The 141,407-nt window shown below is 43.6% G+C and overlaps 5 protein-coding genes across 19 annotated transcripts; 3 read left to right on the top strand and 2 right to left on the bottom strand.

Moving 5' to 3' along the window:
- Positions 1-20,095: 20,095 nt before the first annotated feature.
- C23H1orf116 (chromosome 23 C1orf116 homolog) lies at positions 20,096-32,740 on the bottom strand. Of its 2 annotated transcripts, XM_012760632.2 has the most exons (4): positions 32,567-32,740; positions 26,738-26,923; positions 24,125-24,302; positions 20,096-22,915 (listed from the first exon to the last, which is right to left on the bottom strand). In XM_012760632.2, the coding sequence occupies exons 2-4, from the start codon at positions 26,840-26,842 to the stop codon at positions 21,360-21,362; spliced, it is 1,839 nt and encodes a 612-aa protein (XP_012616086.2). In that variant the 5' UTR covers positions 26,843-26,923; positions 32,567-32,740; the 3' UTR covers positions 20,096-21,359. The 2 variants fall into 2 exon arrangements, with proteins under 2 accessions (XP_012616086.2, XP_075853012.1); XM_075996897.1 differs by lacking the exon at positions 32,567-32,740 and having other exon boundaries at positions 26,738-27,523.
- A 14,770-nt stretch (positions 32,741-47,510) lies between these two features.
- On the bottom strand, positions 47,511-53,141 carry YOD1 (YOD1 deubiquitinase). Of its 4 annotated transcripts, none has more exons than XM_012760781.3 (4): positions 53,054-53,141; positions 52,489-52,626; positions 50,967-51,126; positions 47,511-49,974 (listed from the first exon to the last, which is right to left on the bottom strand). In XM_012760781.3, the coding sequence occupies exons 2-4, from the start codon at positions 52,555-52,557 to the stop codon at positions 49,271-49,273; spliced, it is 933 nt and encodes a 310-aa protein (XP_012616235.1). In that variant the 5' UTR covers positions 52,558-52,626; positions 53,054-53,141; the 3' UTR covers positions 47,511-49,270. The 4 variants fall into 4 exon arrangements, with proteins under 4 accessions (XP_012616235.1, XP_012616228.1, XP_075853011.1 ...); XM_012760774.3 differs by lacking the exon at positions 53,054-53,141 and adding an exon at positions 52,758-52,885; XM_075996896.1 differs by lacking the exon at positions 53,054-53,141 and having other exon boundaries at positions 52,489-52,667.
- PFKFB2 (6-phosphofructo-2-kinase/fructose-2,6-biphosphatase 2) lies at positions 53,057-79,906 on the top strand. Of its 8 annotated transcripts, none has more exons than XM_012760683.3 (17): positions 53,059-53,358; positions 53,677-53,742; positions 54,393-54,503; positions 59,986-60,111; positions 60,656-60,752; positions 61,167-61,233; positions 61,374-61,448; positions 61,784-61,840; positions 62,717-62,841; positions 64,768-64,975; positions 65,426-65,572; positions 66,414-66,518; positions 67,275-67,404; positions 68,092-68,154; positions 68,418-68,482; positions 71,407-71,483; positions 77,528-79,906. In XM_012760683.3, the coding sequence occupies exons 3-17, from the start codon at positions 54,413-54,415 to the stop codon at positions 77,685-77,687; spliced, it is 1,593 nt and encodes a 530-aa protein (XP_012616137.1). In that variant the 5' UTR covers positions 53,059-53,358; positions 53,677-53,742; positions 54,393-54,412; the 3' UTR covers positions 77,688-79,906. The 8 variants fall into 8 exon arrangements, 5 of the variants coding, with proteins under 5 accessions (XP_012616151.1, XP_012616137.1, XP_012616144.1 ...); XR_012914473.1 differs by lacking the exon at positions 71,407-71,483 and adding an exon at positions 69,100-70,000 and having other exon boundaries at positions 53,060-53,358; positions 77,528-77,614; XR_012914474.1 differs by lacking the exon at positions 77,528-79,906 and adding an exon at positions 69,100-70,000 and having other exon boundaries at positions 53,060-53,358; positions 71,407-71,476.
- Positions 79,907-84,387: 4,481 nt separating this feature from the next.
- Positions 84,388-94,465, top strand: C4BPB (complement component 4 binding protein beta). 2 transcript variants are annotated; one of them, XM_012760823.3, is made up of 6 exons: positions 84,388-84,773; positions 85,304-85,474; positions 86,639-86,815; positions 92,024-92,117; positions 93,248-93,362; positions 94,279-94,465. In XM_012760823.3, the coding sequence occupies exons 1-6, from the start codon at positions 84,716-84,718 to the stop codon at positions 94,414-94,416; spliced, it is 753 nt and encodes a 250-aa protein (XP_012616277.1). In that variant the 5' UTR covers positions 84,388-84,715; the 3' UTR covers positions 94,417-94,465. The 2 variants fall into 2 exon arrangements, with proteins under 2 accessions (XP_012616277.1, XP_012616270.1); XM_012760816.3 differs by having other exon boundaries at positions 84,390-84,773; positions 85,301-85,474.
- A 3,732-nt stretch (positions 94,466-98,197) lies between these two features.
- On the top strand, positions 98,198-127,411 carry LOC105869167 (C4b-binding protein alpha chain). Of its 3 annotated transcripts, none has more exons than XM_075996895.1 (12): positions 98,198-98,335; positions 101,509-101,681; positions 102,522-102,803; positions 107,421-107,520; positions 110,094-110,179; positions 110,349-110,543; positions 114,446-114,628; positions 116,783-116,977; positions 119,463-119,651; positions 124,775-124,945; positions 126,256-126,431; positions 126,974-127,411. In XM_075996895.1, the coding sequence occupies exons 2-12, from the start codon at positions 101,540-101,542 to the stop codon at positions 127,145-127,147; spliced, it is 1,893 nt and encodes a 630-aa protein (XP_075853010.1). In that variant the 5' UTR covers positions 98,198-98,335; positions 101,509-101,539; the 3' UTR covers positions 127,148-127,411. The 3 variants fall into 3 exon arrangements, with proteins under 3 accessions (XP_075853010.1, XP_075853009.1, XP_012616289.2); XM_075996894.1 differs by having other exon boundaries at positions 98,199-98,335; positions 101,512-101,681; XM_012760835.3 differs by having other exon boundaries at positions 98,203-98,335; positions 101,512-101,681; positions 102,624-102,803.
- Positions 127,412-141,407: the final 13,996 nt, after the last annotated feature.

Here is a 141,407-nt window from a genome sequence, read left to right as displayed (position 1 = left end):
ATTCCTATATGTCCACTTAGGTGTTGATCAGTTAATACCAATTTGCTGGTGAGTACATGTGGTGCTTGTTTTTCCATTCTTGGGACACTTCACTTAGTAGAATGGGTTCCAGCTCTATCCAGGAAAATACAAGAGGTGCTATATCACCATTGCTTCTTATAGCTTAGTAGCACTCCATGGTATACATATACCACATTTTATTAATCCACTCATGTATTGATGGGCACTTCAGTTGTTTCCACATCTTTGCAATTGTGAATTGTGCTGCTATAAACATTCAAGTGCAGGTGTCTTTTTCATACGGTGACTTTAGTTCTTTTGGGTAGATGCCCAGTAATGGGATTGCTGGATCAAATGGTAGATCCACTTGTATCACTTTAAGGTATCTCCATATTGCTTTCCACAGAGGTTGCACTAGTTTGCAGTCCCACTAGCAGTGTAGGAGTGTTCCTATCTCTCCGAATCCATGCCAACATTTATTGTTTTGGGACTTGTTGATAAAGGCCATTCTCACTACTGACCATTGAAGTGTCATCTGGAAAACACTCTTTATGGGCTAGCTGAGCATATATCTAAGCAGCCTGCACATTCAGAGCAAGGACTAGTGTCTTTGCAGATGAGGACATCAGAAATTGCTGGTTTCCCTTCTCTCCAGGAGCTGCTTGAAATTCTCGAACAAAAATCTAGTTTCCCAAGCTGAGAGAGTCCCCACCCTGAGGATAGCTTCACCCACAGCTGCCAGGAAAGGTTGTGTGGCCCGCCCAGGGCCTGAGATGGACAAGATGATGCTTGCAGTCTAAGTCCCTCATTCTAAGGTACCTGGTTCCATTAGTCTGGTCCTATATATTTGGAGCCCTGTCCCAGGTTAATGAATGAGCCACTTTCTCTGCCACAGATACTGGCAGGACCAGCAAGCTCCTGTACTTTTTCAACTGTGGGCAGCTACTGCCACCTTGTGCCAGAAACACTCCATGGCTAGAGGGACCGGGAGCCACCGGTTCAGACCAGAACACTATGGGGTAAAACGTGCACTTCCACTAATTGTGTTAGGGCAGCTGGTGTAAAGAGGGACTGTCCCAGGCGAGAATATGGGCACCTTTGGGGAGAGCCAGGGAACAAGAAGGTGTGTAAGGATCTTCCCAAGGAAAATCTGGCAGAGTTTTCCAAAATGTTCCATACATTTGCTTGCAGCAACCAGCTTCCTATGCTGCCTGCACTGAGTTCATACAACTCCTGCAAAGTTAATACATGGAAGAGTTTTGACTTCTTCTGACACAAAGAATAAAGAAATCTCAATTATGCCTAGTAAAATAAAAAAAAAAAAACAACTTTCTATATTGCAGACATAACATGCCCCAAACGCATTTTAAAGGTTTGTTTTGACTTTAAGAATGTATTTTAAATCAATAAAGGAATAAAAGTGCCAGAAAGGGCATATGTGTGTGTGTGTGTTTGGTGGTGGTGGTTTCAAAATCAACTTATTACTCAAATATGGAAAAACGAAAGTAAAATTTTCGTTTTATAATTTCTTAGTTTGAATGCTAACTTCTGTTGGTGGCAAGAAACTTCAACCTGCCGATTAATGGTAAGTTAATCTCTCTCACTTGTCAGATCTGTTTTAGGTAAAGCAACCAATTCAAAGCTCAAACTCTTAACAGCTTAACTCTTAACCCCTTCTCAGGATCATGTCTGGGTGCGGGGGTATTACTCAGATGTCCCCTGGTTCTCCGTAGCCTCTGCTGAGATGTCCCTCACCCTGCTTGGTGATGGAGGTGCAGCTGGCTTGATCTGGTCCATGAGCCTCCTAGTGGCATCTGCCACCCACACCCTGGTCCTCACCATTGCCTCTAGTGGCAAGAGTGCCACGCTCTGAGCTTCCTCGTTTGGAACCTAGGTCTTTTCTAGGTCTCTCTGCTCTTGCAAAACTCTAGATTTCTTTCTCCCCAACACACTGTGGTGTGTGCACCTTCCAAGGCTATCCTAGGCACGGGTCTCAGTCATCGCTAGTCCCCCTTTCTTGGATAGGGTTGGACGTGGCATCCCCCTTTGGCAAAGGGTTTCTTTACAAGGTCTGTGGTTTCCCCAAGCTCGGCCCAGGCTGTGGAGGATACAGGCCCCTGAAGTTCTCAGACTCTCACAGATTTATCTGGGTGGTCGTTTTATCCATGACATGCCCTCTTGCCTTGCAATACCTCTTATTAATGTTCTGACTAGGGGCAAGGAAGGAGCCATGACATTTTAGGTGATCCTTTGCCCTTTCTTCTTCCTCCTTCACCTAATCCTATTTCCAGAACTAGAAGGAACTTTTTCCTTCCTTTGTTATGACTTCACTTATATCGTATTCCATGTTCCTCTCTGATTGATGGCCAATGATCTGTTCTACGATTAGTTCTCTAAGCTGGCTATATGAAAATTCTCCTACTTCTTAAAAATCCTTTCTCAACATTGCCTAGAAAACCAAATAGTGGCTCTCCTATTTTTGATGGTTCCTTCCTCCCCATGAAGCTCTGGATGCCATCCACCTAGAAGTTACCAGATTAATATCCCAAAACATATTATCCTTTTGCAGTGAGAATTGTATATTCAATAAATGTCACCAAAGGATATGTAAAGGAAGAATAGGCACAAGCTATATGTGCTTTTTATAATTCTGCTCCTATTGCATTGTGATGATCATAATACACATCTAACTTTCCCACCAGACAGTAGGACATTGTGATTTTTTTACCTCTATATCAGGATGCTTAGTCCAGAGTCTGGCATAATTGTAGGTGGCAAATCACTATTTTCTTGTACTATTTATGTTATAATAAAAGCTTAAGCATCAAGGTCAGGAGTTCAAAACCAGCCTGAGCAAGAGCGAGACCCCGTCTCTACTATAAATAGAAAGAAATTAATTGGCCAACTGATATATATATAAAAAAAAAAATTAGCCGGGCATGGTGACGCATGCCTGTAGTCCCAGCTACTCGGGAGGCTGAGGCAGAAGGATCACTCAAGCCCAGGAGTTTGAGGTTGCTGTGAGCTAGGCTGACGCCACGGCACTCACTCTAGCCTGGACAACAAAGTGAGACTCTGTCTCAAAAAAAAAAAAAAAAAAAAAAGCTTAAGCAATCTTAATTGTCAATAATAGGAATGTGATTATAGAAAATACAGTACAGTCACTTGGTTGGAACATAGTCAACTAAAATAATAATCATATAAGACATAAAAAATGTATGAATTTAGCAAGTATGAATCTTAGAATACTCAGGTGTGCCATACTGTGACTTTCTTTAATTTTCTATAATAATATTTATTTGCCTTTTCAAGCCCCCATTATGGCCAGTGTTATGGCCCTGGTACGCCCATCGTGCTGATTCTGAGTAATCTCAGGCCATTCAAAGTCCTGTTGCCAACCCCTATTCCCAACTGCTTGCTTGTCCTGGGGTGGGGCTGGCACTTTGTCATTACGTGCTCTTGCAGGCATCCACCACAGTGTCCACTGACCCCTCTTCTTTGGTCATTGATCCATGCAGGATCTGAGTTGTCCTTTGTTCCCTGATATGAAAGGTTTTCAGGCCAGCCTCTGTCTTAGCCACATTCTGTCTGTATCATCAAATCCCCCTGGGGCTGCGGGCAGGTCCGAGAGGGGCTGTCAAGGGTCTTCAGGTTCTAGTAGGGTCATATGTAGCCCTTGTGGCTCCCCCATGATGTTAAGTGGAAGGCCCTCTGTGACACTTGTCACTTCCCCAGGCTCTTTTCAGGAGGGGGTTTCAGGTCACATCCACCAGTCCCAGGGGGTACAGGGGGGGTGGGGTACATCTCCCTCCCAATTCTCTGCAGCCCTGCCCTAGCCCAGCACTGTATCAGGTCTGGGGGGAGAAGAACTGGCTCTGACTGGGTAAGATACTGGGCTATAAGGACAATGGACACCTTCCAGCTTCTGTTTAGTGCTCGTTTGCTAACCGCAAGGCATTATGAGTACATTATGGGGTGCAGAGGAAAAAGACAAAGAACGAGAAACCAGAGTCTCTCAGTAGGACCCGGAACAGGTTAGAGCCTATCAGGGGCAGGATAAAGTAAGAATCACTGTGGGGGCGGATGCATGACCAGTGTGTAAACAACTGAGTTATAAAAGGGTCGCTAGCACACAAAGGGGGGTCCCTACCCGAAGAAGAGGCCACTGCGCTGGCACTCTGGGGGCTCCAGCTAGACAATAAAACTCCTTTTGATAATTACAGCCTCAGTGACTCTGTCTCTCTGTCCTGCGGCCTTGCGAATCTCAAATATAACAACTGTTCATTTACTTCCAAATGCTCTTGCTTTTGGCCTGGACCTCAAGACAGAGTCTCACTCTGTTGCCCCGGGCTAGAGTGCCATGGCGTCAGCCTAGCTCACAGCAACCTCAAACTCCTGGGCTCAAGCAATCCTCCTGCCTCAGCCTCCAGAGTAGCTGGGACTACAGGCATGCACCAGCATGTCCAGATAATTTTTTCTATATATGTTTTTAGTTGGCCAATTAATTTCTTTCTATTTTTAGTAGAGATGGGGGTCTCACTCTTGCTCGGGTTGGTTTTGAACTCCTGACTTTGAGCGATCCTCCTGCCTCGGCCTCCCAGAGTGCTAGGATTACAGGCGTGAGCCACCGCGCCCGGCCTTGGACCTCAAGTTTTGAAATTCATAATCCAACATAAGATTATTTTATTATCTGGTTCTGCTGTAACGACTCTTCAAAGACAGTTTTAGGAAGAGCCAAGATGTAAACTACAACAGCACAAACCAAAATAAAAATGTAAACGTATCGATTAATGTATCCTGACAGCATCCAATGCCCAGTTAATTTCCACACATCCTAATCCTACGGCAGAAACCGCAACCGGTTCAGAACTGAGCCCCACTTCCTTAGTCTGTCCTCAAAATCCTACAGCAGGACCCAAACCTTACAGAAGAGGCTCCTCCCCCTTACTCTGGGCGAGCATCATTCTACCGTTCCTCTGGCATGCCCTCCATTGCTTCCCTGAGTCAGGATGACAGGTTTGTGCCTAGGGCCTTCTTAGAGGTTCGTCCCCTTGGCCTATGCTAATGACCTTTCTTACAGACACGACTTGATGAAAGCCTTGGGGTAGAGCACCGTCCTTGGAGAGAGGAGGGGTTGAACTTGGGAGGCACGTGTCGCTACTCTCTATTTTCCCCTCTGGTTGGCTTTAGTACCCTTCTTTTTCCTATTCTCTGGGCCCCGAATCCTTCCAGGAATCTTCTCAATTTGGGGCACCGGTTTTGATCTTGCCCTAGGCTGTTGCAGTTGCCACTTCTGAGCTGACAACTATCTCCACCCACTTACCTGGGAAGTACCTGCTCCTTTAGTCAGATGGCTCAGGACAGGCATGTCTTGGCTGGGAGTGAGGGTAGGGTGGCCCTTAGGAGCAGTGCAGTGGCCCTGACCTAGTGCAGCAAAACTGTGAGAGGGGCTGAACCTCTGTCCCAGCCTGGATTCCATTGGGGTTGGGGGCAGGAGGGCAAATTGAGGGTGGGAAACGTCAGCCCTGCTTGTTGCAGCACTATTTTCTGAGACCTAGTGCTAGGATTCCCAGTGCTTTGATGGCCATAGATGAGTCGCCATGGACATAAGGTTATTACTACTGTTATCATTGATGTTATTATTAATACTCTTTTCAATTGGTATTATATTTATAACTTTCCTGAGAACCTTCACTTTGGTCTTGTTTCTTTCCTGTGAGTTATACATAACAAGAGGGATCGTTTTCCTATTTCGCAGTTGTGGAAACCAGAGCCCCGGGGAATTTGCATGACTTGCCTACGCTGGTGATAGAGCAGAAGTCTAAGACCAAAGTCTCTTGACCCTAGCAAAGAGCCACTCCAATATCTAACACCAAAAGAGCTCATCGGACAGTGAGTGTTGGGGCATCCATCTGACCCTGGGTGGGTTGAGCTGCGGATATGACCCAGGTTTAGACTACTGGGTCTTAGTGGGTGGAACTGGGGGGCCTGGAAACTGCCCACAGCGTATGTCCACAGCTATCACCCAGCACCCACCTGCTGATCTCACCTCCAGAAGCCACCCAGCCCCAAGGCAGGGAATGGAGCAATGCCTGGGCTCGGGTTATGTAAGCGGAGGCCGCGTGGCTGCCAGCCATCTGGGTACGAAGAGGTGGAGGAGGGCCGGCCTCTGCCCTGTCCTCCTAAGGGTGAGCGTGGGCACAAGAATGCGGAAAGGCCACTCTGAGCTGGGCCCAGTGGCTCTTTGCCTTGGAGCCGGCTCTGAACTGACAGGTTCAAACCAGCCTGTGGCTTGGCCTGCGCTTCAGAACGGGGTGGTGGTTGCAGGTTTCTTTCTTTACTTCTTTTTCTCCCATCCCCACCCCAGACCGGGCTGTGCACTGAGAAGGAAGGGAGTGGGTAAGACGGGAGGCAGCGGGGCGGGACCAGTGTGCGTCAGGAAGAGAGGCTGCGGGACTGGAGGCTGCTCTGCCTTCCCAAGCACAGGCCCTGGAGTCAGCTTTCCGGCCCACTGGCGCGGTGGGCTCCTTGCCGGGACTGTTTCTGGCATCGGTTTTCTTTAACTCGGTTCCGTTCTCCTGAATCCACCCTTGCTCTTTCCTCCGTTCTTCACACAGCGGCCAGAGTGAGCCTCCAAAACGCACATCTGGTCATGTCCCTGCCCTGGCCCGAGACCCCCAGGGGTCCCAACCGTGCATCCAGTCCTGATTCCTCAGCATGGCCAGCAGGGCTCTGTGCACCCTGGGGTAGCCTGCCTTCAGCCTCACCTTCCACCCCCGCCAGACCCCCAGCTGCTTGCAAGCTAAGCTCAAGTTTCTGGAAAGGGCCCTGTGTTTTCTTGCCTCAGGACCTTTGCACATGCTGTTTCGCTACCTGGAATGCCCATCGCCCCATCCCTAAGCCTTTCCCCTCTCTGTTCCTGCTTACGTTATTCAGAACCCTTAGATCCGAGCTTGGGAGTCTTCTTCGGAGAAGTCTACCCCAGCACTGTGCCCACGTTAGGTCCCCTTATGTGCTGTCATGATTCTTCATACTTTCCCTTTATAGCACTTGTCACACATGTAATTAGCAACAGTTGCTGTTTATTTAATGTCTATCTCATCCTTTGCTGGCCTGAAAGCTCCACAAAGACAGAAGCACATTGTAGTCCCATGCACTCTAATATCTTCAGTACTTTGGGTGAGTGAGCCCATCAGATTCGATTTAGCAAGTGCCTACTGAGGGCCTGATACTCAGATTCAGCAAAGACTTGCTGGGCACCTGCTATGTGTCCAGCAGGATGCAATTTCTTATAAACTCTCAATGAATTTGTTTAATCTCCACAAACTGCATGCTAGAGTTTGGAGTTCCAAGGCTAAAGTTATCACATTGAGATTATGCAGGCTAGTTGAGCTCATCTGTGTCAAAGGCACAGGCCCGGCACGTGTTAGGTGCTCAATAGAGATTTATTCAGTGAACAAACATGTTAACAAAGCAACCTTCTGATGGAGAAGTGAAACCATTGCTTGTACAGCTGAGAAACATACGATTCCCCAAATCCCATAGCTAGGAAATGCTAGACCCGGGATTTGGACCTGGCCCGGAGGCTTGAGTCCAGATTTCATCCCGTGCTCCCACTCAACTCTGCTGGCTCAGGTGGGAAACTCAAAGAGGTAAAAGGTGTTGGTCTGTCTTCAAGGTACAGACAGTACAGTCGATAAGAAGAAGACAGACACACAGAAAATGACCCGAAGACAGTTGCCTCTGATTTCATGCCAAAGAAACTGACACAGACAGTAAGTGGAGGCTGGGTGCGGAGGCTCACGCCTGTAATCCTAGCACTCTGGGAGGCCGAGGCGGGCAGATTGCTCAAGGTTAGGAGTTCAAAAACAGCCTGAGCAAGAGCGAGACCCCGCCTCTAGTATAAATAGAAAGAAATTAATTGGCCAACTAAAAATATATAGAGAAAAAATTAGCCGGGCATGGTGGCGCATGCCTGTAGTCCCAGCTACTCGGGAGGCTGAGGCAGAAAGATTGCTTGAGCCCAGGAGTTTGAGGTTGCTGTGAGCTAGGCTGACGCCATGGCACTCACTCTAGCTCAGGCAACAAAGTGAGACTCTGTCTCAAAAAAAAAATAATAATAATAAAATAATAAATAAGTAAGTGGAATTGAAAATCAGGGAAGGGAGAGAGAGATCCACAGAGTATCGAGGGAGCCTCCAGGGATGGAGAGGTGAGAAAGGGCCTTCCGGGAAGAAGAGACAACAGAAGCAAGTGCAGAGAGGGGCGAGTCGGCAGGAAAGGCACTGCCCTGGGACGACGCACGACCCACATCCCGAGTGGCAGGCGAGGACACCTGGGGAGGAGAGGTGGCACCAGGACCCCAGGGCCCTGCGTAGCAGACAGACAGGCCATTGAGCCTGGCAATGGGGGTGTCACTCGAGATTTGTGATCGAGTGGCGTTCAGGGAAGATCGGTCTGGGAGCAATTGTGCGGGACGGAGGGAAGAAGAAAGGAAGACAGGGTGGAGAGAAGAGGGAGGAAGGGGAACATGGAGGGAGAGAGTGGCAGCATTCGTTGTCCGCCTAGCAGGCCCTTTCCGGAAGATATCTCATTTAAGCTTCTCGGCTACACTGAACCGTGTGTGTTATTATCTCTGCTTCACAGATAAAGAAGCTGGAGTTTAAAGAGGTAAATAACTTGCCCAGAGTTACCCACCTAGATAAAAACGAGAACTAATGCTGGGGTGTTTTGCCTCCAAATCCAGCAACGTTTACCCCACGTTTCAAGGCACACTTGACAAGGAGCCCAGGTAAGAGGTTCTTGCAGCAGTAGGGAGGTCGCAAGGCAGCGGCTTTGGGTAGAGAAAGAGACTTTTCTGAGCTCAAACGAGTGTGCCTACCTCCGGGGTCCAGCTCTAAAAGCAGCGCAGCGGCGGGCTGCGGCGGGCTGTGCTCTCACTAGTCTAGCAGTGTGGTCAGGAGCAGCGAATGGTCAGTCCTGGGACAAGTGTCCGGGGTGGAGCCACGCCGAGAGCTCGATCCAGTGCGAAGTCCCAGGAGATGCAGTTAGAGCCGGGGAAACAGCCCGGACTGGGGATGGGGACATCTGGGATCTGGTCCTGGAAGCACCATGTTGGGACATCGGGTCGGTCACTTAACCTACAGGAGCCTCGGCTTCCTCATCTGTAAAATGAAATTTAAAATCTCATCTTCCCGTGGTTTGAGAACCAGATGGGATTGTGACTGTGTGTGTGTGCCCTGTCTGCTGAGAAGCTTCGGCTGGCGGAAGAGATGGTGGCTGCCACCAAGAGCAGAACTGTGGGGGCGGGCTGACCCCGAGCTGAAGCGGGGCAGAGGGCAGGTGGCACTTCCTCACCCAGGACTGCAGGACACACTCGCGGAGCTATTGCCTTGTCACCAACCGTCCCTCCCTCTTGCTTTATCCCTTCCAATTAATTCGCCACTCGTTTATTAAGTTCCCAAGCTATCTAACCCATTGTGCTGAGCCATTCTTATTCCAATCCTTGAAACACCCTTCTTTGTACTCTTCCTCCCCACCAAACATCAAAAGCAGCTAGTACACCTGTTGTGCTTTTGGCAAAAAGGGAATTCCCTGTATCCATATATCGAGACTTCCTGAAATTCTTTCACATGTTCCTTGGCCTGTCCACCTTCTCCACCAACTCACCACCCTGTGGCACATTCGAATTATAAATCGCATTATAAATCCCAGGTGTAGTTCATCAAATTCAGTTGTAGAACGAAGAAAAAGGAACAAAAAATGCTTGCCGGTTTTCACTGCTGCTTAAGTTAATGTGAGCATTTTACATGCACTGCCAGACCCAATGCCTTGTGAATTTATTTTTCGGAGAAAATGCATTCGTGGGGACAGGTCTTTTCATTTATTGGTGCCGAAGCCTCTAAAGAAAAAATAAAAGTGCCAGTGCATTGCTTAAGTGTGTGTTTCATTCTCACAAAACAAAATGACCACAAAATGTCTGGCTGTACCGGATCCGTCCCAGTAGCCTGAGGCAGCGGTCCCCAACATTTTTGGCACCAGGGACCGGTTTCATGGAAGACAATTTTTCCACGGATGGGGGTTTGGGTGGGGAGCTCAGGAGGTGATTCAAGCAATGGGGATCGGCTGTAAATACAGATGAAGCTTCGCTGGCCCACGGCTCACCTCCCCACCGCCCCAAGTTTCATGCTAACACAAGTTTTCCGCTCACCAAGGTGGTAGGTGGTGGAGCTCTGCGGCCCAGTCCCTAACAGGTCATAGACTGGACTGGTTCACGGCCCAGGGGTTGGGGACTGCAGGCCTACGGTAATAGCTCACAGGTGTCTTTGCAGACCTACCTACAGACATGCTTGCTGTGGACGTTCATACCCTCGGCTCGCCGTCCCTTGCCTGTGCGCGTCTGCTCAGCCCTGAACACTTCGGAACTGCTGCGGGTCCCTCTGGGGACCAGGACCCGAGAGGCCAGTGTGGGGAGGATCCTGGGTCTGGGATTGGGCCCTCGATATGGGGGAACAGGGAGAGGAGGCCAAGAGGTTGAAGCACCAGGGGTGAGGGACAGGCAGGGGAGCAAGGCCTAGAGCAAGGTCAAAGGGACATTTCCCTGGGCACAGAGAGGAGGGGGCAGATGAAACCCTCTGCAGGGGAGCATTCTAAACGCCCTGACTCTTTCTCATCAGTCTCATCCAGTGCGTATGACCGATTGGTTTGGGAAACTCTCTGCTCCCTGAGGACGGGGGTCAGGGAGAGCTGCGTTCTCCTGGGACAACCGGCTGTTTGGACAAGTGGCTTATGAAAGTAAAGCCACTCCTTACTCTTGTATGCTAGGAATTCGTTTATTTATTCATCCAGCATGCGTTCACTGAACTCCTGTAAGATGCCAGGCACCCGCGCAGGCTGCCTGCTCCCCTCCGCCTTCTCCCCATTGCACGACCCCACAGGACAGGGGGCCAGCAAGCCGCCTGCCTGCTTCCAATCCTGGTGGGGGCATGGAGGGGACAGAGTGGCACCCACCCACGCTGGCTGATGGAGAGAGAGGAGAGCACCCAACGTCCTGGGGACCCTCCTTATCCCGGCCACCCCTTGCCTCTCTTGCGCTCCTCCTCCCTGCCCTCCCCTGCCCGCAAGGGCATGACAAGAATCCCTCCTTCCAGCTCAGCCGGTTCTTTGACCTCCTCCTGCCCTCCCCAGAGCCCAGGTCTCCCCGCCCCTCTCCCACCAGCCCCAAGTGCCAGGCCCAGCTGAGTCCGATGCCTCTGTGTCCCAGGGAAGCCGGGCACAGGATGGCACTGGGGCAAGGGACCGCCAGCGACAGCAAAGGGTCAGGGAAAGGCAGGCGCTGATCGGTTCCTATGTGATTCACTGTCAATGGTGAGAGACACAGAGGGACTGAGAAGTCTCCCCTGCAGCCCTCGCACCCTGGCATATGTGTGTCCCGTCCCCTGGCATATGCTTGTCCTGTCCCCTGGCATATGTGTGTCCCGTCCCCTGGCATATGCTTGTCCCGTCCCCTGGCATATACTTGTCCTGTCCCCTGGCATATGCTTGTCCTGTCCCCTGGCATATGCATGTCCCGTCCCCTGGCATATGCTTGTCCCATCCCCTGGCATATGCTTGTCCTGTCCCCTGGCATATGCGTGTCCTGTCCCCTGTCCCCTGTCCCCTGGAGCCCGAGGAAAGTTCTCGACCCTGGCGTATGTGCTTTGGGACCCGCAGCACATGCGGTCACCTGGCCCCAGCCCCACCTCTTGCAGAGCCAGATGAAAAGCTTCCTGGGTGTGGAGAGGGCCTTGGAGGGGATGAAAAGAAGCTCGATTGCAGCCCGGGGTCTAAACTGCGCCCCTATTCTGTAGCCACAGGCATCTGAAAGGAAAGGGGTCTTTACTAATCACTGCTTCCTGGTCTTGCTTTCCCTGCGTGGAATCCAAGCTTCTTTGCAGAGAGGAAGAGTGGGCCAAGCCCAGGGTCCTTTTAGTCCTCTGAGTTAAACATTGACACATTGTTACCCCCCTGCCTGGACCCTTCCTCCCAGAGCTTCCAGTTTCAGTTTGGGGCCGCTGAAAGCAACAGAGCAGGAAGAAGGAGGCCCCAGCTCTCTGGACGAGGAAAATCCCAGGGACAGGCTGATATGAGCCATTTGCTCAGGGCTTCCTGTCTGGAGATGAAGAATTTTTATATTTTTCCTTCCTCCCTTGTAAACCGACGCCTTTTAGCTAATGCTTCCCCCTCTGCTTCTCAGATCAAGCACTCCATCCTTCAAAGTGCAGTTCAACAACCTTGGCTTTTTTAAATCAGTGTCCTTTGGCCAGGCCAGGAGCCCTCCGACCCTCATCCCCGCTGCAGTTCGGCCCCATCTGCGCTGCGATCATTTGCCCTGACGTTGCTCGGGCCGTCTGCGCGCTCAGTCTTGGCGCTGGGGCGCTGCGTTCTCAAGGCGCAATTGGCGTCTTCCCCGTTTGACGGGCAGCTCCCTTCTTTTCTGCTCCAAGCCTGAACGCAACACACCCTGTTCTTTAAGTGTTTGTTAAACACTGATTCTGGCCGCACCTCTCCCAAGGAGAGTGTTGGAAGGTTTGTGTGCAGGAGATATTAAATCAGCAGAGGGAAGGGAAGTTAGAAGAGAAGGAGGAGAGAGGCCACTCCCAACTCCGAGAAACAATTTCTATTTCTCTCTCTCTCACTCTCCTTTTTTTTTTTTTTTGAGACAGAGTCTCACTCCATTGCCCCTGCTAGAGTGCCATGGCGTCAGCCTAGCTCACAGCAACCTCAGACTCCTGGGCTCAAGCGATCCTCCTGCCTCAGCCTCCCGAGTAGGTGGGACTACAGGCACGTGCCACCATGCCGGGCTAATTTTTTCTATATATTTTTACTTTTCCAGCTGATTTCTTTCTATTTTTCAGTAGATATGGGGTCCCACTCTTGCTCAGGCTGGTCTTGAACTCCTGAGCTCAGACGATCCACCAGCCTCGGTCTCCCAGAGTGCTAGGATTACAGGTGTGAGCCACCGTGCCCGGCCTCTCTCTCTCTCTCTCTCTCTCTGTTTCTCTCGACTGAACATTAAGTAGCATGTGATTTCACATAGATCATCCATCCAACCCTTCAACAAGTTCTGCCTTGGCTATGCAAAATGATAAAAAATGAGTTTAGCTGTGTCCTCCCGTGTGTTCAGCCTGTGTCCTACTGCCCAGACCTCAGGATAATTTGTCACTGATTCTGCCTAGGAAGGGCCACAGCTGTGCCCCTGTGGAGGCCTCAACGTTCCTTCAGATCCTTCCTCCATACCCCACGTTTTCTGCTCGATACAGAACTCTGACACATCCTCAGGTTTCATGGAGCACACTTTCTACCTCCTGCCCTGCCTGCAACACGCCCCCCAACCCCCCCCCCCCCCGCCCGTACCAGGGGGCTGAGATGACGCTGGGAGGCAGTCAGCACTCAACTTACCCTGGTCCATTTCCAGAACTTGCCTTTCCTTCCTCATAAGAACAGTACTGTTCTCCAGTGCTTTGAGAGAGGGCCCTAAAGTTCCTTCAGGCACTGTCAGGATGCTGAATCTGTTCTCACAGGCTCTGGGAATTAGCAAGGACGCAGCAAGAGCTGTGGATCTAGCTGAATCATGTAGAGAACTGGGGCCGTGGTTCAGAACAATTGCTCTCTGCCGGGGATGTTTGCATAGGGTAGCCGGAGCATGGTGAGTGAGGGGGTCTCAGCCAGAGGCCCAGAGATAATCCTGCACTCCCCTGAACCTGAATCGACCCCACCTTGCTTTCTCTGCACCTACACATTCTTTTCTGTCCTTCCAAATTAGCTTTATTTCTCACCCCACCCACATGACTATTGTGGCCTTCTCCTCTCTTATCAAGCTTCTTACCTTACCCCTGCTTCCCTCCCTCTCAATTGTCTCTACATAGAAAGGGAAAATGCAAGTCATTAAGTGGGACCTCCCTCCATTCCCACCCTCTACACATAAAGTGGGTTTTTTTATATCTCTCCAACCTTTCCTTCTTCTCCCCTGACCTGACTCTCTTTCCCAAGAATTAGATCTTGTTCATTAGATCTTGTCCCTTCTACTTTCCTTCAAGAGCCTTCTATATGATCACTTTTCCCATATGTTTAATTTTCGTCCACTGTCTCTTTCCTCCCAGCATATGATCATGCTCAAATCTACTCCATGTGAAAGCAAACAATTAAAAAAACAAAAACAAAAAAAAAAGCGCTTCTGGACCCTAGAGCACTTTTTGTCAATTGCCCTAGCTTTCTTCCTCCCTTTGTAGCTAAGCTTAGAGCTGTACTCATGTTTCCACTTCCATTGACTCCACAACCTGCTAAAATGAGGTTTCCACATTCAACTTGCCACCAAAATTATTTTTCCTGAGATTGTTAGTGACCTCTTAATTTCCAAATCCAGTGGAAATGTTTTAAGTTGTCATATTGGATGTGTCTGGGTATATGATACTGTTGACCGTGGTCTCTTCTAGAAACTTTTCTTCCCCTTAGCTTTCAAAACATCTTTCTCTTTCTCCCCTGTGTTCAGTGCATTTATTCATTCATTTGTTCATTTTGTCATTTCCTGAGTTCTAGCCCTCTACCCAATATTGGGATAGCAAAGATAAGACAAATCTAGATCACAGAGGAGCCCCCTTTGAAAAGAACACCCCTTTTCACATATTCATTAAATGAATATTTGTGCTTACTATGTGCCAAGAGTTTTTCTACATGAACTTGCTTTTATGGAGTTTACATTTTGGTTGAGGAAAAGAGAAAGTGAACAAAATAAGCAAACCAATAAACAAGCAGATATTAGATATTGGCAAATTCTCTGCGGAGAGTTCAAGTGTGGTATGATGAGAGGGAAGAGTGAGTGTCACCTTTAGCTTGAGCATTCAGCAAAGGCCTCTCGGAAGAGCTGAAGTTGAATCTGAGACGTGAAGGATAAGAAGGAACCAGCTATGTAAAGATGCAGGGAAGGGGCCAGGCATGGTGGCTAACGCCTGTAATCCTAGCAATCTGGGAGGCCGAGGTGGGAGGATTGCTTGAGGTCAGGAGCTCGAAACCAGCCTGAGCAAGAGCGAGACTCTGTCTCTACTATAAATACAAAGAAATTAATTGGCCAACTAATATATAGAGGAAGAAATTAGCCGGGCATTGTGGTGCATGCCTGTAGTCCCAGCTACTCAGGAGGCTGAGGCAGGAGGATTGCTTGAGCCCAGGAGTTTGAGGTCGCTGTGAGCTAGGCTAATGCCACAGCACTCACTCTAGCCTGGACAACAAAGCGAGACTCTGTCTCAAAAAATAAAAATAAAAATAAAAAAGATGCAGGGAAGGGAATTCCAGCAGAAGGAGTAGCCAAGGCAGATGTCCAGAGCTGGGACAAACACCATGTGTGTAAAGGAGAACATGCAGACGGATCTGAGAAGGGGGCACAGGACAGCCAGCTGGCCATGGGTACCAATGAGGCACACACAGCAGCCAGGAGCCAAGAGAAGACAGTGATTCAAAAAGAAGGGTGTCGTCAACTGTGAAATATTGCTGAGAGTTGAAATAAATCAGAGCAAAGAGGACAATTGGATCTGCCGACATGGGCATTGCTGGTGTCTTCGAAAGGCTCCGTCTGGGGACGTGGAAAGGACAGACGCTTGTTTGCAGGCGGGGAGGAGTAAGGTTGGGGTGAGGAAGGAGAGGTTGTGACTATTTCAAGGAACATTCCCAGAGCGGGAGCAGAGAGATGGCCGGAGCTCTAGAGCGGTGTTGTCCAATAACACCGCTAGCCCCTAGCCAAATTAAAAATGTATATTTAAGTTAATTAAAATGAAACAAAATTACAAATTCAGTTCCTCAAAGTGCTCAATGGCCACAACTTGTGGCTCGTGGCTACTCAGCTGGGCAGAGCAGATGGAGCACACTTCTGTCATTGCGGAAAGTGCTATTGGACAAGCCTGGTGTAGAAGATGCGGGGTTGAGGAAGGTTTTTAATTTTTTTGTTTGGTTTGCTCGTTGTTGACTTTGAATGTGAGAGACGCCAGACATAGCAGTGGTCAAGTAGAACCTGGAGCCGCAGCTTCCTCCATGGACTTCCTTGTCATCCCCTCCCTTCCGTCGCCGGTGTGCCCCAGAGACCCACCAGGACCTTTGCTCTTGTTCTACCCGTCCTCCCTTGACCACCTCATCCAGGCTCATGGTCAACTGTCACCTACATTCCCACATTTGGTGGCTCCCATGACCTCCTGAGCTGGGGGCCATGCCAACTGAGGAGTCCCACTGCAACCTCAAACTCAGTCTGCCCCCAACGCCCTTCCTCCTGGTCCTGCTCCGGTAGAAACTCCGTGAAGTCTGTCTGCGTGTCCAGGCCAGCAATGTGCGTGTTGTTTTGAACTCCTCTTTCTTCTCTTTGTATTTGGTCAGTCATTGAGCTGCCGATTACCTTTGTGAACACATTTAGAACTGTACTCCCCTCCCTGCTGTCTTCACTGATTTATTTAAACGCTCACTTGGACTGTAGGGGACATTGTGGATTAGCTGGTAGAATACTCATCCCCACACCTTCTCCCAGGCGGGCCTCTGTCAGACGACAGACAATATTGTGATTAGGGTGTAGATCTTCGTAAATAACTTGTCTGGACTTACTGAGACATACGTTGCTGGGCTGGCATGGACCTACAGGACAATGTAGTCCAAGTCTCCCATTTTATGAGTGAGACGAAGTGACCTATTGAAGCCCACCTGGTCTGAGCTTTGCCAGAGTACCATCCTGTTTCGTATTATTTTGAACTCTGGACACGTGACAGGTGGCGAATAAGGACAATCACCCAGCCACGCAATGAGCAAGAGAGAATGACAGCCTGGAATGACAATGTCACCTGTTTTTGCATCACCTGTGTGCCAAGGGTCAACCGTGACCATGACGGTGGAGAGGACTCCCGCGACTCACCGGGCCTTGTGTCAGCAGGGATTTGCAGAGCTCGCCCAATAGGCTCCTTGCCTCCTGATAACAGTGCCTGATTCATTCCAGAAAGACACCTACCCTATTTTTTTTTTAAATGCTTCTATCACTATCTGGTTTTAGCCAGAGTTCCCTCCTGGTGTATGTTTATTTTTTTCCCTCCACTTTAAAAGTACATAACTGTAGAACAGCATAGAGCCTTCTGACCCACACAGCAAAAAGAAGTTAGAGGAAGCAAAAGGAAGCAAACTATGTGGTCACGGGCAGCAAGAGACAGACGATGAAGGGGACACTGGGTTTGGGGACACAGACGCTGGAAACAGCTGGCTCAGCCTTCAACAAAACAAAAACGCACCTAGGATGATCTCTTTCTCTTCGGATTCCAGGAAACGTGGTGTGGGTGAAGTTGAGTCACCCGGAAGGTGTGCCAAAGCTTGGTTGTGACTTTGGACTTTCATATGCTGCAAGCTCCCCTCTATTTTGTCTCAGAGCTGAGTTGCGTGGGCCCCTGGCTCCCAACTCGCTCTGCATTCCCCTCTTTGAAGAGGAAGAAGTAAGACCAGAAGAGAATACTGTCGTTTATTGAGTTGCTGCACTGGGTCAGGAATGGAGCTTTGCGTATTTCATATCACCTACTCATCCCAACGATCTTGAACGGACGGCATTATTTTCCCCATTTTATGGAGGGAGACTCCGAGGTGCAGAAAGTTGAAATGGCGTCCCCAGGTTCCCGTGGTCAGCGAGGAAGGTTGAATTCGAGCCCAGATCTAAAAAGGCTCCATCCACACGCACGTGAAGGAAAGAGCGCAGAAACGTTCCGTCTGCATTCGTCCCTGGGCTCTGCTGGAGACGGGTGTGATGTCTCCTACCCATCCCGTGTGGCCCCTCCTCCAGCCCGTGAGATGGCAGCCTCCTCTGCGGACAGTGTGGTCCTTCTCGGTCTACATGTGCAGTCATGGGTCAGAGGGTGGGGGTTGGGTCCATCTCACACACCCACACACCCTGCACACTCGTCAATCCACACCTCCGGCTCGAGCCCAGGACATCGACGAGAGCCTGTTCTCCAGTCTTCCTCCTGCCCTTCCTCCGAAATGAGCAGCAGCGTGTGCACCCTGCAACACCCCAGCCCACAGCCTGTCGTCGGCCACACCACAGGTGCCACTGCGGAGGGAGGCACGTGAGGGGAGAGCGGGCCTGACCTCTGTGTGACATGGCACGTAGTCCTGCCCCACAGGGTCAGAGTGCCTGTGCCCCGGGTGGCACAGGAGCGGTGACTCAAAGGAGCAGCTGTCAACACCTCCGGGGGCACAGACCCTGCTGTGCCAGGCTGGGCGCTCCTGTGTTTGGTGGTTGACGCTCAGTGGCAGCCAGGCTATGGCAGGGGGTGGCAGAGGTCCAAGCCACGTGGGAGTAGAGCTGTCGCTTTGGTTTTTATTTATTTACTTATTTTTTGCACTGCTTTACGTGCAGATTTTTTGTTTGGTTTTTGTTTTTTGCTTTGGTTTTTAAAATCAAACGAATGCCCCATACAAACTGCAACTCACATTTCTCTGCAAAGGGAGAAGAGCAACTCTGAGCCCACCCTCACCTCCCACCCAGTCCACCGAGGCTGGGTGCACAGCCTAGTCCCTCGTGGGCGCGAGAGGGCGGACACGACCGCCACAGGTGGGTCTCGCACCACTTTCAGGGAGGCGGATGTCTTCCCGGGGCCCCCTGTCCCCTCTGCAAAATGAGGATGTCCGAGTTTGCATTTATTATTCTATTCTTGAAGCCCGAAGACCATCCTTGGAGCCGAGTGTGCTCTTTGAAGGACGAGGACGTGGAAGAGCATAGTATTGTAAATAGCGAGGGAAGAGAGTCTCTCGGAGTAGGAAAACCGGGGAAACGGGCATGCCGCTAGGATGAGGGTGTGGGCTGGGCAGGTGCAGGCTGCACGTAGCTTTGTTTTGTCGGGGAGGGGGGAACGGGGGGAGGGGCAGGGAGAAATGTCCTTTGCCAGGGTGTGGGGACACAGCTGGGTGTACTCCCGACCAACCCGTGTCGCTCGGCCTCGTGTTGATGCCAGGAGCCCGGATTCCCATCAAGGTTTAGTTTTACTGGTAGCCATTCCCTCGTTTCCCTACTAATCAGGGCAATGGACGAGCAAAGAATAGGGGCGATCTTTCCTCAGGTTACGTCCCTGAAATCCACACATGAAGCCACTCAAGGAAATACAGCATGTCAGACTGGTCCTCCAGACGGCGGCCTTCCCCCTTTCCAGGCGTCTGTAATAAGCAGGGCCTGGCCAGCCGCGGGCCCCGGGCCACAGGTCCTCTCTCAGCGCCAGGAAGGAGGCCCCAGGCTTTGGGGCGTGTGAGCGAATGCACACAGAAACTGCCACACCCACACCCCACATACCGTGACAGGGCGGAGCCTTCCATTGTCCTCGCCTTACCTTCTCGTGTCATTTCCAGAAATTCTGAGTCTTGACGGTGTTTCATCTATCATGAGGACATGGCCCAGAAATGCTCAGCAGACCTAAAGGACACCTGCCCAACCGTCCCTGGGCATCCTGGCCTCCACCCCGTCCCAGCCGTGAATAAGATTTATTTCCTAAGGGGAAGCAGGGCCGTGTCTAGCCACGTCTAACCTCCGAGCCTGTTTTCGCAAGCCCACGCCACCCTAACCCATAATACCCTCTTTTGACATTTGCTCACGTTGCACAACTTGGTCAGGGCGTTTGGGGTGGAGGAGTGCCCGGTTAATCACGGGTTACGTGCAGCCGCTTTCCAAACTAAAACTTAAAAAACACAGCACCCAGGCCGGGCGCTGTGGCTCACGCCTGTAATCCTAGCTCTTGGGAGGCCGAGGCGGGCGGATTGCTCAAGGTCAGGAGTTCGAAACCAGCCTGAGCAAGAGCGAGACCCCGTCTCTACTATAAAAATAGAAAGAAATTAATTGGCCAACTGATATATATATATAAAAAATTAGCCGGGCATAGTGGCGCATGCCTGTAGTCCCAGCTACTCGGGAGGCTGAGGCAGAAGGATGACTGGAGCCCAGGAGTTTGAGGTTGCTGTGAGCTAGGCTGATGCCACGGCACTCACTCTAGCCTGGACAACAAAGCGAGACTCTGTCTCAAAAAAAAAAAAAAAAAAAACACAGCACCCGATGTCGTTATCCTGCATAGCTTTTAATCTCCGACGCTTCAGAGGACACTTGAGGATCCTGAGGGGCCCCAGGGTGGAGTCTCTGGCAGTGATGGTGGGTCCCTGGGTGCCGTGTGGGTGTCCAAGAGCCTGGCTGAGGGCCGGCCGCAGATGCAGCACGCAGCGGGGGTCAGGAGCTCCAGCTTCTGGTCTCAGCTCTGTCACATGGTGGAGTGACCCTGGGTGAGTCGCTTCCCTGCCCCAGCGTGGCTGAGCCAGAGCTCCTCTGAGGTCCCTCCCAGCTCTGAGATTCCAGGAAGGACCGGCCGGGAAGGTCCTGTGTTGATTTTCCACCACTGGAACTGGGGACGTTTAAAAACTCCCCACAGGGACACAGTCTGAAACAGTTCTTTGGTATTCGTGAGGCCCCTGAGCTGGGCCTCCCATCCCAGCCTCAGGGTCTGTCACGTGCAGACCGAGACAGGGAGCTGGAGAGCAGGGGGACACCAGCGTCAGGGACCACAAGCACAGTTTTTATTGGATTTATCAAGCCCGTAGACAAGGGCTCTCCCCCGTATGCGACAGCCTGTGGCCGCTTATCCTGCCTCCTCAGGCCAGCGAGGGCCGTTCTGCTATCAGTCAACAGAGAGGTTTAGTGACAGGGATGTGTCCTACCCTTGGGGCTGGTGACACCACGCAGGCAGTGGGTGAGGAGATAACCAACCAACTCCTCTTGGCCCCTGGCCTTGTCCAGAGGCTGGAACTGAGAAAGGGACCTAGCAAGGCGTGAGCCAGTCTCTGGCCACTGCAAGGGCTCTGGGAGGCCACATTTCAAGTGACCTTGCAGCTGACGGGCGGAACTTTTTTCCAAGTCACTGCATACCCGCTGTCTCGCTTGGCTTTTCTTCTCAGGCTTGGCCCCCACTCAGCTCTGGCCAGGCTGCAGTCTACTCACGGTGGGAACATCTCCGGCAAGGGCAGAACTCCGAGCAAGGACTCCTGTGTTACATAAATAGCTTCAGTGATACACACAGCCCACAACACACACGCGCATGTGTGCGTGCACACGCACGCTTGTCCAGGCACACGGTGGCGCAACACTCTGAGTATAAAAACATGCTTGGGCTCAAATCTCTCCCTCCCCTTCTCCTCGGGGAGCCCGAGAGCAGCCCGCCCCTGCCCAAGCCCTGGGTCCAGTCGTCAGGTGGCAAAGTCTCCCGAGTGCAAACCCCCTGTCTCCTGGTGCAGCGGTGGCGGGCGGTGCTAGCCGTGCTGGTGGCACCAGTGGCCAGAGTCTACTCCTTCAACAGTCCCAGCTTCTTCAGGGCCTCCCTTCTGTGCTCGTCAGGGACGCCCTTTGGGGAGATCTTGACACTGACACAAAGGGGTCGAGGAAGCTTGTCACGGCTCTGTCCCTGGTAGGACAGGTGCTTGGAGCTCTGCTCCTGCTCCAGGTCAGCCAACCTGCCCACCTGGATGCCTGCAAAGTCTTTCCCCGTGCCCAGGGAGGCCGGCCGGGGCCGGGAGCTGCGCAAGACGCTGGGCGAGAGCTTGTCCAAGAAGGAGGCCTTTTCCAGAGAAGTGCTGGTTTTGGGGCTGCCGTCCTTCTCGGCCGAGAGGTAGCTGCTCAGCCCCACGCCCGAGCGCTCCAGCGTGTTGGACTTGAAGCTCACCTGTCTCAGGCCGGGGACGTTGCTCTGCGGGAGGGTCAGCCCCGAGTCTGGCTTTGGCTGGGTCAGGGCGCTGTTTGCCCTCGGGGCCTTAGGGATGGGGATCGGCATGGACTTGGCAGCTGCAACACTCCCTGGAGGGGTTTCCTGGGCAGGAATGGAAACTTTGCCTGGAGGAGACCCCTGAGCTGGAGCCGGAGCAGGGGCCTTCATGGGCGAAGGTCCCTGAGCTGGAGCAGGAGCCTTCCCTGCAGCAGGGACAGCGGCTGAAACCAGAGCAGGACCTGCAGGCGGAGCTGGAGCCCAGGAAGGGCCCTGCGCACGAGTCTCCTTGAGTCTGACGGAGCTGGTGGGCTTTAAGTGCAGGCCGGGCTCGTCTTGGTCCTGGGGCAGCCCCAGCTTCTCCAGCGCCTCTCTGCGTGCTTTCCGCTGCTCCTGCACCAGAGAGGAGACCGAGCCGGAATCCCCAGGGGCGGCCTCAGCATGGCGGGACAGCCAGTTCTGGGGATCGCTGCGGAAGCTGCTTCGGCTGCTCTTCAGGACAATATTGGGGGGCAGCTTCCGGGGCTTAGGGGCTGTGAGGGGGGGCAGTCGGGCATGCGGGTCCTCCCCCGACGGAAGGGGAGCATCCTCCGCTCTTGCACTCTGAGATGGCACGGCGGGAGGCGGCCCTGGGTGTCCTGGGTGCCTCTCTGAGTCTTTGTCCTTGGATTTTTGGGACATGGCCTCTGAAGGAATCTGCTCCCTCTTCTGGGGGCTGGCTGGCGCGTGCAGCTGGGGCGTGTGGCTCTGCTGTCCTGGCCCCTCGGGCAGGCTGCCGTCCCTGCACCGTTCCGGCTGGGTGTCCCGGAAAGCCTCTGGCGGGGGGATGAGCCCCAGGTCCAAATCTAGGGCAGCCCCCCGGGGGCCAGCGGGGGCCCGGCCCGGCTTGCCGCCCTGGCTGGCTGGCGCTTTCTCCGGCTCTGCTGCCGGCCTCTCAGGTTCTCCAGCGCCCACGCGGCTGTTGGCCTGGGGGGTGCTTCTCCCGAGGCTCTGGTTCCTGCCAATGTGGATATTCCTGGGGAGGCTGTAGGAGCCAGACCTGAGGCCCAGGCCCTGGGGCTCAGGAGGATGGGATGAGCTGGACGGAGTCACTCTCCGTGGCTCTGGTCCTTGCTGGATGACCGTCTCTTCTGGATCCCCTGTGTGGGTCGGGGAAAACAGAGCAGGGGGGACAGAGGTGAGGGTCCCGCTGCAGAGGAGAAAGCCAATGCTCCCTGAACTCTGACCTCCAACTAGCAACGAATGGGTTCTGTTTCGTTTTCTTTGCTTTCCCAAGTGCAGCTCTCTTGTCTGGATATCATTTAGACTAGAAGATCGATAATAGCAGATTCTTTTGACTGAGGGTTACTTTTTCATGATGATTGGCGAGACAGCGAACCCTGGGTGCTCATGTCCTCGACTCAGGCTCTCCCTGACCTTCTACAGAGGCACCAGAGTTGGGGAAGACTCGGGACAGTTCTCTCTCGCTGTCTTGGGGTCCCAGGTAACTGAGCCCAGTGGAAGCATACGAACACGAGATTTGCTCTTGCTTTGACCAGCCTTCTGCTACTCTCACTTTCTATGGGCACCTGGACGATTCTGAAATAGCCATAGAGTCCCTGCACGAGTGACATGGCTTCTTTCCTGCCAGCAAGCTAGGCAGCTGCCCCAGGTCCACGGGGCCCGTGAGTCACTTTTTAGGGCATCAAAGGGCCATGTCTCCATTTACTGCTCTATCTCCAGTGGGGAGGTTAGCACATGCTCAATAAATGTTTGCTAAAGGAATGAATAAGAGATTGCAGCCCTGACACCAGTGGGACTGTCCTCAGGAGTAAAATGCTCCTCACACCCTGGGACATATGGCCCCCCCACTGGAGGCCACTCTCGTGTCCCCTGCCCCTTTCCAGGGAGCCTGAACTCTACTGGCTCTCCAGCAAGGGCCTCGGGGCGCGCCCACTGCAGCCGGGGAGCCCGTCCCTCTTCTTATCTCCTGCAGCCTTGTCCTCTGTGTCACTCAGATTAGCTCCCCAGGCTGACTCAGTCACTGCAGAGCCACCCACCCTGTCCTCCCTGACGCCCTCCCTAACCTCTGTGGTCACAGCTCTTCAGCATTTTCAACAGGAGGGTGGGAGCTGGTCAACCCCCTTTCCCTTCCTGGCCTCGGATACTTCGTGGACTGACAGAGGATGCAGGCTTGCCCGTGGGCCCTCCTCCCCTCCAGGGACGAGACTTCACTCTAGCCAGGAGAGCGAGCGGAGAAGGGTGCAGCTGCCCCTTCTTCTGCCTGGGACCTTCGGAGCAGAGGGCCAGAAGGATGCACTGATTCTCTGGGTTTTGCCAGAGGTCCTGTCCCAGGGAGTCTGCCTTACCCCGGGGAGCAGGCTGGGCCACGGGCAGTGCCCGCAATCCTCGGGGCGTGGTGGCTGGCTCAGACTCGTCGGCGGACAGTCCGCTGTCGGCCTCCGTGTCCAGTGAGCCAATGGTCTCCTCCAGGAAGAGCAGGCACTCCTTCTCTTCAGCGGACAGGAAGTCGTAGCTGCTGTCACTCTGCGGGGGAGGAGAGAGGACATGAGCAAGGGGAGGGAACGAGAGGGAGCTCCCTCCGAAGAAACTGGCGGGGCCTGAGAACCACCCTGCCACGGGGAAGGAATGCTGAAGGGCTGGAAACCTTCCCTGGTGCTGCTGCTCTGCAAACCTGCTGGAGCAACTCCCTAAACCATAGGGCAGTAGGGAGGGCAGGTCTGCCGGGCGGCTGCCCCACTAGCACCCTGCTCCGCTGCTGGCCAGGCAGAAAACAGGGGCCTTTCTTCTGCTCAGTCCTGGGCAGTATGCGTAGGGACACAGATCAGAAGCAGTCCCAGGTTCTCATTCCACTTCCTCTGTGTGACCTTTGTCAAGCACTTCATTTGTGGGTCTCTGCTTTAGCTCCCGATTATATGGGCGACATAATGATTTGACCTGAGACTTGATTGGTATTGCTTTTAATTTCTCAAAGTACTTCTGCATACTTGATCTGGAATGTCAACGTCAGTATGAGGACAAACAGGAAATGCCACCAACCACAGGCTGCCAGGCCAGTGGGAACAGTGGCATGACTAGCCACAGATAAATGCACTAAATCATTTACACTTGACTTTGAAAAGCATTCCACACAGGGTTTTCCCCCTTGTATATTTACTTTCTTGATGACATTTGGCTCTGGCTATCATTCAAATAAGTATGTACTTCTTAAGCCAATATTAGCCTAAAGGGGGAGGGTAGAGAAACTGGTTGGTATGGGGGGAGGGGAAAGTCACTTAGTATTATGTATTAAGTAGATATTAAAGAACACTTTCATTACGAGAGAGCATATAGGGATGTTTGGAAGAAAATGCTATAGTCATCTCAGATGGTCACTGTCCATGCCCTACCAACCCAAGAAGGTTGATGGAATAGTTGCTCTTCCAAGGAGGAGGTTGAAGGGAAAACCAAAAGGGAAAAATAGGAATGTAAGTACTCTGGCCTGAATCTCTTCTTGTTATCTCTCCACCATTCTTGTTAATATTTGGGACACTTTAGAGCTGTGTATTCTTCCGGCCCACTCAGATGGCCAGGAAAGATCTTGAGACAACTCTAAAAATATTCTGCAAGGAGGGGAGAGGGTTGCTGAATAACCCTTCCAGTTGCCTCTGCCCCCTAAAGAGCCACTTGTCAGGTGACTGACTGGGGTCTCCATGGCAAAGGAAGTCCCAAAGATAACCCTTGGGAGCCCTGAAGCCAACTCCAAGAGTTACTTGAAGAACGATCTTCTTTATTGCCCTCTTCCTACTAAAATAGCCTTGCCAAGTATAAGCCAACTCTGAATTTCTTCTTTGAAAATGATTCACTTTGCAAACCTTGAATCCCTGCTGCATTCTGCATCTGGTGGTGTGTGACTATTCATATGGGCTTCAGCCTAACAGAAACAGAAAGATGTCTCTGAGGCCCCATCATCTAGGGTCAAAAAGAAATCACGTACAGATTATCTGCATTTTGGATTTGTGTGTGTGTGTTGTTTTTTCTACTCTCTTTTTTACATATCAAAACCCACCGGCTATATTAAATGTTCTTGACATTCAGTAGAGAGCCTTATAATCCTTAAATTTTCAAATATCTCTATAGGATAAAGCAATAAAGTATAAATTCTCCAGGATTCTTGTGTATGTGACAAGCATGAACAACAAAGGAATGCTTATAGTTGGATATAGGGCAGATCTACTCTTTCACATCAGCCTTACAACAACCGAGATTTAACTTCATGCCCAGGCAAATTACCACTCAACTCATGCCACTCACAGATAGTTAAACACAGTATCTCTGGAAGATTCTCAGTCTCTGCTCCTAGACAGTCTGTTTCTTTTCTGCACAGAGAGGCATATGCTAGCTGCTTTTCCTCTATCTCATTCACTCCCCGCAAGAACCCTACAAATTACATGTAAACACCATCCCTGTTTGAAAACAGAAAAGACTAAAGTTTAAAGAAATTAAATGATTTGCCCAGGGTCTTACAGCTTATAAGTAGAGAAGGCAGATCTGTTTGGTTCCAGCACCCAGTCTGTTAATGACTCTATTTTCTTTGATCTTTGTAAGAGACTGAAGTGGTGCTGCTCATCACAGAGAGCTTCAAGAATGCACGTGGTACAAGAATGTACGTTCTAGTTTCCACCACGACCTAAAATCACAGGGCTGCTCTCTCTTCTCACCTCAACCCCCAACCTAATGAAAATCGGGGCGGGGTGGGGGGAATGTCTCATGGGTCCTATTGCTCTCCAAGAGCGCCACACCCCACTCTCTATAGAGGCAGGGCTGACTCAGAGGCAGAAAGCGCCCATGGATGTTGTGATTCACTCCCTGACGAGGAAGATGAAAGAGAAGTCGCAGCGAGCAGGGAAGGCGGGAGGGCAGGGCAGGGGGGGGGCAGGGGTGTGGACAGCAGGCCGGGCTGCGGCAGGGAGAGTACGTACAGATCCAGAGCGGGTGGAGGTGGTGCTCATCATGCTGTCGCAGCTGCCGATGCGGGTCACGGCTTCTGAGCCAGGCCCCGCTGGCCACAGCTCCCTCTCGGGCATTGCCCGAAGCAAGGTGCAGGGGTGGCAAGAGGGGCTCCCAGAGGGGAAGTGAAGGGAAGCGAAGAATGTCCCAAGCCGGGCCTGAAAAGAGAAGAATCAAAGCCACGTGTGAGCCGAGGCCCCTGCAAGGCTCTGCCCAGGCCCTGGAGCAGCATGGCGGCAAGGACACCAAGCAAGCAGAGAGCTGGAAGGGGGCCGTGACCAGCCATCACCCGATACCCCGGCCCGCGTGGAAGGACCCGTGAGCTGGCTCCAATGCGTGCAGGAGGATGGACTTAGGCGGTGGAGAGGCATCTCGTCAGAAAGGCGCTTCTACTACTTCCCTTACATTTTTCTCTTAGCCGGGGAGCTTAACCTACATTTTCATTACTATAAACAATAAATATTACAGGGGTTCGTAGCTTGGGTGCTGGAGTCTGGGTCCAAACCCCAGTTTGGCCATTTACAGTTATACGACTTGAGGCAAATCGCTCTTTGAGTCTGTTTTTTTTCCTCATTAAGTAGGGTTAGTGTAAGGATTAAATGGGAGAACAGCACAGTTTAGTTGGTGGTAAATACTCAAACACCTAATGCATAAATGAATAACTACTATTGTTCTTGTAATAAGGAAAGGACAAGATCTATCTAGGATCAAATTAACTTGATGCAAGAGAAAAAAGAGTTCAGAAAAGAAGGGTTCTGGGCTAGGCGTGGTGGCTCACACCTATAATCCTAGCACTCTGGGAGGCTGAGGCGGGTGGATCGTTTGAGCTCAGGAGTTTGAGACCAGCCTGAGCAAGAGCAAGACCCCGTCTCTACTGAAAAATAGAAAGAAATTACTTGGACAGCTAAAAATATAGAGAAAAAATAAGCCGGGCATGGTGGCGCATGCCTGTAGTCCCAGCTACTAGGGAGGCTGAGGCAGGAGGATCGCTTGAGCCCAGGAGTTTGAGGTTGCTGTGAGCTAGGCTGATACCATGGCACTCTAGCCAAGGTAACAGAGTGAGACTTTATCTCAAATAAAAAGAGAGAGAGAGAGAGAGCGAGAGAGAGAGAGAGAGAGAGAGAAGAGTTCAGAAAAGAAGGGTTCTGATTTAATCAGAGACTATAAATAGACTTGAGAGAAGGAATAGAGGCCTTAACTGTACCCACCTCATAGCGCTGTTGAGAAAATAAAATATCATGCTCCATGGAAAACACTGCCCAGTGCATGGCCTAGTAAGTGTCAGCTGCTATCACAGTTAATATCATCGTCACCACCACCAGGGCCATCATTATCTCCCTGGTCTGGGAGACATGAACAGGGCACCTGCAGTGTTGACACACACCTATTTCCTGTCTAGTGCACTGTCTCTGTGTTGCACATACTCCCAGTGAGGTTCCTTAGCCTATGTCAAACAAACAAGAGTAATGTCGTAGTAATGTCGTACAAGAGTAATGCGTAGCTTCCTCCCAACTCTGACTCCCTGTGGGGTGAGGGGTAGAGGAAAAAGGGGTTCAAGTTCGCTGTGACAAGAGTAGTAGCAAAGCAAGGAAGTACCATCTTCCCTCTGAAATGCCCAAGGATTTTCATATGCCTGCTTATAGAAAATACTCTACTAGAATTTAGACGGCCAGGGGTGACTCCCCTATGTTAAAATGAGATTCTAAAGAATTAAGATTAAAAGACAGTTCCAAAGTCAAAGAGAGAGTTGGGGAGTGCTGGAATTAAAATTTATCTGATTCCCTATACCACCACGCTATATGTTCCACCATGTTTGCTACCCTCCAAGCACTAGGTAAAAGGTCCTAGAAAGATGCGTTCTATTTGAGATCGAGGACCTGGGGTTCAGATGCCAGGGCAGATGTCCCTTTGGCCTCTGCCAATAATTGCTTCCAGTGCTGGAGTCAGGTTTGGGCCGGGTGGGGTGAGTCAGCCTTCCAGCTCTGCAGAGCTGGCAAGTACAGGCCTCGTAGAGCTCCTCTATCTGCCTGGGAGGAGTCCCCCAAGTGGGGCAGGTGGGAGGGGCAGGACACTAGGGAAAGGAAACGGAAGATCCCTAATGAGCCAGCCACACGTGGTTCATAATGGTCCAGAACCTCTCAGGAGATAAGGAGGGGAACCTGAGGGGTCGAGACACCAAAGAAGCCCAGTGATAAACCAACACCCGTGAGATAGCTCTTAGGGTGTCTTCATGAGGTTAGTTCCCCAATGCCCAGAACCCCAAAGAAACAGGAACATGGGGAACCGAATCATGCGGATGAAGGTCAGTCATCTCAGCTAGTGTTCAGAGAGCACTAGCCCATCCCTAATGTTCTGTAGGGCGGACACCCCTATAGCAAAGAGGGCTCATCTCTCAAAAGCCTAGACACACAGAAGGCATTCAAAAAATGCTGGGTGAATGAACTTGTCATCTGTGCTAGTGTTTGCTGGGGTGAGGTTTTGGAAGCCTTCTTCTTGGTTTCTAACCTATCACTGTAAGCTTTTTTCTTAGATATTTTATTTCCCAGAGAATATATGGCTCAGCAGAGTTTGGACAATGTTCTCAGTTGAGCACCTGGTAGGCACTGGGGGTCTAAAACTGTATCAAACGAAAGCATATGGTTGTCAAGAACTCGGTATAGATCTGAGGGCCTAGTTTTTGGCTCCAGTTTTCTTATCTGTAAAATGGGGGCAGTAAATATTGAAAGTGACTCACTCTAGTTAGTATAATATTCTCTATGAATGGGTGAGCAGAGGCTGCCTCTTACTTTCAGAGACAACTGCTACCCTTGTGCTTCCAAGTAGGCTTTAGACTTTATGGAGGATTGCTAGCCTCTCCCTCCTCCCAGGGAAGCCCATGACACTGTCATTTCAGAACCTGGATGTCCTGAAGCAGCTGGAAGAGACAAAGACAGGAGGACTAGCTCGCTTCCCAAGAACACAGCACACCATGGCTTACAAAGTGCCCTCTCATATGCTGATTAGGTCCTCAGAATACCATGGTGACATAGGCAGGAGGTGACATTTTCCTGATCTTACAGATGAGGAAGCTGGGGCTCTTCCCATCGACCCTCCAGGTCATGCAGGTAGGGAACGACCCATAACCTCATGCACAGGGCAGCCCCCCAGACGGCATCTCAGCGACTGTCCAGGTGCAAGAGGGCCACGTACCTAAGAAGGCTCAGTGGCCACCCCTGTCTAAATATGCAAAGCCACAAGATCGCCCTTCTCCTACTATTTCATCCCTTAAACCGTGTAATTGATCTCGTTCAGCTTTGTACTTCCAGGCCAGTTTATTGCCCCAACAGCAAGTATTTCCAGAGTGAAGAAACGCCACCAACTGCCATGGCAGATCATTCAGCGACAGGTGCTCCATGACCACGGCAGAGAGGAATCTGACCTGAAGCCAAAGCTGAGTGAGCCCACAAGTGCTGGTGCCTCATCTCCTTGCCTAGTTTTCTCACCCAAAGAGTCTAAATGGTGAAAGAAAGAAAGAAAGAAAGAAAGGAAGGAAGGAAGGAAGGAAGGAAGGAAGGAAGGAAGGAAGGAAGGAAGGAAGGAAGGAAGGAAGGAAGGAAGGAAGGGAAAGAGAAAGAAAGAGAAAGAAAGAGAGAAAGAAAGAGAGAAAGAGAGAGAAAGAGAGAAAGAAAGAGAGAAAGAAAGAGAGAAAGAAAGAGAAAGAAAGAGCGAAAGAGAGCGAAAGAAAGAGCGAAAGAAAGAGCGAAAGAAAGAGAGAAAGAGAGAAAGAGAGAAAGAGAGAAAGAGAGAAAGAGAGAAAGAGAGAAAGAGAGAAAGAGAGAAAGAGAGAAAGAAAGAAAGAAAGAAAGAAAGAAAGAAAGAAAGAAAGAAAGAAAGAAAGAAAGAAAGAAAGAAAAGGAAAAAGAAAAGAGCTGCCTTTCCTTTCACCCACTTTACAACCTTGAAACTTGTGGGTTATTTCAGGGAGGTGTTTCTTCCTGATAAGAAGCCCGAGAAATAAGCAAAACTCTCAAAGTGAGAGTCTGGTATCCTTTAACCCTTGATCTCTTTGGGGGACTGAAGAGGAGGGAATGAGGCGAGAAGCATGCACAGCCTATATAGTCATGGCCACCTATCCAAAGACACATTAAATATTAACTAGTCCACAGAAACCAGCCAAGCTTTGGAAGAGTGGAAATAAATAGCAGGTGTTGTTCTGGCATCGGAAGAGGGTGGGGTGGGGAGAGGGCGCCAGGCCCCCTCCAGGCTGTCTGTCCTTCCAAACACACCCAGGCCCTCTTGGCGTCCTCCTCCCATGGGCTCACCCACAGCCTCCAAGAGCTCTGCCTCCTGTTTCTCTCAGACCAGGTGTCTCCGATTTTTGTTGACTACCCAGAAATGCGCCTTAGCCTGGAGAACGTCCGAAGAAAAAAATGCCAGGAAGACTGAAGTTTGCAGTGCGTGGGTATCCTTCTCCCTGAGCACTTGGGCAAGCTTCTGTGTGTTCAGGCAACGGTATAATCTTCTCTTTCACCAGTGGGTTTGAGGGACCGGGTGGGTAGAAATACCCTCTGCACAGAAGCGCTTTGCTAGACACTGCAGGGGGGTCTTTATTGCTAAGCTCACCCGCTCGGGGTCAGAGTGTGTGGCGGGCTAGTTTGGTGGAGTGGGGCAAGCTCACCCCTAAAGCTCCAGTTTGCCAGGACTGCAAAACCTCATATTCACCCAGAGCTGTGTGTGCCAGGCCCTGGAGCCGGGCGCTGAGGTCTTCCCACTCCCCTCTTCTCTGCAACAAGAGGCAAAGAGCCAAAGTTAGGGACCAGGGTGTCGACCCCCCAAGATGGATAATGGAGGGATGATTTGCCACTCTGACTTGATACCTGCATCCACCTTCCTTGTTATGCAGGTAAACTTGCCACATGAACTGTCAACTGGAACACCTGAAGGAAAATACAGGCCCGGTCTGGTTCTCCTTTCTGTGGCCTCTGTCACACTACCTTGGCCAAGCCCTGCCTGGAACTGTGACCACATTTGACAGGCTGCCGCGAAATATTAATGTGGGTGATGCCTGGCACGGCCGAGTAGCTTTCTGTTTGCCAGTCTCTGTCTGTATCTATTAATGGGCAGACTTGGAAAACCAACTGAATTGAACCCCAATTCAACTTCACTTCGCAGCTAGATTATCCGTGGGTTTTCCAAAGATGAGCTGGTAGCTGGAGCTGGAGTTTTCCCAACGTGCCCAAACCTCACATCCCTTTACAAACAACCTAGTACGGCTCACACCTTACACACCTGTCCACAGAGAGCTCCATTATCAAACTACTGTGATGGAGCATACACACACTGCACCCTTTATTTAAATATAGGCACCGAGTTGATAAAGCCACGGGAAAATTTCCTGTTACAAATGCAATGGAAAAAACCAAGACATTCTGCCCACCTGGGCAGTCCCCCGTTTTGACTCCCTTTCTTCCAACCATTCTCTTCCATAATCACAACTCGGGTTCGATTGCTCAGAGATGGAAATTTCCAGAACAAACTTACTTTCTTTTCTAGTTTGCACAATGTGTTTATCCAACCTAAATAGGTAAATGAAAAAGAAGGTGTGTCCCAGCCCTGGTCTTCACAAAAATACTACAATCTCAAGATGCTCCCTGCCCGCTCTGATCAGAGAATTGAGGGACAGAGAGGAAAGCTCCCTAGCTGGGGAGCAGAGGGACCCCCCCTCCCTTTATCCCCCAAAGCCTGCAGCTCTAACTTCCCATGAAGCCCTCCTTTGGCTGCCGGATACGGATACGCAGTAGTTGGTTAGTGATTTAACTCACCTCCACTGGGTTGAGGGGCTGAAGAGAGGGAAGGAATACCCTTTTCTCTCAAAGGGCAGAGACAGAGACTGCTTCCCCTGCCTGCTCCTGTTTTCTCCTCCTTTTGACCTCCTCCTGACTTACCTAGACAGGTAAATGCTTCATCTGCGCTGCCTCGCCCCCACCCTGCCACTGACTCAGCCAATCCTAGCCTCCCCTCCCTGCTTCTCATTCCAGCTGTTTCCTCTGGAGAGTGTGGGAGGGGGAATGGGCGGGGCTGTGCTGTTCTCACTCAGCCAATCACCTCTTGCCCCCCCCTTTACCCATTAGGGCTAATTAAGAAGCCCTTTTCAAAAAAAAAAAGGAGGGCTGGAAGGAGGAGGGACCGATTTGGGTTGAGACTGGAAGAAAGGAAAGGTGGCAGGATGGTAGTAAGCTGAAAATCCTTTTTTTAAAAAAAAAAAAATCTTGATACACAGGAACACAGACAGTCTGTGCCTTCCTATGGGTCTGTTTGAAACTTGGTTTCCCATCTAGAACTGCCTTCTTCCACTTGGAGCTAAGTAGTCCCCTGAATTCTCCAAGCTAAAATCCTTCATGGCCAGGAAAACCCTTCTGCCAGCTTTCTAGCTGCTGAGAATCACTGTCAACCCCCAGCCACTCCTAGCAGCTCATAATTCTAGCATCTCTGGTCATGTCCACCGAGGAGGGTGCCTTAAGGCTGGGAGTGCCGGAGCTGAGCCACCCTTGCCCCAGCACGTGCCAACGACCTTCTTGGCCTCATTTATTTCCAGGGGAAATAAAATAATTTTCTACCCCAAGAGGTCCCTGTCCTGATGAAAAAGTGACAGGACAACCTTGAAGGAGAAAACACCTACTCTGTCATTTGGGTTTCTGGTCTCTTCTAGCCGTTCATGGAAGGTGGCAATGCATATTAAGAAATAAAAACAAAACAAGCTTCCAACCAGTTTAGCAACTCCTGTCTCCTTTCCTGGGCTGATTTTTGGCACCTGTAGGGAGAAGAGAGTAGGTAGAAGTGTCTACTGCTTTTGGGACGAAATCTCCCTCTGGTACAGAGGCTGCTCTTACCAGATAGGATTTCTGCCTGGAAGCTGTTTTTTTGGTTTTGTTTTGTTTTTTTTCTGGATTTATGTTATTCTGGATACCTACTAACTTTTAAGGTACCCCACTTACTAGTGTTAAAAGGGTAGAAATAAAAATTAAAATCAAAGTACATAAATAATATTTGCCAAAACTTACTAAGCTCTTGCTATGTGTTGTGCTATGTATTTTCCTGCAGTGGCTTATCTAATTTTTGTTTTAACTTCAAAAGGTAAGCACTATTAATATCTAAATTTTACAGGGAGGTTAAACAAATTGCCTGAGACCATGTAGCTAAGAAGTGGCAGAGCAGAGATATTTAATCCAGGCAGTATGACGTCAAGGTTGCTATGCGTCATGGTAATGCCAACCTGCCTCCATTTTGGAGAGAATCCCAACTGGGAAACACGAAATACACAGACAATTTGCGGGTCTAATTGTAGCAATTGGATTCATCCTTCTCTGTTTCATTTCTGACTTGTAGCTATTCTTATGTTTTATAACAAGATGACACATGGCTTCCCTCTTTTCTCTTTCTGTGATCATAGTTGGGTAGGAAGTAAAAAGTGCAATGATCCTGGGGTCAAGCCGAAGAAGGGATGGGGCGGGACTAATGAGTAGGATAATCCAGGACCCTGTGAGCAGCACTCGCATGGCAGAGTTGACGAGCACTTCAGGCTCTGACCTCTTTTCCTGGTGTGTCATTCAAACGTGTGTGATGTCATAATACCAACAAAACAGGAAGGGCATCTCCAAATCGGGAGTTCAATGCAACTAGAGTTACACCCAGCGATGGAGTCACCGAAGTTGATCCAGCTTCATAGCTGTGTGATTTGAACATTTGCTAAAAAAAATGAACTGACTTATGAGCATTAACCCCAAAGATGATAGCAGGCACAGTCTTGTTAGTGAACACTTTTTCAGTGTATAATAAAATTAGGATACTCAGGACGGGCCCCTATCTTTTCCCAGGTAGATGCAGGGACATAGACAAAATAGTCTTTCTCTTCTCTTTCTTTTCAGAAACGTTTTGCTCTTTGAAAATTATGAAATATTACAGCTATCCTGGTACAACAAACACCACTGTACCTACCACCACTGTACCCAGTTTAAGAAATGAGGCATTAGCATTTCAGTTGAAGTTACTTACAAGCCTTGACATGCGGCTGCCCGCCAACATACGTATATCCCAGCTGAAATAAATCACTATCCTGAATTTGGTGTTTCCCACTCTCCATGTTCTTAAGTGTTGTACCTGGAATCAATCTTGTTTTTGTTTTGCTTTCTTTTTGCTTGAAAAAAATATCAAGTCTCTAAGATTCTAAGAGAATTGGGAAGGAGGCCTGGACCGCAGAAAAGGGAGGAATTCCAACGTCAGAAATACTTGAAAGAATAAGGTTCCCTGGTTGATGTAGGCCGGCATGTGAGGGGCAGTGTGTGTCACTGCAGTTTGCAACGACTGCCTGTTTGATGACCTGACTCTGTGGAATCTAATCACAGCCCAGCTCACCTGACTCATCTGTTTCCTCCCTTGTCCCCCATCCTCGCATGCTGTTGTGTTGTGGTCATCTCCTTGACCAAAGGAATTTCCTTTCTCAGGACAAACTCCCCATTGAGGCACCTCACTTCCCCTGCCCCACTGCGCGCGTGCGCGCGCGCGCGCGCGCGCGCGCACACACACACACACACACACACACACACACACCCCACTTCCAAACTAAAACACCATAGACAGTCATTGGTCAATCTTCCCTCTTGGGCCCCTTACGTAGTTGGACTGTCCGCAAAAAATAATAGTTGTGGACCTCCATTTGAACCATTCGTGGTATTTATTCATTCACATCACAGTCATATCCTATCAGTGTCTTTCTTTTCCCTCTCCTCTCCAAAGGAAAAATTAAGTTACTTTGAACATATGCTATCACCATCCTTAGGAAACCCTTCTTGTCCACTGTGTTCATGTTACTGGGCATGAAACTGTATGCTGGGCTCTGAGGGTGACCTCTAAAATACAGGAGTGGGGGAAGGCTTTATTCCTCACCTAGGAACCAAGGAAGCAAGAGCCTGCTTTAAAGAAAACACAGCTACGGAAGGATTCAGATGAGGGCAATTATAATTTGACTGTAAAATGTGGGACTGATAGGCTAGATTAAGACATCAAATAGATCACCAGGTTCTTACCAATGTGATATCAGTGTTAAGCCTAAAATAATTTGGTGGGGACTAAAGCATGTAATCAAGTAGATTTAGATGAAGGGGTTTTGAAATTACTTAATTATTAAGTAGTTTGGGGGAGTAGGGATTTTTTTTTTCCTTTTTTTGTTGAGAGAAGTGGTTCTTTGGCCCACCCACCGTGGAAGTTTGGAGGACTCAGCTGTCCTTCTCCCCCCACTGCTAATGAAAGTTTGAGGGGTGAGACCGTCTAATTAGCATCAGACAGTTGTATAAGGAATACCAAACTTTAACATGTTCAGAACTGAATTTGTATTGTCCCTGTCCGTACCTCTCGAACCTGTCCTCTCTCCTCTCCCCCCATCCCAGCCATGCCAGCCAATTGCATTACCATACCTCTTCTCACCTACGCTAGATACTTCGCGCTAATTCTCCAGTGTCTCCTGCAATAGCTCTCCTATCTGTGTCCCACCCTTCGTCCTCCCTCTTCTGGCTCCAGACTTCACTGCTGGTGGGATCGTGGACCATCAGAAATGGAGGAGACTGCAGAGATGACTTGTTCCACCTCTTCCATTTTAGAGATGCACATCTGAATTATTGCTCCTCTCCTTAAAATCTTTTGATGGGTCTTCACAGCATTCAAGGTGAAATTCGGAGTCCCTATTATGACACAGAGAGACCTTCGTGAGGGGACCCTGTACGCTTTTCCTCTCATGTCTACATTGCTATTCTTTACTGCAGCCACATCCGATTTTTCTGAGACTGCTATACTTTCATGCTCTGGGGCCTTCGCACATGCTGTGCTTCTGCTTGATCCCTTCCCATCCTCGGTCTCCTGGCTTAGTCTCATCCTTCCTTTAAGGTTCAGCTCTAGTGCCACCTTCTTTTGGAATAGAAGGTCAGGTGCTACTTCATTGTAATCTCTTAACACGATGTACATATCCAGATCTAACCCACCAGGATATAACTGTCTTCTTTCTCACCCTGTCAATTTTGAATTCATGAAGGGCACCAATTTTTTTTTTTTTTTATGTATTACTCTTCTATTCTATTCTAATAGTCATATATTAGTGCCCAAACTGATGGTGAACTTTTTGGCAACTGAAGTCCTTTACTTGAGAAACTTGCCCTAAAAAAAAAAATCACTCTTTTAGATCGAGTATCCTCAAACTACGGCCTGTGGGCCACATGCCGCCCGCCTAGGACATTTATCCAACCTGCCAGATGTTTTGACGCAACTGCCCGTCCTGCTTAGCAGCTGACTCGTCCTGGGCCCACAGTGCGCACTCTCCAACGGTCTGAGGGACAGTGAACTGGCCCCCTGTTTAAAAAGTTTGAGGACCCCTGTTTTAGATCATGTTGATAGATAATCAATCCATCTACTTCTGCAGATTTCCTTATTCTTTTTCCTGAATCTTGTCCTTTGACATACTGTTAAACTGTGCATTGTTCTTACAAGTAATGGGCATTGGCTCATTAGGATAGTTTTTAGAGGTTTTTAGACTCTTAATGTCATAAAATATCTATGAGTCTAAGTATCCGTGAGGGCTCTTAGTTGCTGATGTTTTACATTGCAGTGTTTAACACATATCTAGTAATGTCAAGACTGATTTCCTTTAGCTTTCTTAAAATGCTTCTAACTTTCTTCACGTTCGTATTATTGTGGATACCTAAAAATTGTTTAACAAATAGGAAATAGCATGTTTAATAGTATTTACAAAGATCTGTAGCTGATAACAAATATTCAAATGATACAAATGCCAGGGAACATTACTGGATTCCGTCTGGATCTCCCAGCAAGTTCCCAACAGCTTTATACAGAATCACTTGTTGAAATTGCCAGTTGGAACACTTGTCATAGAATGTGCACAAAATACACTGTCAGTATAAATGTATTAATATTTATTAAATTTGCTATGATGGCTCCTCATGAGCAGAAAGTAGACAGGGCCACAGAACACACACAGTATGGCAACAGCTCTAAGCAAGACAGCCTGAATAGACTTGTAACCCCTTGTCTCCTACCTGCTAGTGTCCTGGATCCCAGAAACGTCAACTTTAACCTTCTACGACACACATCAGCATTTCCTGCTCTCGCTTTTGATGTGATATTATTAGATTCCTTCAATCCACTAAGATCTCTATGTTGATCGCATAACAAGCTAATTGGAAGCACTAGACATTCATCAGTAACAATCTCAGATGGTTGCCCTATACTGCCAGGCAAACAATTACCACTTTTCTCTAGGAAGCTGGATTTTCCATTTTCTTTCTTTTTTTTTTCCTCTTTCTTCAAACTTTTTACCACTGTCTTACTCCCTTCATCTTCAGATAATAATTTTGGCACAAATTCTGAAAAATTCAGTAAGAACACAGCAGCCAAGAGATAGGAACACCCTATTCCCATCCCCACATTTCCAAACTTGCCTTCCTTTGCACCCATTTTCTTCTTCTTCCCTTTTGGTACAACCAAGGAGATGTTCTTCTTATAAAACCCCATTGGCCATCAGAGGTGAGCTCTGGATCTCACCTCACCAACTCTACCCCTGTGACTTTCTCTCCTAAATCAGCATTTTGAATTTTCTACTAAAATAATTCCCATTAGCTTTTTCAAATCTGCTATGCCAGTTACCACTTATCCAACTGCTTTGCCAACTTCAACATTTTTTTTTGCCTTTATTCGCCCCATTATCTCATTGTTCTTGAGAATTTATGCCTTCTAAAATTCCATGACTCTCATTTTATTGCAGTCTTGGGAGAGTGGAGGTTAATGATTATTGTGTTCAACCTGCTATCTTTAAAAAGACATCATTATTTACACTTCAACTCACTTCCATCTGGCTCTTTCTCCACTGCTCCCCTAAAACAGCTCTTGTTAAAGTCATCAGTGTACTCCAGGTTGCCAAATCCTTCTCTAACTTGATCTTTCTATAACATTCAACATAGTTGGCCACTTTCTGTTCCTTAAAAAACTATGTTCTCTTGAATTTCATGACATAAAATTCTCTTGTATCTCTGATCTCTTCTAAACCCTCAGTTATTTCGGGGGCTCCTTCTTTCTTAACTGACTTCTAAACGCTGGCTCTTTTTCCTTTGCCTGACTCCTCAATGTGGGGAGTTACTTGGGGTTTGGTGCTAAAGCCTTCCTCCCTCTGCACACTCTCTTTGGTTAATCTCTTCCATCCACATATAGCTTTTATCTATAGGTTAACAAATCTAAAATTTTCATCTTTGTCTTTAGACATATCTTTTGAACTTCAGACCCATAGATGCCTACATGACATCGCCTTTCATATGATTCACAAACAGCTCAAACTTAGCGTGTCTTAACTCTTATTTTCTCTAGTCACCCCTCCAAATATTTTCCCTCATCGTCTTCCCTGGGTCAGTAAATGTCACTTTCACCTACCAGGTGCTTGGGTGAAAACCCTGACTTTCTAGACTATTCTCTATTACTCCCCATGTCACCAAATCCTGGAGCTATCTCCAAAATATATATTTCATTGATCCTCTTCTCTAGAGATTTACCTAGTCTAAGACATCATCCCTTTATTAGCTGTTTGTCTTTGAGGAAGTTATCCAACCTCTATAATCTGCAATAGTCATATCCACAAAATAGAGAAGATAATAATAGTATCTATTTCATAGACTTATTGTGAAGATTACATGAGCTAATTCATTAAAAATTTTCCGTATATTGTAAGCACTCAACAAATGCTAACTATGATAACCAGCACCAACATCACTGACGTCAGTTACTGCAGTAACCATCTCCTAACTAGTCCTCCACTTCCACTCTTACCTTCTTCAATTCATTCTCCACAGAGCAGTTAAAAAACTTGGAGAAACATAAACATGACGCCTTCTTTAAAATGTTTTCAAGTTCTCCCAATGACCTTGTTTATTCCTTTACACGTTGACTTCAAGCCTATGTGCATTCAACTATATATTGAATGTCTACTGTGTGTCCAGTGCCTTATTTCGGGGCTGGGAATACAATAATAATAAAAGACAGACTAGCTCCTGCCCTTGTGGAATTTACAAACTATTTGGGACCACAACTTTAAAATAAGCAAATAAAGCCTGGAAAATACGAATTGCGGTAAATGCTTATTATAACTTATAGATGCCACAAATCTGGATCTTTGCCCTTCTAATACTTCATTTCATTGTCCCTCTTTCCCTGTTTACCACATTACGGCCAGACTGCTCTGGAAAACATTTCATTTCCTCCTGCAACTTCATGTTTGCAAATGCTATACCCCCTGCTTGGAATACTGTTTTCACCTTTCAACTGATTGTTTCCTAGTCATGCTTCAGATTTCAGCTGAAATGCCACCTGCTCTAAAAAGCTTTTCCAGATGCACCAGTTTGAATTCAGTCCTCCCACCCCATCATCCTTTTCAAAGCTCCTGTATTTTTATTCCTTTATAGCATTATTTGTGTTTTTCTCCCCTCCTCAGGACCTAGGTCAGTTCCTGGCATGACATTATCATTCAAAAGTACTTATTAAATGAATTGATATTTTTGTAATCCTGAAGTATTTGACACCATATCTTGTAAGGAGTAAAAGCTCAAAGATCTGCTAAACTGTTTAACAATTTATCTGAGAAAAATCTACTATTAAGACTTTAGCCTTTCCTGGCCAAATTCAAGATAATTTTGTCAGTCTTCATTGTAATAGTAAGAAAAACAAGGCTGGATCTTTGGATGTTAAAGGATGGAACTAATGGGAGGGTCACTTTGGCAGGTCAATGTAATTCGATGTCTGTTCCTTCGTCTTGTAGGTTTTAAAACTTGATTTAATCAGTTTACTCCACAATATTCAAGCTCTGGGTGTATCAACCCCAAATCAAAGTTGTTAAGTCATAGGGGAAGGAAGTTTGGAATTCTAATAGCTGTAAAGTTCTGTCCATAATTAGGACAATTGTGTGAAATATCCCATATAATAGACTTTAAAAACGATTCTTAGTCTATGAAAAGGACACATTTTATTTAATTCAATATAAATATCCAACAAAATGGAAATTAACTGTTAGAAATATTCATGGTTACTTGATAAAGTGCCTTTTCCTTTTGGACAGTTCTAAATAAACACTGACAAATTCTCCTTGCCTCCATTGTTGACAAAAAAAATTGTTATTAAACCATTTGCCTCATATCTGATATTTCCATTTCCAAGATTACATCTTTTTTTTTATAAATTTTATGGTATTTGCTTCTTGATTATCATAATAATGGAATTGGCGAGGACTCTTCCTCTTCTGGGAATGTTGGACTGGTTAGTCAGATGAACCCTCCTTCTGTTGCAGTGGAGAGCCAATGAAATAGCGAAGATTTTAGAGAATTACCAGGCTTGGATTAGGACAAGGATAGAGGTCTGGTGTGTTGTGCTGAATATTTGGGACCATTTTCACTCTAGAGACATTTTTCTATTCCACAATAGGTGGATGGGAAGCTGAGAGGCTGAGTGGTGCTCCTGACCAACAGAACAAGGGGTACAGGGACTGGCGTGCAGGGACCACCAATGCATGGGCCCTCTTGGAAGCACTGCAGGTTGGGACCTCAGAACGCTGCGCCCCAGGAGTGAGCATGAACTCTTCCAACACTGGGGTGGGGACTAGCTCTACTGGAATTACTAAGTTATGGTGATGTTTATATGTCTTTATGAGACAGGTAAAGGGTTATCAGGAATAATTTTGTCTACATTAAGAATTGATTTCAGGCCCGGCGCGGTGGCTCACGCCTGTAATCCTAGCACTCTGGGAGGCTGAGGCGGGCAGATTGCTCGAGGTCAGGAGTTCGAAACCAGCCTGAGCAAGAGCGAGACCCCGTCTCTACAATAAATAGAAAGAAATTAATTGGCCAACTAATATATATAGAAAAAATTAGCCGGGCATGGTGGCGCATGCCTGTAGTCCCAGCTACTCGGGAGGCTGAGGCAGTAGGATTGCTTGAGCCAGGAGTTTGAGGTTGCTGTGAGCTAGGCTGACGCCACGGCACTCACTCTAGCCTGGGCAACAAAGTGAGACTCTGTCTCAAAAAAAAAAAAAAAAAAAAGAATTGATTTCAAACCTGACTGAGCTGTTGACTCTGAACAACTCCAACAGTTTTTAGCCTACTGCAATTATTCAAGAGGGCCATGTTTAGGGTTTTAGAACATGGCTAAGTCACTGTGACGCCAGCTCTAATTATCATAGGATTCACTAATGAAGCCTTCCAAATGAATACAGAGAAATGCCATGGGAGTAAGATCAGAAAATTCTTCTTGGTGTACCGAAGGATTTCTAGAAGGTCAGAAAGGCAGAGAAGTTAAGAGAGAGGCAGCTACTAAAGTAAAGAGAGAGGGCTATTCATTCACTGAGAGCAAGTTCCTTATGAATTTTTGACTTTTTTTTTTTTTTAATATATTCACACTTGGGGGTATCATAAATGCTTTAGTGAGCTGAGGGAAATACATTTGTAATACCCTGGCACTTGTTTTCACCTGATAAATACCCTCAAAATCTATTAATTTAAACATAATACAAAGACAATCCAACTCAGGACAAAATTTTGAAACAAAATATATTTGAGAGGTTGCCTGCTTTTTCATTCTCGAATGAAATTTCAGACTTAGAGATATAATAAGATAAGCATAGACATTTACCCATTCAATGAAAATTCACTTGGCCAAATATGGAAGTCCTGCTTCACAGTCTCCACCATAAAACTAAGAGCATAAGCCAATCTTTTCTGAACTCCAATGGGATGATAGAGGAAGGAAAAAAAAACCCACGTACTTTCTTTTTGGAATTATCATTTCGTAACTAGCATATGAAACTAGTCATGAAATAATTACAAAAAGGCATTTTTCAAGATGGCAGGGACCTAATGACTTCCAGCATTATTTATCACCATGCAGAAGACTATATCACAATATTTGAGCTTTTTGATATCATAGCACCCTTTTCCATTCTTGTTAGGTTTGTAAGATAATTTTACTATGCAACAATGTTCATATCTTATTGATCTGAGTTCTTTCCCCTTAGGGCCTCAGAGAGTAAGTCTAATTAATTTTTCACACATTTCCTAAAATTTGAAGTTAGCCATGTCAACCTGATTCCTTTTCTCTTCTCCAGTTTCTTCAGTCTTCACATAACAGTTGTCAAACCTTAGTTTTTCATCATTTTACCTGTAAAACCCACATCCAACTTCCCTCCCCAATGCAACATGACCAATATTAGCACCATTGCTTTTTTTTTTTTCTAATCTTTTATTAAGATGCAGCTGTTTCTGTAGTCTAAGTCGTATCACCCTGTTGGGATCAGAATTACAATTAAGTACTATTGCTATCTTTCGTCAGATAAACTGTAAAGTCGGTTTCCCCCCATGCTGGACTCATGGAATGGATTAGGCAGGACTTCACATTCATGAATATTCAATGTTGGGGTTTTCAACCTGTTGAGGTTTTTGAATTGTCATTCATTGTACTACCAGTCTTCTCTGGATTCATATTACCTATAAATTTAATAGCTGTCTTTAAGTAATGGATGAAAATAAATTGCATGAGGCCAAGGATATAAGACTAATATAAACCATCAGAGGTCTCTCCAAGTTAACTGCTGATTCATTTAAACAACTACGGGGACAGCCATGATTCCCCGACTTTATCATGAATCACCTGGCAGGCTTATTAAAACCAATTTTGGGGCCTCATCAATTTCTGATTTCTGAGAATTTGCACTTCTAACAAGTACTCAGGTAATGTGATGACTAACTTTGAGAAGCATTGCTTTATGGGCACAATTAATTATTCAACAAACTACCATCACACAGGTCATGAGATTCCTAACAAAACTTTTAATATGAGGTTTGGCTTGATTTATTCTATTGGATTTATATTGGATTTACGCTGACCTCCAGAGATATATTTTGTCCTGCTGTACAAATTGAGATTACATTAGCATAGTTCCACTTCCATAATTTTTAAGCTTTGAATGAGAAAGCATGAATAAGTAGTTCAATTTAGTTAGAGAACCTAACTTCTGGCCGATTCTAATAGTCCCAGCATTGTTTCAAATAAATGTTTAAATGTTGGCATTATCAAACATGAAATAAATTCTCCCATAGAGATGTTGCCATTTTCAAACAAATCTAGGTTCACACAGATCCCAGTCTATTATAAAGGAAAGGGAACATTTAGCCTTTTCACCTTGACAATTTGTCAACAGATATTGAATGACAACTTTCAGGAGCTTAGAAAAAAATTTAATCAATCAATGGAAATTTCAAATGCCTTCTGGTATTAAGAAGGAAACACACATTGGTTTCTCCTAAGAGTTCACCTAAAGGATGAGATTTGGTGGATTTTGGTACACAAGTCATAGCTATAGCCTGTTAGCTTTTGACGCATATGTAACTTGAGTGTAGCAGCTGTTCACTGGACCCCTCCCCTGATCCCAAAATATGTTCAAACAACAAAGTTTTCACTTCATTTATTTAAAACAAGTCACTTCATACAGCATTTAGATATTTAAAATCATACACCTCATAAATAAAATTAATGCATCTTAATGACAATGGCAAAATCACATAGAAGTTGTACAAAATGAAATTAGACACCTTCCAGATAGCAGCAGTGCATTAACTTAAAAAAAAAGATGCTGGCAAATAGACAAAGCATTTTTAAAACAAGAAAACACTGTTCATCCTCATTAAGAAAAAATATTTTATGCTGTTTTGCCCTTCCCTACTACTTTTTCAAGTTATGACCTAAAGCTCTAAATTTGAGTCTTTACTTAGGGCTTTCTTTTGGCTTTGGGAAACTTCGTCTCTACTGCATTAATATAGGAACTACAGGAATATTTTTATTCTCTATCCCTTTTGACAAGCTATACATATTCTGTATTTTAAGCTGAATTCAAAATTTTTAAAGGAAAAATATTACTTTGCTAAGTACATATTTCCTGTAAACAGCTTGAGTCCTAAGTGGCACCAATATAAACTGGAAATTGACAAGAATTAGGTCCCCTGGTCCTTTAACTTATGGTCTATAATTAATTATATATCCCATACCATTTATAAAGTCAGACTCATGTAACCTTAGTAGGAATTCTAAATCTTCCTGTTTACCTACCACTTAAGCAAATTATATTTTCACTATTCCTAAATTCCTCCATGTAGATTAGAACTTTTAAAAATCTAAGTCTAAAAGGGCATCATAGCAAAATGCTTATATTCATAATTTTACAATTTAATGACAAGTTTTTTCACCCATGGCTATGCCACATTCTATGCCAACAAATGGAAGAAAGGTTAAGGTAACAAAGGCATTACTTTAAAAATGTTCTGAAAAGCATAACTTGTGACTAGTTGTAATGCATCCATTTGACAATCTCTTCTTTTTTAGTAGTACTTTATCCTCCTGCCCCTTCCCCCCTTCACTCTCAAATATCATGGGAGGGTTATCAACTTCCTGTAAATGCATATGAATCCAGACCTAAATCAGCACCCCACAATTCGTTATCAGTGTAATAATTTTTCCCAAGTCAAATAGTCAAAGCACTGTAAACAAAATGCTAGCTAATTTTGAGGGGAAAACCCCACTTTCCCACAATCAGGAACACTTTATATTCTTTTTATGTTGAATGTGCTGAAATATAATTATAATACTTAATAAGATAACATCTTTAGTTAATAAACTAGCTTACTCAAATCACGTGTTTTACTTTAGACCTAAAAATGATGTAGCTTATATATGACACTTTTAAGGCCTCTGACTCAAAAATCAGCTTCCTTAAAATAAGTTTGCTTAGAAACAAATGAAGAGTCTTAAGAAGCTAATCTTCTAGAAATTGCCAGTCATCTTTGTGCTACAAGGACAAGTTTGAATACTGCATTGTACAACAAATGATAAAGGACAATCACATTTTAATAGTAACATTTTTAATGCTAGGGCATACACCTTGCTCCTAATAGTTACTGAAATTGAGTTCTACTGTTACCAAAATACTGGAATGTTGTACCGCTAGATACACTACACATTGATGTCAATAGTTGATTAAGAAGAGCTGATGGTTAGCTGTTCAAAAATTGTATTTTAATGTTCTTAACAAGATCCCTAGAGAGGTCTAACATGTAAACTTTTATTTCATATTTTTTTAAAGTGCTGCAAACAATCATAAATGTGTGTCTCAACACATGAAAGAACATAATTCTTAGTATGTTTAGGAAGGCCACCAGAGTTGTCAAAAAAAATAATCACTCTGTTGCTTAATCTTGCATACTTCCCATTCTAATTTTTTCAAAAAGACACAGAAAACTATGTTTGGCTAGGGCAACTTGCAACACCCATGTTTTAATTCCTACACAGGACAGAGGAATAACTAGATAAGCAGGTTAGGCATGGGCACTTATGGGTATAGATAGATAACGTAATATTAATTAATTCCTGATTATGATTTTGCTGGGACTTTATGGAATAACCAACTGGTATTACTACACTAGTCCCTAACAATGGGGTCAAGGTGACCAGCAGCCAAGCTTCAAAGATATCACTTGACTGTACCAAATTATCATTCACAGGAAACAATTAAGAAATCAAACATGAACTATTAACAAAAGATGTAACATACTGAGGTCTTCATATGGTTACCACATCACAAAATTCTCAGGGATATTAACTTCTGATTTTATCTAGAGTGCATCTTCATGTGACAGTGCATCTAATCTTTATTCCAAAGAAGAGTAAGGGAAAAGAGGAGGGGGAGAGTGGGAAAGCACAATCTTTATTCACTCTGCCACTAATGTAAACTGTCTTCATTTTGATCAAAATTCTTGTATGGCAGGCAAAAACTGAATGAATAGGAAGAAGGATTTCATTCTGCTCCAGTACAAATGTAAGAAAGTTTCTTTTAATCCTGCTGTAAGTTCAAAATCTATACTTTTGAAATTCTCAAGATGAGAATTTACTCACATGAATAACTAATTTCAAGAGTTTAATAAGTGTAGTTTAAAAAAACCCTGTAAATTTTTGAGGCCTACAAGCTTGAATTTAGAATGAACAGAAATTTCAATTTTTAATCCTCAATAACTAAATCAAATGATCTGCAAATAATGCTTCATCTTGAATTTTCCATGATCAGGACACTATCTTAAAGTAACTAGTACTGAATTTCAGCAGATGATTATTTCAAAAAGTCATCTTTGAAAGCAATTTGAGCATCAGTGTCCAACTGATGAATGGACAACCTAGGTAACAGATAAAACAGAATAAAATAAGATCCCCTGTATAAATACTTGACACTTAATATGTAAACAAAACACTTAAAATGAAGAGGTTTAATTTTGTAAAATATCAGTGTTGTATTTCTTTCCATTTGTTAAATTAATCCACTATAGATAATATTTATTCAATTTTAAAGTGACAGAAATTTATGTTGGGGAACATATCGAAACATGCCTGGCACAGTAAAAATTACTCAATAAATACTTGTTGTGCATGAATAAACTTCTGGATCTAAAGTTCCAGTAAGCAAATGCCAAATTTGGCTCCTGAAGTAGCAAAGAAAGGCAAGCTTTGTGAGCTTTATGAATGATGCATGAAGCTCAATTTCATCAATGTTATCCAGTGGTATATTCTTAATTTACAGTTTAAATTTTTTCTGGGGGAAGTAAGAGAGATACAAAACCCATTTTGAGCAGATGAGAGTAAGGTACGAAGAAATTTTTATATTCATTTGTACATATCATGATTGCCAAACATTAAGTATCCTAAGTTCACAAGCACTATGTTTAAGGCTCAGTAAAATAGAAAATTAAACACTCTTAAGTTATACTGACCACAATAGCTTAAAATGCATAAAACAGCTATACACACAAAATATACTCAAGAAATGTCATCTGATGATTTCAAACATACTTTGTGAATTGTTCCTTAAGCATATTTTTCTCCTAAATTGTTCACGTTCCTTAATTTTACATGGCCACCTTCACCAAGTGAGAGTGCTAAAAGTAAATCTCAATTTTAGAACATTTGCCAAGAGGATATGCTGAAAGAGATTTAAGTGCTTTGAAGTGTACCATTGGTTTCTAAGTGAGATACATAATCAAAAATGAGACCAAGATAACAAAACTTCACAACATTAAGCCTCTTCACATTATGTGAGATAATACATAACAAATTATAATTTTGCATCCCTGATCTTCAGAAGAATTAAGAGGTAGAGAACTTTATCTGGAAGATCTTGTAGTGAAGCTAAGTTTTAGAGGGGTGCCTTGTGAATCAGTCCACCAAGCAAATGGCTACACATCTAATATTAGGAAGAAGCAAAATTCTGAGAAAGCTGAGTAAGGCAAGGATTTTGAAACTTTCGTATTTTGGAAGTGAAACAAATTCATTCAACAGTATAATCCCAATTACTTTAAAACTCTTCAAAAGTCAAAGATTGCAGATAAGCAAAGTGCTAATTTGCAAAAATGTGGAATTATTTAAAAAACAATTAGTGGATGGATAAGGCTAGCAGAAAAACCAATACTGTTGTTTACTTATGCAAAACATCTTACAAAAACCCAATCAAAGTAGATGGAGATGTTTTTTGGAAGTGCTCTTAAAAAGCTGAGAAAATTAAATCCCTCCAGACAAATTTTTATGTAAAAAAGCAAAAGTTGAGCACTCAAATTTCAATGAATCTCAATTAAAAAAAAATACCCTGCTTAATTTAAAAATTTTATCCAATGTGACAAAGGCCAATACATGAATTGCATTAAAACACGAGGCCAACGGTCTTTTAAAGCTTCAGTAAGCTGCTCAGGCACCTTTTTCCTCATACATTCTACTTTTATACACCAGAAATCTTAAACAGGGAACTATCAGTTCCTTTTTTAGATAACATTCTCAAGGAAGAGACTCGTCCCTGTAAAAATTGCTTGTTATATACTTATAAGTGGTTAAGTACACATTTACAAAGTCTACCAAACTGCAATAGAAAATCAGTTTTGACAATTCTGAGTATCTTCATTTGATGAATCAATTCATAATTTAGAAACTATTAACTCACTCAGAGTTATTAAAAGGGCTCTATTATTGGATACACTGTGGTACATGTCCAGTGGCCTCACATGAGGCCATCCACATAACCCAAAATGTGATGTTGTTTTCTTCTACAAGTTAAAGCTGCTGGGTGCTAGTTTATAATACTAAAACTCAATTTTCAAGTCAGTGTCAGTAGGTGGCCCCACTGTCACCCCAGCAGAAAGAGGGCATGTATCACCACTGTAGACACACATCTGTAAACTTGCACACTAATTTTAATCTTAACTTGGAATTTTAGTGTCTTAGTGGTTTTAAGTTAAAAGGATGGTTCAAGCATTGTGTCCTTTCGTTCTTTAGGGTTACAAATAGCTTATTGGAAAACCCAGAGCCTTCTGGATCTGTGAGGTAGCTGGCTTCAACCCTCATTTGTGCATAGATCACACTTCTCCAAAGTTGGTATGGCCTGTCTCCTTGGCATGTTCCCTTGCTTCGGCTTGTCCAGTCAATCCCTTCTGACATATCATGCATCTTAGGGTGAAGCGGTTTACATCAGTAAATTGTCTCCTTCTTCTAGCTTCATCTGCTAATTCCAGTGCTTGGACAAGAACAATATCATCGTTAGAGGAGAATATGGTCAGAGGAGGTGTATCTGGATCAGGGAAGTCACGCTGAAGCGGATCATAGTGGATGCCATCATAAATAAGCAGGACCCTTTTGCTATAGCCCGCATCTTCCCCAAAACGATCAATTCTTACCGTCTGTGTATCCACTACACATATTTCGCACTGATAAAACTTAGACAAAATCGATATCTCAATTGCTCCTCCCCAAGTGTCATCCCTTTTGATCCAGTCACAGTACTCTTGATTTGTTTTTCCCAGTATTGCCTCACTGTAGAAGTCTGGATCACTTGCTACAATTTGTGCTATGAGGCGTCTCATCTCAGGGGCACAAGCTGGATTCAAGACTCCTCCTTCAACGACATAGTACACACTGGTAAAGAGGCAAGAGTTGTCTGCTGGGACCACCGTTCTGCTAAGTACAGGCAAAGTTTCCCTGATGTAACTAGGAGCACCATGTTTTGTAAAAGCAGGTGAAGTTTTGGGCCTGGTTTGGTCTTCTTCAACAATCAGCATGTCGCCTGTTAAAATAAAACAAATCCAGAACTGCAGAGAAATTATAGGTGAAATTTGGTGTTCACTAGCCAAGTCTGTGAATTACAAACAGAGTAAGTATAAACTGGAGTTACTAAGTCTCAGCTTTGCAAATAAGCAACCAGTAACACTTTCTGTTCACTGAATCTTCATAAAGATGTAAACAGAACAAACAACAAAACATTTCAGGTTGCATTCCAATTTAGTGAAGGAGCCTGGAGTATACAACTTTATACTTATTTAAAAAGATACATTTCAAAAACAAAATTTCCTTATACAATGTACCTGCTCTCTGCATTTTAAAAGCATCAATCTTCCAGGTGTTCACCACAGACTAGGCCACTAGGGGGTTCTCCTCCTTTTGAAACTTAACATACCTACCCTACTTAGTTTTTATAGAGTCCTTGCCACAACAGAAAGCTTTTAAATTGTCAACAAGGATGTTCATGTTTTAATACTGGACAGAAATGACTGCTGTTGGCTACAAATTGAAAGGACTTTCAGTGGGTGTTTAAAAGCTAGCTCTAAAATAAAGTATACCTGTCAAAGTATATATGAAGGGGACTGCCAAAACGAACCAAGAAAGCAAACAAAACAAAACAAAACAAAAGGATCCTGCACCCTTCAGATCTGATCGATGATACATGGAAAAAGAGCCATAAGGACAGAAAAAATTGGTCTTACTTTTTAATGCTTTTGTAGAGGGAAAACAAAATGAATTGAGACAGTTTCACAGGAGACCAGAAAGCAGATTGGTAAAGAGGGACTCCAAGGCTTTGGGCTTCTCTTTCAACCATGCGTAAAAACAAGGAGTTGCTAGACACGTGCCCCAGCCTCTGTTCCTTTGATCTATCCTCACCCTAGTCCTCACAGCCCACAGCGGACCCATCCACAGCCACCTTGCCTTGGCTGGTTCTCCGTTCTCTCTCACGCCCCTGTTCTCCCAGGACTCTCCCGGGGCCCTGCCCCAATTACTTACCCGACTGAATGGGCAAGTCCTCCAGAACAGTATCCCCGTTGCTGAGATCCAAGCACTCGGGTGGAAATCCGACGAGGATTCGCTGACCGCCGGGGGAGATCCCGGTGATGGCGGCAATTTGGCCCTGGAGTTCCCGCACCCGGGTCCGGCTGGACAGCCCCTGCAAAACATGGGTGCCATCCTTGGCCTTGCAGCGGAGCCGCCACATCGTGTCGGTCCGGCCGCCCACAGGCCAAGCACCCGCGGGGCCAGCTTTGGTCCCGGCAGCAGGTTGGTAGACGCCGCCGGGGCAACCAGCCGCCGGGTGGACTCCAAAATGGCCACCTTTCGCGGGCCCAAACATCGCGAGAAGTTGCGGGTAGTTACAGTTCTCGCGACACTTCGGCGCTGCTTCTGCCTTAGCTCTGTAAGAAGCGCAAACTTTCTTAAAGGGACAACTAATTCCGCCCCCCACGCTCCCTCACGAGCCAAAGGATTAAGGTCTGTCTGTGTTCCTAAAGTACAACTGGTCTTGCTACCTGTAGAGAGAATGAGGTGCCCTCCGCGTCGGTAGCATATATGCTCAAGAGAGGAGGGCGGAGAAAGGAGTTCCTAAATCAAGTACTATAGATTGGAATGTGACCTTGCACCTCGTGAGGTCGGAAATTGTTAAATTAGGGCTTCCACACTACACCCAGACCATACCGGGAGAAACAGAATTATAGTTCAGAAAGCACACGAATGCCAAGAATGGTCAGTGAGTCAGAGGACCTGTCAGAAACACGTAGATACTCGTGACCAGACTCGTGGCTGCACCAAACATTGAGTCATTGGGGTTAAGGGGGCCGGACGACTGGCCTTTCCACCTCCGTGGGACTGCACTTGAAAAACGTCCATTTGCCACATCAGAAAGCGCAGTATGAGGTCAGCATCTGGGGCAACAGCCTCATGCAGGTGGTGGCAGCATAAGGGAGGAATGAAGAGGACTAACCTGTGTCATCCAGATGCCAGTTCAGTTCCTGGGCATTCAAAAATGAAGACGACTCCATTCCTGCCTTCAGTTGTAATAAGTACTCATTGTGGTGGGGAGAGAGGGTGGGGTGTGAGAGACACTTAGGTGCTGAATTTCACAGCAACGCGATGATGCTAGATTTTGTGTCCCTTTTCAACCCTGTATGCCTAGAACCCAGGACTGTGCCTCACAAATAAAAAGTGTTCAATAAATACTTGCTGGGTGGGTCAAGGCAGAGTTGTATAGGCACAGAGAGGGAAACTATAACACGCTGGGAGTTGTCAGAAGCTTCAAGGAGGAGATAACTATTTGAACTGTTCTGAAGGATGAATTTAATTCCCAGGTGAAGGAGGAATAAAGACGTCCCGTAATTTCTCTTTCTCTTTTCAAGAAATCTATACTCACTTTTCTTTACCCATCTTGGATCCAGACAGCAAGTCCCACCCTGCCTAGTGTGGGTTTATCAAGCATCTAACGAGCCTGCTGGGGCAACTATAAAAAGTGTAGTTCACTTGGAATGTGCAAACTCACCTCCAGTGTAAAAGCCTTCATCCCTGAATAAATTATATGGAACCTTTGCATTCTTTTTACACCTTTCATGACTCAAGTATTTTGCTGGTGCAATTTTCCTTCTTGGTTGTTCAAGATGACCACAACAGATGATATAGCCTGTGGGTAAGGGGCGGTAGAAGAGGAATAAAGAAGGTGGTTAGAAGTCCACTGGAATATATGGATGGGTCCAAGGGAAGCTACGGTTCAGAGGTGAGAGTAGTTGATTTTCTTGGGTTACAGTGTCTGACCTACGGGAAGGACGCGCAAACACCCTAAGGTGTAATCAACTCCAGTATTGTGGTGGCTTATTCCAGCGAAACATATTTTCAAGCTTACGCTCCAATTTATGGCTCTGACGAGGTCCCGCTGGGATTCAGGGACGAAAGCGTTAATCTCTGCAACGTTTTCCCAGTCATCAAAAGGTCACACCCTCTCAAGGCGTCTACTTAGTAATCCACTCTCGCGAGAGTAAGGAGGAGGGAGGGCTTTTTTTAATTAACCCCGCCCCCAGCTCTCTCAGTTACCAAGCAACAATGCAACCAACCTCCGCGTGGCTGGGAAACTGGGGAGCCTGTGCGGGCTCCCCTTCACAGCTCCATCCTCCCTCAGGAGCCGCTGTCAGCGGTTCCGCCTTGAGCCCCGCCCCCTGGGTCCTGCGGGCGCTCGATTGGTCGGCGACTCTCTCCAGGTGAGGACCGTCGCCCGGGGGGGCGGAGCCGGGCAGGAGCACGTGACTTGCCGGCGGCTGGAGTGTGGGGCCCCCGGCCGCAATCTGTCGGATCCGGCCTGCGGAGCTACGTGGGAAGCGCCGGGCCCGCTGCTGGGAGGAGTCGGAGCAGGGATCGTAGGGTGAGCGACAGCTGCGCGCGCCGGCAGGGGGCTGAGCGGGCGGGCTCGCGGGTGGGGGGCGCTGCGTGCGCCCGGATGCGGTGCGGGGCGGTGATGCCTGGCTCTCTCGGGAAGTGCTGGTCCCCACGGGCGTTGCGGGGGGTGCGGGCGTTCTGGGACCGGGAGCCGCAGCTGGTGTTTGGGTTGGAGGGCTTGTGTGGTCAGTGGAGGAACAGCGCAAGGTCCTGGAAGCAGTACGACCTTCCGTCTTCACGAGTGTGAGTGAGCTGGAGGCGCTCCCACCCTAGGTCGAATCAGGACTTGCCCCTTATTCTGCAGGTGACCTTGAGGAAGACATTTACCACCTCTGTGCGCCGATGTTCCTTCTTCATACTGAGTCCCAAGGTAGAAATTGGGGAGGGGGTGCCGAGCAGGGGCTGAGAATTGAGAACCCCAGAGAGGAGAAATGGTGACGTGCTAGGGTTATTTCAGGGTCCAGTTAACAGTTTCTTACCCCAGGGAACATGTTTGAGATTTTCCCACTTCTCTCATTTTTTTTTTTTTCAAGACTGAGTCCTACCGTTGGATGGTAATTACTTCCTTGATAATAAACTCGATCTATTCATAATCCACCCCACCCCAACTGCTGCCACTACTCGGCCCAGATTCTTAAAACTAGGATTTGAGATCATGAAAGAACTTGGAACAGGCCATTTAATTCGATTGACCTCAGTTTTCTATTCTGTAAAATGGGGAGAAGTAATAATGGTAGCAAAATCTGCCTTATTACAAGATTATTGGAAGGACTGAAGGAGATAATAACGTCTGTGAATGTAAACTCCTAAGTCAGCATGTAATTGTGAAGTACCATTGCACCTGTCTTCGTAGGTAAGGAAACAGGGCTATGGAAGTAGCTATTAGCTGGGAGAAAGAAAAAAGAAGGGCTGGACTTGACTCCTGGCCCAGGGTTTTCACTTATACCACAGGGAGCCTCTGCACTGTTTTGAGGGATATCGCCTTCCTTCCTTTCCTTACAATCTTTTCCTCTCTTTTAGACATCTTTTGAAGAGCTGCCATGTCTAGAAATCCTGCATCTTCCCCAGAACAGAACAACAACAGCTATCAAACCAAAACCTCAAATCTTCGAACATCAGAGAAGAAATGTTGTGAGTCCTAGGAAAGAGGAGGGGCTGCTAGCACACTCCTAGGATTTTATTTTGGGAATACAGTTGTAATCCTAGACTCTGCTGCTTGGTGGGAGTGAGAAATAATTCTTTGACATAGGAATTGAAAACAAAGTCTAGGTGGAATTTCCTGTCTGAAAGAAGTAGACTTAGTGAAATATCTGTTCTGGGGGTTAAAGTGCTGATGTAGCCCAGCAGTTTGTTATACTGCTTTCTTTAATTGAATCTCTATCTCCTGCACACTGGCTTGCTGATAAAATTGAGTAAAACAGATTTGCAGAGTACAGGAGTTACTTGGGATGGTAATGTTATCAATTTCTCTTTATCTGTTGGTAGCCCATTTTGGGAGGCTGCTGTTGATTACAGACATTGCAGGTAGGAGCCAGTGCTGCTTGGCATCATTCCTACAGACCTCAGGGGGAATGAACCCTGGCACTTGACTTCTCACAGTGTCTGGGCACCATGCTATCTCAGAGGTTTAGCCTTTGCACTTTGCAAAACTATTTTCCCAGAAGGTTCATTCCTTTGAGGACACCTTTCACATGAGCATTTCCATGCCAGTCTTTTAGACAGAGACAGCAGGAGGGCTTGCAGGGAGGTGAAGCATGCATTCCTAAGCAACATTGTAGGTTGCATAGCTTCCCAAAAGGACTGGGATGCCAGTGCCCAGATGTTTTGGGGAATTTCAAGGAATGCTAACTCTTGCCCCTGCTTCCGGATTGCACCTTTCCTTTGGAATCCTATCAGTCAGTACTTCTCACTCGAGAAGTTATATATATATCAGCAGGTGGAAACAGCCAACTAGTGCGAGACCAGGAATAGTCTCATGTTCAAAGCTTTCCCCAGAGCCTCAACCTTCATGTCATGCCCTTGTCAGTTTCATGATTAATGATGATAATCTCTCTTTGCCTAGCATGCATGAGGACTGCTGGACAGAAGCAGCTGGTTTGGATGTGGTACTGGGGTTGGCACACCTCCACAGTTAGGGTCTCCTTTCCCTCCCGGGGCAGGAAGCCAAGTACTAAGGGTGAAACACCCCGTGAGAGATAACTAGTATAACATGATGTTTGAGTGCAGCCTCTGGAGTTCGACTTCCTGGACTGGAATCCTGGCTTTACTACTTCCTAGCTATGTGCCCTTGAACAAGTTGCTCATCCTCTCATGCCTCAGTTTACTCCTTTATAAAGCGGGGATACTATTAGTATTTCCCCCAAGAGTGATAGGAGGATTGAATGAGTAAATATAGGAAAGCACTTAGAAGAGTGTTGGGCCTATAGCTAATGTATGTTGTTTTTCACAGGTGACTCAATCTGCATGTTGTATTTATTTCTGAAACATATATAAATGCCGTACTGGGAGCTCACTATTTTGAAGAGTCTTGTGAAGAGTTATTTTTTTCAGTAAAGAATGTTTTTTCCTTTTGTTTGACAATATTGTAACCCAGATCTGGGATGTACCTCTTAAAGGGGAATACACTTGTGTTATTAGGATGCTTGGTCCAAAAAAAATCAGAGAGCTGCGGCTGGGGGTAGCACCAATGATTGTGGGAGTCTCGTCTCTGACTGTGCATGATACGTACCGTGTCAGTCTTTCTAGCTCTGCTTTATTCTCCATGCTAGGAATCTCTCCTACCTGCCTTTCTAACTCTCCTCCTGCAGTTTTTCTGCCTTGTGGGCTTCTGATTAGTCAAGGAAGCAAGATCCCTGGTCTCTTTCCTATGTTCTAGACTCTAATTCCTACTCTGGGCTCTAATTTCTCCTTTTCAAGTTCTAGCTGCTTCTCCAAACAGCTTCTCTGCCCCCTCCCCTGCTCCACTGGAGGCCTCTGGGCTGGTTTAAAGCCACCATGATTTATTTACCCTACTCCCTTCTCAGTTGGGAGACTGTTGGAGCCGTAGTCAAAGGAGAGAATACAGTTCTGAGAACACGTGTTAGTCTGTTTCCTTTCGCTCTGCTACGTACCTGTATTTTGGAGCAGACTCGCCTGGCTGCTTCGTGTTCACACCAGCATTTACTTTATTAATTGCTTAACCTTTATTCCCTTGCTGCTAATTACACCTGTGTTGGCTGACTTTGACTTTGGCAAGTGACTGGGCTTGAGGACTTCAGGGCTGAAGAAGGTGACTTTAGGAAACCAAAACCTCCAAAGGAGTATTACTGAGACTTCAACTGCTCCAGGGATGGGGTGAAGAAGGGTGCTGATGGAGGTGCCTTTAAGTTGCTCAGATGACTGGTTTCAGGGCTCTTTGAAAGCAGGAATTGGGGGGACCTACGTGCTTTCTTTTTTTTTTTAATTTCTTTGATCTCTTGAGTAGATAGGGAGCAGACAAGTCCCTACATGTACCTTTCCCTAAATACAAAAGCAAAACGTGTTCATGAAAAAATCAAACAATACAGGAAGAAAGAAAGAGAAAAGTAAAAACATCTCCCACAATCTCTCCTGACTCTGCTAAGTTTGATTCTTTTAGACATCTTACGCTGGTGTGTCCCATTAATGAAAATAAGTTCATACTGTACATATTCTGTCCTGCTGCCATTTCCTTTCTTTAAAAACTGCCTATATTGTGGACATCCTTTTCATGTTGGTAAATCCAGATTTACCTCATCCTGCATTGTATGGGTATGCCAGTTTTCCACCGATGAACATTTAAATCATTTCCAATTTTTCACCATCACAAAGAATGCCACAGTGAGCATCCTTACACATCTACCTTTGCACGTTTGTGCCAGCAACTTTTCCTACAGAAAAATAGGACAAAAGATGGACATGTTGGAAATGTTGATCAGTATTACTAATTTGCTCTCCTAAGAAGATCTATGTTGTAATCTGTTTTTAATATTTCAAGATACTTGATGGAAATTGGGCATTTGCAACTATAGCTGCAATGGTTAACTAAAAACATCAGCATTCTTAGAGTTTGGCTGCGGTTATGTGAAGTCGGTTATTTCATGCCTGTCAAACAGCAGGAGATAATCAGCAGTTTTTATGACTTCTAATGAATAAAAATAAGATATCACCAATGAAACATGCTTTATGGGCAGCATATTTCAAAATGTTGGACCTACTTAGAACAAATAATAGAAGACGACCTTTGTCATGAAAAGGCTGGGAATCATTGCTCTCCTAGACCATTCTTCAGAATTAGCATGGAGAACATAGTTTGAGTTTACCATGTGGGTCCCTTTGTCAAGTGCAGATTTGAGGCACAACAGCTGGCAGCTGGGACTGAATGGGGAGTCAGAGAGCGCTGACCTTGACTTTCTATCGTGCAACGCTACCGCTACCGACAAAACTCTTAACTTCTCTGGGCTTGAGTTTTTCTGTTTATACTAGAGAAGTTATCAAGTCCTTGTTTCATCTAAGCAACTTTAGGAAGGGAAAATGAGTTTAAGATTGAGAAAATGAGTTAAACCTTGTGTGAAGAAGGTAGAGAGGAATTTCAAGGTTGAAATGGTTTTCCATTGTCAAAGGTGGGGTACATTGTCGCTGAAATTAACCAGCAGGAAGTATCTACCATTCAAATTAAGATGGTGGTGGCAGCAGGTGGTTTTGTTTATTTAACAAGCAGGACAGACTGTTCCTGGTTTTGCCAGTGTGGCCCTTTGAGATAGGAAGTGCAGTTTAGTTTTGTACTCGGGAAATTGAGAAACCCGGGTTGCAGCAGGTGTGTGTGGGTGTGTTCAGGGCAGAGGTGGGAGGCGCGGAGCAGGAGGGCACATGTGGCCTCCCCGTGGCTGGGGTTTTCTCTTGTGCTTGGAGTTTTCTGTCCAGTTTGGGTAAACACGGAACAGCTGTTCACTAGTTCCCTTCAGAGCAGCTCCCAAGTGTCAGTTCATTTAAGCTTTACAGGGCCTTTGGGGAAAGTGCCTAATGGGCTGGAAGCGTGGACAGAGCGGGCCTGGCAGTGCAGGTAATGAGCCGAGTCATGGGGGATTGAGAAGACTGCGGTGCTGAGCTGAGCTGGAGAAAGTGAAGACTCAGGGGATTTTACTACCTAAACCTGAGGCAGCTGATCCCATCTGCCTATTAGGGGTCAGTGATCAGGGATTAATACTAGCCGAGGCTGCAGGGCGGGGTGTGCTGGCCTTGCACTCCCTATTTGGACAGGGATGAAAATCACTTCCGTTGCTCCATTCCCTACCTTGGAGGAGGTCCTGCCTGGGCAGCTCTCTTCCTTCCGAGGCTGGTTCCCTATCTGGGCCCCTCTGCCCCTCACTTCTCCAGGGAGATCTTTTTTTACATTTCTTTCTCAAAAGATGAAAGATGAATTTCCTATCCAAGTGCTTCCACTTTACTGAGTTGTTTCTTAGTCTTACAAGGCCACCTTGTCCCAGGGCAGAGAAGCTGCAGCGACTAGCAGGGCACCTTCTGGAAAGCAGTGCTGGGAAGTGGAAGGTGGAAGTGTTTCTCTCCCTTTCCCATCCCTCCCAGATCATCCTTGGTTGGGGTCAAGCCCTCCCAGGTCATCCTCGGTTAGGGTCTTGCCCCCGGGAAAGGGGCTGGTAGCAGTGCAGGTCCCTCTCCCTGTGGCAGGATGGGCGGGGATGAGCCAGTCCCTGTGAACAAGCTGAGAATGAGCTTCTTTTTCTGGAGAAAAGCTGCCAAGGAAGCACAAGGTCTGGAAACCAGTGCCAGCACTCCCCTTGACTCATCATGTGTCCTTAGATAAGTCACCCGACCTCTGAACATCTAGTTTGCTCCACTTGTCCAGTGAAACTTATTTCTGTGAGTATTCCTGAAAGAAGTTATTCATAATTGACTAAGGTAGGGTAGACCAGTGACTATTCATGCATCTCAAGTGTCTTGCTTTTATTTGGGCCACTGAGGCAGGCTGGGCTAGCGCTACCATAAAGCTTCCTGGGATTTATTCAGAACTTGGAATAGGTAGGCTTTGCCTACTAAATCTCACTATTGATTTAGAAATTCTGGCTTAAGGCGGAGCTCATAGGCCCGAGTGTGAAGGCCAAAATAGCTTGAGACAAGGCTCCCTTTGCAATGGGAACTCTAATTCTTGCCTGTGGCCTTGAAGGGAAGGGTGAGATCTTCAAGATAGACACTCTGTTGGACCTATGATACGAGCCCGCTCAGTTCTGCACTGGTAGAACCTTCCTTCCCAGCTAGATCATTCTCATGTTACTAGGCATTCTCATGGTAAAGAGGTGACATGATTACTTGCTTTCTAATCCTTACCACTTTTCCTTCTCTTTCCACCTCGGGTACCTCTGTGAAGACCTCAGACATGTGGGAAAGGCATGTCTTGGTTTGGGAACTTTCTGGAAGTCTGTACAACCTTTAACTCTATTTCAGGAGGGTCTGTCTGATATTTCCTTACCACTCTTCCTGGACCTGTTCCTCACAGGTTTATGCGGATTAAACAAGATTATGACTGTGAAGCTCCTAGCCCACTGCATAAACTTACTAGGCCCCTAGTCATTTAGTTCTATTTTGTTTCATTTCTTTCTAGCATGGGCATCCTATATGACCAACTCCCCAACTCTCATCGTGATGATTGGTTTGCCAGCCCGGGGTAAAACCTATGTGTCCAAGAAACTAACACGCTACCTCAACTGGATCGGAGTGCCCACCAAAGGTAGGTGCAGATCATTCTTTGGGAAGGGAAATCTTAGTTCCTGGGCCTCACAGGCCTCTGGGAGATTTATTCTTCCTGACATCACGGTCATGGGGTGCTTCTGGCAGAAATAGTGATTACATTCTGGTTTCCTGGATTTATTCCCTGTTCCCAGACTTGTCTCCTCTTGGCCTGGGTGGCCTTGGCCTTGGCCCTCGTGGCCTGGCTGGCTTGGCCTTGTTTTGAGGGAATGCCTTTGATGGGGGTATTAAGAATTAAATGAGTATAGGGCTTTACATTTTCAAAGTCCTTGCATGTGCATCATCTAATCTAACCCTATCAGTATCTCTGTGAAATAGAGTAGCGGAGGAAATTGAAACTCAGCTGAAGGTCTAGAAAGTCAGGACTTGAACCCAACTCTTTTGACTCTTAATCTGGTATCGTTCCCAACCCACCATGGTGCTTTTGTTCATCCCCTTGGCCACTGTGACACTAGGCCAAGAAGTTCCATTTGGTGAGGCCATCATATTGTTTTACTGCTGAAGGATTTGCGTGTCTTCTGCAGTATTTAACCTTGGAGTGTACCGGCGTGAAGCAGTCAAGTCCTATAAGTCCTACGACTTCTTTCGGCATGACAACGAGGAGGCCATGAGGATCCGCAAGTGAGTCTTGTTCAAGGCCTGAGCCCCAGGCCGACTCTTTCTTGGCCATCATGAGACTAGACAGGTTTGGTTTGGTTTCCTCTCCGTAAATATCTTGTGGGTATTTTAAGTGGAAGTTACCTGATGGGCAGGTCACCTCGGCCTTGGGTGGGTAAAGAACAGGGCTCGGGGTGATGCCTGTGTGCTTGCACCCTATAGAGGGATGAGATCCATGCATTGGGGCAGGGGCAGGAGGAAGATTACAGGATGGTGTAAAAAGCTCAGTGGAAAAGTTGAAAGATCTAGCTAGGGAAAAATTTTGACCAGCGGAAAACTGTGGGAAGATACATGAATCCCATAGCAACCCAACTGTTTGCGTCTCTGGCTGCGTCTGCACTTAGCTCTTCTTGCCGGCTTCCTTTGCTCTCTTGGCAGACAGTGTGCTCTGGTGGCGCTGGAGGATGTCAAGGCCTATCTCACTGAGGAGAGTGGGCAGATCGCGGTGAGCCTTCCCTGCTTCTTCCCTTGCTTGGTTCCCACCCTTCCGGCCACCTGGCTACTCAGCCCACCTCGGGTCTGCCTTGGTGTAGGGTTCCAATTCTCTGTCCCTACTCAACTTCCCCTGTGTGCTTTTTTCCCCAGGTGTTTGATGCTACCAATACCACCCGGGAGAGGAGGGACATGATTTTGAACTTTGCCAAGGAGAATTCCTTCAAGGTAGGACTGACCCTGTGCTGGAGGGAAAAAGGTGTAAGTGGAGGTGGGGGGATGGGAAAGGGACTAACTCCAGTGGATCCGTGGTGGGTGAGGGCAGGACTGGATATCCGATTCTCCTCATCCTTGAGTATTTTCTTTCAGGCCCTTTCTCAGACCTTTAGCCCGTATGGTTGAGGCCCAGGGGATGTGATAAGAGCTACGTGAGGAGGCCTCGAAGGCCACTTTCACGAAGAAAATCCTGGGAGATGTGGCTGGGTGGGGTAGGTGAGCATGTGCTCTTAATGAATAGCCTGGCACGCTTGACTTGTTTATCACTGCCTTGTCTCCATGGCCAGGTATTCTTTGTGGAATCTGTCTGTGATGATCCTGATGTCATTGCTGCCAACATCCTGGTGGGTGACACCCCTGCATACCACCTCCTCTTCACCTTTTGTGCCCTCCCTGTATGTTTGTGTGTGGTAGTGGGTGTTCTAGATAATGAAAGAGAAAAATAGACATGTTTTAACATCACAGGGAGATCTTTTCTGTCTCTGCCAAAGCACCATTTGGTACTTCCACACTCTTTCCTTGGGAGAGGAAACTGAGGCTTTGGGATTAGCTGTTGAATGGTCTTAGACTCTAGGAATCCTGGCCCTGTGTTCTGGATATCATTTGGATGGTGCGATCTAGATATTGAAATAGATCAGACTTTTCATAATCTGTCAAGGTTGACTTAGGGGAAGGTCATCTGCCCAGCAGTCGTCCAGTATTCTAGTCAGGGTTTGATGCGTTGAGCTCCTCATGCCTTGTAGGGTCACAGCAGGAGACAGTCCCCATTGGATGGGTTGCGCTCTGTTCTGCCAAGGAGATATCTGTGCATGGTCTCATGGTGGTGCTCTCCCAGCAGTGCAGGAACTTGGGGTCATCTGGGGAAGAGGCTTCTGGCCCTAAGTCAGGCATTGGGGTCATGCACCGCCCCATTCTGAGTGGCAGTGGGGAGAAACTGGAGCCCATTCTGTGTTCCCAGCAAAGCGCATAAAGGGACTGGGGCCCAGGAGCAGCTTCAGCTGTGTGACTGCTTCTGGCCCTCAGCCAAGGGCAGACACATGACTTCCAGTTGTCTTTACTTTCTTGGTTGCCAGGTCACAGGAGGGGCAGGGGGGTGTGCCAGCGTTCCAGTGCAAGGCTACTTTTATGAACTTCTTTTTCTTTTTTTAGCAGTGGCTATTTGTAGGAGGGCTGTTCGGGGCAGACCTCTGCCTGGGCCCTTACTAGCCCTGTGGTTGCAGGAAGTAAAGGTGTCGAGCCCTGACTACCCTGAGCGCAACCGGGAGAACGTGATGGAGGACTTCCTGAAGAGAATCGAGTGCTACAAAGTCACCTACCGACCCCTGGACCCGGACAACTATGACAAGTAAGGTTCAAGGCCATGGTTCGAAGGGCGCCTGAGGCAAAGGTCTCATCTGGGGAAAAAGCCTTTCTCCCTTTGTCCCCTCACTTCCTTCTGATAGTCTAGACCTCTGGAATGTTCACATCATTCCAGAGAAACAAGGTATGGATTTGTGGCTTTTATGTGGGTTGCATCTTGAACACTGAAGTATTTTTTACCTTCAATATTTTCTCTCTATTTTCTAGAGCAAGATTTCCCAATCTCAGCGTTGTTGGCACTTTGAACCGGGTAATTCTTTGTTGTAGGGGCTGTCCTGTCCATTGCAGGATGTTTGGCAGTATCCCTGGCCTCTGCCTACTAGGTACCAGTAACACCTCCAAGGTGTGACCACCAACACTGTTTCCAGACATTACCAAATGTCCCTTGAGGGGCCAGAGCACCCCTGGTTGAGAACCACTGACCCCATCTACAGCCATGCCACCCTGAACGCGCTGGATCACACCTGATCTCGGAAGCTAAGCAGGGTCAGGCCTGGTTAGTTCTTGGGTGGGAGAACCACTGCTCCAGATCAGTAGTTCTGAACTAGGGTGTTGTAGGACACCCCTTGGAGATGTGTCATCCATCAGTTTTTAATCAATTTTTAAAGTTTACTCTCTCTATATTATATAATATTATATATATATTAATACATGCACATATCATATCATAATCTCAAATAACACATTGTATGTAGTATAATAAATATTGTATATTATGTATATATTTTTATATATATTATAAGTAAAGCCCTCAGGAATTTGCCTAACTCAGAGAAATGTCTGATCAGTGCTAGCCGTCATTACTATGGCAGCATCTATTGGCAACGTGGTATAGAATATGTGTTAACTTGTCGTGTGTGAGGTATAGGAGCCATGGCGAAACACCAAGTCTGTGTTGCAGAAAGATAGTGTGCACATGGAACTCCGTGGGAGCGTGGCCTTGTGAAAGAGCGTGCACTCAGGGCAGTTGACAGCTCTGTTCACACAAGGACAGAGACCTGCAGCCAGGCAGGCGGGGCGACAGATGTGCATGGCTGCAGTGGGTCGGTTAACGTTGGCGTCTTTCAGTTCCTTCAACAGTGGGCTGGTTAGTGTTCTGAGCCTTTCAGTTCCTTCAACAGTGGGCTGCCCAGAAAACGATATTTGGAGGTGTCCTCTTCACACAGAGGTCAAAAACCACTGCTCTCTGTGTGAGATAACAGTATATCCTTCTGTTAACCCAAAGTCCTACCTATAAAAACATTGCTAGAAGAGTATTATATAGGACGTATGTGTTTGTAGATGTTGTCTCTGGTAGTAGGGCGATGGGTGATTTGCATCATTCTATCTTTTTTTCTCTGTTTTGGGGGAGTGATTTTTTTTTTAAAGCATTTATTATCTTTACAAGCCAATGATGGCCATGAAGCAAGCAGTGTCGGAAAGCCTCTCTGAGCAAGGCTCACTTAGGTAGATGCAGGGAGGGTGCAGACGTCACTGTCTGTGGTCCTGCTGCCTCTTCCCTCATGGCGTCGCTGCTAGCGCCATATGCCAGGTCTCGATCGCCACAGATGGGGCCTGTTCTTCACACCAAGTTCAGGCTTAGCGAAAGCTTCGGGTCATCTAGTTTAGCCCCTGGAGGGAAGCCTGAATTCTGTTTGCCATATTAATCTACATTGCATGGCCCAGCACAGACACTGAGGAAATGGTATGGACTGCCTAGAAGGAGGTTCGGGAAACTGTGCTCCATCTTGGTTTTGAGCAGTAATCCATGTCCTACCATTCGGTTCCACAAAAGGGGGGATGACACGGGAGAGGAGGAAGAGTGGCTATAAGCCTGCAAGTCACCATAGAAATCCTTCCCCCCTCCCCCTGAATCCGATTATCAGATTTTTATACCCAGGGAATTTTTTTTTTTTTTCCTGCTCTGTCCCAGGGATCTTTCTTTCATCAAGGTGATAAATGTGGGCCAGCGATTTTTAGTCAACAGAGTCCAGGACTACATCCAGAGCAAGATAGTCTACTACCTCATGAATATTCATGTCCAGCCTCGCACCATTTACCTTTGCCGGCACGGAGAGAGCGAGTTCAACCTCTTGGGGAAGATTGGGGGTGACTCTGGCCTCTCAGTGCGGGGAAAGCAGGTAAGCAATTAGCCAGCAGGCTGGATTTCCTGGGCTTAGAGTTAAAAGGGCATGGTGGACGTCATCCGTTTTATCCCCTTACTACTTCTTAAATCCCATTTGGGCTTAGACTGTGGCTTCAGAAAGTCAGGCAGGTACTCAAGGTGTTCTCCTGCTCACTGCTTCTAGCTCTGTGTGGATAACTTGGAGCCATTTCTGCTGTGATCGTTCAGCCATCACATATTTATTGGGCACGATTTGTATTCTTAGCACAGTACAGGTAGCATCAGTCAAAGTTCATTTCCTTGTGGGTTTATATTAACTATGTGGCACTGTAGCACCTTATGGATTTGATTATGGCGCTATACACATTGCCCATTTCAGGCTGAGTTAGTCTCTGTGCATGTGTGTGCGTGTGTGCATATGTCTCTTGTCTCTCTTCTTTTTTTAATTTTTATTTTCAAACCCCAGTTTTCCCACACTCTGAGGAAGTTTCTGGAGGAACAGGAGATAGCAGACCTCAAAGTGTGGACGAGCCAGTTGAAGAGGACTATCCAGACTGCAGAGTCTCTTGGAGTGACCTATGAGCAGTGGAAGATTCTGAATGAGATTGATGCTGTGAGTAGGAAACTCTGAAGGCCAAAAAAAAAAAAAGGCAAAAAAAAAAAAAAGCTAAGCCAATAAGGGTCTCGTATTTAGGCAGGAACTCTGAGAAGTCACTACTTGGGCAGTTTTATCTAGGAAACTAGAAACAGAAAGTAGAAACTTTGAGGAAGCTGAATCTGTGGCCAGTTTGGGAGTTCAGGGAGGAAAACTGCACCCCTAGATGAGATTTCCTGCCTGTTTCAGTTCTTTGGTCAATGATGGGACCCAAACCAATTTTTGACCCAGCCATTCTGGCACCTGGGGAGAGTAGGGCTAACAAGGACTCATTTTGTTCCTTTGTATGTTTGCCGCCTGGGAAAAAGAAATAGCCAACAACCCACTTCTTTAATTTCTGCTTAGATCATTTGGTCAGCTATTCAGGAAAAGTCTTTCCCAAAGTTTTTCTTGGTTTTTCTCTGTCTTTAAGCACAAAAGTAGCAATTTCTTTGTCCTTTCTTTCCTCTCTGTTCTTTTATTTCTCCTGCAAGGTCTCCAGTCCTTTCGGTTTCCCTCCTTCCCTGCTTCCTCTTCTTTTTGTCTTGTTGCCTTTTCTTGGCCTTTTGAATCCCCACAGCAGCAGGAGAAAGTGGCAGGGGGGCTAGAGAAGCTGCCTTCCTCTCCGTGGTGGCCCTCACCCTGAGAGTCGCAGACACCCCTCGACTCCCTGGGCACAATCGGGCATAAAGCGCAAAAAGACCCGGCACAGTGCATGGCCCGCAGTGAGAATCTCATGTTTTTCAGTGTCATCTTCCTCACTGGGGATGGGGCTAGTGCAGGTCAGTTTACCTCTTTAAGCCAGTGTGGCTTTTTGCAGGGCGTGTGTGAGGAGATGACCTATGCAGAGATAGAAGAGCAGTATCCAGAAGAATTTGCACTTCGAGATCAAGACAAGTATCTGTACCGATACCCTGGTGGGGAGGTGAGCCTCGCTCACATGGAGTGACTGCATAGCCCTTTGCCGAGGTTTAGCTTTGGTTTGGGGGAAGAATTGAATGTGATTTGAGGGGTGTCTAGACATTGTTTATCCTCTTACCCTTGAGTCATATTGGGTCCAGTTCAGCTTAGGCAGCCAAATGCCTCATTAATTTGTTAAGCTCTCCAGGGAAAAGGGTGACAAGACCTGCTTTATGTTGCATACGTTGTGGAATCAACATGATCTTCTTTTAGTTTCTATTTTTCATTCTATTTCCTTAATCCCACCCCTACATAAGCAGATGGAGTCATCAAGTAAATATATGGGATATGAATTATTGCCCTGTCATCTTCACTGTTTTAGGCTGTTTCCTGGACTAAGTGGCTTTATACTTAGGGATGTGTGAGGCAAAAGTAAATAAAAGAGAATGGCAGAGGTGCAGGACACTCCTGGGGGTCTCTTGTTGTCTTATATGCTGCCCGTATTAATCTATGGGAACAAAAACCCAGCCCAGGTTGAATTCAGACTTTCTCTTCTGGACCCATAGTTTTCTTGGTCTGAATATTGCTCTTGAAAGATGTGATTACTCTCAAGTGATACCAGGGCTGGGGACAGTTAGTAGGTGACATAAAGTTGCTAAGTATCCAGGAGGAAAGCCCGCTGGGGAAGAAGAAGTAGCCTTTTGACTCTGGGCCCCAGATGCTGACTTGGCTGCCAGCTTGCATCTGGCCGCCTGCCAGCCCGCCCCATTTCCCCGCACAGTCGTACCAGGACCTGGTGCAGCGGCTGGAGCCCGTCATCATGGAGCTGGAACGTCAGGGCAACGTCCTCGTCATCTCCCACCAGGCTGTCATGCGCTGCCTCCTGGCCTACTTCTTGGATAAAGGCGCAGGTACAGCTTGCGGGAAGGGCTGGGGGATGCATCCATGGGGAGAGGGCTGGACTCACGGTGGCACCAGGATCCTTAGCAACCGGACCTTCCCCTCTTCCACTCAACGTAGAGTACATTCTTCAGGCAGCAGTGTGGGGCTCCCGGCAGCCACGGGGTCAGCTACTTACTAAAGTCGCTCTGCTGCTGCAAAAACCCCCAACGGAGGGTGGCTGCTGCTCGCACTCCCTGATCCTGCCTGGCTCAAGGGCCAGCATCAAGCTGACGCTCCTGGCAGCTTCAGGAAAGTGGCTGAATATTCCCAGCCTGTCACTCTGACTACTAGGAAGGTGCTATCTTAGAAATTTCTTCACCCTTTCATTTCCCCGAACTGCTGGGAAGCTTTTGTGGCCAGGCATTATTGGCTTTTGCTATACCCAGGTGGACCCCTTCCCTGGGCCCCTGGCACTTATTCCTGTTTTGCTTGATGGAAGGATCGGAAATGGCCTCATTTCCTTCCTTAGCCACTTAGAAGCTTGCGGGGCTTCTTTGGTCATGAGAATTGACTGATGTTTAGGGTAGGAGCTGTGCAACTCTAGGTAGTGGTCAGGATAAAGAGAATTTGTTATGAGCTCCCTAGAATCTCTCTCCTACTAACTTGACCTTGTCCCCAATATTAAGACTTCTCTTGTCTGGTCTTTCTGCTTTCAGATGAGCTACCATACTTGAGATGCCCACTTCATACCATCTTCAAACTTACTCCTGTGGCCTACGGTAACTATGAGCTTAGGGGCTGACAGAATGTGGGGATCAAGGAAGGTCAGGATATTTGAATTTTCTCTGCAGTTTGTATAGAAGTTCAACTTATACCACGGAAGTTCCATCAGTGCCTTCCATTTTTAAAGAGATGTATGTATATATGTATGTATTTGGGAATACATACATACCTGTATGGTATACTTTCCCATCATGAAACTAAGGAATTTTCTCTTGAGCTTTTTCCCTGACAGCTTCGTTTCTTCCCTCTGTTTTCCCAGGGTGCAAAGTGGAAACAATTAAACTCAACGTGGAGGCTGTGAACACTCACCGTGACAAGCCGACTGTAAGTATTTTCCCACGGGAGAACGTGCCAGTTTCCTTGCCATCTTGAGTCTTGGAACCTTTAGCATCAAGAGACTGGGGTTTCTTTTATGTACTAAAGGGAAACAGATCCAGAACTCAAGTCCTATGTAGTCTGCTTACTTCTAAAAGGAAGAGATGTTAGAATTATTATTTTTTAAATTAATACTCCTTTCATGAGTCTTAACCTTGAAAGTTGGCTCCTAGAAATTCAATTAAATATGGAAAGTGCCTGGCTGAAGCAAAACGCGGAAGGTCTCCACTGAGAAAGCAGAGTCCAGAGGCGCCTGTAAAGTCAAGAGACTTGGGTTCAGTCCTAGGTGTGTCCCTGGTCATCAGTGTGATCTTCAATAAGCCCCTTCCTTTCTTTGAGTCTTCTTCCTGCTTTGGCACATGGCTCTCAAGGAGCTTCTCACTTGCACAACCCTTTTAGCTCCCTGGTGCTAGGAGACTGGGCCATGTCCCCTGTCCCATGAGAGACCCCGTGCGCGGAGGAGCAGGAGTGAGGGCAGCTGTTGTGGTTACAAGCGTTATTTAACCTATGCGAGTGAGCTTTTGGCGTGGCTTTCATTTGTGTGGTGTCCCTCCATTTCCAATCAGAACAACTTCCCCAAGAGCCAAACCCCTGTAAGGATGAGGAGGAACAGCTTTACGCCTCTGTCCAGTTCGAATACAATAAGGCGTCCAAGAAATTACAGTGTTGGGAGCCGACCCCTCGAGCCCCTCAGCCCTCTCCGTGCTCCGGACATGCAAGAAGGGGCCGACTAGCCGAAGACCCAAGCCAGCATTCCGGTGGCGTAACCGTGTGTTTCCCTCCAGCCTTGGCCTCCTGCCCTTGTCACTAATAACCAAGGAGTCATTTAACTTCCTCCCCCAACCCCCACTTCGGACACCTCACCTGTTAATCGTGACACAGAGCCTGAGATCATGTATCTGCAGACCCAGTTTAGAGAGCCGGTCTGCAGTTTGAAACGTCTCCCCGCTTGGGGGCAGGTTGGCAAGTTGAGTCCTTTAGGGCAAGTCTGGAGGAAGAGGGAAAGGATACACTCCCCTGGGGCCAAGCGTGCCCCATACACTTGGTTCTTCTCTCTGCTCCCTGGTGTCTGCACTCACTAATGTGCTCGAGCTGGGGAAGTGGTCTTGGTGGTGGCAGTGGGGTGTGGGAGGGGTACACAAAAGCCCAGTTTTTCTTCACCTTTGTCTCTTTAGTGTGTGTTTTCCTCACTGTCCGTACTTGACTGCTTTCTTCCCCCTCTTTCATCTCCCCTTCGGACTGTCCAGTGTAATGCATGGCATTGTCATGTCTGTCTAGGAAGGAGGGGGATGGTTGGCAAGAGAGAAGTCTGGCCCAGGTAATGCCTTCTGCAGTGGGCCTAAATGGGTCTGGCCTGGGAGAGTCTTTCTTTCCCCTTCTCCCTTCCTCTCCAGCCAGGTCCTGCAAGGGCCAGCCCAGGCTGCCGAACACCCACAGAATAATCGGGAGCTTGCAAGTGGACATAGGGTGAGAAATTTTGCCTCCTTTCGTGAGAAACAATCCTAAGTCTTCAATACCTTTGGGGAAGCTGGCTCTGAGGATGTGGTTTGTGTTTTCAACTTGAAGAGTCAGGCGTAGGTCTTTTGGTATCTGTGGAGTCGGGTTTAGAAGAGCAGGTTGGTCTCTAGCTCTTGGAGGCTTCTTGGAGGACAGTCATGTCTCTTCTCCAGTGGTTCCCAGGTTCTCTGTCATTCACAACACCTTTTCTGCCAAAGCCGGTGACCTGTGGGGCTGTTCAGGATGGAGTTAGGTTCAGGCGTCACCCCTGATGTTTGAATTGCTCAAGGAAAAAGGCAGAGAAGAGTTCTCTGTGCTGCTTTTCATTTTCTAATAATTTTCAGCACATTCTCCTTAAGTTTAAAAATGAAATTTTTCCTATATGAGCAATTTTTAAAATATGGATAATTTTTTTCTTCCCCAAATGTGGTAAAGCTTGATGGTACATTTAATCTTTCTCATTGGAGTATTCTTGTGTTCATAAGGAGAAACTGTCTCATAAAAGGAGTCTTTGGAACCCTGTGGTGTCTGGCTCTTGACGGTTTATATTATCTATTTACTTCTGTGGTTTCATTTTCTTTGTAGGGTTAAATAGGAAATGCTTAGAGAAGGGATTCTTAGCCCCTTGTTAGTCCATGATGGCTTACTCTGTCTCCCAATTTTGCATGCAAAATGTACATATATGTATGAATATATGTACATTTTTCTGAGAGGCAAATTTAAAGTTCTCATGACATTTTAAAAAGAGATAGGTGTCTCCCCACCTTAAAGTGGGGAGCTTTTGTCTTTTAGAGATAACCAGTGAGAACAAGTTAGCTATTTTCCAAGGATATTTTTGTTTTGTTTTGTTTTTGTTTGGTAATGGAAGACCTTTTGTTGTGGTTCTCATCTAGGAGTGTTCCTTTGAATCCTGTTTAGATATTTTGGAACATAAACAGACCCGTGTCTGCCTTAGGCTTAATATCGATTCAGAATCTCTGAGAATGGGGTCTGGACATGCGTGTGTTTCAGTAGCTTCCCTGATGATTTGTAACCCAGGTTAAGAACTCTACCTTAGAAAGATGGGTGGAAAAAAATACTGGAATAGTAGTTCCTGGGACAAAGCATCAACCTAGGAATTCTGAATTCCTGATGATTCTGAATGGACAGTTCTTTGGAGGTATACATTATATTTGAGCAGATCGTAATATTAAATCAAATAACACCCTCCAAGGCAGGCTGCTGTGTTTTAGAGGGTTATTGTAGGTTTTAGTCCCATCTTTTTTTTAATTTTAATTTTTTTTTATTTTAGCATATTATGGGGGTACAAGTGTTAAGGTTATCTATATTGCCCATGCCCCCTTCCCTAGTCCCATCTTTAACCCTTTATATTGCAGGGCGATGTGGAACACACCACTGAATTATGTAATTGTCGTTGGCTAACAGCTGGGGATTTTAAGCACCCTGGAGAGAGGTACTGAAGTAGTATCTGTAGGATGATAAAGGTTGTCTTAACCAACAACTGACTCCCAATTCCGAGTCCTTTACTCTGTCACAAGTGCATGGCCAGTTTCCAAAGGCTGCTTGCCTAGAGTCTTCTCAAAACTTCATCCAAGACATAAAGTAACCTGTTGTTCTGTTACCTAATGTGTACGTAGTGTCTTTGTTTGTGGGGCTCCGGGCTGGTGGGGGAAGGATACACAGAAGTACAAAAAGGTCCTTGCCCTGAGGAAGGTTATTTTAAGAGACAGGACATATAATTTGTAACATGAACATTGGCAAAAGAACAACACACTGCGTCTAGAAGTGCTGGCCGTCGCAGTGGTGTACAGATTGCTGACTTTTCTACTGTCCTGTGGCTATAACACTAAAGGGGTTGACATGTGAGAGTGCCCCCACCATTGCAAGAATGGGATGTGGTTTGGGGGGTATGTGGCACTTTTACAGGGTCACCTTGTGTACCTTTGCTTGGAGGGTGACATCTGTAGCCCAGATAGGCATTCAGTCTTTTCTCTTGCTGCACAGTAAGAATAATTCAGAGCTAATGAATGAGAAGAGGGAGCACTTTGATCTAAAGACATTGGATTTAGACTGTACCTACTCTTAGCATGAGTGGCCTTCTCTAACAAACTTAGCATTGTGTTACCATGTTATAAACCCCAGCATTAGAGGCAGGTCACTGGGATGTTCATTCTGGCTCTCAACGTGCTGATTATTTCACCACTCTCCTGTGCTAGTTTGCATCCCCCAGAAGAGGCGTTTTGGTGGTCTTATTATCCTCAGGTAGAACACGAGAAATTGGAATTTGACAAGAAAAGTTTTCCACTACCTTTAGTTTTTAGGTCAAGATCCTTTCCAAGAAGTTCAACACAAGGAAGCCAGGAGAATATGGAATGGGAAAAAGCTCTGACTCCAAATTTTAGAGAAGTCTTACTTCCTGTCTTTCTTTTCTAGGCCTTTGTCCCCTCTTCTGTTACTTGTGTAACAGAAGTTTACTTGTTACACAAGTAACTTCTGTTGTGTGTAACTTCTGTTGGGTGTGTGTTGGTAGTACATGCACACTACTGTGATCATTTCTGTAGCACAAGTCCTACAAAGAAAAAATGGACTTCAGAGTACCCTTTGCTGAGGCTTTAAGTTTTGTTATGGGAGAAATAGGTGAAGACATTAGCATTTAATCTACTGGTATAAAATGGGGAAAGGAAAATTACTATCTATTCTGTTTTCTTGTACTTGCTTCAAAACTGAATGAGGAAGTCTATGACAGATTTGAAAGAGGAATCTAAAGCAGACTTAGAGAACCTGCTTCTGTTCTATCTCCTAATCCCCAAATTGGAATTTAGCTATTACTTATTATTTGTATTTTTTTGTTGTTGTTTTACTTTGATAAAAGGGATGGTTTTACCTTGATTTGAAAAGTAGAATAAGAAAACTCATGTATTGTGCTAGGGATATATATGCCCTCTATCATTGCTTCTGGTTTTTGTTGTTTGCTTGTTTCCCAAGTTAGAGTTAGGGATACTATACATTTGCACTCCTAGATGGAATGGTTAAATATTCCTTGTTATCATCTGGATAATCCTCTTTGCAGCCCACATTTGGTCTTCAGGGGCACTGGCATTTTGAAGAAACATATGCTATAGCTGTTTGGAAATAAATTCATTTTACAGTTTTTTGTGCATGTGTAGGAGATCTGAGAAACTCACTGGTGCTTAGGATGGCCGATGGACAAGGGAAAGAGTGTCTAGTAATTGAAAAAACAGTATCTGGTTTATGTAGTCTTACATACATTCCATTGTCTTTGTCAAGCCCAGAAGCCATGCTGTTTGGTGTCAAGAAATTTGATAGATTTACTCAGCTTTTCTAGTATATATTTTGACTTATATGTGTTTTACAATATTTTTATTTTAAAAATGTATAACAGTTAAGTCAGGTTGAACATTGATAAGTAGAACTCTGACTTCCCCTCAAGGCCACACAGACATCAGAAGATATAATGTATCCAGAGATTGAATTTAGACTCATACTGTTTAGAAGACTGTCTCTAGTAGGCTCTCTGTGCTGGCTGACTGACAGACTCTAGTAAGGTCTCTGTGCTTACTGACTGATAGACTAGTAGGATTGTATGCTGACTCTCTATAGGATCTGTGTGCTGACAGACTGACAGACTCTAGTAAAGATCTGTGTGCTGACTGACTGACAGACTCTAGTAGGATCTGTGTGCTCACTGACTGACAGACTCTAGTAAAGATCTGTGTGCTGACTGACAGACTCTAGTAGGATCTGTGTGCTTACTGACTGACAGACTCTAGTAGGATCTGTGTGCTCACTGACTGACAGACTCTAGTAAAGCTCTGTGTGCTGACTGACTGACAGACTCTAGTAGGATCTGTGTGCTCACTGACTGACAGACTCTAGTAAAGCTCTGTGTGCTGACTGACTGACAGACTCTAGTAGTATCTGTATGCTTGCTGACAGACTCTAATATTGTCTGTATACTGATTGACAGACTCTAGTAGGATCTGTGTGCTGACTGACAGACTCTAGTAGTGTCTGTATACTGATTGACAGACTCTAGTAGGATCTGCATGCTCACTGACAGACTCTAGTAAAGATCTGTGTGCTGACTGACTGACAGACTCTAGTAAAGATCTGTGTGCTCACTGACTGACAGACTGTAGTCGGATCTGCATGCTCACTGACTAACAGACTCTAGTAAAGATCTGTGTGCTCACTGACTGACAGACTGTAGTCGGATTTGCATGCTCACTGACTGACAGACTCTAGTAAAGATCTGTGTGCTGACTGACTGACAGACTCTAGTAGGATCTGCATGCTCACTGACTGACAGACTCTAGTAGGATCTGTATGCTTGCTGACAGACTCCAGTAGTGTCTGTATACTGATTGACAGAATCTAGTAGGATCTGCATGCTCACTGACTGACAGACTCTAGTAAAGATCTGTGTGCTGACTGACTGACAGACTCTAGTAGGATCTGCATGCTCACTGACTGACAGACTCTAGTAGTATCTGTATGCTTGTTGACAGACTCCAGTAGTGTCTGTATACTGATTGACAGAATCTAGTAGGATCTGTGTGCTCACTGACTGACAGACTTTAGTAGGATCTGTATGCTTACTGACAGACTCTGGTAGTATCTGTATGCTCACTGACTGACAGACTCCAGTAAAGATCTGTGTGCTCACTGACTGATAGACTCTAGTAGGATCTGTATGCTGACAGACTCTAGTAGGATCTTTATGCTTACTGACAGACTGTAGTAGTGTCTGTGTGCTTGCTGACAGACTCTAGTAGTGTCTGTATACTGATTGACAGAATCCAGTAGGATCTGTGTCCTTACTGACTGACAGACTCTAGTAGTGTCTGTGTGCTTGCTGACAGACTCTAGTAGTGTCTGTGTACTGATTGACAGAATCTAGTAGGATCTGTGTGCTCACTGACTGACAGACTCTAGTAGGATCTCTGTGCTGACTGACAGACTGTAGTAGTGTCTGCGTGCTGACTGACAGACTCTAGTAGGATCTGTATACTCACTGACAGACTGTAGTAGTGTCTGTGTGCTGACTGACTGACTAGTAGTGTCTGTGTGCTGACTGACTGACAGACTCTGATAGCATCTATGTGCTCACTGACAGAATCTAATAGGTCTGTATACTTACTGACAGACTGTAGTAGTGTCTGTGTGCTTGCTGACTGACAGACTCTAATAGGATCTGTGTGCTGACTGACTGACATACTCTGATAGCATCTATGTGCTCACTGACTGACAGACTCTAGTTATTAACAGTAACTGCTTGCTTGCTGACTGACAGATGCTAGTAGTGTCTGTGTGCTAAACTGACTGATAGACTGGTAGGATCTAGGTGCTGTCTGACTAGCTCTAGTAAGGTCTGTAAGTTCACAGTCTACCTGTTTTCTGATTGTACCAATTGGTAGTATATACACATTATTGCAATCTTCTGTCTGTAGCATGTGTCTTACAAAGAAAGGTACTAAGCACTCCATACATTTTCTTTATGGGGAGGTTCTGTACACTATGATTTTTAATAGAAATTTCTTGTACTTTAGTGACAAAATTCTCATCATTTTGTTAAAGATAATGGTTGTAATCACTTGTGTAGTATTTTATGAATTCAGCCAAGGGAATGTCTGTTAAGAGCCTGAAGTTGTTACCTCTACTTGAAGTCGTCTCATCCAGTCCCCTGCTTTGGGGCAGGACTTCACTTATACCGTCCATTTCTGAACTGTTTGTGTCCTCAACTTACCCTGTTATGGAATGTAGCATTCCATTGGATAGTGCTGCTGTTTTTAGACTGCCATGCATTTTTGCCTTTTATTCCTAATCTAATAAATAAAAATGCAAAGGAAATTTTGCATTCAAAAATGGATTTTAAGAGTTGGTAAAAGTATTCTTTCCAGTAAGCCTTTCCCTGAATATCTGTGACCAATATTTACCTACTCAATGTTTTTGTATCTGAATTGCTGATGTACATTTTTTAATATGTCGAAGTAACAAAATCAACTCATTCTGATATGGTGATGGTTTTGCTATGGCAAAAGCAATGGACTGATCACGAATGGTGCCCTTTGGAGGGGAGTGGAGTGGGGCTGAGCACCACGGGCTCGAATGAGAATGGGCTGGATTGGGAAGCCTAGGGCTAGAGTTCTACTGTAGATTTCCTAGGCACAGCTCTGTTGAAAGTAGGGACATAAGTCTTTAGCAGCATTCTGATTTAATCTGGTGACTCTGATAACAGAATATGCCACTCAGATACACTTAAGGTGTGTATAACTGTATTCAAAATGTGTTTTTGTGTGGGTGTGTGTGTGTGGAATGGGTAAATAAAATTGTTGAGTAACTTGAACCTATCAGAAGGCTCCTGGGTTTTTTGTTTTGTATTTTTGATTTTTGTTCCCCACCCACCCCCTACCCCTAAAACTTTGCCTGGTGCTGCACAATAATTGAGATGCTGGGAAGTTCTCTGTGTAATTGGAGTCTGTGGTGTAGGCATGGCTCTCTTCTACCACCTTCTGGGGAAGATGGGAAGGACATTATGGAAAACGTGAACTTAAGTAGTCAGCTCCTATATAAGAATTAAGAAAAAATTACATTTGACCACACTGTGCTATGACTCCCATTAGCGACACGTAACTCATATTATCTATTATAAAGAAAAATTTTGGAGAGCTTTTAGAATTTAGTGGGATGTTGCTCTTATAATATGGCCTGCCTGTTTCTAAAGAGATTATGGTCAGTGGTATAAAGTGGGATTTAACTTCTGGTACGGGAAATATAGGCTGGGATTGTTTCACCATTCTCATGCCTTATTCCTTGTTACCGTAACAAGGACCAGGAGCTCATTAGACATGCAGAATCTCGGGCCCCATCCCAGACATCCTGAATCAGAATCTTCAGTTTAACAAGATCACCAGGTGATTCACATGCACACCTAACGTTTTAGAAACACTGTTCTCAGGGGAAGGGTAAATAAAACATTAGATCCCAGTTTACCGGAAGAAGCCGATCTCCTCTGATGACTGAGTTCAGAATGAACTGCGGTGACTACAACGGCAGGGACTCTTCCCAGAAGCCACGTAGCCCCTGGCTACAGTGTCACTTTTTGGCACGGTCTTTTGTTTGATGTAGCCTACATACTCTCCTCTTCCCTGAGGGACCCCGGCTGCTTCTGCTTCCTGTCTTGGGTATGTAGCTTCTGGTCTAGGTCTAAAAGGAGCGCCTGGTCCAACATGGTCACAAGATCATCTTCTCAGGGAGGAAAGCCTATGACTATGCAGTTAGTATTTGCCTGACTCCCTTGACCCCCCCCCCCCAGGTGCGTGTGAGGCCCAGCAGTGTGTTCACGCGTGTATGTGTGTGGATAACGGGGATGAGGGGTCGGGGAGTTGGGGGTGGGGAGGGATTCTGCTCTACTTTCTTTGTTCGTCCTTTGGTGGTGGTGTAATGGCTTTGTGTCTCTTCCCCTCTGGCTCCTAGGCGGCAGACAACAAGCTGGCAATGCACAGATGCCCGCCTGCGACAGCCCTCACATTGCTCTCCTGTTGATGTGGAGGCTCGGGCCACACCTCTCCGAGGGACTGGGATCTACTGGAAAGCTTGGGATGTCAGCTCCACAGAGGCTAGAACAGGAAGTTAAGTTGGGACTGAACATTTGGGGCCACCAAAATGAGGCCTGGAAAAACATGACCACATCTCCCCCTCCCCATCACGCCTAATGGGAATGAATATCCATCACATTGAAAAACTCAACATCCCTGTGCCTCAAACCGTTTAACAGCCTGAACTGATGAGTTTGGATCATCCCTTTGCTGTGTTTGGCCCACGCTGGCCTATCTCATTCTGTTTAGGCATGTAACATCCCACCTATGACTACCCACATCCTTTGTTGGCTATTTGTTGCCTAAAGTGCAAATGCACCTCTCAGTTTCCAAGCGAGAGGACTGGACTCTAGAAAGCCTTTTCTGTGCAGTAAGAGCTGGTCTCTTGCATCCATTCCAGGCGAGCAGGCTACAGTCCCACACACAGAGGCTAGCAGTCACCTTCTGCCACACTGGAAACAAGGGACTAATCACCAGGTGGATGGAGGGTGTCTGAGAAACCCAGTCCCTGGAACATCTCTTCTGCAGTGATGGAAGAGCACTGTGTCGGTAGCAACCTTTGCATTTAGAGAAGTTTCTCTTGTCTTCAGGGCAGGATCTGACTGCAAGACTCCCCTAAATGGGTACCCACCTTCTAAGTCCCCGTTTGTAGCTACTGTATTTTCTACGAGATGCATGTGCCTCTCATAGCTGAAGACTGGGCTGATTTAATTCTCCTGAGTGGTTGGGAATGCAGACTGGAGAGAAAAGTAAGGTACCATTTACATCACATGAAGAAGTAAAACAGGCTCCTTGGGAATTAACTCTATCAGGGAGGTTTTTTTGTTTTTTTGTTTGTTTGTTTTAAGACAGAGTCTCACTCTGTTGCCCGGGCTAGAGTGCCGTGGCATCAGCCTAGCTCACAGCAACCTCAAACTCCTGGGCTCAAGCAATCCTGCCTCAGCCTCCCAAGTAGCTGGGACTACAGCCATGCGCTACCATGCCTGGCTCATTTTTTTCTATGTATTTTTAGTTGGCCAATTAAATTCTTTCTATTTTTTAGTAGACACGGGGTCTCGCTCTTGCTCAGGCTGGTTTCCAACTCCTGACCTTAAGCGATCCTCCCGCCTCGGCCTCCCAGAGTGCTAGGATTACAGGCATGAGCCACTGCGCCCGGCCTATTGGGGAGTTTTTTGGTTTCAAAACAGGTGGAAGGAGACATGCCCTTCCTCAAGATCTGTCACCACGATGTGGTGTCTAAGAAAGCTGTGACTGCAGCTTCAAGAGGAACAGTCTTCTGAGGCCTGACTTGTAGCTAGTTGTCACTATTGCGGTCATCTGGTCTCCCATGTAAACTTCGGGGCAGCCAGGGAGAACCAAGGCCTCAGTGCATTAGCCATTTGGTTTCCCTTACAGATAAACCAGATAACCATTCCCTACATCAGTGATTGTCAAATGTACAAATATGTCCCTGTAAATGCGATTTAAACATGTCACTACTGCTGTAGGAGAGTGTGGGATCCCCAAAGGATATTATATCTTATAAGCAAAAAAACAATAATATGTTTTTTAGCTTTAAAACAATTTTTTTTTTTTCTTTTTCACTCAAATGCCCACTTGCTGGGCAAAAGGGTGAGTAGCAAAAAAAAAAAAAAAGTAGTGAAATGCAGCTTCCCCCAAGTGGTTCTTTTATACTGTGGGTGACACATGACTCTGTTACCTAAGATGTGATGAGCTGGGCTGCAGGCAGTTCAGCATCTAGCAACTAGGAGCTTATTTTATACACACAAAGCTGCCTTCAGCAAGGCGCCTTCCTGCCCCGCAGCAGGTGATCTTCATATGGCTGCTTCTAGCATGCTGTACTGTAATGATTCTGTTCCTGTGATGTGGGTTTCTCTCTGCATCTCAATATATTGTCTTGATGATCAGACAATGTTTTTATTTAGTTATTTATTCTGTCCATGTAAGACATTTTTAAGTCTGCATATCACCGTTTGCATGTATTTAATCAGAATGTAATGTAATTTATATCGTCAGTTGTTTCGGTAGAAATTTAGACAGCTTCAGCTTTTAAGTCTAATGTCATAGTACTACCTTAAGTTTAATTTCCAGAATATGAATATCTGTCTTCTGTAAAAGGACGGCAACGATATTAAGGGACGCTGAAGTGTTTTGAATACTTTTTTTTCTCACTGATTTTTATTATAAGTATAAACCAAGAGATCCATTTTTCTGGCTGAACGTCTATCTCCTGGATAAATAAAATCATGCTAAAATATGTGAGTAATATGCATTGCTTTTGTAATAAGAACATATAATAAAAGTTATTTTTAATTAAAAAATGCAATTAATTTTAAGGCCACACACAAAAGGAGATAGCTTTTGGTACATTATATGTACATAATATTAATAACACTGTCCAAAATATGTTTGAAATTAGCTCCTTTAAAACAATTTTCATATTATTAGATTGTGTGTATATTTCCAACTAGTAGTTTTAACTGGTGACTCATACCTTTTTCAGATTTCACTAGCATTTCACAATGGTATCAGGAAGATCGTGACTGCCATGAACCTCAGGATAGGAAACCGGGAGCTAGGTGGTAGTCTCCACACCCCCTTCTCCATTTCTCTCCTTTGACATGTAAAAGAAAAAATAATCAAGTGACATCCATTTGATACTAACTTTTAAGCAGATGAGGGGAATGTATGAGATGCCAAAACACTAACTTTTTTATTGGGCACTGGAATATTTAAAAATTTGAATGGATTTTAATGAGATAGCATCACTGTCATCGTGGAGAATAGTATTTTCTTTTTCTTAAAAACATCAAAGCACAAAATCTTTCTTCTTTTATCCTCAGTGAGCCAATGCCAGCTGCATTACTTCAACCTTTTACAGCAGAGAATTCCCAAAGGCATGTAAGTGCCTTTTTTAAATTGTATACAATACCTGTGAAAACCAGGTTAGGCTCTATAGGTGAGTTTCTCCTTGCAATTAAGTAAAATACTTTCAGAAGTATAGGAGGAGCCCTGGGAAGCGGCATTCCAGATCTAATGGGGCCTAGCTTCAAAAAAGTGTCATGCCCTTCCCCAAGCCTCCTGCCTACATTTATGGAATGACTAGTTTATCCACATGGGCTTCCTTCCTTAGTGATGTGTTTTGCCTCATTGTTTGCATCTAGTTTTCACTTCCTAGGCTCTCTCCCTATTCATTCATTGCCTTTTTAGAATTTATGGATGGCATGGGGAACAGTGTCAGGGTGTGATTTAATAAAGTCTATTAAATATTCTTTCCTGAATTTAAATTCCTGGGTCATTTCACTCAAACTCAGGCTGTTTGAGACTAAAATTGGTTTCAGCTAAAGGTGTCAGTTAATCCAAAATAATGGCTCATATATAACAGAAGGACATTATCTCCCCAACAATGAAGTGTGGAGGTGAGTAGTCATCAGGGACCCAGGTCCTTCTGCCATATTATCTCATCATGCTTAAAATGTGTTGGATTCTGCTTCATACGGTGAGACAGCTGCTCCAGCTACAGGAGACATGCCTGCATTCCAGACGGCTGGAAGAAGGCAAGAAGGACAGACCAACTTCTTTTAACGACATTTCCTAGATTTTGCATATATACTTATGCTTACATTCCCTCAGGCAAAACTTAGTAAAATGGTTATATATAGCTGCCAGGCAGACTGGACATTTTTTTTTTATTCCAAATGGCTTTGTGCCAGCTATAATTGTGGTTGAAGTACCAAAGAAGGGTGGCAAGTCTGAAGGGCTATAGGAAGGGAAGCAGTAGCCTCCTTTGAGGAGTTGGGTTGCAATACTTTGTAAAGGAGAAAAATAAATTATTTTTTCCTTCTACCTTCCTAGGTTCTTTGGCCGGGGTCCTGCAAATTAGACTGACAAAGGAGAGATTAATAAGAGAAAAGCAGTTTGTTAATGCATGCAGTATACATGCATTACTAGGTATTTTCTAGTAAGATCCTCTGGAGATTATCAATTCTATAGGGGTATGCAACTTTGAATGACTTTCTATAATATTAAGTAGGCTCTTTTACAGCTCTTTAAGAATGGAGGTTGGCCAGGCATGGTGGCTCATGCCTGTAATCCTAGCACTCTGGGAGGCTAAGGTGGGAGGATTGCTTGAGGTCAGGAGTTCAAGACCAGCCTCAGCAAGAATGAGACCCCATCTCTACTAAAAATAGAAAGAAATTAGCTGGGCAATAAAAAATACAAAAAAATTAGCTGGGCAATTAAAAATAGAAAAAAATTAGCTGGGCATGGTGGCACATGCCTATAGTCCCAACTACTTGGGAGGCAGGAGGATGGCTTAAGCCCCAGGAGTTTGAGGTTGCTGTGAGCTAGGCTGACACCATGGCACTCTAGCGACGGCAACAGAGCAAGACTCTATCTCAAAAAACAAAACAAAACAAAATAGACTCTATCTCAAAAAACAAAACAAAACAAAATATACATTTGCTACTAGGAATACAAATGATCCTATCTGAGAATAATGCAAATGATTCCTGATAGTAAAGCAGATGAATTTTGTCCATTTTGTTTCAATTAATTTCCATCAGGTAGAAAAGCCAATTCTAAATATTACAGTTTGTTGCTCTGTAGAATATTAACTAGTTTTGCATCTAGTAGAAAAGTCATTTCAGAATGCTTTTGACTATATAAATCTCTGTGCCTCAAATTCTTTATTGAACCAGTGATAGCATTTTAATGGTTCCTCATTAATCAACGAGTTGAATGTAATCTTTGACACATTCATTTTATATTTACATGAGTATCATGTTTTTAACTTTTTGAAAAATCATACTTTAGAAGGTGCTTACATGATAGGAATTTACGTATTAGTTGAGAAAAGATAAAATGTGAAAAAACAGGCAGTAGGCAATAAATGATCAGGATGGATTTTGGGGACTGTTGTAGACTGTATTTCTGGATGACTGTATTTTTAAAATTTATTTCTGCATTTCCTTTACTCATTTATGCGGACAACTCTGCTCTGCACTATGGGGCACAGTGGAAGGGAACAGAAACACAAATGAGGCACAAACCCTGGCCTAGACAGTTAACAGCTTGTTGTGGGAATATTTGGGAGGGAGACAACATTCCTCTCTTATATTCAGTGAGTAGGACCTGTGGATTAAATTAACAAAAAACAGATTAACAGGAGAGAAAAAAAACAGTTTGTTTACAGATGCAGTGTAAATATATATGGGAAAACTCAGTGATGAGTAACTGGGAGGGGTGGTTAGAATCTGGAGCTTAGGCCGGGCGCTGTGGCTCACGCCTGTAATCCTAGCTCTTGGGAGGCCGAGGCGGGTGGATTGCTCAAGGTCAGGAGTTCAAAACCAGCCTGAGCAAGAGCGAGACCCCGTCTCTACTATAAATAGAAAGAAATTAATTGGCCAACTGATATATATATAAAAAAAATTAGCCGGGCATGGTGGCGCATGCCTGTAGTCCCAGCTACTCGGGAGGCTGAGGCAGGAGGATCGCTTGAGCCCAGGAGTTTGAGGTTGCTGTGAGCTAGGCTGACGCCACGGCACTCACTCTAGCCTGGAAAACAAAGCGAGACTCTGTCTCAAAAAAAAAAAAAAAAAGAATCTGGAGCTTACCATCTTAATGGGGAGCAGGAGAAAGGCACTTGTAGGAAAACCAGATGGCTTTTCGAAAGATGAATGGGTTTTCAGGAGAACAAACAGGAAATAAGAATATTTGTAATAATGTTTGTCTATAGAAGTATGAGTGTCTTCTGTCTCCTTCAGGGCCATAAAACTCTCCCAGAGGAGGAATTTGGGATAAGTTTTACCCACGGTTTCCCTTCTGGGAGTAGATCTGCCCTGAAGAGGAATTTGTGGCAACCTTATTTCCTAGAAGCTCTTGCTTTTAGTCAGATAAGAGAAGCCGAAGAAAGCTTTTTTTCCCCTTGCATCACTGAATCTCAAGTGTTTCCAGTTTAAAATCATCTTTATGCCAAAGTGGAATATTTGGGGGTGGCATATCCTGATTCCCTTCAGGAGGAAGACAGAAAACAAATCATTGCAACACTATAACGATGGTTAGAAAAGAGAATAACATTTGAGACCTTACTGTGTCCTTAGATGCTTTATTATTTTAATAAAACCTCACATTTTGTAGGAATTGTAACCGAGTTTTATAATTAGAGCACAGAGAACCAGCTAAGTGCTGTAATAGTCATGAACAACATACTATGGGAGCTCCAAAGCAATTTGACATGTTTTCATTCCGGAGACCAAAGCATTCCCCTTACCTCTCTCTTCATGCATTTGGTTAACTCTGGACTCGGGCCAAATCCTGCCCTAGGAAGAGCCACCAAGTGGGAAGCCTGGGGTAGGCCTGGGCAAATATGGATAACGTGTCACTCACTGCAGGACTCTGAGGCTCTTAGGTTTGCAATCAGTTAGGACCCGCTCCTTGCTGGGAAGCCACAGATCTGGAGGGACAGAGGCAGGGACGATTGGTTTATTCCTTTGAGCTTTTCAGTCTCCAGTGCTGCTTCAATAGAGCCTTAGGAGATCTGGTATTTGGGAGAGGGGCATGAGGCAGCACCCGGAGGTGGAGCGTACGTAGGAAAGCACAAGGGGACGGTTCCCTGTTCTCTTCCCCCAGTGCTGGCCATAGTTGCAGAAGGTGGACCGTAAACACAGGCAAATATTGACAGAAGTCAAGGTCATGGCAAGACCATTTGGCCCATATCTGTTGGGGAAGGATCAACTTGCAGTTCCAAAAGAGTGGTCAACTGGATTTGCATTCCTGGAAACTGGGAAATTTCTGAAACTGAGTTTTAAACCTGGCAGCTCTTGTACCCTTCTTTTGTATCTCTGCAAATTCTCTCCCCATACAACTTCCTTCCTGTTGTAGGAATTTTTTTTTTTTTTTTTTTTTTTTTTTTTGCATTTTCTCCAGAAAAGGGAAATCAACATAACCTCTTCTGTAGGAGGAAGGTGGCTAGTCTGCCGTAAGCGGGGTTAGAAGATCTATTCCACTCTGAAACAGGTGTCTGGGCTGGATTAATTCCAGCCTGGGTCAAGTAATTGATCAGCAGATGTTTTTTCGGTTTGTGTGCTGTCTTGTGGTTGTGTGGCTGATTTCTGCTTCAGACGGTATGTATGCTTTCCTTAAACTCGGCTTACAAGGCATTTGATTCCAGTCTGTAGAATTCTGTCTGAAGTTTTAGTGAAATTTAAATTTTATGATATTTCTTTTATTGAAAAATCTCAAATGACCGATGCTCTGTGTTCAATAGTGTCTCAGTATATATTTGATGATGAACCTGCTCTGGGTGGTTATGGTTTACCTTCCCTTTCTGTTCTGGGAGCTAAAAAAAAAAAAAACAGCACCAATTTCAAACTCCTGAGAGGTTTTACCTGTAATAAACTCCACGACTACTATTTGGGAAGGGGATTGTTTGTTTAGGAGTGGACAACTTGTGGCTGAATTTGAGTGAAATCCTGTTATCCTTTTGGAAGTAAAACTTTGGAAATCCTTGGAAAGGGAGAGACATGGATGGAAGAAGACAGGAGTCAAGAGCAACCATGCAGCAAAAGGACACTGGAATGCAGGCATCTAAGAAGAGCTTTTCCTACAGTACATGCTAGGCCGAGTGAATCTGTTTTCTTTTTCCTTCCAGCAGAGAGCTGTTCGGAACCTCCCCCAGTGAACAATAGCATATTTGTTGCAAAGGAGGTAGAAGGACAGATTCTGGGGACTTACTTGTGTATTAAGGGCTACCACTTGGTGGGTGAGAAAACCCTTTCTTGCAATGCCTCTAAGGAATGGAGTGGCCCCACTGCTAAATGCCGCTGTAAGTTGGATCTTTCTGCTTCTTCGCCCTAATTGTCATCCCGTTATATTCTTTCACATACTACTTCCTGTAGGCCACGTTCAAACCTTATAAGAGAAAAACCTTTTTCAATTTCTCAGAGTCCACTTTTAAAGCACTCTAGTGGTGGAACTTCTCTTGGAAGGTATGTGATCAGCTCTTGGTCAGTATTAATTTGGTGGAATTAATAGAATCAATTATACTTACAAGAAGGAAATATTTTTTTCCATATATTAAAACTACCTTTCTTGCTATCATTTGTTGAATCTCATACTGATTTAAAAATTTTTTTATGGTATGGAAAATTTTAAATATATACAAAAGACAGAAGAGTCGAGTTTATGCATATATATACTCATCACATATCTTCATTAATTATCAACACATGACTAATCTTGTTTCATCTGTATCCTCACTTTATTATTTCGAAGTGAGTATATCATATGATTTTATTTCACTCATCATACAACATTTGAGCTAGGGAAAAATTATGTTCTCAATTTACAAATGTGATACAGAGATCCAACTGACATGCTCAAGGTTAGGAAACTCATTTGTGGTATTCTCTGTAGAGATGAGAATAAGGAGTCTATATTCTATTTATTATTGTAATTTTTTAAGAACAGCTACATTGAGTTCTCCCGTATACCTATAGTAAAGCACACCAATATCATTATCCTTCATTTATATGACCAAATTCACATTCCTCTGCATTCTCTCCTGTTTTTCCACATCATAGGAAAAAAAAAAATGAAAAATGGTAAATGTATATTTAGCTGGATGAAAGGGAAGGAAAGACTTGCCTCAAACATGGGCTCAAGAATTTGGAGCCATGCTTAACATAAACAGGACAATAAACATGCTATTGGTAATTTCTAGTTATATGCATAATTACCTTTAGTAAATTCAATTGCCAATTCGTATCATTCTTGTGCATGACTAAGATCTTTCCTGCCACACGTAGGTCAACCTCCTCTTTTCTCATCTTATATATTGATATAGTTTAGTACCATGTACCTGGCCCTATTAAAGATGTGCAGTTTTAGCTCTAATTTTCTATTTTCTCACTGAAGACAGGAAGTCTGGCTTTTGCTGTGAGAAGCTTCAGCCTTGCCCTTCCAGCTTACTGCTTGTTTTCGTCTTCAGTGGGCCACTGTCCTGACCCCGTGCTGGTAAATGGTGAATTCAATTCTTCGGGGCCTGTGAATGCAACTGACAAAATCACGTTTAAGTGCGATGACGACTACATCCTCAAGGGCAGCAGTTGGAGCCAGTGTCTGGAGGACCACACCTGGCAACCTCCCTTTCCCATCTGCAAAAGTAGTAAGTACAGGCGAAACCATCGCAAACCCCAGGGATACTGAGTAGTGATGTCGCCGTAGACATTTGCAACACCCCTGTGGTGTTTTCCTGTTTTTTTTTTTTTTTTAATTAAAATTGTTTATTAAGGCATATTATGGGGATACAGATTTTAAGGTTTCAATAAATGCCCATTCCTCCCCTCCCCCCACAAGTCTGAGTCTCCAGCATGACCATCCCCCAGATGGTGCACATCTCACTCGTTATATATGTATATACCCACCCCCCTCCCCCTTCCCACCTGCCCAACACCCTATTACTGTAGTACCTATGTGTCCAGTTAGGTGCTGCTCAGTTAATACCAGTTTGCTGGTGAGTATATGTGGTGCTTCTTTTTCCATTCTTGGGAAACTTCACTTAATAGTATGGGTTCAAGCTCTAACCAGGAAAATATAAGAGGTGCTATATAACCGTTGTTTCTTAGAGCTGAATAGTACTCCATGGTATACATATACCACATTTTATTAATCCATTCTTGGATTGATGGGCACTTGGGCTGTTTCCACAGCCTTGCAATTATGAATTGTGCTGCTATAAACATTCGAGTGCAGGTGTCTTTTTTTTTTTTTTTTTTTTTTTTTTTTGAGACAGAGTCTCACTTTGCTGCCCAGGCTAGAGTGAGTGCCATGGCGTCAGCCTAGCTCACAGCAACCTCAAACTCCTGGGCTCAAGCAATCCTCCTGCCTCAGCCTCCCAAGTAGCTGGGACTACAGGCATGTACCACCATGCCTGGCTAATTTTTTCTATATATATTAGTTGGCCAATTAATTTCTTTCTATTTATAGTAGAGACGGGGTCTTGCTCTTGCTCAGGCTGGTTTGGAACTCCTGATCTTAAGCAATCCTGCCGCCTCGGGCTCCCAGAGAGCTAGGATTACAGGCATGAGCCACACCAGGCCATTTTTTTGTTGTTGTTGTTCCTGGGAAGGGCTTAGGATCTAGCCAATAGCCAAGAAACAGGTAGAACTCACAGAACCAAACCTCAACTCAAGTGATACATTCCAGTGAAATGAATAGCAATGAAATGAACAACACTTTTTTCTTTTCTCAAGTAGAATTACTGTCCTACTAGGTCCAATGCAGGGTGGTTTAGGGCGTTGACTATTTTATTTTTTAATTTCAAGATAGTGATTTGAAGTTTTTATTTGAAAAATATACACCAAAAAAAAAAAAAAAAACAGGGGAGAGAAAAAAGACCATAGCTCATTCGCTGCAAAATTATCTACAACAAGAGGTGAAAGTCCCTCTTTCTAGCACTACAGTTTATCTTTCTCAGAGGTAACCAATTGGATGTGTTTATTTCATGACTTTTTCTTGTGTTTATGCAGACATTTAGAACAAACACACACAAATAATACGTTTAAATTAAATAAGCATTGTGTGCATATACATATGCCTATAAAAATGGGACCTTGACAACACTAAGAAAATGTCAAAAAAAAAGAAATAAAAAAGTGTAAATGTAATTAAAAAAAAAGAAAAAAAATGGGACCTTGCTGTACATATTTTTAAATTATTTTATTTATAACAATATATATGCACACTTTTCCAGACCCATACCTATAGCTCTATTGCTTGTTTTTAAATAATTGCATGGAGGTATGCCATAATTTATTATGCATCTCTCATATTGGTGGACATTTATTTTATGTCCATATTTTTGTTATTAAGAACAATGCTGAAATGAGTGTTTTATGCACACACACACACACACACACACACACACACATCCTTATGTCTGTTATTACTTCTAGAGTATAGATTCCTAGAATGATTGCTGGGTCACAAGATGCTATTATTTGAAGAATATATTTAAAATATTCAAGAACTCTACTAAAAATTTTAATACATACTTGGTTACAAAATAAATGGTGAAAAATCAATGGTGTTACTTTCTATTAATAATTATTAGTTGCATATTCAAATATAAAAGTAATTTCATTTGCAAGATATATATGAAAATTTACTGAAGGACATAAAACAAGACTTTACTTAAAAAAAGATATTCCATGACCTTGAATGGGCAGACTTAGTTTTACAGTGCAATCCCCACCATAATTTTATTTTATTTTATTATTATTATTTTTTGAGACAGAGTCTCACTTTGTTGCCCAGGCTTGAATGAGTGCCTAGCTCATAGCAACCTCAGACTCCTGGGCTCAAGCAATCCTGCTGCCTCAGCCTCCTGAGTAGCTGGGACTACAGGCATGCGCCACCATGCCCAGCTAATTTTTTCTATATATATTTGTTGGCCAATTAATTTCTTTCTATTTATAGTAGAGATGGGGTCTTGTTCTTGCTCAGGCTGGTTTCGAACTCCTGACCTGGAGCAATTCTCCCGCCTTGGCCTCCCAGAGTGCTAGGATTATAGGCGTGAGCCACCTCGCCTGGCCCCCACCATAATTTTAAATTTTAAAAATATGAATCAAAAGATTAACTTTAAAATCCATCTGGAAGAGTACATATCTAACAGCATGAATTTATTTTTTCAGAAAATGATGAGTAATGCATATATTTTGCTGAATTACAGGGTAGGAAACACATGATTAGATAGTAAAATATACCACAAATATAAGCAAAATAGCATTTTTTTCCTTTTTTTAAAATTGTTTTCCTTTTTTTAAATTTTTTAATTTTCTTCTAATTTTTTCATTTATAATTCTATATTTTCCAGAAGCAGAGAAAACAGCATTAAAATATCAAATTGTAGGTGCTATAATTAATATGCCATTAAAAGAGCAATGTATAGGTACAGATAAGTGGAAGAGTTTACTTTAAATCTGGAGAAAAAGTCTGTATTCAGTGGTAATGTGATATTATTTATTTGGAAGCAGACAAAATTAGGGCTCTAACTCACACCATATTAAAAATATATTCCAAATGGATTCATATATATAAACATAAAAAAGCAAAATTATTACATCATTAAAAGAAAATATGAGAGAATATATTTATTATCTTGGGATGGGAAAAGCCTTCCTAAGTAGTAACGTAAAACTCAGAAGTTATAAAGGAAGAAAATGGACAGCTTTAACTAAAATTTTTTAAATAAAAATTTCTACATATAAAAGATGTCAAAAAATTAAAAGATAACAGACTCTTGGAGAAAACACTTGATGGTTAAAGAATTCATATTTTTAATGTACAAAGAGCCCCTAGAAATCAGTGAGGAAAAGGCAATCCAAAAAAAAAAAAAATGGGAAAATTGTGTAAGGATAGACAATTCCAAAATTATGACCGCAAAGAAGTGTTTCTTTCCCAATTTTCTGAAAGGATATTGAACATTACTAATAATTACAGAACTAGAAATTAAAATTAGACGCAAATACTTTACTGATCATAGTAGCAAAAAATGAAAAGATCAATTTCATCTAATATCACTCAGGCTAAGAGGAAACAGCCATTTATGTCGGTGAGAGTATAAAGTAATATCACACGTTGGATGTATTTTGACAGTAGCTATTAAAATAATAAAGACAGGCATTTAAATTGCAAACTACATATGCTCTTAAGTGAGGGAATTTGGGGTTACTTAAAACACACATACATACTATATACTGTTAAATTATAAGCATATAATATTATTTTATATCATTAGCTTGATATTAGCTTAAAATATTTCCTTATTTCTTCCATACCTTTTCTGTTTTACTCTCTTTTAATTCAGTAGTTCCTATCTTAGCTCCCAAGAACGGGGATTTTTTTTGTGTCACTTCATCACCCAAATCCAAGTGGAGCTCCCTAGGTCCCTCAATAAGTCATATTTTCTATTTAGAACCAAGATGCACATTATCTCCTTCAGTTAAAAATTGTACACAGAAACCCTGTCTGCACTGGAATTCCCACTCATGGAAATTTCTTTTGCTTTCTTCTATTTAGCCTTTGAACTCAGTCTTTGAACTTTTAAAGATTATTTACAGTATATTACCTGCTCAAGTAATATGTCTTTGCCATAGAAAAATATACAAAGTAAAAGAAGAAAGCAGTTGCTTACAAGCCTAGCACACAAGGGTAAGGGTTATGAGTGCTTTGATATATACCTTTCCAGACTTTTTTCTGTGTATACGTTTGTGTGTGACTGTGTTTTTTAAAAAATATATATTATATTAACATGCTGTTTTACGATTTGCCATTCTTACTAGACCATTTGTTTTGAGCACCTTTATGTAAATATACATCTACATAATCTTTCTTCATGTAGCCTTTAATATTGACCAACATGTTTAACCTCGTACAATCCCAGAGTTGAAAGGGAGCTTAGAGATAGTATTATTTAACCTGCTTGTATTGTAGAAAGAAAGTCAAGAGGGGGCAGAATGGCTTTTTCAGCACCATGTAGTTAGCAAAAGAACCAAAATCAAAACTGACAACTCCCAGTTCCTTGTCCAGCTCTGTTCTCCCTTTTTTTTCTGAAGCTCTCATATGCCATAACTCTGTCCCATGGGAGATGTCAACCTCCCTGTGAGCTCACATCCTGTATCTCCTGACTCAGAGAGTGATGTCTTCTGCCTTCACCTGTGGTCTAGTATTTCTTTTCTTGTACATTAAAATGAGCATCTCTACAACCTAAACTTTGTTCCCTTGAGCTCCTCCTGCCAGTCAGAAAGGACTCCCAAATCCCTGATAACAGAGGGCATGAGCCAGGAGAAGGGTGTCTCCCAGGGACAAATGCGATTGTGATGAGACGGAAATGGAAGCAGAGCATGTCCCCACATCCCACGTGTGCAGCTGTGAAGATGTCGGTGCTGGTGACAGGGAACCCCGCCCCCCCACTGGGGCCCCATGGCTGAACTCACTGCTGATTGGATACTTTTTGAATCCCACTGCTGATTGGATATGTAAAGCTTGTTGCTGATTGGATATGTAAAGCTAGTTGCTGATTGGATGCTTTTTGAATCCCACCGCTGATTGGTTACTCATAGTTGATTGGTTGTGTGTAACCCCAAGAAGTGTATAAAATTGGAGGAGAACACCAGCCCGCTGGTGAAATAAAGGCTGATTCTCTGACCCTCTGTGTGCCACTCAGTTCTTTCCCTTGTCAGTCACTGTTAACACTTGCTGTACACTTGCTGTACACTTGCTGTACACTTGCTGGAACACTGGTTGCAGACAGTGGTTCTTAGGGGGTGCTATTCACATATCTGGCCCTCACAATTCTATTCCTTTCTCGCAGGAGACTGTGGCCCTCCGGGGAATCCACTTCATGGCTATTTTGAAGGCAATGATTTCACTAGAGGATCTACCATTACTTATTACTGTGAAGAGGGGTGAGTGCACACAGCCTTTCAAATGCAAGATCTCACCCCTTGGGAGTATCCTTTTTTGGGAACGACCCAGTCTATGCCCACTGGAGTCCCTATTTTTCCTACGGTTTCAGGATTCTGAGCTCATTCTGATTCTGAGGGCTGCTTTAGTCCGCTGCTAGCTCTCCCCAATCTCTGGAAGACAGGCTTATCCTGTTAAAGGATCCTATTTATCCTAACTAAAGTGTCACTTTCAGTTAAGACAAGGAGAAAGTATTGAAAATATATGTGTTTCTGAAGAAACAGAACAACAAGAAAAACAGCAACAAAACACCCTAAAACATTAAAAAAAATACTGAGGTGCAGAAATACAAAGACTTAGAGTATAAACCCTTAAAGCACCCTAATTAAAGTCGAACCTCAATTTAGACTGCCTGGCCACCCACCTGACAGAGCTTCTAGCCTTTTCTTTCCCTTGCCTCAATCGTACTAACTCAGAGTCACATGGCCTCCCTAGAGTTTCAGTCTCATTATAGAATTCCAACAGACTTTGCAGTCAACGCTCATGTTTTTCCGATGAAAAACTCCTGCTGCTTTTTAGCCCATTCACTAAGATTTATTTGAGGGGAATTTCTAACTTTCTACTCCTTTTTAGACTTTAGACAACAGATGCCTTCTTAGCCTGTCCAATGATAAAACGCTTCTTCCCTCACTCTCCCGACCAAGAAAACTGTGTGCATAAACACACTGAGTCAGAATTTCTCACTTCTCTTGTTTTATGGGTTGACCCATCACTTGGATTCTCCCTACCCTCCGAAGAAAGAGAGTGTTTTCACTTTATATTTTTCACACTTCCTTGCCAGATGTGTTGGTTTACAGGGAATGCTTTTGATACCTTCAATGAATTAATGCAGAAGTTTTATGCAAGGAAGGACTTAACCCAGTGTCATTGCCGCTTTGCTTTCCATCTCTGCTCACCGTTCTACATGTGTGATAGCTGGTGACCCCATCATCGTGGCAGGACCAAGGGGGCAGGGGGCCACTGGCTCATGAGCCGCTCTGTGTCCTCTCTCCCTCCCTTCCTTGGGGAGATGAATTGGATGAGTATTCTGTGGTCTTTTTTTTTTTTCTTTCTATTAATAATCTCTGTTCAGGTACCGCTTGGTGGGCACGCAGGACCAGCGTTGCGTGGACGGGGAGTGGAGCAGTGCCCTCCCGTCCTGCGAAGCCCCCAAACCCGCTCCACGGACCGCGTTGGAGAAGGCGCTTGTGAGTAGGCGGCTCATGTCTGTCCTGTCAACAGCTGTGTCTCCTGGCCTGGCATCGCTGCTGGCACCTGCTCCAGGAACACCTGTTCCACGGGGGATGTTTTTGAATGAGTTGGCCTTGGCCTGATTATAGAAGGGAAAGGGGTTCATAAACTCTGAACTGACGCTTTTGTACATGGAAGTTCCTGTCCGCCACCATCATCGCAAATGCCTCGTAAGACCCCGCTGGCGGGAGTTGTCATCTCGTGTGCCCCACAGAGCGAAGTACACAAACTCGATGCCTGAGATTTGGATGCCCTGCCGTGAAAAAGTCTCTGAAACTCTTTTTTTTTTTTTTTTTTTTTGAGGCAGAGTCTCACTCTGTTGCCCGGGCTAGAGTGCCGTGGCATCAGCCTAGTTCAGAGCAACCTCCAATTCCCGGGCTCAAGCGATCTTCCTGCCTCAGCCTCCAGAGTAGCTGGGACTACAGGCACGCACCACCATGCCTGGCTAATTTTTTTCTAGATTTTTTTTTAGTTGGCCAATTAATTTATTTCCATTTTTAGTAGAGACGGGTTCTCGCTCTTGCTCAGGCCGGTTTTGAACTCCTGACCTTGAGCAATCCTCCCGCCTCGGCCTCCCAGAGTGCTAGGATTACAGGCGTGAGCCACCGCGCCTGGCCCTGAAACTCTTATAGGCTCCAAAAAACACTGAACAGATCTGTTTTTGTTGAGACTCTTCTTTTAGTTCATATTACTGGGGTAATATTAATAAGTATGCTTAAGCCAGAAAATGTAGATGATTCATCATGGTAAAGATCCAGATCTTTCCTTAAGCTGGCCCGGGTCTGAGCCCCCCATTCAGGGACCTCGCTGGCTTCAGAGTATATAGCTGGGTCTCAGCCCATAGGTTGTAACTTAAAATTTGTTTTTCTTCAGCTTGCCTTTCAGGAGAATAAGGACCTTTGCAAAGCTACAGAAGACTTCATGCAACGATTAAAGGAATGTAACTTGACGATGGAAGAACTAAAATATTCTCTGGAATGGAAGAAAGCTGAGTTGAAGGGGAAAATGTAGCTGGTAATAGTGATACATCGATGAATAAATTTTCCTCTTGGCTCTGAAATTGGTTTCAGATTTCTCTCTCACTGGGCTGAAATCCAAGTGCATAGTAACCAGCTGCAGTTGTATAATGCACTGTGCGTGTGTGTGTGTGTGTTGTTGTTCTTGGAATGTGAAAAAACCAAGAGTGGTGGCTGTCTGTTTAAGATAAGAATTAGTAACATACTAGTGAGGAGTGGAGGGTTTAATTTCCTGTCTGTAAGGAGAGTGGGAAAGCTTGGGTCTCAGCTAAAAGTGTGCGTCATATTTTAATATGAAATACGAATTATGAGGCAAAAATTAACTAAAATTTATGAGGCAAAAATTAGCCTCCCATTTTGGGAAAATAGGCTCAAAACAGCTAAATGACCCACCGAGACAGAAGTTGAGTTGTTCACTCAAAACTATATATATGTGTGTGTGTGTATATATATATATATATATATATATATATATATATAATAGAAAAATAAAGAAAGAAAGAAAAAAAAAGAAGTTGAGTTGTTTCATTGAGTTTTACTTCATGTGTGCCCATGAGTGTTGAACAATTAGTTTCAATTTAATAGTGGCTACATGCGGTGTTTGTTTTTCCATTCTGGTAATACTTCACTCAGAAGAATGGTCTCCAGTTCCATCCAAGTTGTTACAAAAGGTATTAGTTCACCTTTTTATGGCTGAGTAGTACTCCCTGGTGTATATATACCACATTTTATTAATCCACTCATGTACTGATGGGCACTTGGGTTGTTTCCACATCTTTGGGATTGTGAATTGTGCTGCTATAAACATTCAAATAAACGTGTGTTTTTGACAAAATGACTTTTTTTCCTTTGAGTAAATCCCAAGTAGTGGGAGTGCTGGATCAAATGGTAAGTCCAACTTTAGTTCTCTGAGGTATTTCCATACTATTTTCTGTTAGGTTGGTTCCAGGTGGGAACTGAAAAAGGATGTATAGGACAGAATGTGGTTAATGCAAAAACTTAGGCTTGTGAAACAATAGATGCAGGAGTCTGGAGAGTTCTGACATTGTCAATCCAGCAGACAGCTACAGCAAGCATTCCTTCCCTGCCACCCCATAGAGATGAAGTTTATCCCTCCCTCCTTCTCCTGATAAGAATGACTCCGGAGCTGATGGAAGGGTATGACTGGGGCAGGAGTCATAGGAGCTGGTTGTTTGAAAAAGAATTAATTACAAGAAGCTGTTCTGGCCCACTTACTCCCCCCAGGAGAAACCCTCCATAAAACCCAAGGCTCTCCCCTTTTCGTAGACATTTTTTCCCCTCCACCCATCTTCACCCAGATGCTCAAAATAAACAGCATTTTGCTATACGTGAGGCTTCATGTGTCTCCTCAGCTCTGGACCTAAAACTTTCCATAGAAGTTGTACTAGTTTGCAGTCCCACCAGCAGTGTGTAAGTGTTTCTTAATTTCCACATCCATGCCAAGATCTGTTGTTTTGGGACTGTTTGATAAAAGCCATTTTCACTGGAGTTAAGTGATATATAACAGTGGTTTTTTTTTGTTTTTGTTTTTGTTTTTTTTTTGAGACAGAGTCTCGCTTTGTTGCCCAGGCTACAGTGAGTGCCGTGGTGTCAGCCTAGCTCACAGCAACCTCAAACTCCTGGGCTCAAGCGATCCTGCTGCCTCAGCCTCCCGAGTAGCTGGGACTACAGGCATGCACCACCATGCCTGGCTAATTTTTTGTACATATATTTTTAGTTGGTCAATTAATTTCTTTCTATTTTTAGTAGAGACGGGGTCACGCTCAGGCTGGTTTTGAACTCCTGACCTCAAGCAATCCGCCCGCCTCGGCCTCCCAGAGTGCTAGGATTACAGGCATGAGCCACCATGCCTGGCCCGTCATGGTGGCTCTGATTTTCATTTCACTGATAATTAGTGATGTTGAGCACTTTTTCATATGAGTGTTGGCCATTTGTCTATCTTCTTTTGAAAAGCTTCTGTTCATATCTGTTGCCCACTTTTTAATGTTTGTTTGATGTTTTTCTTGCTGATTTGTTTGAATTCTTTATAAATTCTGGTCATCAGCCCTTTATCAGATGTATAGCATGCAAATATTTTCTCCCATTCTGTAGGTTGTCTATTCACTCTTTTGATTGTTTCCTTGGCTGTATAGCAGCTTTTTAACCCAAAGATTCTGCCAAGAGACTCCTGGAATTGATAATAAATTCAACAAAGTTGAAGTTCCAGATCAATGTACACAAATCAGTAGCATTCCTATATACAATAACAGTGAAGCTGCGAATCAAATCAAAGATTTAATACCTTCACAATAGCAACAAGGAAAATAAAATACCTAGGAATATATTTAACCAAGGGGGTGAAAGACCTTTATCGTGAGAACTATGAAACACTGAGGAAGGAAATAGCAGAGGTTGTAAACAGCTGGAAAAACATACCATGCTCATGGATAGGCAGAATCAACATTGTTAAAATGTCTATGGCACCCAAAGTGATTTAAAGATTCAATGCAATCCCCATTAAAACACCAACATTATTTTTTGCATATGTATAAAAAATAGTTCGTATGCTTCATATGGAACCAGAAAAGACCCCAAATAGCCAAAGCAACCTTAAGCAAAGAGAACAATTCAGGAGGCATCACCTTACCAGGGTTCAATCTATACTACAGGGCTATAGTAACCCAAACAGCATAGTACTGGCACAAAAAACAAAGACATAGACTTATGGATCAGAACAAGGAACCCAGATACAAAACTATTCTCATATTGCCATCTGATTTTTGACAAAGCTGATAAAAAGAAAACACTGGGGAGAAGAAACTCCTTTCAATCAATGGTGCTGGGAAAATTGGATAGCCACATGTAGAAGATTGAAACTGGATTCACACCTCTCACCTCTCACAAAAATTAATTCAGGATGGATAACAGACTTAAACCTAAGACATGAAACTATAAGAATTCTAGAAGAAAATGTTGGAAAAACTTTTAGATATTGGCCTAGGCAAAGAATTTATGAAGAAGATCCCCAAAGCAATCACAACAATGACAATCTCTTGAGCACACAAATCTTAAGCTTTAGGATTAAGCAGCTCAATTGGACAATGTCAGGGATTGGGATCCTCCTAGATCTATGTGGAAACAAACAGGACTGGCTCTTCATTGCATTTTTCTGAGCAGCACTCAAGTATAGACCAACTTCTGGAGGTGCCTGGTACATAGTAGCGGTGATGGTGGTAGTAGTTAGCATTTGTTGAGCTTTGAGTGTGTTCCAGGCAACTCAGCACATAATAGGAACTCAATAAATGTTTGGTAAATTCCCTACTTTTTGCAATTCTTTGGGGTGAGATGGAGACCAGCACAGGGCAAGACCCCTCAGTCTCTGAACCCCAGGAAAGCCTACTGGACCTAGTGTTATAGAAAGGGGATCATTTTTGTGGAGTTTGTAGGAACTCTACAGTATCTAGGGTTTCTAGGCTAGCTGGATTGTGTCTTACCTAACTCTCTTGTGTTTACAGAAAGAAAAAAAAAAAGAATTCTGGCATTGAATCCAAATTACCTCTTCACTTAGGGGAAATGGTTGGCAGAAGAGGGAAAAAAAATGATTGCAACACGTTATTGAAGAGAAAGAAGTTTAGGTAAATACTGCTTGATGTATTATTTGTGCTGTTAATCATTCACTGGATCAGTTAAGAGTTTCTGACCATCCATTTCCGCTCAGCTGTCCCTGACCAGCCAACCGCATGGCTGGGATTTAGGGACTTTTTGGTGGAGCAATTACTAGCCAATTTCAGGGCAGTATGATAAATTCTGATTTGGGGAAGAGCTAAGACTGTAGAGAGCCAGGCAGCTTCATTCCTTGAGAACTACCCAAGGCATCACCATAGAATCTTCTCCTTCTTCCTCAGCTACTGCAGGTCAGTTGGGGTAGCTTGGGGAAAAGGCTGGTGGCTCCACCCTTTATGGAGGGCTTGATTAGAAGGATAAGACAGAGACAAAAACTTGGGGGTGTTTTCAGCAGAAGTGTTTTCAAGAGTACTGCCTTAGGGCATTGTGTGACTTGAAAAGTACTTTTAACCCCTTCAGAGCCTCAAGTTTTTAATGTAAATAGAAGAACAATAATCTATTCATAAAAACTAAAGCAGAAAATGTGTAATATGTCGCTCTTGTTATTGTATGTAAAAGGTGTGCTGGTTTGTCTGTCACCATGTCTTCACATAGGGGAGTTGAGGCAGGAGGGGAGCCAGACTCCCCGAAAGGGTTCACAGGAAACCTGGTTTTCATGTACCCACATTCTGAAACTTGGTACAATATTTTTGGAGATTTGATTAACTCCTCTGAATCATCTCCACTATTGTCAGTAAAGACCTTTAGATTTGGTAGCAAGGAGGAAATTGGCCAGCTTCCAGTCAGTTTTTGAAGATAGAAGGCATCACCATCCTCATCCCCTTCCTCTCTCTCACTTTCTTAATTTAATGATGCTGATTACCCTTCCTTTTTGAAATTCTCTTCTCCCTTGGTTGGTCAGATTCCAGTGCTCTTTCGGTCCTCATTTTAATTCTTCAACTGCTTGTCTCTTTGCCGATTCCTATTTTGTCCCTAAATATGGTGGTATCAAGAGAATAAAAGGTATACAGAAGAGGCAGGAATGTCAAAGAAGGTCTGTACTAAGCTTACAGATACATTTGAATGTAACATGAGCAAAGAAGGAAGGAGCTGGAGATAAAAAGAGATTCCAGGAAGGGAGAGGAAAGCATGGCAGCAAGTTCTTTCTGAAGTTTGCGAGTGACGTGATTGAGAGCCCAGGTATAAGGAAGGAGAGAGATACTCTGCCTAAAACAAGAGACAAATAGTATTCTTTCCAGATGTACCTACATTTTAAAAGGGGAATTTAGACAAATTAGATATGTTAACTTACAAAGTAATCTCTAATGGAAGGAGAAATTTGGGGACTGAAGATTCTCCCACTGTCTCTCAAATTGCACTACATTGGCATGTGCCGATGGTATTTTTCACAAGAGACCCACCATGTTGGCTAAAGTTCTTGAGTTGGTTTCACTTCTGTTGGAATTTAAAAGATGACGATGTCATTGAACTATGAGGGCATTTGCTAGTCTCAGCTTTTCAGGCCCACAGTTTTAAGGCTAAGCACTGGAATTCCACTTGTTACCAACCAGAGTAAAGGCAGACCTGCGTGGCTTAACGTTTACGTGCAGGAAGGAATCGGACAGAGCAGGATAATTATTAACAATTGAGTTTATGGAGCGTGTAAGTTTTTGCATGTACAGAAGACAATTAGGCCCGGAGGTCTGGGAGTGATTTATTTGTGATGATCAAAGTCATGGACGTGGGTGAGTTCCTCCTAGGAAGACAGTGGAGGGTGAGGCCACAAGAACCCCCAGGACAGTCCCTGGGGACGCCAGCACCTCTCTGTTCCTGGTGTCACCTTGGATCTCATTGTACCAAGGTCCACAATGAAGAACAGACCAAGGGCTTCTGGCCCCAAGTTGACTGGGCATTTGTCTGCACTAAGCAATAATTGAAGTCCCCGGGTGGTGCAGCTCCCATTATGATAATTTTAAGTCATAGTGATGATGTTGTTTTGACTTCTAGGAGTTCTGCTTCTGGCATGATGATGTTCCAGCTCCAATTCTGTCAAACTCTCCCCTAACATTTCTTCTGCATGTTTGCTATGAGCCACCTAAGCACCTGTCAAACCCCTCTCACCAATTCTGGGAGACAATTACAGTTGCCATTCTTATTTTTATAAAAGAGGAAATAGGCTTAGAGGAGCTGAGTGTCTGGCTCATGGGCTCTCAAATCCCATAGGGTAGGACCAGGATTCAAACTCATACAGTCTGGGTGTGACTCCAGAGCCCATGCCCAACTTCCCATAATGTGAGACGGAAACATTTTTGCCAGAAATATTGAGGGACTTCCTTTACCTAAATCGATATGGGCTTTGTGTGAATTATGGACATGTGAGAGTGTCGAACCATCTGGATCTAATGGAGATGTCAAAATAAAAGATAAAATTCAATATTTCTTTGAGTTGACTTCATCTATTCCTTCAAGGACAGGACTATTTCTAATGTAAACTTAGGATATATTGTGTTCTCCAAAGGGATTGGGACGAGGTGGTGAAGAATAAAAAAAGTCCTTAGTAATTTTGCTTTAAACAAATCTTTAAACTGATTAAAAAATGAAAGTACATTTGTCATGTATATTTTTTCATATATATATATATACACACAAAACCATTTTTTCAGAACTGTAAATTACTCGATCATTTATTGCCTTTGTCACCAGTTCTCATGAGGAACTCCCAACAATACCATAAGTATATACAGCCATCCAACTCTTTTTCTCTATCTCATCATTTTCCTGCCTTCTTGTTTTCTTTTTGCTTTACATTTATACCCCTTTGCTCTAAGTCCTTTGCCATTTCCGTGTTCACATCATCTGGCCAATTGCAATAGTTTTCAGAATCAACCTCCCTGTTTCTCTCCTCTGTCCCCTTCGATTTTTGATCTGGAGTCCATCTGCTGTAGTGATCTTCTTAAAGCACAATAATTGTGTCACTGCTTAGCTTAAAAACAAGCAAGCACACAAATCAAAAACAAAACCCCAAATAAAAAAAAACAAAGAAACAATGGCTCTTTATTTTCCAAAGAGTAAAGTCTTATAAATTCCTAAACTTGGCCTTTACATCCTGTTCAGGCTCAACTCCTTAACAGCCATCTCTCCATCTCAGACACTCCACTTACGAGCCAAACTGAAGTATGGCCTACTATTCCCCCAATGCGTCCTGCATTCATTCTCTTTTACAGCATGCCTTCCCCCGGATATAGTCTCCTGTTTAAAGCCCCCTGCCTCTCTCCACTCAGAATCAGTCTTTCTCCTGAGCACGGTGCTTCTGCAGAGACTAAGCCTCACTGTTTTGTGCTGTAACATTCGTGCTCATGTCTTTTTTTTTTTTCCACTCCAGGCCATAATTTCCCTGAAGATACGGATCCCACAGCATTTATTCTACTGCTTTATATCAAGTAGGAATTCAGTAACTGTTTATTAAATTAAGTGATTCTTTCAGCAGAAAAGTGTCAGAGAGGCAGCAGCTGGTCATGTTCCTCCTAAGAGCTCCACATCGGCCCCTTGGTAGAAGACAGGAGACAGCCGCCTGGTCCTTCTCTGGGCTGTGGGAAGTCTCTGATCCAACTCTGTTCCGGGTGACCTTGGTCACTTCTCTGCTGGCCACTGTTCTTGGTGAGTGACGGGAAACAAGCTCAGATCAGCAACAAGCAATCGAGGTCGCCCACGCATTCACTTTTAAGACTCAAAAAGTGATGACTAAGCTTCTAGCAGACATCTAGCTTCATTAACAAAGAGTTTATTTGACCAGCTGGAATATGGAATAAAAAAACACGGCAATTCGCTTCATACATAAAAAAGGAAGTTTTCCATTTTTCCTTAGAATGTCTTCCCCAGGAATTTCCAAAAACCATCTGTCTCCCAACCATAACTTGAAACAATCTCTGTTATCCACCCGTCTGACTCAACAATTTTCACTGATTGTGGATTTATCCAGAATGGAGGGGTGAAGTGGATACGCCTACCAGCGTTCTTAAAAAGTAAATAAGCCCTGTACTTCATTCTTGCAAAAAAGCAGAATTAAGATTTTTGTGTCTAAAGGGCTCCAGGCTTCTTTCTCCATATGATCAAAAATCCAAAAGGTGTAAAAATTATAAATCTCAAGTGTTATTATTACCTGTCTCCCAGACCCACTTTCCCTTCCCCACGGCAACCAATTTTATGTAGTATTATGTGTAATAAAATATTAATAATATGTTTCTGTTAAGGCAAACTCACAGGAACTTCTGGCTTTGCACAGATGCATCTGAGTCAATATGATAGGCTGATGACATTCATGTCTGTCATCCTTTTCAGATAAATGATCTCATATATAGTAAGAAGTGATTTAAAAATTCTACCTTTTATTATTATCATTTATCATTGTTGTTGTCATGGATCAGCAAACATATATTACTGATCACTCCCTGGATTCATTGAGCCCTTCATTCATTATTATTTTTTTCTTCATTAAAGGAGGAAAGAATGGTGCCTATTCTAAAAATGATACTCTTGAAAAATTAAGATGCTGCATCCCAGGATATAACTGGTGGTGTTTCTTGTCATTTTGGTGTCCAGGAGACTGTGGTCCTCCACCCATTTTACCATTTGCTTCTCTGGTAAACCAGCCAAATGAGACAGAGTTCAAAACTGGAAGTACTCTGAAATACACCTGCCGCCCTGGCTACACTAGGACCAGTTCAAATCAGATTGTTACCTGTAGACAGGGCCGATGGAGCTATGGTAGCTTCTGTGTCAGTAAGTATTCAATGTTTATTTTTTTATTTGTGCTTTTCCTTTTTTTGTTCTTTTTTCTTTTTTTCACCCTTATATAATTGGAATATATTTGTGCTTTTTCTGTCTTTGGAAAGTTGTCTCAGAAACTGAACTTCCTGAATCTTTAGCCACTAAGAAACTACCTGGTTTGTCAATTCCTGATTTCAATGTACACACGTATGCCACAGGCACAGGTACCCTCCCTAATGTCTTCCTTGGGTCTCAGGTAGCCCTGTGGTACCTAGGATGCTATGAAGGGCAAGGCCTGAATCCTCAATTTACATCCCAGATATAGACCTCAGGACAAAAGACAAAGGTTGCCTGGAGAATACATTCCTCCCTGAATAGCCTAGAGGCAGAGCTGGGTGGGGCAGGGAAGAAGGTACCATACTGGGCTTGATTCTACCTCCTACTGTTATATTCGAGATTCACAGGGCCGCAGGACAGAGAGACAGAGCCACTGAGGCTGTAATTATCAAAAGGAGTTTTATTGTCTAGCTCTAGCTAGGGTCTGAGCCCCCAGAGTGCCAGCGCAGTGGCCTCTTCTTCGGGCAGGGACCCCCCTTTGTGTGCTAGTGACCCTTTTATAGCAAAGTTGTTTACACACTGGTCATGCATCCGCCCCCACAGTGATTCTTACTTTATCCTGCCCCTGATAGGCTCTAACCTGTTCCGGGTCCTACTGAGAGACTCCGGTTTCCGTGGTCTTTGTCTTTTTCCTCTGCATCCCAGAATGTACTCATAATGCCTTGCGGTTAGCAAACGAGCAAGTAAACAGAAGCTGGAAGGTGTCCATTGTCCTTATAGTCCAGTATCTTACACTAGCTGCTGATCTAGGTGCTGAGAACGTGTCCCTGGGCCTAACATGGCCACCTGTCCAGATCCCAGAATCCAGAGACTCAAAACCAAAAACATAAGCTCACAGTCAAATTTAGCAAGTCTCAAAAGTATTACAGTGGCAGCAAGGTCATGTTTATGACCTTAAAACATATAGACTTTAATAATTTTAAAACTAGTTTTGAGGCCGGGTGCGGTGGCTCACGCCTGTAATCCTAGCACTCTGGGAGGCCGAGGCGGGAGGATTGCTCAAGGTCAGGAGTTGGAAACCAGCCTGAGCAAGAGCGAGACCCCATCTCTACTATAAATAGAAAGAAATTAATTAGCCAACTAATATATATAGAAAAAATTAGCTGGGCATGGTGGTGCATGCCTGGAGTCCCAGCTACTTGGGAGGCTGAGGCAGGAGGATTGCTTGAGCCCAGGAGTTTGAGGTTTCTGTGAGCTAGGCTGATGCCACGGCATTCTAGCCTGGGCAACAGAGCGAGACTCTGTCTCAGAAAAAAAAAAAACAACTAGTTTTGTTTATCGAAGATTACTAAAGTCGCATGAACTAAAAGGCATTTGAACTAGTTTCTATTTTCCTGATAATAAGTTTGATTGAAGGGCTTACTTTTCTTTGACCATTAATTAGAGCTCTTTTATATATTTAGGTAGTGAAATATCACATACACATGACACATAAACACATAGACATACAGACACAAAGACAGAAGCACATCTTATAGCTTTTATAAAGAATTTTCATTTGCTCTCCTTTAAATATTTTTCTTTTTCCCACTTAGATGATCAATCTTTCAATGACCAGTTTTATTGCCCTAAGCAATTATTAGCTAAGCTGCAATTTGCCTTTAAAAAAAGATGACTCTCAGGTGAAACAAGGTAAAAAAAATTTGTATCTCAGAAGCACAGAGCTAGCCGGGCGCGGTGGCTCATGCCTGTAATCCTAGCACTCTGAGAGGCTGAGGCGAGCGGATTGCTCGAGGTCAGGAGTTCGAAACCAGCCTGAGCAAGAGCGAGACCCCGTCTCTACTATAAATAGAAAGAAATTAATTGGCCAACTAATATATATATAAAATTAGCCGGGCATGGTGGCGCATGCCTGTAGTCCCAGCTACTTGGGAGGCTGAGGCAGCAGGATTGCTTGAGCCAGGAGTTTGAGGTTGCTGTGAGCTAGGCTGACACCACGGCACTCACTCTAGCCTGGGCAACAAGCGAGACTCTGTCTCAAAAAAAAAAAAAAAAAAAAAAAGAAGCACAGAGCTAAGAATTTAGGCCTAAATATTGTACCACTATTTGCTTATAATAAGAAGAAAAAAAGTTGTTCCTAAAGGCCTAGTTAAAACAAGGCGGCCAGGAAAAGCACCTTAAACAAAGGCAAGGCTTATTGAAACCTTAAAATCTGTACCCCCATAATATGCCAAAATAAAAAAAAAATTAAAAAAATAAAAATAAATAAAAAAAAAGAAACAAAGGCAAGGCTTGTTATGTAAATTTAAAACAAAGGCAACAGTTTTTAGCAACCCAGTCCTCTCCCTCAGACACCCTTACAAATGGAAATTTCCTTTATAGATATAAATTTCTTTTCCAAAAGGGTTTCAAGATAGCCAATTAAATGCCAAGAAGGTGTCTTTTAGGTAGGTGGTCTTTTTAACACAGCTACTATTTCTTACCTAAAATTGCTGAGTTCAGGTTAGAGCCCATTAAGGAATGGGCAAGAAAAAAAGCATTCTCTATGCCTAAACTCAGCACAGATGGGTGTGAAAAAGAAGCAAGTCCAATTCACCTGAGGGCCTCCCTTTTGTAAACACTTTATCCAGATAGCTTTCTTTTTGTCTTTGGGATGGAATAGTATTAAGCTAAGAGGACAGCCGATTTAATTGTTCATATCAGTTAGTCATTTAAGCTTTTTATTTGTCTTTTGTAAAGAGACTTTTAAAAGAGAGAATAGCCAGGCAGTGGCTCACATTTACAATCCTAGCACTCTGGGTGGCCGAGGTAGGTGGATCCTTTGAGCTCAGGAGTTTGAGACCAACCTGAGCAAGAGCGAGACCCTGTCTCTACTAAAAATAGAAAGAAATTAGCTGGGCAACTAAAAATATATAGAAAAAATTAGCTGGGCATGGTGGCACATGCTTCTAGTCCCAGCTACTCGGGAGACTGAGGCAGGAGGATTGCTTGAGGCCAGGAGTTTGAGGTTGCTGTGAGCTAGGCTGACGCCATGGCACTCTAGCCCGGGCAACAGAGTGAGACTCTGTCTCGAAAAAAATAAAATAAAATAAAAGAGAGAATAAAAATATTGGAATCTTTTTAGAAGCTTCCACAGATCAATGAGACCAAATTCAGGGGCCCTCATTTTCAACTGCACTTCTTAAAGTGTAGTGTTATACATTTGGAACAGTTCCACTGTAATTTTAAGTTGCCTTTAATAAGATTTTGCCATTTCTGTAAGCATTTGCTGCTTCTGGGGCCTAATACTTAATACATGCATAGATAGGAGTAGCCCGAAGGTAGAGTTCTCAGTTCTTCCGAAATTAAGAATCCCATTTTTACCTTGAATTGTCACTTTGGCTCTCACATCTCCATGATCAACTTAGCCAATGATTTGTGTGTGTGTGTGGGTAAGAAAAAGAAACAAAGAATAGAACACGAAAATCCCCTTGAAAGCTGGAGTTTGCATCCCCTGCCATATTGCCATTTTTGCCAGTTTTGATCTGACCCAGTTGGACATCTGAGGCCTCTAACTGGATCCAAACCAGTTAATAACTGGATCTGATCCAATCCTGGACCCAGTCCAGTTTCTGTCATAACTTCTGAACGCAGTTCAGATTTAAAAAAAATGTGCTCCAACAAACTTGAAGGGCTCATAACACAGTTTGCGAAGCTTTGGGATCTGAGAGAGAACTCCTTAACCAGCCCCAGTTGCTGCAAAGAGAGCAATGGGCACGTTGGGCCTGGCGAGTACCACACTTGGTAGCTTAATGCTCCCAGTGGTTGCTGGAAGTTCTACTTCAGATCCCACTTTCTGACACCATCTATTAAAAGAAAAACCTTGGACAAATTACATTTAACAGATTTTTTTTTTTTTTTTTGAGACAGAGTCTCACTGTCTTGCCTCGACTAGAGTGCCGTGGCATCAGCCTCCCGTGTAGCTGGGACTACAGGCATGCGCCATCATGCCTGGCTAATTTTTTTCTATTTTTATAGAGACGGGGTCTTGCTCTTGCTCTTGCTCAGGCTGGTCTCCAACTCCTGAACTCAAGCAATCCTCCTGCCTCAGCCTCCCAGTGTGCTGGGATTATAGGCGTGAGCCACTGCGCCCGGCCCATTCAACAGAATTTAATTGAACAAAGAATGATGTTCGAATTGGGGCAGCTTTCAGAAAGAACAAGTTCAGAGAGACTCCAAGTGCTGCCATGTGACTAAAGATTTATGGACCGAAAAAGGAAAATGATTGTAGAAAATGGAAGTGAGATACAGAAACAGTTGGACTAGTTAACAGCTCAGTGTTTGTCTTATTTGAACGCGGTCCGAACAGTTGGCCCCTTTTGATTAGCCAAAACTGGGTGATTGCCACAAGAGTAGGTTCCAGCCTGTTTACACATCCAGTTAAGTTACAGTTCACCATGTACAAGAGAAACCTTTAGGCCTAACTTCAAATACGTAAGGAGGAAGGCAGGTTTAGGCTAAACTTAATTTAATATGATGCCATATCTGTGAGTGCTTGGGTCCCTAATCATCATTTCATTTTTTTTCTCCCAGAGAAACGGTGCAGAAACCCAGGAGATTTACCCCATGGGAACGTGCAAGTGAAGACAGATTTCTATTTTGGATCACAAATCGAATTCAGCTGTTTAGAAGGGTGAGTGTGAGGTAATCTGGAAACCATTCTTTTAAGTTAATTTTTAAAGTAGCGAATGTGTTCATATATTTCAAAATTTAAAATTGATGTAAAAAGACAGACAGTGAGGATTCTCGCTTCCATCCTGTCTCCATTCGCCCCATTCTTTCCCGTCCTCCAGCAAGGATCCATTTTTTATTGGTTTCCTATGTGTCTTTCTAGTGTTTCCTTATACAAATACAAGCTAAGCAATTAGCAAATATTCTTATTTTCTTTCTTTCCAATAACAAGTGTAGTTTTGAATCTTGCTTTGTTGTTTACTTATCAATATATATTTGGAGATGTTTCCCTTTTTGTACATAGAGAGCTTCCTCATTAATTTCCTTTTGCAACTGCATAGAATTTTATGTGTCATGCCCTTTTTTTCTTTTTTTTGAGACAGAGTCTCACTCTGTTGCCCGGGCTAGAGTGCCATGGCATCAGCCTAGCTCACAGCAACCTACAACTCCTGAGCTCAAGCAATCCTCTGCCTCAGCCTCCCAAGTAGCTGGGACTACAGGTATGCCCCATCATGCCTGGCTAATTTTTTCTATATATTTTTAGTTGGCCAATTAATTTCTATTTTTAGTAGAGACAGGGTCTTGATCTTGCTCAGGCTGGTTTCGAACTCCTGACCTTGAGCGATCCGCCCGCTTCGGCCTCCCAGAGTGCTAGGATTACAGGCGTGAGCCACTGCGCCCGGTCTATTTCTGGACTTTCTATTCAGTGTCAATGTCATTGTTTTGTCTATATATTCATGTACAAGTTTCCCAATTGTTTAATTATCAAGGACTTAATAATACATTTTAATAGCCAATAGAGGTAGTCTTACCTATTGCTTATCCTTTTCAAAGTTTTCCTGACAATACTTATTTATTTTTCTATATAAACTTTAAAGTTAGGCATATTTTTATTTTTATTTTATTTTATTTATTTATTTTTTTTGAGACAGAGTCTCACTTTGTTGCCCAGGCTAGAGTGAGTGCCGTGGCGTCAGCCCGGCTCACAGCAACCTCAATCTCCGGGGCTCAGTGATCCTACTGCCTCAGCCTCCCGAGTAGCTGGGACTACAGGCATGCGCCACGATGCCCGGCTAATTTTTTGTATATATATTTTTAGTTGGTCAATTAATTTATTTCTATTTTTGGTAGAGACGGGGTCTCACTCAGGCTGGTTTCGAACTCCTGACCTTGAGCAATCCGCCCGCCTCGGCCTCCCAAAGTGCTAGGATTACAGGCGTGAGCCACCACGCCCGGCCGAAAGTTAGGCATATTTTTAAATCAGTGGTGGATTGTTTTTAACTTACTTTTAGAAGAATAGATATTTTATGATGTTGAGTCTCTGTGGGTACAAACACGTATGTTGCTGTAGGGAAGGTGAATCTTTTCCTCTGCCCCCTGAACGTCTCTCCTGGGCCTGAGAATGAAGTTGACATACAACAGAATAACAGGAGAAAAGCATACAGATTTTATTTTTACATGCACATAGGAGCCTTTTCAGGAGAGTGTAGTCCTAAACAGTGGTTGGGCTTACATACTTGTTGAACAAAGAGTAGTAATTGTGAAAAAGTAACTAAAGTATTTGGAAAGGCTAAAGAAAGATAAGGATTATTTTAACAAAGTTTTTTTGTACATTTTTTTTTTTTCTTGACTTTGACTCCCTGTCTCTAGTGGTAAGAATGTTTTTTTTTTTTTCCTTCTGGTACAGGGAGGTATCTTCTCATGTGGGAGTTTTATCTCCTGCTTTCGGGAAGAAAATGGGAGTTCGTTGGGCCGTTCTTACGTCTTGCTGCTTTTCAAGTGTGTTGAACTCAAAACAATCCTTATGCTGAAGTGTCATATTTCGGCATATTCTTCTACCCTGTCTTATGCTTCCCCATTCATCGTAGTGTTTTTTCTACTTTCTTCAGGAGTGTTTCAATGTTTTCCTTGCATTGATTTTGCATTTCTTGAAGAGTTCAAACCTAGGTATTTTATGTTTGCTACTTTAAAGGTTTGTTTTTTTTTTCCCATTATGTAGTCTAAATGGTTGATTATCTATCTACCTAATCTGTCTTTCTATCTACCTACTTACTATTGATTTCTGCATGTTTGATATCTCAGGTAACTTTCTAAATTCATTCATTCTTTGTAATAGTCTTTCAGTTGAATTCTCTTAGGATTCTTGCCACCTAAGCCAAGTATATGGACATCAGTGGGAGGCTTCCAAGCAGAGATCATGAGAGTTTGGGGTCAGTAATCTAGCTGCTACTCTCAACCAAAGAAAATTGCAGAACACACTGAAGTGAGTCTTCTATTGTCCTACGTGAGCTCTGGATGAACTGCATGCCTGACACCTAGTAGATGCTCAATAATAGACTAAAGAATGAAAGAACAAATGAACAAACACACCTCATTGCAGTGATGAAATTTTACTAAATGGAGTGCTCAAAGGGATGTGACATTATTTCTTCATTTCGACATTGAATAAAAATTCTATCTGTTCAGATCCCCTTTTTCCATTTTAATTTGGGGTAGGAAGAATTCCATTAAAATCTTTGATTCTCTCTTGTTCAGATATAACTTAATTGGCTCAGCCACTAGTCATTGTGAGGTCCGAGATAAGGGAGTTGACTGGAGTGACCCTTTCCCACAGTGTGAAAGTAAGTAAAGATTTCTTCTGACTTGACTGTAAACTTAAACTATGCTAGGTTATAAAGTCCCTGTGCATCTTTGCCTCTATGTGTACTCTCCATTAGAATTGGCATGAATTTTTAGATCTGTGATAACGCCTGCCCTGAATATTTCCTTCTCTTCACTCACTCATATCAGTTGTCAAGTGTGAGTCCCCTCCAGACATCAGCAATGGGAAGCACAGTGGTGGAAAAGAAGACAGCTACACATATGGCTCCTCTGTCACCTACAGCTGTGACCGCCGCTTCTCGCTCATAGGCCAGGCCTCCATTTCCTGCACGGTGGAGAATAAAACCATAGGTGTCTGGAGCCCCAGCCCTCCTACCTGCGAACGTAAGTCATAAGGATGGATTCTCCTTTAAGTTGTTTGTTCTCCTTTGTTTAAAAGAAGAATAAAGAATAATTTATTGGGAAAATGGAACAATTCAAAGACTAATTATTACCCCGATGCAATCATTTATTTGGCCAGCTGATACTTACTGCATGCTGTTTTTAGAATATAGTAACAAACAGCACCCCTATCTCACTGGTTCGGTGAAGTTCATTCTCATTCATACCGAGTGTGTTGTGTGCCCCAGAGATTCTCCAGAGCAGCTGTGGTCTGTGTGTTAGCTTAGCAACCTGCTCGGCAATCCAGGTTGCTTTGATCTTATGTTACCTCCTTATTAAAATGTGGTTCACAATCTCTTCAGTAGAGGAAGAGAGAAAGGCAAGTATATGTGACCACATACCACTTTCCATTGCAGCCTTTTATCTAGAACCAGAGGGAAGCCTCAGAGGACTGGGGAATGTAGTCCTTTGTTTGTTCAGGAAGTGGAACTGGAACTATCGGTTAGCACTTGTCATGTCAATCATATATGCCTATAGTGTAAGCGAAACCTACTGAACACCAGAAGGCCAAAAGGACAAAGCAAGCAAAAATTAAGCCAGAAGATATATTCTGGTATTGTTATTTTGCTAATCTAAGGCATCTTGCTTTGATACTAAATTCACACAGTATCACTTACTCTTCTGACTTACAGCAGAACATAATCAAACCAGGGGCACAAAAGGACATGACACTGCAGAGTGCAAAGTGCTTGGAGTCAGGTCTGCAAGAAGTGGAAAGGGCAGGAGCTGAGGCTGGAAAAGTTAGCATGGGCCAGGTTATGAAGGGCCTTGTATGCCACTCTCAGGAGTTCATAACAAAGGTTCATTGAAAGGCTAGGGGAGTACCATGTTTCCCTGAAAATAAGACAGGGTCTTATATTTATTTTTCCTCAAGAAGACACCCTAGGGCTTATTTTCAGGGCATGTGTTATTTTTTTTACGTACGGTACAACAATCTACATGTATTCAAATATAGTGAAGTCGTCTTCTGATCATCATAACTCTCCAAACCCCCAATTCCATCCTGAATTTCTTGAGACTCTGTTTCCTTTAGAACCATTGGCCCCAATCTCTCATGTCAAGCAATAGAGCTCTCATGGGGCAGATGAGAAGGGCTGCTCATCTTCTTTCCCACTCCAAGACGAAATGCATGGGTTGTGCAGATGCGCTGCGTAGCCACCGCCTATCACTAGGTCTTATTTTCGGGGTAGGGCTACTATTGCACAAATGCTTAGAAATCCTGCTAGGGCTTATTTGATGGGTAGGTCTTATTTGGGGGGAAACACGGTAAATGTGCTGCATCTTAGAAAGATAAATCTGGCTGCAGGATGGACAACAATCTGAAGAGAGATAAAACTTAACCAATAGGCACCTGCTATGTATGGTCTGAATACTGTGTCCCTCCAAATTTGTGTTAGAATTCGGACCCAATGTGATACTTTCAATAGGCGGCGGGGCCTTTTGTGAAGTGATTAAGTCATGAGGGATCCACCCGCATGAATTGGATTAGTGCTCTTATAAAAGAGGTTGAAAGGAGAGCCCTGGTCTTTCTTGCCCTTCTACTTTGTGAGAACACGGTATTCCATCCATTCCTCCATGTAAGGACACAGCAAGGAGGCGCCATCTTGGAAGTAGAGAGCAAGCCCTCACCAGACACCGGTTCTGCTGGTGCCTAGATCTTGGACTTCTCAACCTCTGAAACTGTGAGAAAAAAAATTTCAATTATTTATAAACTACCCAGCTAAGTTATTTTGTTATAGCTGTAGACATAGACTAAGACAGCACCTTTGCAACCCTCCAGCCAAGTAGTAAAGGTCGTGTTAACTGTAGTTATGGTAGTGGGCTTGGAGAGAAGTTGAAGGATTATAGACCAACTAAGGTGGTAGGATTGACAAGTCTTGATGACTGACTATGTGGGGAAGGGGGTGGGGTCAGTTTGTTCTCTCCCTGTCGGGGTACAGGTCTCTGACATCCTGGCTGCCTTTGCATGACACCATATTGTTACGATGGGCCACTGACCCACAACCAAAATCATCCAGGAAATTTGGCCCTTATATTGGAAGTTCTGGGTGCCTTGGAGGTAACTGTTTCTCCTGGGTTATATATGACTGGTTTTTATTGGTAGTGTAGTTGGAGGAGTTATCCATAATCATCTCATACAAGGACCAACATGATGGGGACTCATTTTGCTGAGGTTTTTAGAAACTGAAAACATACATATATATATATATATATATATATATATATATATACACACACACACACACACACATATAATACACATATATATTATATATTATGCAATATATACAATATATATTATATATGTATGTATATACATATATATAGATTTAAGTATACAGTTTATTTTTAATTTTTAATTTTTCTCATTTATTTTTTATTTATATATTAACATGGGGTACAAGTGAAATTTTGCGACATTGATATATTGCATTGTAATGAAGTCAGGGCCTTCAGGGCATTCATCGGAGCAATGCACATTGTACCCACCAACCAACCTCTCATCATCCACCCCCATGCCCCTCCAAATCTCCACTGTCCATCATTCCACACTCTGCTTCCTTGTGTACACAGTATTTATAAGTGGGAGTACTTGTAAGCGAGAACATGTGATGTTTGTCTTTCTGTGTCTGAGTTGTTTTACTTAAAATAATGGCCTCCAGTTCCATCCATGTTGCTGCAAAAGACATGATTTCATTCTTTTTTATAGCTGAATAGTATTCCACTATGTATATATACCATATCTTCTTTATCTAATCTTCAGTTGATTAGCACTTAGGTTGATTCTATATCTTTGCTACTATGAATAGTGCTGCAATAAACATCTGAGTGCAAGTATCTTTTTTATATGATTTCTTTTCCTTTGGGTAGATACTCAGAAGTAGAATTACTGGATCATATGGTAGTTCTATTTTTAGTTCTTTGAGAAATCTCCATATTATTTTTCATAGAGGCTGTACTAATTTGCATTCTCACCAACGGTGTGGTGTGTAAGAGTTCCCTTTTCTCTGCATCCTTGCCAACATCTTTTTTTTTTGTCTTTTTAATAATAGCCATTCTATTGGTATAAGATGATATCTCATTGTGGTTTTAATTTGCATTTCTCTGATGATTAGTGATATTGAACATTTTTTTCATATGCTTGTTGGGTGTTTGTTTGTCTTCTTTTAAAAAGGTCTATTCATGTCCTTAGCCTATTTTTTAATGGGGTTAATTGTTTTGTCATTGTTGTTGAGTTGTTTGAGTTCCTTGCTGATTCTGGATATTAGTTCCCTGTTAGACGTATAGTTTGCAACATTTTTCCCATTCTGCAGGTTGTCTACTCACTCTGTTGATTATTTATTTTGCTGTGCAGAAGCCTTGTAGCTTAAGTTACATTTGTTTATTTTTATTTCTATTGTCTGTACTTTTGAGTTCTTAGTCATAAATTCTTTGTCTACACCAATGTCCAGAAGAGTTTTCCGTAGGTTTTCTTCTATATTTTTATAGTTTCAGGTCCTACATTCAAGTCATTAATCCATCCTGTGTTGATTTTTTAAAAGGGTGAGAGATATGGGTCTAATTTCATTCTTCAGATGGCAGTCCAATTTTCCCAGCATCATTTATTGAAAAGAGTGTCCTTTTCCCAATGTATGTTTTTGTCAAAATTTTCAAAGATCAGTTGGCTGTAGGTATATCACTTTGTTTCTGTATTCTCTCTATATATTCACTTTAAAATGTTTTCACTATATCTACTTAACATGTACTTATATCAGGTGTTTGTGTTATAATTGGATTAGCAGTAGCAGTACTTTCATCGTCATTTCTTTTTTAAAATTCACTTGTCTTTTCTTATGATTCTTTAGAAATCAATTGTCCTCAGCCAAATGTGCCACATGGAAGTATTATCTCTGGATTTGGACCCATCTATTCTTATAAAGACACTATTGTGTTTAACTGCCAGAAAGGTTTTATTCTCCAAGGCAGCAGTTTAATACATTGTGAAGCTGACAAAAAGTGGGATCCTCCTCCTCCTACTTGTGAGCCCAGTAAGTATGGACCATGAAGGAATTTCAGTGTTTGGCATCTAAAGGTAACCAGAAATGTTTGTGTGGGTATACTTACATACCTAGGCCCACTTTGAATTACGGTAAAAATTTAACTTTAGATCAATAATTTCCTTTTCCTGTCGAATAGAAGAATGATTTCAGTTCTTGTACAAGGTCACATATCAGTAAAAATGGCTGCTACATACAGTTGTGCAGGTTGTGCACACTCTAACCCTAAAGGGAAGCATTGACATTGTAGACATTGTGGATTAGTATATTTATTTCAACAATTTTCTGCTAGTTGATAGAAAATTGTCTTATTCTAACAAAATCATCATATTATGATAATTATTTTGAAAGGTAAATAACAAAATGTCCTGAGGAAAAATGCCTTCTTCTAACTTGCACAAAAATATTGTATGGACCAGCTATGATTCTGACACTCTGTGGTCATAAACTCATGTGGATTATTATTAATAAAAATAATGATAATCATAATTACGATAATTTAACCTTGACTAGGTACATAACAAGAATTGACTCAGTGAATCCTCCTACTGATTATAGACACTATTATTATCCTCATTTTACAGATGAGGAAATTGTTCACAAAGGTTAAATGACTTGCCCAAGATCATCCAACTGGTAAGGGGAGGAAGCCATTGATGCCTTGTTCTCTTACGTTTGCCCTTTTGAAATGTCAAGAACTATATCCTGGGAACATCTGGAACAGTGATGTGAGGAGTTTAAGGAGAACTTTCACTGTAAAGGTGTCTAATGAGCTGATCAAAATCAACAATGAAAACCATTCAAGGTCTCTGGAGATTGATCAAAGTGCTTACAGCAAATTGAGACGCATTTATTCACCATATATAGGGTGACTTGTTATGAACACTGGGAGGCCATTGCATTAGAGCTAGAGATTGCATACAGCCCCCAACAGCTCTACCATGTGGGAAAACTGTTTCTGTGGGGTTTACAAGTGACACTTCCCATCTTCCCCAGCTCCTTGGCATGTAAAATGTATGTGGGGTAGATTTGGCAACCAGTGAACATTAAGTGATAGCATTTTCCAAAACTCTATGCTGTCGAAGACCTATATTGGATTGGTGGCAGCTGCCAAATTTCAGTGTTTGCTCCTCCACCCCAATTCCCATTATATAGAAAGGATCTGGGTGGGAAAGTGGTAAAGAATTTGGTCCTCCTTTCCTGCATGGCTTATGTTGCAGGAGAGCTGTTCCAGTGGGCTCAGTAGCAAAGTGACATCTCCTATCCTCCCCAGCTTCCTGGAATGGAAGAACTTTGTGGGTAGATTTGACAGCTTGTGAATATTGGCAGATCTTATTCTCCCAGCTTGGTCTTTGGAATATGTATACTTGGTGGTGGGCAGTACCAGTTCCTACTGCCCCCCCCCCATTCCCCTCTCCATAGCTCCTACATCATAGGAAGGACTCTGGTGAGGCATCTGGTGAAGAATGAGTTCCCTGATTTCCCCCAGCTCCTGATCCACAGGACAGAAGTTTTTCCAGGGAAGATAGGGAGAAAGCTTCAAAGACTGTCAACACCCTGCCCCTGCCAAGGAGCCCAACTTCAACTGGATCAGAGACTGTGAGGCAATTTATGCCCTATTGAATTATTTAAAAAGAATGGAGAAATCAGTTAACAATTACTGGAGTCTAACAATTGTATGTAATACCCACAAAGGCAGACCAGCCAAGAGCCTCATGGAAAAGAGATAAAGAGAAAACCACCAACATCCCTGGTTGTTTGGAAGACTGTGTGCATGCATGCCCAAGGCTGTGCTCTCAGAGGCATGCTATCAGATGTTGCACACTTTGGTGGAAATACACTCAACTGGAATAGTCTGGTCAAGTCATTAACTAATAAGAGAACAAGGAAACAACAATGGGCCCCAAAGGCGTTGAGGGAAAAATCAGTGTCCATAGTCGCCACAAGATATTATCTAACATGTCAAATTTTCAACACAAAATGATCAGACACGTAAAGAAGCAGGGAAAAGTGACCCATACGACGAGAAAGAGCCAACAATAAGCTGAATGAACACAAGACGCCCTTTGCTAGGACAGGCTCGTTGATTGCTGTGGCAGTCCTAGTAACAGTGTCCTTTTTACTTGTCCTTCTTTTTATGCATAGATAGTTGTACTGACTTACCAGATATTCCACATGCTTCCTGGGATGGCTATCCTAAGCCAACAAAAGACCAACTGCATGATGTTGGGACTGTGTTAAAATACCACTGTCTTCCTGGCTACAAACCCGCCGTGGATGAGCCTACAACTGTGACTTGTCAAAAGAATCTGAGTTGGACCCCCTACAAAGGGTGTAAGGGTGAGTTTTTATGTTTTTTAATATGTTTGTATATTAAATGTCCAGTATGTGCTAGGATTCTCCACCTTAAATGTATGTCATTTTATCCTTCAAAATAAATTTAGAATTGTATTAATGCAACACAACAGTGTAGTGTTATCGTCAGAAGGGACCATAAACTTAGAATTTGAGGTGCCGAGAAATTGTTACCTTTCCGCATCCCAGATCAGAATGCAATGAGAAATAGACTCAGAAGGCAAGTAGCATGCAGATTAAGTATTAGCTTCCCTGCTGGGAAAACTAGAACAGAGAATACAGCTCAGCTATTGCTGCGATCAGACTTCCTTCACAGCCCGTACCTCCCCGCTGTAGACTTTGGGGTTCTGGGCCCCAAAAGTCTGTGAAACAGTCATGAATGATCACAGCCAGCTGCAAGGTGACTTGTGTCTCATGCCTCTTGAGCCAGGAGATGGCAGGTTGACAGTGCTGGGTCTACTTACCTGCCTCTGGAAGACAGACCCTGACTCCTGACCCCAGAAAGGACAGTTTCTTCAGTTTCACGTCCTCTGGTCATGGGAATGAATGAGGAGCTGTAGGGCAAGTGGATGCTATTTTATGGGCCTCAGTAGATTTGACAAGAAAGGAAGAAAATGCTTCCTTCTACTTGTCTATCAGAACCTTGCCATTTTAGAGGTGAAGACACTAACACCCAGAATACAGGGAATTTGCTGCTACAGATCAGGATTTGGAAAATGTGTGAAATGCACAAATAATGAAAAGTGATAGTTTAGATCAACTTATCAGGAGATTACTTAACAAAGGTTAATTGCAATGATTCAGACTCCTTTTGGGGAAATAGAATGAAAGATTTTCAATAAAAGGACTAAATTAAAAATATATTTAACAAAACATATCGCCACCACCTAAATAACAAAGTATTGCTTATAGATGCTTAGAAACCTACACTCTTGGTTGTATTTATTTTACCCATTATGGTCTTATTGATTTAATTACTTAATAAAGCACATCTGTAACTATTTAAAAAGCAGAAGTGAAATGGTATTTTTCCAAGTTACGAAATCTGATCAAATATAAATTTAGACTCACGACTTAACATATTTAAAAATTTTCTGCACTGGAAAGCATTACATAAATATTGTTGTTGTTAGAATATAGGAACCATATGAATGTTGGGCATTTTTATTGTAATTCATAAACAAATGAGCACTGAAAGCATTGGAGCATGCCTCAAAGACCCCATTGTAGTGCTGGCCAAGCTCCTGGTGTGGAAAACAGAGCATATTATTCTGTTCTGATGTTTTCTCTTATATTAGGCAATATCAGGTTCTATCTTAAAGTATTTATACCTAATGAATGAAAAATTATATCCGTATATCAGCCCCAACTGTATTAAAAGTGAAAGAATTTAAAGAGCTCTTTCTGTTACATTTTGCATCAAGAAAGAAAAGTTCTTGCCCTAACCAGTAATTTAAATTTATTTCTATGCAGTAGCTTTCAGGTGGAAATAAACTTTTGAGAACTTTCTTCTTCCTTGTCACATGCGAAGTGTAAGTTAACAGAGAACCTAATAATGACGCAACCCTAATACAACTATAAGTTTATGAATGTGATTTGTCATTGCTCTTGAAAATTTTTGAAAATTGACCTTTTCATACGGCTTTAATATGCCTTTTCATTTTGGAGGCTACCGATGAAATTGCTGAGTTGGAGGGAAACGACTGGATCAGAGTTTTTTTTAGCAAATCAAGAACAGGGAGAGCAGACTTGAAGTGTTTTGAGTCTCTTTTCCTGTTTCCCCAGCCCCTCTTCAGTGGTGAGGTCTTCCAAGCGTGGAAATAGCCGTAGGAGCCTCCTCAGGGTGATTTTACTAACCAGTAGCTTCACTTTTTATTTTATTTATTTTTATTATGTATTTATTTTTAAGCAGTAGAATTTTTTTATTCTCCAAGAAAATCTTAGGAGGAAGCTGTTAATGTAAACAGAGGGAAGCAGGGCTGGTCTATTCTGAAGAGGGTGGGGGACCTGGAGCCCCCTCCCACCCCCAGACTCCAAGCTCCTCCAAGGAAGTACCTGAAAAACCCACATTCCTCTTCGTGGTCTGCCCTCCCTCCAAGAAGTGTTAAAGATTTTTTGCATTATGCCCCCTCCCACCCCCCCTTCTATTTTAATAAAAGCACTAAATTAAAAATATATTTAACAAAACATATCGCCACCACCTAAATAACAAAGTATTGCTTATAGCTGCTTAGAAACCTACACTCTTGGTTATATTTATTTTACCCATTATGGTCTTATTGATTTAATTACTTAATAAAGCACATCTGTAAAAATGTGCTTTAAAAATAGAAGAGTTCTATTCTTCTAAATATAGAAGTATATTGATACTATATAATAATAAAATATATAAATAATAAAATATGTAAATATTCTTCTAAATATCACTCTTCTAAAAATAGAAGAGTAATCTATTTTTTTATTTTTTTAGAGTTATGTTGCCCCATACCACAGCTAAAGAATGGTGAAATCACTCAACAAAGAAAATATCGTCACGCCAATAACTGCACGTATTTCTATGGAGACCAGCTTTCATATTCATGTCCTGGGTTCTCAAGACTTTCAGTTACATGCCAGTCAGATGGCACATGGAGTCCCCGTACACCATCCTGCGGTGACAGTAAGAGCTCATAGAATTATATTATGTTGGGAGCTTCTTCTTATCACTGTGATGGGGATTATTAAGAATGTTTAAAATTAGGTTAAAAAAATTGATATACCCTGCATGATTCTTGGAGTAGATCCAACTCTCTCTTTTTCCCTCCTACTGTTTGTTCCCATTCTTTTTGACCTTCCCAGTTTCCTCTTCTTTTTTGAATAAGATCACATCTAATAGATAAGCTGAACTTTTCAATTACTGTGTTTTGTTTCTTTGGATTTACTCTCTTTTCCTCACTTATTTCTGATGCATCTGTCTTAATCTGCAGAACAAGACCCGTCCAAATCTATTTGAATTTGCCTTTCTGAACTGCTTCTTCCTGCTGCCTCTGAGTCTTCTAGTCAGACCGTCGCCCCATGTGAAATTCCTCCCTCTCCCCTACCAAGAGGCTCCAGTGCTAAACACATGCCTCCCTTTCCCCCTTTGTGTTTGATTGCCCCATCTATTGATGGTCAGGACCCATTCCCCTGCCAAGATAATGGTTTCTCTTATTGTCTTGTGGCCAGGAAGACCAAAGGAGCCCAAAGTGGCCAGGCATTAGTTGCAGCTTATAAATTAATAGGAAAACCCCTATCTCCCCTGGTAGAAATGTTTCCACTTTGCCAACCAGGACTTTTAAACCTACAGATTCCAGAGTTTCAGGCACGAGAAGCACAAACTCCCCAAATCACTTAACCGTGATGGTCATTGGGGCCACTCATGCTTCCATCTCCTGGTTCCTGGATCCATGCATTTATTTTATTGGGGACCCAGAGCCATACAAAGGTGGATATTTGATTCAAAGTAGATACTGCTTCCTGGAAGATAGTGTCCCGTCATTGTCAAGCATCGGCTCCCGGCTGGTACTTCCACTGTGCCTTTCCCTGGCCATTCCAATGTTCCCACAGGTCAGCAGGTTCAGGTGATGCATTATGTAATCTAAGTAGTGGACTCCACGACTGTGGTCACTTCTTTTTGCCATGTCTGGGTCTTCTGGTTGGATGTGGTGGATCCTACGCCAATTATTCAAACACTCTGTAATCCTTCAGATAACAGTGCTAAGTGAGGTCCTGCAGGCAGGAAAAGCAAATCCATACCTGCAATATTTGCCTATTTCTATCAGAATAAATTGTTCTTCCTTCCATGGTAGAAGGGGTCCACTACAATCAACCTGCTTGCAAATGGCTTTTTGGTTGCCGCAAGGCGTGGTGACATATTAGAGATTTAGCATTGTTGCTGGCAGGTTGGAAATTCAGTGACAACAATTAGCTTTGGTGTGTGTGGGGGGGTCCATGCCATTGGGCCCATGTTTATCTTCCATTCATGCTACTATGACCACTTTGCTTCTCTTCCTTTTATGGTGGCATCAGTGAGACCAATGACAGAGAATTGCTGACTTCGACTGGCTGAGACACTCTTTTCTACTTGGTTGTTCAATGCCTCTTCTGTTGGGGATGCTCTGGTGACAACACACAAAATAAAAATCTTCATACTTCCTGCCCATTCTCTATTTACTGGCTTCCAACCTAGATCTCCTTGTGCCAAGTCTTCCAGTCCCACCTGTGCCATCTTGTCCTGCTCATGCTCAATCCCAGATGCACCACTTCCTCCTGATAATGGTTGGTTGTCTGCCTGACCTTGTAACCTACTTGATGTGTCTGACAGACCTAGCTCATGATGAGTACTTCTGGCTGTGTGGTCACTCGATGACCCAAGGTCAGGAGCTTTGTCTCTATCGGGACCAAGCCACATGGCAGGAGTTATATTTCAAAAAGCACACAATTCTCTGCTGCAGTGTGTGGCCTTAGCTTCAGGATCTCAAGGATCTGTGGTATAACTGTCCCATTGACATTTGCATCCTTTTTTTAACCACAGTCACCCCCAATACACTAGTCTCTCTAGGGTCCTGAGGCCCAAGAAACAGGGATGATGTCACTGCAGAGCTCTTTCCTAACACGGGCCTCACTCAAACCTGTCAATCTTTCGTTGGAGCACTATTCCCAAGAATGGATTATGCTGCCTCCTAGAATCTGAAAAGCACTACTAGGTGCTGGGCTTCCTTCTTCATGGTAGGATATGCAATTTATAGTAATTTGACTTTAGTTTGGAAGGGATATCCTAGTGTTCTTGAACCCTGCACCTCTAAAAGTTTTATTGGCATGGCAAATCCCTGAATCTTTATCTTCTATAATCTGGAGCATCATCATGATAGCTACTTCTTGCTCATTTAGTAGAATTAACATGATGCCATTGAAATATTGAATTAATGTGATTTTCTGTGGATATCCAGATGGCCAAGATGTCTTCAGACTCTATGATGACAGGGGCAGGAGGGTTACCATAGCCCAGGGAAAAAACTGCAACTGTATGCTCTTGACTATTTCTGATCCTCTTTTCTGATAGAGATGGAAAAGGAGGCCTTTACAAAATCAGTACTTGAAGCTACATTAATCTACTTTAGCAAAGAAACCACATTTGGTACAGTGGCTGCAATAGGGGCTAAAATGCTGTTGCGTTTTTAATAGTGCCCTGTAATTCTTCAGAGCTCTTCTAACTTTTGTAGTATACAGACAGGTGAATTTAATGGAGTTATGATAGGGGTGACCATTCTTATATCTTTAGCTGTTTAAGAAATTAGTGCCACTAATTTCCCCAGTTTTCCTCTCCTACTCCTAAAGATATAAAATTATATTTATTTATTTAGAGACAGAGTCTCGCTTTGTTGCCCAGGCTAGAGTGAGTGCCATGGCGTCAGCCTAGCTCACAGCAACCTCAAACTCCTGGGCTCAAGCGATCCTCCTGCCTCAGCCTCCTGAGTAGCTGGGACTACAGGCATGCACCACCATGCCCGGCTAATTTTTTCTCTATATATTAGTTGGCCAATTAATTTCTTTCTATTTATAGTAGAGACGGGGTCTCGCCCTTGCTCAGGCTGGTTTCAAACTCCTGACCTTAAGCGATTCTCCCGCCTCAGCCTCCCAGAATGCTAGGATTACAAGCGTGAGCCACTGTGGCCGGCCATAAAATTGTATTTTAAAAAAATTCTACTTTCTTTGCTTTGGGGAGGGGTTGAGGTGGGTAGGCACTATCAGTTGTTTCTTCTTGGCTTTCTTGCATGTGATAGTTCTTACCCCATGGGCCAAGGACTTGATATGGGGGTTGGGCCAATTACCAATTTTGTCTATTCTGATTACACTTTCCAGGATAATGTAAATGACCACCAAGTGGTGTAATAGGAGAGCCATGATGGTTCCAGGTATCAACGTCAACTACAGCCCTGTGTCTAGTAATGCTTGGATTACTGTACACGTTTTATAGTGCACAGCTACCTACATAAAAGAACACAGGTCCTCTTAGAGGACTGGGGGACTCATTAATGTACACACTTTCCAGGGTTCTGTAGCATCTTCACTACTGGGAACTAGATTCATCTTCAGTCAGTGATCATGAGGCCTGAAAACTGGCCCAGGTCCAGGCACTGAGCAATGGATTGTGACTTTTTATTGGGCCAAATACCATCAGCCCCTTGATCATCCATCCTCCATTTCTTTTGATGGTACAAATAAAGTAGTATCCTTGTTGGGCTGCTCATCTATTTTCACCCCTAAGAATGCCATGGTCTATTAATCTTCTTAACTCTCAGGCACTCCTGGTTGCCTCTCTGTCCTTGCAATTCATTATAATGCTTACATTCGCCTAGCTTCTCTCTTCTTTTTTTTTTTAATGTTAAGTTTAACTTAATTTTTTATTATTCTAGAGACAGAGTCTTGCTCTCTCACCCAGACTGGGTGCAGTGGTATGATCACAGCTCACAGCAGCCTTAAACTCCCGGGTTCAAGCGATCCTCCTGCCTCAGCCTCCCGAGAAGCTGGGGCTACAGGCACATGCCACCATGCCCGGCTAATTTGTCTTATTTTTTGTAGATTGGTCTCCAAATCCCTCAGGGCTTGGTCTCTGCCAAAATATTGCTCTTTCATGTTCTACTTCACAACTTCTTCCCATAGTATCTCTAGTAAGAGCAGGTTCTGGTACCTTTCCCTGAGTATTTCACCTGGGCTTTGCTTTTTCACCTGAAACTTCTTCTTTTTGGAACTATCTGGCAACTGATGTCTCTACTTGGCCATCTTGCCCCCTTCCCTCACATACCTTCTAAAGCAGATGAGCACCTCTCTGCTATTGCTATCAGCAAATTTTGTTCATGAATGACCTTTACCATCATCAGCTCTGGCCTTTGATGTAGGTGTACCTCTTCTCAGGGAATTCCTTATGGCCGTGGTAAATATTGTATCCTCCAGGACTTCCCACGTGACATAATCACCTGGCAGATTTTCCGGGGTACATATATGTCCACTGCAGCACGCTCACTTCCCTGAGCTCTTTCATTCCTTCTTCTACCATCTGCCATGGAAATTCCAGCATTTCAATCTCACTTATACTTCTTTGTGGGTCATTACTTTTTTCATGCTTTTGGTAGCATCTTAGTATAGTGCTCATGACTACTATAGTTCTTTGCCTGACATCGCTGCTACTTTATTTTATTTAACTTTCTCATGCAGTGTTAGTGGACTCTGACAATGTTCCCTTCCAGAAAGGTGCTTGGCATCATATCCTTTTTATTTCAATGTGAAAGTCACCATTTTCCTTCTTATGAGCTCTTTTCTAAAGTGTTTAAAATGCAGTATTTTCCTGGTGAGGATGGATGGACACTTTTGTTTGGGGAGCAATGACTCAGAGATTGTGGATGTTTTAACTTCCTTACAGTTTCTCACCGATGCACATCCCTGCATTTAGCTGGCAAGGGACTAAGTGTATGAAGTGACTTGGGGCTGACTCCAGCCTTCGTGTCAAAGTGACCCCTAAACAATGTGAAGTTGAGTGAGCTTGTCAATAAGATGAAGGAAAACCTATGGGCTTGTCACTCGAGCTTTTCCACAGTTCCTCAGCCCGAGGTTTACATGAATATGTGGGTTTGGCCAAGTGACCTTATGGGCAGAGAGGCTAGAAGGGCAGAATGAAGCCTCCTATAAACCACACGCATTCTGGGATGTGCTATTTTATGTTTTCTCCAAGCTCACACTCTCTCGCTTTTATGTCTCGCCATCAAGATTGCCATTTTCCTCCTACTATTGCCCATGGACATCATCGACGAGTTTCTACATACAGCATATTCAGAGAAGACGTTATTTATGAATGTGATAAAGGATACATTCTGGTTGGACAGGCAAAACTCTCCTGTAGTTCTTCACTCTGGACACCTTCAGCCCCTCAATGTAAAGGTAAATCCAGCCCCCTTTTCAGCCATGGCTACATGTGTGGAACTGTCACGAGAGCACCGCAAGCAAAGTGTCTTCCCTGCCAGAGGCAGCATGAAAACATCTGAGTTGATTTTATTTATTTTAAATAATCAATATATGCAAACGGTACCCGATGCAAAAAGTGCAAAGAGCACACACAAATGGCGATCTCCTCCACTTCTTTCTCCTAGTCACAAAATTCAACTTCCTTGAGGTAGCCCCTATTCCAGTTTCTTGTATATATTTCCAGAAATATTCTAGAAGCATCACATTTTATATGAGTTTACCTATGAACCTTTATGGCAAAATTTTCATGGAAAACTTGCTCTAGCATGAATGTAGGCTCTCCTGGGCTAATTCCAAAAACTATGAGTGACAAGTGTTTCCACCAGACCCTTGTGCAGGGCCCCACCTGCCAAGACATAGGTGCTGTGTGACAGGGGGCTCCTACTTTGCAGCTTATTATGGGGACATGTGGAATCAAAATTGGGTCTGATGTTTTTTTTGAGACGGAGTCTCACTCTGTTCCCCAGGCTAGAGCTCCATGGCATCGGCCTAGCTCACGGCAACCTCAAACTCCTGGACTCAAGCCATCCTCCTGCCTCAGCCTCCCAAGTAGCTGACACTACAGGCATGTGACAGGGTCTCACTCTTGCTCAGGCTGGTCTCCAACTCCTGAGCTCAAACAATCCGCCCACCTCGACCTCCCAGAGTGCTAGGATTTATTAAAGGCATGAGCCACCTCGCCTGGCCTTGGGTCTGATTTTTATATGGGTACAGACTTGCTATTAACATGTATCATTTTGCTATGAACAATTGCAGGATTCATTTGATACCAGTGTCTCCATTGCACACAGGAGAATAATAGGCAAGAAGGAAATTTTTGTACTTAGAATCTTATAGCAATCAAGACTAGGAGTAAGAATTTCCTAGCTGAGAATTTGGGATCATGTACCTTCTTTTAAAAATATTCCATTGTGTTATTTAAAAATGTTATGACCTTGAGCAAATTTCTTAACCTTTGTGTATCTCAACTTTCCCCTACATAAAATGGGAACAATAGCAGCACTCACTTCACGGGGCTATTGCGAAACTTAAACAAGATAATCACATGAACTGCTTAGCCCAAAGTCTGATAAGTAGTCATGCCCCATATTATTGTGATCAAAATGAAAAAAAAAAAAAAGAATAGTTAGTAGCCCTTAAATACAGTTCATTCTTTTTATACTAGACTGTTATCATGTCTTTCTTCTTAGATTTACGGATTGTTTAAAAATATGTTTCCATTCTAGCTGTGTGCGAGAAACCAGAAATAGCCAATGGAAAGCTGTCCGTGGATAAGCATCAGTATGTTGAACTTGAAGGCGTCACCATCCACTGTGACTCTGGCTATAATATAGTGGGTCCCAAAAATATCACTTGCTCAGAGAACAGAACCTGGGACCCAGCAATGCCCAAGTGCGAGTGGGTAAGTGGCAGAATTCATGAACGGTCTGGGCTGTCGACCCCTAAAACTAGCGCTATCCTTCCAAGCTCTGTCCGGTCAGCAACGGTGGCATCTGACTTGTCAGGATTCATTTCTGAGTGACTTGAGAGAACTCCTTCTGTTGCCGTAAAGCGCTCTGGTGAGTTAGGGGTGGCGAGTTCTCTGGCTCTCACTGGAGATAGGAACAACTGAGCTGTCAGTGGACCATCCCACAGACTCGAGAGTACTGACTCCCAACTTCACTTTTTCTAAACCACATAATATACCGTTGTTCTACTTCTGGAGGGTCACCAACATAGCTTTTGTCTCTTTGGAAGCTTTCTGGGCAGCTGTCACAAAACAGGTCCATGTCCCTCTGGGAAAAACTACCGTGGGACCACAGTGATTATCTAGTTTCCCCTGTCAACCTCCAGTCTGAGGCTGGTCTTGGTCCTGATCCCGTGGTCCTTCCATTGTCACGGGGCACCCTCCCTCGTGGTTTGGAGAGGTCTCTCAACCACACTCACCACCCGCCTCTCTTTTAGGAGGTCGCTGAAGGCTGTGAGCAAGTTCTCGCAGGCAGAAAGCTCATGCGGTGTCTGCCAAGCCTAGAGGATGTGAAAATGGCCCTAGAGGTGTATAAACTGTCTCTGGAGATTGAACTACTGGAACTACAGAGAGACAACGTAAGACTGGCCACGCAGGAGAAAGAACTGTAACTTTCCAAAAAGAGGGAGGAGAAAGGTACCTTGCTGGCTTGCCTCCTATGATCCAATACACATCACTTCATTTGGGCACAGCTACTTTTGCTTTGGCACTGAAACTAATTGTAAGAAATATTTAGAAATGATAATTTGTGAAAGTTTAGTGCTGTAAGAGTGTATGTAGAATTACCGATCATCTTGTGGCTCATGTTTTCGCTTTTTCTGGACACAAAGGGGATGTTATTTTCGATTAAAAATGTACATACCAAAAAAATATAATTTTGACTTCGTGGTCATTTAGGGCTCTGAAACAAGAATACTTGACAAATCCATTACATGAGGTTATACTTTTATTTTATTGTGTGGGCCACCAGTGTGCGTCCCTGGACTGCTTTTGGTCCCCTGGTCCACGTGTGAACATCACTCAGGTCCTCTGGGTTCAGATTAGATGTCAACACACCCAAAGTCCCTGTCCTTTCTCCCCACGGGAGGGGGTCACGCCCTCCCCTAACTCCTGCGCACGTTGCCTCTTTCGCTCCCAGCACAGCTCCGCCGTTGCCTTCCACGGGGGGTTCACATTTGTGTCTGACCTGCTCGTTCCAACCCCAGAGCAGGACCTCGGAGAGACAAGTGAAGGTGGAGCCCACACATCGGCCCCCTGCTCATTGCCAAGTCTTCCACCTGGTTTGGCCGCCATTTTCCTCACTCCTAAATGAAAATGGCTTGAGCAACCGCCCCACACATGAGGAGAAACACTGTATCGATCTCTCTTATATCTCTGGGTACTCTGGAGGCTTCTATTCCTTCAAGTCATCACTTCCTCCAACTCTTGCTTCCCCTGAAGTCTCTTTCTCACATATATTTTGTCTCCTCTGGCTGTCTCCTCTCTCCTGGTACACAGAACTCCCTGGGGAACGTTGGCCTCTTCGGTTGAATCTCCCTGCCCACACTCTGAGGAGGCCATGGCGTATATGTAGCGGGCTTTCACTGAACTTTAGATGAAACAGAGGGGCTTGAACTGTGAGAGAAACTCACTGCTGTGGTTCAAATGTTTGTCGCTTCTAAAATTCACGTTGAAACTTAATCCTAAATGTCACAATGTTGATATGTCACATTGTGGATTTTATTTTTTATTTTTATTTAATTTTTTTTCTATTTTTTTTATTTCAGCATATTATGGGGGTACAAATGTTAAGGTTATGTATATTGCCCATGCCCCCCTTCCCCCTCCCACCCGCCCAACACCTGATAAATGTTATTCCGATATGTCCACTTAAGTGTTGATCCGTTAATACCAATTTGCTGGTGAGTACATGTGGTGCTTGTTTTTCCATTCTTGAGATACATCACTTAGTAGAATGGGTTCCAGCTCTGTCCAGGAAAACGCAAGAGGTGCTAGATCACCATTGCTTCTTAAAGCTGAATAGTACTCCATGGTATACATATACCACATTTTATTAATCCATTCATGTATTGATGGGCACCTGAGTTGTTTCCACACCTTTGCAATTGTGAACTGTGCTGCTATAAACATTCGAGTGTAGGTGTCCCATTTGTAGAGTGTCATTTGATCTTTTGAGTAGATGCCCAGTAGTGGAATTGCTGGATCAAATGGTAGATCTACTTGTATCGCTTTAAGGTATCTCCATATTGCTTTCCACAGAGGCTGAACCAGTTTGCAGTCCCAGCAGCAGTGTAGGAGTGTTCCTCTCTCTCTGCATCCACGCCAACATTTATTGTTTGGGGACTTTTTGATAAAGGCCATTCTTACTGGAGATAAGTGATATCTCCTTGCAGTTTTGATTTGCATTTCCCTGATGATTAGAGATGTTGAGCATTTTTTCATGTTTGTTGGCCTTTATTCTGTCTTCTTCTGAAAAATTTCTGTTCATGTCCTTTGCCCACTTTTTGATAGGGTTGTTTGATTTTTTTCTTGCTGATTTTCCTGAGTTCTAAATAAATTCTAGTTATCAGCCCTTTATCCGATGTGTAGCTTGCGAAAATTTTTTTTATTTATTTATTTATTTATTTTTTTTCTTCTTTTTACAACTTGACGTTTTCAGCAGCTTGCGAAAATTTTTGCCAATTTTGTGGGTTGTCTGTTTGCTCTCTTGACAGTTTATTTGGCTGTGCAGAAGCTTTTTCATTTGATCAGGTCCCATTTATTTATTTTTGTTGATGCTGTGATTGCTTTTGGGGTCTTCTTCATAAATTCTTTGCCTAGGCCAATGTCTAGAAGAGTATTTCCAACATTTTCCTCTAGAATTCTAATAGTTTCACACCTAAGGTTCAAATCTGTTTTCCAGCGTGAGTAGAATTTTGTGAGAGGTGAAAGGTGTGGGTCTTGTTTCAGTCTTCTGCATGTGGCTATCCAGTTTCCCCAGCACCATTTATTGAATAAGGATTCTTTTCCCCAGTCTATGTTTTTGTCTGCTTTGTCAAAGATTAGTTGGCTATATGAGAACGGTTCTCTATTCTGTTCCACTGGTTAATGTCCCTGTTCTTGTGCCAATTCTAAGCTGTTTTAATTACTATAGCCTTGTAGTATAGTTTGAAATCTGATAAATTGATACCTCCTATTTTGTTTTTATTGCCTAGGATTGATTTTGCTATACAGGGTCTTCTCTGGTTCCACACGAAGCGTGAAATTATTTTTTCTATATCTGTGAAAAATGATGATGGTATTTTAATAGGGAATGCATTGGTTCTGTAGGTCACTTTGGGTAGTGTAGACATTTTAACAATGTTGATTCTACCCACATTGTGGATTTCAGAAGTGATTGGATGGATCATAAGCAATCTGCCCTCATGAATGGATTAATCCATTCATAGATGAATGGATTATGAGTTAATGGATTAATGTGTTATCATGGAAGTGGGACTGGTGGCTTTATAAAAGAGGAAGAGAGCCATCCAGCCTGAGCAAGAGCGAGACCCTGTCTTTACTAAAAATAGAAAGAAATTAGCTGGGCAACTAAAAATATATAGAAAAAATTAGCCGGGCATGGTGGCGCATGCCTGTAGTCCCAGCTACTCAGGAGGCTGAGGCAGGAGGATCGCTTGAGCCCAGCAGTCTGAGGTTGCTGTGAGCTAGGCTGATGCCACGGCACTCTAGCCTGGACAACAGAGTGAGACTCTGTCTCCAAAAAAAAAATATCCACATGCCGGGTGCTGTGATCAGCACCCATGCTCTTTGTCTCCAATTGACCCCAGGTGGTCCAGCCCTCCTGGCATTCCCAGCACTCCCCATGGGACAGGACTGGAGTGGGCTTCCCCTGAAAATTTCCAGACCAGTGGGGAAGGCAAACATCTACTTCCAATTCCCACATCCCACCTTGAAAACTGTGGGTCCAGGGAAGTTCTCCATGAGTGGGGTTATGCCAATCTAAGGGACGGGGTGGAATAGTCTAAATTAACTCTTCCTCTTACAAATTGTGGGTTTTCTTGTTTCTGTGTGTCCGGTGGGTTACTCCACATCTCCCCTGAGTTCTGGTGAATTCAGGGTGGTAGTCTTATCTTTGAATGTTGCCAGTTGTACTTTTGTGGGGAGGGGTGGTGCTGAGGGTCGTCTTCTATTCCACCATCTTGCTGAGGTCACTGTGTTGTTAGCTGATGTTTCAAATGCATTATGTACATGAAAAACATTTGTGGATGATCTTAGCTATGTTTAAGAATGTTTTACTGATATGGAGAAACTAGCTTGGATATTGGGATTGACTGGAAAAGAATAATTATTTTTTCACTTTCAAAATTAATTTTATATATAAATATCATCATTTTATAAATGAATTAATTTCATAAATAAAAATAAAGTTTCCACTCTCTGAAATGTTGCCTTCCACACCATCCTACTAGAGGAGTAGATAGCTAGGTATGCTTATTTTTCATATTAATAATGTGCTCAGATAAAGAGTTATTCACCCCAAGCCTTAGTCTTTAAGAGAACAAAAGAAACAGTTGAAGTTTTTACCTGCTAATTCTTTATGTTTCCTTCTTTACCATTCCTTCTGACTATAAAGGAGCTGCACAGACTTATTTTCACACTGATTTAAATTATTTCTTCATTCTTTAGTTCATTCTTTTATTTAAATGCCTTTAAAAATTGCCTAAAATAAATATATGTATATGTAAACAAATATTAAAACAATAAAGGTAGGTATAAATAGCTCACCTCCATTCCATTATCCATTTTCTCTTTCTACTTTAAATTTAAATTTCATATTTAAAATTTTAACTTTCGTTCATAATTCTATAAATTATAAACCATGTTACCAATACATGTATTTCTTGACCTATCAACTTCATTAATCTTTAAAATTAATTTAAAGTATATTCATGTTTAACAAATTAGTGTAGTTTCTGTACCCACACAATTCTTTTTCCTTCCTCCTAGAGAACCACTGTCATCTCTTGCAACATTTTTTTTCTGGTATTTATCCTCATATTCTTAGATAATATATTTTTAAAATTTTTCTCTTAAATTATCTATTTTAGATGTTATCTATTCATAACAGAAAAAGATTTAATCATCTTTTCATTACTTTTCATTCATTGCTTTTCTTCTTTCTCGTGTACTTATTGCACAATTTTGGTTAAATCAATAATAACTTTTGCATTTTATGACTGCGCACTAAACCAAGTAGTGTTCTGTTAGCATGTTTCCTTTCTTTTGTTTTATCCTGGTGTCTATAATGTCCCTTTTTTAGTAATGTTTTTTTTTCTTTATTTTTTATTTTTTTTAAATTTTAATAACTATTTTTTATTTCCTTTTATATTCTCTAAAGGCCTTTAATTCAAAGCTTTTTTAGTAATGTTGTTTGCTTTCTTAATTGCCTGCTTTGTTTTCTGTATTTGTATTTCCATTTCCTCCTAAATGCTCCAAGAGATTTTTTTCAGTTTATTAAATGTGTTCCAGCATTCAGAGACATCAGATGCTTCATCGACTCCCTTCTTGTTCTATGGACCTTTCTCGCACAGCCCTCGATTCTCCCACTTGGTCTTAGTGTGGGTGCCTCCAGAAACAGACCCTGAAACAGGAATTAAAATGTAAGCACTCTGTTTAGGAGCTTCAGGGAACACCAAAAGAGAAGTAAGGCAGCGAGATATGGAAGGAAAGGCAGCCACAAAAGGATATGTTATCAGGCCTGTTAGGATGACCAAAGCCCAATCCCAAGGTAAACTGGTAAAGCTGTTGAACTCACACCTTAGAGTAATCACACATGGATAAAGAGCTGGGCTATTTCTATAATAACTTCCATCAGTTGTTAATTGAGGACTGCTCTTACGAGGTGTTAATTACCTCCCCTTTGTCCTAAGTGCAAATCAGAGTAGGATTTAAATTGTTCCGGAAAAAAGTCTGGGTAAAAGGAAGCAGATATGGACAGTTGGAAGTTGTGAATATGAGAATATGAGAAAATAGCAGGATCCTAATGTTATTGACAGGACATTGACAGGTGAATTTTTATAATTTCTTTTAAGAATATTTCCTAACATTTCCCAAAGGATTTTTTTTAATTGTTTTCTGTCTTTAAAAAAAAAAAAATTAGTAGTCTGTGCTTTCCCCCTAGATTCATTATTATTTCTACAAAGCTATCTGTAATAGAGAAGTCTTATTTTTCTCCCTGCAAACCTCTGTCATTGGTTAGCTGTTCTTCTTTAAGAGAACCAAGTAATCCCACTTAAAGTTGTGTGTATGTGAACAAATTTTGGTGACAGTAGGCTTATGTGTAGTGTGAGGGGACAGTGAGGCATTTTAATTAAATTGTGGTTATAGCAGAGACTATGAATTGTTCTCCTACTTTTATTTTTAAGTAACAGAACCATTCCCACCTTTTAACACAATGCCACACTAGGAAAAAAACCTTTTTTTCCCCTGGGGCCACGATGTTTTATTAAAACAAAATGATCGTTTCTAATTTGTTATTTCTTATTGTTTTCTGTGCATGAGTTGTATGCAATGCAATCCACATTTTCAGAATTAGATTGTCAATGTTAATTGTAGCATTAAGAATATCAACAAGTAAGATTTGTATGAAACTGTATGGTCTAACTTCGCGAGGCCCCTGGCTCAAAACTAGCCTGAGTTAAATATAACTCACATGGCAGTGCACATGGCTGCTTAGACTCTCTCCTGGAGCAACTTCCCAGTAAATGCAACTTGTTGATCACTTTCCTAAAAAGGAAACTGCTTGCTCTCAACTTGTTCCTTCCTCCTGCTGAGGGCCGAAATGCTGACCGTGCTGGTGAGTCAGCTTCTACCATGGTGAGGGGGACGGCATCCTTGGGGATTGGTCCCTTGGGGACGGCATCCTTGGGGATTGGTCCCTTGGGGACGGCATCCTTGGGGATTGGTCCCAGGCAAAAAGGGATCTGATCCCTTATTGACCGTGTCAAGCATCGCTACCAACCATTTTGGATGGTTTTATGCTTCTGAACTGTTATATAAAAGAAACAAAGTTCTACCTGGTTACATATACAGAGCACCACTTGATATGTTACGAACCCAGCATGTACCCTGTTTCCCCGAAAATAAGACAGGGTTTTACGTATATTTTTCCCAAGTACGGTACAACAATCTACATTTATTCAAATAGAGTTAAGTCATCTTCTTCTGGAACATCATCATAACTCTCCAAACCCCAAATTCCATCCTGAATTTCTTACGACTCTACTTCCTTTAGAACCATTGGCCCCAATCTCTCATGTCGAACAATAGAACTCTCATGGGGCAGATGAGAAGGGCTGTTGGTCTTCTTTACCGCTCAAAATAAGCTCTCAAGTCCTTTCTTCCTGCAATGTCTCTCTAGCACCCTCTACTGAGAATGCTTGATATCATCCTCACTGTAAAAGATAAATATTTAAGGGAATTCTGTCCTGTATCAAAGAGCTATAATAAATGGTGAATGTGGAGCCGAGAGGCAATGCTTTGATAACTATCACAGAATGTTTAACTTAACGTTGCTAAAATAAAAATGCAAAGTCAAAACCACTCAAAGATTGTTTAGAGTTAGACATGAGATTTTTTTTTTTTTGGAAGGAGTCTCACTTCTGTTGCCCGGGCTAGAGTGCCATGCTGTCAGCTTAGCCCACAGCAACCTCAGACTCCTGGGCTCAAGCGATCCTCCTGCCTCAGCCTCCTGAGTAGCTGGGACTACAGGCATGTGCCACCATGCCTGGCTAATTTTTTCTATATATATTAGTTGGCCAATTAATTTCTTTCTATTTATAGTAGAGATGGGGTCTCGCTCTTGCTCAGGCTGGTCTCGAACTCCTGACCTTGAGTGATCCACCCGCCTCGGCCTCCCATAGACATGAGATTTTAATTAAGTTTTAATTATTTTAAATATCTTTATTAGCCTATTTACTTAATGGTGTTTGATATATTAGTGACTTTAAAAAATATGTTCAAATTAAGCATTTTTCCCTTTAAAATTGTTTCCACCTTTGATATAATGCTTAAAAGCATTACACTCAAAAAGCACATGACTCTTTACAGACGTTTAGAGTGCTCCCAAAGGACTTATTTAAAAACAGCAAATCAGTAGATAAAAGCAAATCCTTAAAGATTAGCCAGAGTTAGATTTATGGAATAGGAAGTGTCAGAAGAGTAGATAGTGAAGGAAATGGTAAAGGGATTCTTACTCCTACTTCTGAAGTTTGGTTGTTTTTTTTTTTTAATAAAAAAATAAAATATTGGAAACCTCATCAGCAAATATATAACTATCCTCACTTCTTAACTGTAAAATCTTAAGAGGGACTAACTATAGCCAGAGGGTACTTATAAGATAGTTAAAAACATATTTTGGTTAATATTTCAGGAAACAAATATTTAATGATAATGTTTTAACTGCCATATATTTAATCATTTAATGTCCTGCTTTAATTGCCAGGAACACATTTGCTTTTATAGTAGACTTTCTGTACCTATGTGCTTCGTTTTAACCAAATCACACTTCTGAATCCAATCTTTCAAGAGTGTTTGGAAACTAAAACAGTATGGATAGACATGTTATGATTCAGTATATAAGACAATATGGTCCAATACTATATAGAATTCCCCATTTTATCCAGCTACTCAGTTTCTGTCCTCTGCCAAGATATACCTATAAATTACTCTGGAAAGATTTTCTTCAACATTCTGGTCCTCTCAGTCTGTCCCCACTTTCTCTTACAGCACCTGTTTGCTCATGCCTCACCTCATCCTGCCCTATCCTTTCTTTTCAAATATCACCATTCTCCTGAATTGCAGCATTTTATGGTTTTATAAAATGAGCATGCATACCTAAATACTTTAGCTTGGTGTTATTTTTTTTATAAATATATTTTTTTATATATTATACTGTGTCTGGTTTCTTTTGCTTATATTTGCTTATATTATATTCATGTTGTACATAGCTGTCATTCATGCATATATATTATTCCATTATGTGAATGAACTACAATTTATTTACCCATTGTATAAAGGATACAGTTTAGATGGTTTCAGTTCTTTGGCTATTACACAACTATGAATATTCCTACACATGTCTTTATGTCTTTTGGTACACAGGCTGGTTGTAGAATGTTCATGTCCAACTTTCATAGATAAATTTCCAAAATCTAGCTTTATATCCTGGCAATGCCACTTAAAAAGCTATATGACCATTAGCAGTTACTTAAACTCTCTCAATTTTCTTTCTGGCTATTATCAAAAAGACAAAAGAAAACAAGTGTCGGTGATGATGTGGAGAAAAGGGAATCCTCACATACAGTCGGTGGGATTGTAAACTGTTACAGTACAACCATCATGCAAAACAGTATGGACATTCCTCCAACAATTTTAAAAAAGGAAATGAAATCGGTATGTCAGAGAGATAGCTCATGTTCATTACAGCACTATTTACAATATTTACAGCACTATTTACAATGTTCATTACAGCACTATTTACACTATTTACACTATTGAGGCTATAGAATCGACCTGAGTGTCCCTCAACAACAGATGAATGAATGAAAAACAATGTGGTGTATATACACAATAGAATACTACTCAGCCATGAAAAAGGAAAAAACCCTGTCATTTGTGAAAACACGGACGAGCCTGGAAGACTTCATGTTGAGTGAAATAAGCCAGGCACAGAAAGACCAATACCACACGATCTTACTTAGACATGGCATCTAAGAAGCTTGGACTCATGGAAATAGAGAGAGTAGAACAGTGGTTACCAGAGACTAGGAAGGGGAGGGAGGAGGGGCGGTTAGGGAGAGGTGGGTCAACAGGTTACGCAGTGACTGTTAGGTGGGAGCAATAAATTCTAGTGTTCTATCGCACAGCTGAGTGACTACGGTTAACAGTTAAATATTGTATATTGCATCATAGCTAGAAGAAAGGCTTTTGAATATTCTCCCCATAAGGAAATGACAAATGCATGAGGTGAAGGATCCCTGATAGGATCATGATACAACATAGATATGTGTCACAACATCAAATCGTACCCCATAAACATGTACAATTGCAATGTGTCAATTAACAAAATGAGTAAATAACACATTTTAAAAAAACAAAAACAAAAGGAATGAAATACTGATACATGCCACAATGTGGATCAGCTTTGAAAACGTTATGCTAAGTGAAAGAAGCCAGTTATAAAAGACCACACACCGCATGATTTCATTTAGATGAAATGTCCAGAATAGGCAAATCCATAGAGACAGAAAATAAATAGTGATTGCCAGGGCTGGGGGGAGGTGAGAATGGAGGTGACTACTAATGGACATGGGGAAATTGTGGTGGCTGCACAGCTCTGCGAATATCTTCAAGGGTGGCACGTTGGGTCTCACTGTATCAAGGGCCACAGTGGAGCCCAGATTGAGACTTTCTGGCCCCAAATCCAATGGACGTTCCTCCACACCGGGATGTAATTAAAGTCCCCTGGCGATGCAGGCCCCATTATTAGACTATGAAGTCATTATGACGATGATGTTTTGACTACTAGGAGTTCTGTTTTTGGCAGAGTCTCATTCTAACTCAATTCTCTCATTCTTTTCTCTAGCGTTAAGAGTTGCTAAACTGAAACAAAATACTTCACACCTTCCAGGCACCATGTTGAGCCCTTTACGAGGAATATTATTGAATTCCCTCAGCAATTCTGAAAGACATATACAGCTATCATTCTTATTTTATAAAAGAGGGAACTGACGCTTAGAGGAGTTGAATATTTTGGTTCCCACGTGGTGGGACCAGGATTTAAACTCAGATGGCTGGTTACATGTGACTCCGGAGTTTGTGCCCCAGGTCCTGGCCACCCTGTCCCCCTCTGTCCCCAAGCACTGTGGTCTTGGCCTTGGTGTAATAAGGCTGGGGTGAAAGGAGTGAGATAACTCCCTCAGCACAGGGTAGGTGTGGCTGAATTTTCTCCAACGTTATTATCTAACGCAGCTGTTGCAAACTGTGGTGGGAAGAGAGCCATTTCTCACCCCCTTCTCCCCCCACTCCTTTTTCGGACCTACCCTCCCTCGACTGGCTGGTGATGTAATGACTTCAGATTAAACATGAGGAAGGGAAATCTTGGCGCATACAGTAAAATCACAAGCGTCAGTTTCTTCACAGATGTGCCTATCTTTTAAAACAAGCAATATTTGACCTTGAGCAAAAAAACACAAAGCACTATGAGAATAAAGATGCATATGAAACAGTTTTTTAAAAAAAATACATATTTTATCACTGGCTGCTTTTCAGTTTCAATTCAGCAAACATTTTTTGAGCACTTCTGTACAAGACACAATGCTAGTTACTGCGCAAGGCAGAGTGAGTAAACACCTACCCTCAGACTTTAAGGAGCCTGCAGTTTGGTGGGCAAGATGAACTTTAGACTTATTCCCAGTCCAAATCAGGATAGAGTTATTGTCAATGGAAAAAAGCCGAACTCTGTAAAATAATTTTAAAGAAGTTTATTATGAGCCAAATTTGAGGACCATGACCCGGAGCCACTGCCAAGAGGCTTTGAGCTAGTGGACTCCATGTGGTTAGGCTACAGTTTGGTTTTATATATTTCAGGGAGACAGGGGTTACAGGTAAAGTCATAAATGAATACATGGGAGGCATACATTGGTTTGGCCCCAAAAGGTGGGACATCAGGTTATAGGTGGATTTAAAGATTTTTTTGGCTTGTAATTGGTTAAAGACATGAAGCTTTAGTCTAAAGGCTTAGAATGTTTTAACATAAGGGAATGTTATCAGAGATAAGCCACCCACACAGATTTGTTGTGTAAATTGAGGGCCTGCAGGTTTGTCTTTCCTACCCTTAGGTCTGTTGATGGTTACAAAGGATGTCCCCAAGAAGGGAGGGGGCCATGATGAGGCATGTCTGACCTCCCTCCTCCTGGCAGACAATTTAGTTTTAGGATATTTCTTTGGCCACGAAGGGATTCATTTAGTCAGCCGATCGGAGGGTGAGCCTTAAAATTTTATTTTAGTTCACATTATGAACATGCAATTGTCATGGAATGTGGGGCCTGAACTGTAGGATAGGAAGGACATGGAGGATGGGTCTGGAAAAACCAGCAGGCTTGGGTGGAGAAAAGGGCCAGCGGGCAGATGATGGGAGCAGCGGGGAGGAGGGTGGAAAAGCATTTGGAACTGTCAGGAATCTCCGATTATCTAGGGCCACCAGAGCACAGGGACAGCTGCCAGCTACTGAAGACTGACTTGCAGAAAAACAATCTATCTATTGAATAAATGCTAATTCCTGAAGGACTAGGTCCCTGAAGTGAATTTGCTGAATTTATCAATTAATCAATTTACCTAAGATTGTTTTAAGAGATAGTCTTCTTAAATATATTCAGTAATATAAATATATTTCTCTTGAAGATCACCATGAATCTGAACTTTTTAGCAGCATTTGAAGAATGTTCAATCTGTTGAACACCTGGGGTTTAGCGTTTTTAGGATTACATTCTTTTTATGACTGTATTCATAAAGGCTTTCTTCCTAATGTTTAATGCATGCATTTTTCTTACGAATTGAAGTACAAACATAGAGATTAGTAAGATAAATTTTTATTCTAAAGTGACATCTTTTTAATATTTTAAAGCCATTTGTTCTTTTGCCAACGTTTTAGCATTTTTAAGATTCTTGCCAGTTTCACTGGATGACGAATTCACTATAGCTTCCCAATTTACTGACATACTGACAACTTGCGATTTATTTTCTTATAGTTCAAAACAACCTTTATTGGTGGGAAGATTTTAATGCTTTTGAAAATGTCCATGAGCTTTGAGTTGCCTGGTTTTCATCAGCGCAGCTTGTCTTTGCTACAGTTTCCTCCGGCTGTCGTGGGCTCCCAGGGCAGACGGAGCAGAGACTGGTGGAGCAGAGAGGGACAGGGTCTAGGGAGCCAGGATGGGGCAGCCCGTGGGAGGGTGGCGAACCACTCCAGTTTGCCCAGGATGGACCTGGTTTGAGTACTGAAAGTCCCCAATCCTACAAAATCCCTCAGTGCCCTTCCCCCACCCCCAGCAAACTGGTACAACTGGTCAACCTGTGACAGAGAAGTGTGAATGCTTCTAAACTTTGGATTTCTGTTTCTTTGCAGCACTTTAGACCAGTCTGACCTATTCAATAGAAATTATCATTTAAAAAATTGGGCTGGGCACGGTGGCTCATGCCTGTAATCCTAGCACTCTGGGAGGCCCAGGCAGGCAGATTGCTTGCGCTCAGGAGTTCGGAGCAAGAGTGAGACCCCATCTCTGTAAAAATAGAAAGAAATTAGCTAAGCAACTGAAAATATATAGAAAAAATGAGCCAGGCATGGCGGCGCATGCCTGTAGTCCCAGCTACTCAGGAGGCTGAGGCAGGAGGATCGCTTGAGCCCAGGAGTTTGAGGTTGCTGTGAGCTAGGCTGACGCCATGGCACTCACTCTAGCCCGGGCAACAGAGTGAGACTCTGTCTCAAAAAAAAAAAAAAAAAAAAAATTGGCTATTATGTTGATTGAATTTTGTGCAGAATTGTGCTTGAAAACATGAACAGGGCATATGGGATGGTGGACATGTGTGTGTGCAGGTAGCAGGAGATGGGGCAATAATTTAGGTAAAAATTTGGAACATGATTAATAAGTGTAAGCTTCTGGGAGGCCGAGGCGGGTGGATCACTCAAGGTCAAGAGTTCGAAACCAGCCTGAGCAAGAGTGAGACCCCATCTTTACTAAAGATGGAAAGAAATTAATTGGCCAACTAAAAAATATATGGAAAAAATTACCCAGGCATGGTGGCACATGCCTGTAGTACCAGCTACTTGGGAGGCTGAGGCAGGAGGATCGCTTGAGCCCAGGAGTTTGAGGTTGCTGTGAGCTAGGCTGATGTCACGGCACTTTAGCCCGGGCAACAGAGTTCAGACTCTGTCTGAAAACAAAACAAAACAAACAAACAAACAAAGCATAAACTGTTTTTGATAAAATGATATTTGGTTTTATTATTTCAATGAACTCTTTTATCTGACATAGTCAGATTTTTATTTTAGTTCCTGTTTATCAAATGAAGCAATCACATGGTGAGTTTATTTGCTTTCCTGTCTCTCTGGGAAAGTTGAAATTAAATTGTGCTGTCGTCAATATTACAGAGGAGCCCATCCATTTATTTCTGGGAACTGTTCCTCTTTATTTTTGAGAGTTAAGCACTGTGGTTGTCATGTGCCTATTGCATTCATTACAGCTCAAATGTTGGTGAAGGTCATCTTCGGACGTTTTTCAGGCTTTACCATCTTCTATGGATAAATACCTGTGTATTGTCAAGTAACAAATATCCACAGCTGGTCCAAGGGGTAAAACATGAAATTCGGGTTGGTATCTTCACCATTCCCCTTCATGGGAAGACTAAAATAAATAATCTGGGCATAAGACCCAGGTGGTTATTAACAGTCTAGTCTTAACCCAGATAATTATTAGCAAACTAAGTCTTTAGGTTAATAAATATGCCTTCTACAACTTATCTTTTAGTGCTTTTGTCAGAGATATAACGCTGGAATGGAAGGACCTTCTCTCTGATCCAGCACCACTGAAAAAATTTTAAGGTTGTCCTGATCCTTTCTCTACTTATAATGCTTCATCCTCTACCATTTAATGTTGCATGCATGCGAGATCTGTGCCGTAAACACCACTCTGAGAAATTTCCCTTTACTTTCCAACTAGTGTAGCTCCAAAGTTGATGAATTTAGAGTCATAAGTACATGAAAAAAGCATAAATATTAAAGGGAATGATTGTTTGGACTGTGTTTTTGTCTTTTCACAATTATAGACTTGC

Source organism: Microcebus murinus, chromosome 23 (assembly GCF_040939455.1).
Source record: "Microcebus murinus isolate Inina chromosome 23, M.murinus_Inina_mat1.0, whole genome shotgun sequence".
Lineage (NCBI taxonomy): Eukaryota > Metazoa > Chordata > Mammalia > Primates > Cheirogaleidae > Microcebus > Microcebus murinus.
Note: the sequence above shows the minus strand (reverse complement) of the source record. Positions and strands in the feature narration are given on the sequence as shown.

What these genes read in the sequence shown, in the direction of transcription:
- PFKFB2 (XM_012760690.3), top strand. Translation starts at nt 54,413, where the DNA reads ATGTCTAGAAATCCTGCATCTTCCCCAGAACAGAACAACAACAGCTAT. An exon ending in ACTTACTCCTGTGGCCTACG is followed by an intron (nt 68,155 to 68,417) that starts GTAACTATGAGC and finishes CTGTTTTCCCAG; the next exon opens with GGTGCAAAGTGGAAACAATT. An exon ending in CTCACCGTGACAAGCCGACT is followed by an intron (nt 68,483 to 71,406) that starts GTAAGTATTTTC and finishes TTTATATTGCAG; the next exon opens with GGCGATGTGGAACACACCAC.
- C23H1orf116 (XM_012760632.2), bottom strand. Translation starts at nt 26,842, where the DNA reads ATGCCCGAGAGGGAGCTGTGGCCAGCGGGGCCTGGCTCAGAAGCCGTG. An exon ending in CCTCCACCCGCTCTGGATCT is followed by an intron (nt 24,303 to 26,737) that starts GTACGTACTCTC and finishes CCTCCCCCGCAG; the next exon opens with AGTGACAGCAGCTACGACTT. An exon ending in GGCCCAGCCTGCTCCCCGGG is followed by an intron (nt 22,916 to 24,124) that starts GTAAGGCAGACT and finishes CGACCCACACAG; the next exon opens with GGGATCCAGAAGAGACGGTC.
- LOC105869167 (XM_075996895.1), top strand. Translation starts at nt 101,540, where the DNA reads ATGTTCCTCCTAAGAGCTCCACATCGGCCCCTTGGTAGAAGACAGGAG. An exon ending in TCTGCTGGCCACTGTTCTTG is followed by an intron (nt 101,682 to 102,521) that starts GTGAGTGACGGG and finishes TCTTCATTAAAG; the next exon opens with GAGGAAAGAATGGTGCCTAT. An exon ending in CCCCTACAAAGGGTGTAAGG is followed by an intron (nt 116,978 to 119,462) that starts GTGAGTTTTTAT and finishes TTATTTTTTTAG; the next exon opens with AGTTATGTTGCCCCATACCA.
- YOD1 (XM_012760769.2), bottom strand. Translation starts at nt 51,309, where the DNA reads ATGTTTGGGCCCGCGAAAGGTGGCCATTTTGGAGTCCACCCGGCGGCT. An exon ending in GGACTTGCCCATTCAGTCGG is followed by an intron (nt 49,975 to 50,966) that starts GTAAGTAATTGG and finishes TTATTTTAACAG; the next exon opens with GCGACATGCTGATTGTTGAA.
- C4BPB (XM_012760816.3), top strand. Translation starts at nt 84,716, where the DNA reads ATGTTTTTTCGGTTTGTGTGCTGTCTTGTGGTTGTGTGGCTGATTTCT. An exon ending in CTTTCCCATCTGCAAAAGTA is followed by an intron (nt 86,816 to 92,023) that starts GTAAGTACAGGC and finishes CCTTTCTCGCAG; the next exon opens with GAGACTGTGGCCCTCCGGGG. An exon ending in ACTTATTACTGTGAAGAGGG is followed by an intron (nt 92,118 to 93,247) that starts GTGAGTGCACAC and finishes ATCTCTGTTCAG; the next exon opens with GTACCGCTTGGTGGGCACGC.